The 144179-nt window shown below is 41.3% G+C and overlaps 1 protein-coding gene across 1 annotated transcript; it reads right to left on the bottom strand.

Moving 5' to 3' along the window:
* Positions 1-27820: 27820 nt before the first annotated feature.
* On the bottom strand, positions 27821-120840 carry PKDCC (protein kinase domain containing, cytoplasmic). The gene is made up of 7 exons (XM_073628443.1): positions 119634-120840; positions 82442-82564; positions 75824-76095; positions 67067-67146; positions 65286-65393; positions 32410-32583; positions 27821-28223 (listed from the first exon to the last, which is right to left on the bottom strand). Exons 1-7 carry the CDS (start codon positions 120414-120416, stop codon positions 28138-28140), a joined length of 1626 nt encoding a protein of 541 aa, XP_073484544.1. The 5' UTR covers positions 120417-120840; the 3' UTR covers positions 27821-28137.
* Positions 120841-144179: the final 23339 nt, after the last annotated feature.

Genomic DNA, 144179 nt, shown 5'->3' with positions numbered 1-144179 from the left:
TAATAGGAATTCCATATGCCTGGAAACCCTGTTGATTTAGAATAGGAAGCAGGAAACTGGGAGGGAAGATAGATGGAGCATTAAGCGTATTTGTCACAAATATTGCTCTCCCTTGCTGACTGATTCAGACCACATGAGGATGCCATTTTCGTGTCAGTAGGCTCTGATTTGAAGAGTGATGAGATGAAGGGATTATTTGTGCATCTTTATGAAATGTGCTGAAATGTGTCAGTATGTCTTAGTAGCTGAAGATTATCCTGTGAGTTTCAAGGCCCCCAAATTGTATTATCATTCAGTTAAAACTCTTATAATGGCTAAAGTAGCAAGTGCGTGTTTCCAAATGTTACTGTGAGATGCCTGGTGGAGGGGCTAAAGGTTGTGCCAAATAAAACTGGCTCAATTTCTCCAGTGGTCATAATCGCACATGTTTAATGTCATCTGAGGGCTCCAAAGCTTTGTGATCTCCTTTTATAGACTGAGGTTCTCTGAACTTTATTTCTGTGTGCTGATGCACTTGCAGGGAGGAGAAAGCCATATTTGGCCACGTCAGAGGACATTCTTTTCATTGCAGAGACCCTCTCTTGTATTCTCACAGCACCATCTAGAGGTACCTTGGAGCAGTGCACTTAGCCGCTAGACATATGCAATTCGTTTCGGTCCGAATGTAAATTCGGACAAATTTTTGGTCATTTGAAGATCTGAATCTCCGAATGAAATAGTAACGAATTTCTGTGAAATATGTTTCAGTTCATTTTGTTTATTCGTTTTCTAACTAATTCCAAATTTATTTATTTTTTAATAAAGGAAATGTCAAAAACTCATGAAGTGTCTATTTATTTTTTACACTTTTTTGGTGAATGTATAGGGGTACTATGTACCCCATACTCATTCGCATGTAGAGGCTGGGATCTGGGGGCCTTCTTTTTTTACCTGCTTACCGACCGCCCCAAGAATATATATTGCGGGGCGGCAGCTCCTACAGGCAAAATCACGTACCTGTACGTGATCGCCTCTTCTGGGTTTGCAGCGCGCATGCGTGCCACTGGCAACCAGCTCCCGCTGAGATTGGACACAGCGAGAGCCAATCAGCAGGACCCGACGACCGTTCACGAGAGAGGCAGAACAGCAGTCTGCCTATGTAAACAAGGCAGATAACTGCTCTGCTAATAGGGGAGACAGAGATCCTGAGCAGGAACACAGATCTCTGTTTTCCCACAGTTAAAGCAACCCCCCCCACACACACACAGTTAGAAAGCATTTCCTAGGAGCACATTTAACCCTTTGATCGCCCCTGATGTTAACCCCTTCCCTGCCAGCGTCATTAGTACAGTTGCAGGGTATTTTTTTAGTACTGATTACTGTATTGGTGTCACTGGTCCTTAAAAAGTGTCGGATTTCTCCGCCGCAATGTTGCAGTCTTGCGAAAAATCGCTGATCGCCACCATTACTGGTAAGAAAAATGAATTACTATTATGACAGTATTGGACAGTAATGGATAAAAATGATAAAACAATTCACTGAATCAGTATTCACAGCAACATTACAATGGACAGTAATGGATAAAAATCTGAAACAATTCCTACCAACCGGGTGACTTTTTCCACATTTTTTGGGTTTGCCCAGCAATCGAACATTATTGGAAAGAAGTACTCCAGGTGATTGCTAAGGTCACTAAGACTCGTGTTCCTTATGATCCTAAATATTGTCTGCTGGGGCTGGTGGAACAACTGTCAATGTTCAGAGCCAGGGAAATACTCATATCCCTGCTATTGTACTATGCTCATGAGGCCATTACGATGAACTGGAAACAATCGTCTCCCCCCTCTGTCAGATTCTGGAAAAGCCTAGTGAATGCCAGTTTACCCCTGTATAAAGCCACCTACTCGGGCAGGGGTTGTCCACAAAAATTTGAAAAGGTAAGTACCTGTTGGCTAGATGATAATACCATGGCAACTGATGCAGTAACCAATTCCTAGATTGACACTATATCTCTAGTCTGTTAGTAAATAGACCCAACTACTCTCATGTTGCATTATCCTGTTGGTACCAATTTGAGCACAGATTCTCCTGAACTGAATCTCTCCCTACATTGGGGTTATAGTATAAGTTAGGTTGTTTATGTTGTATGTTGTGCGCTGTTGCGATATGTTGCCACATCAGAAGAACTGCCCCTGCGTGGGCAGGGTTTGGCCCCTGCGTGGGCTAATTTTGTTTGCTAATAAAAAATGTAATAAAAAAGATTTTGCAAAAAAAAATAAAAAAATCAGAAATAATACATAATATGGGATAAAAAAACAGATAAAAAAATGCTCTACGCATTTTGAGAAACATCACTTCTTCAGGAGCAGGCGCAATCCAACTATCTACAAAGAAAATGTATACATCAAAACTAATCCATCTGGATAGTAATCTTAGTCCAGATAAGTGTAATATCAGAATATAATTGTAACTCACAAAATGGCTTCCATGTCATATTATGTATTGTTTCCGATTTTTTTATCCATTACTGTCCATTGTAATATTGTTGTGAATATTGATTCTGTTTTATCATGTTTCAACATTGGCTTAATTGTCGATGGATAATTCATTAAAGATTGTCCTTTATGTACTACTACCTTTGTATATGCATTGTTACTATGTATATGTTCACTACATCAGCTGTTAGGTACACAACTCATCTAAAGTCCCAAACTCTCTCCTCTTTATGCAATTGAATAGTGATGGAGTCACATGTCTTTGTGGGCCTCATTCAAAGTCCCAAACTTTTTCCCATGTAAAAAATTGGGATTTTTTTTACCAAAAACATGTAGCAGAATACATTCAATTGGCCTAAATTGAAGAAGAAATTAGATTTTTTAAAAAAAATTATTGGGTGTGTTTTTTGCAGAAAGTAAAAAATATAGTGTTTTTTTCAAATTTTTTTTTTTATAGCACAAAAAACCCCCCAAAAAAACCCAGAGGTGATCAAATACCACCAAAAGAAAGCTCTTTGTTTAATTTCTTGCAAGCGCTGTAACTATATTTTACTACATTGTATATATAATATCTTTGGGTGAAAAATATCTCACTGCTGTGTTTGCAGCTTTCTTAAGGTCTATCACAAGCACAATTTAATTTTTAATTTTTTTGGTTTATACTACCCCTTGATTACTTGGACTGGTTGCATCCCTTGAAAATATTAAGTAGTGCATGGCTGACCTACAAAGCTCACGCTGGTGGTGACAGATATACATAAGGAGAATCAAAAAACGCAACTCTGCTACAGTATTCTTCATCATCCAGAGAAGGCCGTTTTACAGCCTCCTCTATTGTGGGGTAGTTACAATGTCTCTGGCCAAACCACAGAAGTACAAAGCGGCTTCCATCTTGCCATCTAAGATAAGAGGAGGAAGTCACGGGCTGATTGTGGTTAAGAAAGTAACACGTTTTCAATGTAGGAAAACATCTTCTATTATACTTTAGACTGCGTACTTTGTTAGTTTTGGATGATGGACATGGTGTAGAAATCAGCAGAATAATTGAAATATTATTTTACAGAAATAAGTAAAGACTATCCTGTTACACTAATCTGACATGAAAGTTTAACTGCAATAGCAACAAAAACATATTTATCTTCATGGTGTTGCGCTAAAGTAAAATAATTCAGATGCTGACATATTTCCATTAATATTCAAAATTGTGTATGAACGGGTAAAAGGAATATAATATATTTTTAGCACCACATCCTTTGAATGTTATAATACAAAATGAATATTAGATAGGAGCAGGGCTTTTTTTCCTCAGAGAATAGGTGCAGGTACCCCCCCTTTTCAAGGCACCCCATGTCTCTGTCCACTACCCACCTCTGAGCACCCTCTCTTGGTTCCACCCTTTACCTAGACTCTAGAGAATACAGAAATGTACCAACATTTGTTGCTAAGTAGAATGGAATTTGCTAATGAAATGCAGTAAAATAGGTTCCCTGGAGCCAGCAACAAAAGACCCCTCAGCAACTATAAACCCACACAGCAAAAAGACCCCCTCATCAACAATAGAGCCCCCGACAACTATAAACCCCCCCCCCCTCCCAGCAACAATAGACCCCCTCAACATCAATAAATCACCCCAACAATAAATTCATCTCAGCAAAGATAGATCCCATCAGCAACAATAGATCCCCTCAACAACAACAGATCTCCCAAACAACAATAGATCCCTCCGAGCAACAATATATCTAGCAATATCCAGCATCAGTAGACTTTCCAGCAGCCAGCAACAAAAGACCCTCCCTCAACAGTGAATCTCTCCCATCAACAATTGATGGAAGAACCCCCCCAGCAACAATAGACCCCTCTGAAACAATAAATCTCAACAACAATAGATTTCTCCTAGCAACTATAGATCCTCAAGCAACATTAGATCCCTTCAGCAACAACAGATCTCCCAAAGAACAATAGATCCCTCCCAGGAACAATAGATCTCTCTACAATAAAATACCCCCAGCAACATTAGATATACACCAGCAACAATAGATCTAGCAGTATCCAGCATCAATAGAATTTTCAACAGTCAGCAACAATAGACCCCTCCTTCAACAGTAAATCTCTCCCATCAACAATTGACCCCCCCCCCCCAGAAACAATAGAACCCCCCACCAGCAGCAATAGAGCTCCCCAGCAACAATAGATCCCCCAGTGACAATAGAGCCCCCAGCAGCCAGCAACAATAGACCCTCCAGCATATCCCAGCATCCCTTGGCATATACATTCAGTGATGGAGGTGCCTGAAGTGCATTCCCCTTCGCTCCCACTGAAAAAAAGCCCTGGATAGGAGTGGAATTTCGAAGGTGCCATAGCAATTAACCAGAACAAAACCGTTAAGATCCAAATGTTTATTACAAATATATTTTGAAATCCATTAAAAAAATCACATAAAGCTGGTATTGATTAACATCCTTTGTGTATACTGTATATTGGCAAGGTCCTCTATGCATTTATCATCTACATGTTTCGCCATATGGCTTCTTCAGGAAGTATGCATAGAGGGTACTGACAGAGATACACAGTATGTATATGAATATACATATAAAATACATGGAATTAGTTTGAAATGATATAAAGAAGATACATTGTACAGAGAGATATAAACCCACCCAGATACAGACCATCCACTCCACAACAAGATCCTGGGGGAGCGTCACTAGGATGCTTTTTGTGAAATTTTTATAGATTTTAAAACATATTTGTAATAAATATTTGGATTTTACCTGTTTTTTTTCTGGTTAATTGCTATTGCACCTTCAAAATCCCACTCCCATCCAATATTCATGTTTCCATTATTGGTCACTGAGAAAAGAGCTCCCTCGTCATGCAGCAGTTTACTATTTAGCTAAAGAATCATGGATCTCCTGGCTTAATGTTCCAGTGTAATCATAAATCCAGGCAGCTGCTTTCAATAATTGAAAAGTATATTTAGCCAAAATATATTTTTTTAGTTATGGATTTCTATCTGGGGCTCTGTTAGAGAGGTTTCCCTTACTTTGGACCCATTTGGACCTTGTCTTTCTGGTGCATTGCTTTAAAGCGCTATTTTCTCCCATTGGGGGGTCATTCACGGAGCTGTTAATGGTCATTCAGTGCTCAGATTTGTGCATTTCTGTGGCAAGCATGGTCAGAGTTTTACAATCAGGAGCCTGTACAAATCAATGACAGATTGACACTGTCCGTGGCTGTCCTTGAACGATTCCATGCAGCTAGGGACAGATAAGCTGAACTTAGGCTTTAATATGCAGTGAGCAGGCACAGGAACCTTCCGAATCAACATAGCTTTCTGTTACAATGAGGAACATTTTTTAATGAATCTTTCCACATGCTCAATTTCCACTGCTGGTTACTTGGCAAGGACAGCATGGATTTAAAAGGCAAGGGTGTCTATTAATATAGGAGGATTGGTCTCCTCCATGGCACATAAACATGAATGCTTGGCTCTGCATTCAAGTTTATTTCAGTGGAAAGGGGAGAGGGAGGAGGCGAGAATCAGTGTTCCCTGAGAGAGGTCAGCCAGCGGTCCTATTCACCCCATGGACATGGATTACTAAAAAGTTATTTCAACATCATTTCAGACTACTCATAGGTCATTTTCACTTCCTGACCTCTGTTATCAATGCAACTAACAACACATTCCACTTCTGGTAATTAATGACTGGTGTGTGAAACTACACATCTGATTGCAGTACTCCAGGCATTTTAAAAAGGCGTTTTATATCTTTGTAACCATATATTATATTTAAAATCTTTGTTTTATAAATAAACACAGGATGTGGCCAAGACATCGGACTTACAGAGTATTGTGGATTTCTAGAAAGAGTGCAACAGAAGCTGTTTTCTTTCAGACTCTCTCTGTGTGGTTGAAACACCATATGGAGGCATCTGATCACAGCAGGCATGAAGGGGGAGGAGTCACTTCCCTGATTTATTTGCTTTGTAATATCAACTTAACTTCACTTCAGCCCCGGAAGGATTTGCCCCCTTCCTGACCAGGTCATTTTTTGTGATACGGCACTGCGTTGCTTTAACTGACAATTGTGTGGCCATGCAACGTTGTACCCCAAACAAAATTTATATCCTTTTTTCCCCACAAATAGAGCTTTCTTTTGGTGGTATTTGATCACCTCTGCGTTTTTTATTTTTTGTGTTATAAACAAAAAAATGCGACAATTTTGAAAAAAACACAATATTTTGTACTTTTTGCTATAATAAATATCCCAAAAAAATGTAAAAAAAAAATTTCTTCACCAGTTTAGGCCAAAATGTAATAGTCTACATATTTTTGGTCAAAAAATTGCAATAAGCATATATTGATTGGTTTACGCAAAAGTTATAGGGTCTACAAAATAGGGGATAGATTTATGGCATTTTTGTTATTTTAATTTTTTTTTTTACTAGTAATAGCGGTGATCTGCGACGGACACATCGGACACTTTTGACACTTTTTTGGGACCAGTGACATTTATACAGCAATCAGAGCTAAAAATAGCCACTGATTACTGTATAAATGTCACTGGTAGGGAAGGGGTTAACACTAGGGGGCGATCAAGGGGTTAACTGTGTTCCCTATGTGTGTTTCCAACTGTGGGGGGAGTGTGGCTGACTAGAGGAGGAGAGAGATCGCTGTTCCTACCTAGTGGGAACACACGATCATTCTCCTCTCCCCTAACACAACCGGGATTTGTGTGTTTACACACACAGATCCCGGTTCTCGCTCTGTCACAAGCGATCGCGGGTGCCCGGCGGTCATCGCGCCCACTGGGCACCCGCCCACTGGGCATACCTGCGGCGGCTTGTCAGGAAGGGGTTAGAGAGGAGTTCTGCCCCCTCCAAATATTAAAAGTCAGCAGCTACAAATACTCTAGCTGCTGACTTTTACTATTAGGGCACTTACCTGTCCAGGCGTCTGGCAGTGTCCTCACCCCAGTCGATTCTTGAGCCACCACCATCTTTTAGGTGGAGCTCCGCTTTAAGTTATTGAACTCTGAGAACATCAGAAAGCAGATAAGGATAGTCTAGCAAGCATGTAGAAAATAACTAAAAATGTCACCTACTGTTTGGAGGTTTTAATACAAACTATTCAAATATTTTATATTTATAAGTTAAACAAAAAAATATTTTTTTGGAAATATGTCCTTTATCTTGTAGGAACAGGCAGCTTTATCATGTGTCCAAAGACTGTTCAAGAGGAGATTTAAAGAATCACTATTTGGCCAACAGTGGGTGGAAACCTGACCATCACACCTATGTCATATGGCCAAAAGTATGTGACACCCGTTCAAATGATTGAGTTCAGTTGTCTCCTGTTAAGGGTACTGCTATTACATCCTTCATACTACATGATACTACATCATTTAAAGAACATTGTGCACTTCCATCTTTGTGGCAACAGTTTGGGCAAGGTCCTTTCCTGTTCCAGCATGACTGTGGCTCAAACAGAGTCCCTCAACTCTACTGAACACCTTTGGAATTAATTGCAACACTGATTGTAAGGCAGGTTTTCTCATCCAACATTAACACCTGAGCTCATAAATGCTCTTATAACTGAATAGGCACAGATTCCCACAGAGAAATGCTAAAAGCCTCATTAAAGGCCTTCATAGGAGGATGGAGAATGGTATAGTCTCAAATGGGCGTGATGGTCAGGTGTCTATAAACCCTTGGCCATAAGGTGTATAGGTCCCTTTAAAGAAAAAAAAAATGTACGTCCCAGTTGTGGTACATTCTTAATGTTCAGCTGCCTAACATTTCTCTATCCCCGCCCCCCCATGTCGCCCCAAAAATATGGTCCTTAGATCTGGTGGTTGCATTACGTACTTTTTTTTTCAGGCCTTCACTTACACACTGTACTTATCTATGGAGAAGCACCTTTGTCACCCCAGGACAGGGTGTACTCTGCACCCAATTCGACTAACTGTACAAAAAAAGGCAACCACCCCAACCTATAACTAGCCTTTGCATGGGCATTGCAGCTTACACATGTATTTGCAAATTGTGTGCAAACAAAACCCTATTTTTCTTAATGGTAACTGTTAGACAGGGCCAAATTGGTTGTTTTGCAGGCTGGCTGGTAAATGTGCTGGGAAATCTTTTGTTCAATTGCGATGTGAATTGCCCTTCCCTACCATGTGCACCTTGTTGCAAAGGCCAATTATGGGTTGGGGTGATTGCCATTTGTTTTGTATAGCAAGAGGGAAGGGAAAGAAAGCGCCAAGTAGGCATAGAGTAGCAAAATTTATTATAAAATTGTAATTCAATGTGAATAGTGAAGGCACTCACAAGCAAATGGGGTGGAGGATGACAGATAGCGAAGGATGATAGGAAGTCCAAGTGTGAACCGGGAGCTGATGAAGGAGGCGTGGTTTGCTTCCGAAAAGTGTTCCTATTGGTTCCCACAGCGGACAGGCTGACAGCTCTTCTCGATACACCAGCCAGAGACACGCGCCTTGGACAGATATCCGAACACCGGACGGACCACTACACCCATATAGGACAGCCCGATGCCGATTCCTTTATGTTGGATCCCTGGCTCATCTCGCTCCCTCTACACGGCTTTAACTCCTCCGACCCCAGACAGAGACTCTTGGTTCACACTTGGACTTCCTATCTTCCATGATCTGTCATCCTCCACCCCATCCGCTTGTGAGTGCCTTCACTATTCACATTGAATTTTAATTTTATAATAAATTGTGCTACACTATGCCTGCTTGGCGCTTTCTTTCCCTTCCCTCTTGCATTACAGCTTGTGGAATCCCAGCCCAATTTTAAAGGCAGCCTTACAAGAATTTTTGGTGTTAGCCAGTCTTTTTATCATTGACATTTATTCCTAAACCTCTGGGAATATGGACTTTTCTTCTTGTTGTTTATTTTAATCACCAGCTTAATTACACCCTATGACCATGGGATTGGCACAGAGATAGCACTGTAGTGTATCGTGATTTGTTTTGTACAGTTGGTTGAATTGGGTACAAGGACGCATTGGATGCCTTCGCTGCCATTGTGCTATTGCTGGTCATCACGCGTGTCCCTATGCCTTTAAGGAGGGATCCCTCCAGGCACACCTACCCTTAACCTATCGATTGATATATGTGCTCCTACTATGGAGGCTCTGGAACAATTAGAGTTAGGACCGCAGTATATACAGAGGTCTCTTGATGTGGGCACTGCTGCTTATGCATGCATTTGCAAATGTGTGCAAACAAACCCTCTGTTTTTAACGCAAATTGTTAGGACCAGTGTGGTTGTTTTACAAGATAGCTGTTAAGTGTGCTGGGAATCATTTGTTCAATGTGCACCTTGCTGCAAATGCAAGTTATAGGTTGGGGTGGTTGCCATTTTTTGTACAGTAATTCTAGGTATGCTGCTTTATTCAACAGTAATTATGCAGATGCAGTACCGCCAGTAATTTTAAAAATGCTCCAGCAAAGTTTTCCGTGTATCGGCCGATATGCAAGATGACATCACTACGTCTGGGATTTTTCCTACGCATTTCATCAACAAATAATGTCATCAGGGGCTCTATTGTCAGACATTGTTGGGAACAATGTAACTGATATAAGTGAAGCACAGACACAGAGACACAGGGATTTAACAGCTGACAAGATTTATGGGGGAAAAAAAGGTATTTTTGGCACTTAAAAAACAGATATAACATAACACATTCAGTGAAATATTTAACAGACCAAAGGGGATTGTATAAAGGAACTCCAGTGTTATGGTTTACATACACTTTGACAAAAGTCTAATCATTATAGTAAACATACAAAATTTTACATCACCAATGACTATAAAACATAGGTCTTACAAGTTCCAAAACCCATAACAAAATGATATCAAAGTTGGGTAAATACATTGAAGTTAAATAAATAAAATATCAAAGATTTCTAATCATTGGAAGTCTTTCATCCCACGTCTGCACTGAATTTTAGAAAGCGACACAAGACATCTATGAATAGAAACGTGTGCCTTCAAAATGAATTAAATGTGTTTATTTTGTCAAGAGTCCTAAACTTTCTCATACTTGAAGTCATTAGTGCCATATGGTCGTACTGTATGTGATTTCTAAGTTCTATCGTGTATCACGTGTTCCTTACACTCCTTTATGGCAGATGAAATGTTCAGTGTTGTGCCTATAGTGTATTCAGTATTAATTATTAATTCATACTTGGCTAGACTTTTATATTATTCCAGATCCGGTTTATAAATGGTTTGAAGTAAATCATTTATCTTTTGAAGTTGAAACTTGTATTCAAAAATGTCTCTCTAGAAATTAGCTTGGCGCATATTTCACCATATTACACTATTGAGGAAGGTATTCCGGTTAATTAGTTCCCCATTGGCTCTTTTGTATCCTTTGGCTTTCTTATTTTCCCCTGGTAATCCTGAAAATAACGCACTTCATGTCTTCACTGAATTATCCATTTTATCTATGGAGGGAACCAATTTCATCACCAATACTGGACTTCAAACATGCCTGCCCTTCTTTATCTCTATATTTCACAAGAAAGACAAAGATGCTTGTGCTCACAATGTAAATCGTGTACACACAGGCAGAATGTCGGACGTGCATGCTGGAGAACCAGCAGCCGACGACTTCTGATCGGCGCTCTCTGCCAATGGCGTCCCCCTGTCAGAACACAATAGCTCAACGGGGGAGATCTCTGTGGGATGGTTAGTACAGCGTCTCTGACCAGAGCTGACAGTTTTGTTTTTTTTAAACCCGCTGGGTTGTACAAAAAATAACTTGTAGTGTGTACCCGGCTTTACTGGGAGTAACAGGAAAACTAAATTTCAACTGCAAGCTCAGGTATTTGCAATGTCTAAAAAAAGTGCTTTTATATGGAACAATGAAAATGAATGCAGCCAACACATCTAATGACTGGTGGGCTGCAATATATTACATTTTTGTTTTTGTGTTTAGATCTACTTGTATCAGTAAGCTTCAGTTAACCACATAAGATATAATAATGCTAAATAAATGGAAGGGTCAGTCTTCCGAAAAGTGATATTTTTGGTTAAAGGTAAAGCTTGTTGTGTTGAGTCAGCTTTTGGGTATGGCATTATCCAGTAGTGAGATATTTTCCAGGCTCCTTCTCACTTTTGTTTGTTCTAGTTCCTCTTGTTGCATTCTCCATAATATAAAATTAACCTTTTGCCACCCACATAATGCACATGTGCAGAGGTAAAGAGGGTGGGTTTTAACACCCACGTCCCACACATATGCGTCCATAGGCAGCAAAGCTTTCTGTGCTGATAGCATGCTCACTGCACGTTCCCAGCACAGGGACCAAGCTATCAAGGACAGCTCTAGATCCATACTAAAGAATGCTATGAGTAAGCACTCTGTATGAGCGTGAAACGCGTTAGCAGCTAAGTTGTATCAGTCCAGTGGTGTCATGTACTTTATTATTTCATTTATTGAATAAAGAAGATTTTATCTGCCTATCCCGATGTGCGGCTGTCCAGATCTTTCTACACAACTACATCCATACTGAAGAACCAGCAATACTGGCTTCCAGTCATGTGACCACTCTGACAGTCAATCACAGTGGTCACGAAATTGACTGGTTCTTCCCATCTCCTGGGCATACAGACCCTGGTAAAGTATTCCAGGGCTTGGCGGGAAGCGGTTAAAAACACAGTAGGGACCCCTCATAAAGTGCACAATGGGTGGACCAGCTCTCTAAAATGCCAACGACGGGTATAGTAGAACCTCCTTCTGATGTCTGTAGCAATGCTGCACACCCATTGTGAAGGTCCTTGAGAAGTATAGAAAAGGGGTAGTTGGTTCAAGTCTCCAACATCTAAATTCCTGATGTATTTACCCTTGAACTCCCTTTTCTTGATAGATTTCTTCTGTTTATAAAGACTTTTTGCCTGGTGTCTCACCAAACATTTTAAGTGTCACTAAACCCACATCATAAAACACTATCAATAAATGGTGTATTACATGCTGTTCATACTCACTCAGTCACTATGAGTTTAGTTTTCTGTATTCTGCAAAAAACCTGGTTAATTCTGCTGCTCTCTATCTCCCCCTCCTGTTTATGTCCCCAGTTCAGCTAGGGATTTTGCAGCTGTGGTGGCAACAATGTACATGCTCAGTTTTCAGTGAGTTTCTATGCTGAGCTTTTCCTCCCTATCTGAGCAACCCCTGTGACTATAGATTCACACAAGTGGGTGTATACACAGTGGTAAATGACAGCCCACTCCCTCCCTACTCCTCTATGCCCACTAACCAGCTAGAAACACAATAGGGTGGGATATTTTATGTAGATTAATGGTGGCTTTACCTCCGTCTTATTCTAAGACACAGGCTGGAGGGACGTGACACAGCCTGTGACTGGCAGAAATCTGCCCACGCCATGATATTTCCACAAAATAATAAAGAATTGATTTCAAACTCATATTGTATGACAATTTAAAACAAATTAATTATATTATTCATTTTTTATATTTATATTTATATTATTCTTTTTTTTATTTTATTTTGAACATGTGACCAGCAGCAGAGGACTAGAAGCTCCTCCTGCTTATGTTTCCCTGCAGACAGGCTGAGAAAGATCTGGGTCATGTGGCAGCTGTATATCAATTAGGAAAAAAGTACTTAGATGTTTTTTTTTAATTAAAATAATTACAGTGCCATCATCTACATACAGAAATAAAAGAGACAATGTAAATTAAACAGTGTGTGTTTAAGGAGAGACTTCACCCATGCCCATGAAAATTATTCTGCATATGTAACTTTTAATGTCTGTTTATCCAGGATAAATATACATAAAAACCCAACAAAATTCTGCAATGTCGCTGCTGTTTTCCTGCTGCACATCCCTGTCCTGCTCTGCCATCTCTGTTTTCTTTGTCATTGTCTCCCTCTGGTTCTTGCAGCTGGTCCCCCGCTGATGCTGCGCAGATGTGTCTTCTTGTGCTGTGGGGAAGTTAATGCCTCCTGAGATATGGGATGTCCATACCCCAGGAGGTTGCAGAAGGAGGCTGATGATTCGTTTTCGACCATGGTGAGAATCAAGGCAGGGGGCAGGGGGAATGAAAATAAAAACCTAAGAAATCACAAATAATACATAAAAAGGTTGGCTTTTATATATTGTGGAGGGGGGATTACAATGGGGCATAATTTACTTTTTCTGGAAGATCCACTTTAAGGTGGGGGCTATTGTTTGCTTTCCATAAATAAAAGCTGGGGAAGCCAGAGAAAGAATAGCAGTTTTGATTTTAACTTTTACATACGGTAATTTTATCAAACAATTTGCAATATTTCACCAATATTTTTTTAGATTTTCAATTTTTGTCCACTATAATAAATTGATAACTTTCCATACCATCCATTTATATACTTTTTTATATATAAATTGGCAAACTTTGTGGCAAAGTAGAGCAGAATGACTTAGTGGGGTTGTAAATTATTTACTATTGTCTACTGGAGACTGTTCGCTTAGCAAAGTGAAAGTTCACTGAGCTTAGTAAATAAGATTAAGTTCTTTTTACTTCAGATATACTTGGATATTTAAAGTGAGGAAAGGTTCACCTAAACTAGCCATACATGGATTGAAATGTGGCCCGGTTCAGCAGGTTCTATCCATGTATCAGCTAGCTGGTTGTACACAAGTTGATCTATTGATCGACTTGTGTACAACCAGCCTTCTGGGATTTTCCCTAATGATCAGTGCCGCCGACTTCAGCCGACAGCATTGATCATTGTAATCTGTTAGCGGAGAAGGCTCCCTACAGCGAAATACAAAAGCTCAGCGGGAGGGATTCCCCTATCCACATTAAATGTATTTATGTGGGAATCGGTTATTTTTTATTTGTTTAACCCACTGGTTGAACAAAAATAAATAAATCATGTATGGCCTGCCTTATTTGCTAAGCTCAGTGAGCATACACTTTTCTAAGCAATCATTCTCTATTCCTCTAGTAATAAAATCAACCCCAGTGTTTGCAAGATAGCAAATCTTCATTTTTTGAGTATATGTCTAAGGAAATATTCAACGTTTACTTACCCTTTTGCAGCCACCAGCCTGAGCTCAACTTACCCAACCTACTACTTCCCCCCATAGGTTCCCCATGATTAAGTTCCAAGGGGTGGAGCAAAAAGCATTGGGGGCATGGCCTGGCTGGAGTCTGGGCTGAGGCTGTCTCACTTCGTACACATGGGTCTGCTTCATGATGTGTGGCTTATGGACCTTTTCCTTTGATATTGCTGCAGCTTGGAGCTAGGACGTGCTCCCTGTCCCTGCTTGCACTTACAGCGGTATCATTGGATTTTACCTCTCTACCTGAACGGCACTTAAATGTTGTCTTTTTGGATCCCCCCCAAAGACTCATACTTACCTTGTTCTTGCTGATGCAATCTGCTGCAAGGTTTAAATGCATGGCAGAAGTCCACAGACTTCTCCTGTAGTGGCATGGGAGAATTCTATAGGGTTCTACTTCACACCCATGGACATTGTAAAGAAAAGCTGGAGGAAAACAATGTGGCGGCCTGTGGTAATGAGAATTGGTGAGTATAGATCTTTAGTGAGGGAGGTTGGACTGGTTGAGCTCAGACGGGTGGCGGAAAAGGGGTAAGTAAATTTTGGATGCACGTTTCATTGCTTTTTAAGCATCCTGCTAATGAACTAGTAAAGAGTTCATTTGACCTGCTTAGTTTCTCTCTAATTTGTATACAGTGAAAATCGATAAGGGGAACTTCCAGAGGTTAATCAAAAAGCAGGTAATAAATATCCGACTCTTCAAAACAAATGGTAGAACCAGATTCATGGACTTCTAGCAGATGGTTTGTTACAAATTTGCTTATCTTAATAAATTGCTCCAGTACATTGGTATAGTTCTCTGCACTGTCCTTATTTCTATTTTGTTTTAGAATACATAATAAGATGAACCACTATATTCTGGGTTTCTTGATGATTTTACAGGTTCTTCCGATGTTGAACCATGTTCTTTTTTTTTTTTTTTTTTTTCCTTTTTTTGTTGGCCTTCTGCAAAGTCAAGGGAAGTTTAAGTCTGGCTGACCCAAAAAAAAGCCAGCTCTGAGAAAGGAACATGTAATTCATCACCTTTCAGTTCAGTAAGGATCTTTCCTCAGTCCCGGCTTAGCTATCTGCCAAGAGCACGTTTTCTCAACAAATGTGCAAAGCCTCAGCAAGTCGCTTTCATTCCCTACATCTTTCAAGATAAAGGAGTTTGTTCGGAGAGCTCAAAAAATGAGGAACAGATGGGGAAGAAACAATTTTCTGAATTCATATTTTCATAAGAAATATTACAACTTTCAACATTTTCATTAAATGTATATAATGTTCTTTCATGGTCAACAAAGGTTAAAGTGGAAATGTTGATTTTGTGTGTGAAGTGCTATATTGTAACAGATATATGTTGAAGCTCTTAGAGGATATGGGCTGAATTACTCACCAGTGGTCCATTGGTACTGTTATCTGCAAGCTTGGCGGTCTTCTCAGCCTGCCCCATCCATATCTCCCCCCAATCATTTCTAGATCTGGCAGCCCTCCTTTGGCATTTCTTGCGCAGAAACTGGATGCTCTCTGGCTTTGTTTTGCTCTCTGATGCTCTCCTGTTGGGGAAATTATGGTGTATATCCCCTATTTGGAAGTAACTACATACACTGTTTGTTTTTAGTGAAGGGGTTTTTCCGCATAGGTTTGAGGATTTACATATTTCTCCTGTGTTTTGTAGTATGGAGTAAATTTTTTAGATTCCATCAACATGATGAAGATGTATTACAATTGGAAACACGTCAAACTAAACTGTGGCATGAGTCCTTATACCATGTATTGATGCAGAGTATTTTGGTTAACCCTCTTCTAAGTCCCTTGCTATATCGAATTGGTGACTTTGGATTTGTATTTTTCCAGTTAGCATTTTAGGAGGTTTGACTCTTCCCAGAATATTCTACCATGACAAACATTTGGAACTTTTTTTGGTTGACTAGCTAAATCTTTATAATACCAAATAGAAAACTCCTCATTAGCTAAGTGTCTTTATAATCACTATTAATGTCAGAGAAACAGCTATGATTTAAGAATTAGGAATATATGAATACATACACTGGTTGCATTTAGACTGGAGGCACATCTTTCTATGTATGTTTTCAAGCATGTTTTAAAAAAAAATACATGAATGTGCCTAAAAAAAATAAAAAAAAAATTGGAAATGTTTTTTTTTTTTTACTCACCTCTAAATGCCTGTTGCTAGGGGGTCCCTCGTAGTCTGCCTCATTCAGTGCCTGGGCTGGTGACATCACTTCCCCCTCGGCACGGGAAGGGCTCAGCTCTGCTCCCTCCCTCTTGTCAATCATTTGGGACCCATTACAGGTCCCAGATGACTGAGCGGCCAATCACGGCGCACGGCGCCACTCGCGCATGCGCAGTGGGTGCCCGGCTGTGAAGTCACAGCCCGGCACCCACAGTTGCAATGCCGGTGCCGCCGAACGGAGGGGGAGACGAGCGGGGCTTCGACCCCCCACATCGCTGGACCCTGGGACAGGTAAGTGTCCAATTAAAAGTTAGCAGCTGCAGTATTTGTAGCTGCTGACTTTTAATTTTTTTTTTTAAAGGGAACTTCTCTTTAACGATGCACCACTCCAAGTGTCGATGCTATGGCTGTGGTTTTTTTTTTGTTTTTGTTTTTTTTATCCACGGTGGTGCTGAAAAACTAAAACAGAAAACCGTTAAGTGAACAAAAAAATGTGCATGTGAAACACACACTGAGAAGTGCACTTAAGGGTGTGCTTTGTCCACCCTCAAAGATGTATGATCTCTCCCTGATCCCTCGGGGGGCAAGGCTCCTGACAGGGACATAGGGTTTGACATGGTCCACCTAGCCAGAAGGCCTGGCCGACCTCTCTCCTTGTGGCCAGGTGAAGCCAACCAACGAGTACTAGGTCGAGGGGCTCTCCCAAAGAGAGACCACCCCCCCAGGGCCCCCGGACTTAGCCCTGGAATTAGCCAAAAGGTCCACCATTAAAAGGAGCAATGCAGAAAAAGTTTTTGGTGCAGTGACCATGTGCCGTTTCACACTGCTGGGTTCCACACCCAAGTGTTACTGAGAGCACCCCTAGGGCGACCACTCCCAGTGGCACAAAAACACCACAGACTCTTTGCCTTCCCAGCCCACGACCAATCAAGGTAGATCCATTCAAATCAGGAGGAACTGGGACCATTCAGTTTTCCTGGGGGAATTACTCCCGTGCCCCAACTGACTGTGAACGCCCCAGTTTCTGTTCCAGGTGGTATTAGCCTTCAGAGCCCCCATCACTCCAGCACTCACATATGAGTCACTGCCTTGTTCTAGGTCGTGGTCAGCTGCAGCCCCCAGAACTGTGATCATGTTGTCACAAACAGCTCATGGTCGCTACTAACAACTGGGAGCTGATAAGATGGGCTTTCATGACATCAGCGTTGGGCAGCCATCACAGTGCCACATGATCAGGAGCCCCTCTACAGGCCTTTGGCATCACAGTGCATTCAAAAATACAGGGTCATAGTTCCTACCTGTGAGATGTGTTGACATGCATTCCCTGATTTCTGATGCATCAATGCATTTGTGTAGGGCCTTTTGATGGCAGAGAACAAAAATGCATTGCTTTAACTGTAGTTTTTTTTTTAACCATCAACATGCTTTATAGTGGGCTTTGGGTAGGAATGGCATCACATGACAAAGCACTTGCCATAAGCATTTAAAAAAAATGTAAATCTTCGGTCAGGCTCATTCACATGGCTGTAAAAAAACACGTTTACAAGCTGTTTTTATTTACAAATATGAACACAACTGCATTGTTTTCAATGGAGACGTCTGAGGGTATGTGTATACACATATACCATTAAAAAAAGAACAGAACAAATTTATATAGCAAGGTCCCAGGCCTCCTTCGGTTTAATGAGAGCCTCCAGGGGCAGAGACAGCCGACATCCTTCTGTATATGGTGAGTTGTGAGGTATGGTGGGTGCAAGGTAATTAAAGTTATTGGGCGCCAGACACTTCTTGAATGCAAAAGAGAGTTTATTTCTCTTAACAGACTTTTTTTGGGGGAGAGAGGGTTAGGGCCAGGACATCCATAGGTAGTTGTTTCATTAATTGGCAGGCTCAGAGATTTCAATAGGAGGACAGTCATGCAGGGAAAGGCATCCAGAAAGACGCCACATCTGCATGTGCAGGAATGCTGTCTCTAATGGCAATGGTCTTTAACAATTCCTAACACAAAGCGTAACAGTTCCTTCACTTCCACTACAATCACTTCTTGTAGTTCTTCAGCCCATTGAACTCCCGATCTCTCACTAGACTAGATGATTCACTGACACTAAATCCCTTGAGCTCCTCCAATTTTCACGGTGGTATCTTCCTCAAGCGTCACCCCCGCTTCTCTCCTGGGTCCCTAGCTTGGCACTCAAGATACCTCTCAATCTTCATCCCCACTGGTCTGCTCGGTCCCTGGCTTGACACACAAGGCTGCTCTGCAACTGTAACCTCCACTGGCTGGGTCCCTGGCTTGATACCCACTGAAGTTTCCCGATTCTTCACCGTTGGTTGGTGAGAATGCTGCTCCGGTACTTGCATCAGTTACTCACTGTGGTCCCTGGTAATAAGGTGGTTGGCCCCATAGTGACGACAGCTTCCCCTCTACCTCCGACCACGACAGGTTCTCTGGCCGGCAGAGCCGTCACTTCTGGTTGGACTGCAAGCCGCAGTTCCAACCCTGCGCTGCTCTGTTGCTTCTGGATAGGCCCTCAGACAGCCTAGCAGCCAGATGCCCCTGGGATAGACCCAATCTCCGGCCTAGCAGCCCAGGCAGTACAACACATGTCCACCCAGACAGCCATCCAGGTGGCACAGAACACAGATCACCTGTATCCACCTGAATATATAGGCTCTCCCAGCAGGTCAAGGGATGCAAGAAAACCCCTGCCTGTTGGCTGACATACCCCATATACCTGTAGCGCTGGTAGATTTGCGATCTACCATATGTTAGGTAAATTTAATAACTTGTTCATTAAATAGGTTAGGTTTGCCTCTGTTCCAGCTTGGCTGACGTTGTGTGTGTTTCCAGGCTGACCGGTGGGTGTCGCTGTTATCACTGGTCAGTGTTGGAAAGGCAACGTGTCAAAGCGTATGGATGCTCTTCTGTCCCGGAGACAACTCGGTGGAGGTGGTCCTCCAAGTTGCATTCTGGGCGAGGGTATTTATGGGACAGACGCCATATTGTGGGGTTCGTTTTTACAGCCACCTGCTGGCCCTCCTGGCCGACAGGTATGCGTTAGAGAAGCAATCTCGTGGTCCTCCGTTCCGGAGGCCCACGCCGCTGCGGCGCAGGGGTGGGCCCAGAAGCTTGTCTGGGGCCTACCACAGCAGCCGAGGAATGGTCCTGAGCTGTCTATCCAGAGGGAAGAAGCTGGACAACCAAGGAGATCCCAGGGGAGGACCTGTCATGGAAGGATCACGCAGCGTGCTAGTCTGGAGAGGGGCCTGGTGACTCGGTTGGAGGACGTATCCTAAAAGTAACTATACAGCATAGTGTTGCCCGGTTGGCTTAAAGGTTCAAGCACTGTGACTGACGTTCATTGCAGAAAACCAATACATCCTGTGGCAGAGGATCGTACCGGTTTATCCCCAAACAAGTCTGTGGCAGAGACTTTTGTTCGTGCTACGTACTGGCTGCTAGGCAAGTGAGAGAGGCCTATCCAGGCAAGCAAGGAGTGTGTCCCACGGGGGGAGCGCATTCTATTATAATATTCAAATTCTACCAAGACACTTGTCAAGAACCTTATGAGAAGATATTTGAGTTTCTTCCGCAGTTTCCCTTCTGCCTCTTTCCTGCTATTTCCTTAGTAAATTGTTCAATAAAGCATTGAAAACATACTCAAGTGTCGGTGCGTGTATCGTCCAGAGGTAAACTCAATAGAACCCCTAGACCCGGTGCCGGTAAAACAGAGGGAAGGAGAGTGAAGGTAACAAGCCCGCTTAAACCAGCAGCTCCACCAAGAGTTATTGCCACATACCCATAATCTGACCTTGCATTGCCTTTCTCATAACTAATGCAATCAGGTACCCGGCCACCTAGCGGCAAAAAAGAGAAGTGCAGCAATTACAGACTTGGAGTGAAATCAATTGATCCTCATCAATTAGCCAAGGTAGCTATACCTGGCAGGTACATTTAGGAGCAACCCTGCCTAAACACCAGGGTGCTACATGTAACACATTAAAAAACTGATTTATTTACTGATCATTTGTGCAGGAACTTTTGTTCCTTACCTAATGATCCATAAAAAAATGTAATGGCCATGTTACAGCCATGTGAACGAGGCCTTAGTGTGTTTTCATCGAGAAATCATAATGACCCCTCAACACCTACACTTATCTGTTACCTCCCAGGTTGCAATACACACTCATCAGTGTGAGCGGACCCTTTATGATGGCATTAGATAGTACTTTCTTTCTATATCTGCCTGCAATGCTGGCCTGCACTACAGAGTAAAAAAAAACATGGGGGGTACTGATTTCAGATTGCAAAGAAAGCTTTTTGTTTATAATGCAAAAAATAAAAACCGCAGAGGTGATCAAATACCACCAAAAGAAAGCTCTATTTGTGGGAAAAAAATGATAGAAATTTTATTTGGGTACAACGTTGCAGGACCGCGCAATTGTCAGTTAAAGTAACGCAGTGCCGTATCGAAAAAATATCCTGGTCGGGGGGGAAATCTTTCGGAGGTCCAGTGGTTAATTGAGTTAAGTACACACTATAGAGGGATATGCTTTGTTCGTATTTCATGTCTGAGGTTTACTACCACTTTAAAGTTGAATGTTGGACTTTAAATAGAGAATTTTAATAAACAAAAATATGTTGTCTAGGAAAAAAAAAACAACACAGGTGATATATTCATTTTAAACAGCTTTATTTTTTTTTTAGAAAAATAAAATTTTGAAAAACAAAAGTACAAAAAACATTCTGACTTTACAAATTACAAAAACAAGTATGGCAATTGTCAGTGGCAGCTTTCACTGAAAGCAAATACATCAGATACCAAACGTACCTTTTTAAATACTACAATTTTCAGCACCGTCTAGGATCAAGTAGTTATTGCAAAAGAAGAACAATCATCAAAATTCAAATCAACATCCTATAAAATGAAATATAATTGACCATTGCAGTGTCATTTACTAATTGGTTAATTAAATACATAGAATTATACAACAATGTACCTTTGTCAAATAATTTACAGACTTCAATTACAAGTAATTTTATACAATTAAAATGCATTTTGATGGTAGTTTTCTTTAGGGTTTTCTTTAGGGTATGTATACACTTTACAAAGTGGTGCTTTTACAAGTCAGTGCCTTCAGTCTATGATGAATGCAGCTTGGGTCTATGGCAGAGACCCTAAGTATTATTAGCCTTGGACCCCATAATGAATTCCATGCTAAACCCAGAAGGTACCAGAAACCCTTGAAAATGATGTGTCCTATTTGTAGATCCCATGAATTCCTTCATATCATATAGTCACTGCACTGAAATCCAATCACTACATAAGTGTATACATATCCCTAACCACTCGACCAGATCATAACACACTCGTTATTTTAAGATTGACATTTTTACATTTTCACATCAAATAGGTAGCACTGAAATGGGCATAATATAGAATAATGTAGCCAAACAATTTAGATTAGAGACAACCTGTCATTTTCGCATGATCAAAGCAGGCAGTTCATGGGTAGATGTCATTAAAGCATATGAAGTGGAGGAGATGGATAACAGTATGTCAAGTACTTACTTCCATATTCTAAACTGCATTTGAAAAACGGGAGATCTCATTGACTGCTCGGAAGTCCAGGGGCGCTTTTAGTTTATTTTTTCCCTGTACTCCAATGATTGTTGCCATTAAACTATGGATTGTATAATGTAGATAACTAGACTGAAACATTGACCATAGTTCTAAAATAGAACTTCTCAAACATTTTGAAAAGCAAACGTGTGGCTAATATTATAAAGTTAGTGGAAATAAATTATAGTAATTGAAGGGCTAATGCTTGTAGTAACTTAACAAATTACAAATTCCATTGCCTAGAAGAATCTAATTTACCAATACCAGGAATTTGCAAAAATCTACCCTTGTAGTGGGGTCCCCCAAACTGCAGGGGTTGTATACTTGGTATGTTCAGGACCGTGGTCTCCAAACTGCTGCCCAGGGGCCAGATGTGGCTCTTTGCTTGCCTTTATCCGGCCCTTGAGGCATTATTCCTGTCAATGACACCAACAACGGGGCATAATTCCTGCCAATGACACCAACATTAGGGCACCATTCCTCCCACTATCAACAACAATAGGGCACTATTCCTCTCACTGAAACCAAAAGTGGGACATATTTCCTCCCACTGACACCAAAAGTGGGACATAATTCCTTCCACTGACACCGACAATCAGACACTATTCCTCCCACTGACACCAAAAGTGGAGCATAATTCCTTCTATGCCACCAACAATAGGACACTATTCCTCCTACTGACACCAACAATAGGACACTATTCCTCCTACTGACACCAACAATTGGGCACTATTCCTCCCACTGACATAAAAAATGGGACACAATTCTTTCCACTGACACCAACAATAGGGCACTTTTCCTTCCTCTGACACCAAACGTGGGACATAATTCCTTCCACTGTCACCAACAATAGGGCACTATTCCTTTCACTGACACCAGAAATGGGACATATAGGCATAGTCCAGCCCCTAAAGTCTGAAAGATAGTAAACTGGCCTATTGTTTAAAAAGTTTGGAGACCCCTTGTCTATCCCGCGCTCTGGCCATGCCCTCTTGTCTCCAAAGCACCGTTCTGTGGGTAGTCCCTTGGCATCATCAAGTGCAATGTAGGGCTTTTTACCTTGCATTGTACATGGTGGGGGCGAGTGTGCAACCATGGCTTAGAGAGAAGGCTGCTGGGCACCGGTTGCCCCACTGGAGGGACACTGCTGGAGTGTGGAATAAGGTAAGTATTTCTCCTTATTTCACTCCCTAGAAATAAAGAGCACTTAGTAAAGTGAAGGGAGGGGGCTGCAAGAGAAGATTTTCTTTTTCATTCCTGGAGGTGGCCTTTATGATCCACTTTTCCCGCTCTCATAAATCAGCTCCATTGAAGTTCCTCGGCAATCAATGAGATTCTAAGCTTATTGCAAAACAAGTTAGGCTGATGTCAGATGATCGGTTTTGAAGCAACGATTAATATGAATTGATTTTGCTATAAATAATATTGATATAAATGTGATGCAATTAGTAGTTAGCAATTTAATCATAAGAGTCGCTTGCAATTTGTTGCTAAGAAGTGATCTGTCACTTTTACAGGCTAAACTAGGGCTGCAGCATTGGGCTGGCCCTGCTACAAATCGCTCCCCTATAGCCATTGGTAGCTTAGCTCACAGAGGTGAATAAAGAGTGATTGTCCCTGGTGATCTTGCCGCCAACACAAAATGCTGCTAAAACTCAATCCCTGGGAGACTAAGATACAAATTGATAAAAGATTAGAAAATAAATATGATTTTTTTTTTAGCAAGGAAAAGAAAAAAAAAAAAGAGGTCGCTGCAAATAAATCGCCCGGCTGACATCAGCCTTAGAAAAATCAACAAAGGTTTTGTTACATTCTATCCTTTCTTAAGTTATTTACACCAATTGGTGTGTGTAATATATTTGGTTTGAAAGCTGAATAAATTAAAATTGTGCTATTTTTTTGGTAAATCATTGGAGGTTTTTTTTAAAAATTGGACAGTATTAGATTAGATGACAAGCTGCAAGTTTGCAATTGTAAAAAGGGGACAAATTAAAGACATTTGCGTTAGATGGCTGAACAAAAATACTAACGTATCTGTCACTAACTAAAACCTTTCAAATTCGTTCTGAAAATGAGTCCCTATTTAAAATCTATAGCATCATGTCAGCCATGCCCACACCACAAACTTTTAAAGTATACATTTTATATAGTATAACTAAAAAGGCAAAACTTTTTTCTTTTTGTTTTGGATAGAGTAGAGATGAATAAGAACGATTGTCAGTTTTTATTGCTGTGCCCCTGTTAGGGAGACTCACCATCTCTATTTGTCCTGTTTACCATTATCATTGAAAGTGAAAGTAAAAGAAAATCCCATATTTTGGGTTGTCCCCTAAAAAGTAATAGAGGGGAAATCTTCCATTGGGGACAATAGTTGCGGTGACCCGGGGGTCCCCAAGGAATTCCCTTAACTTGCAGGGATTTCCTCTCACTTCCTGTTTGGTTATGGAACAGAAGTAAAGGGAAATCTCCACAATGGGACAAAGATGGCGAAAAAAGAAATCTTCCCATGCTCTATCCAAAATGAAAAAAAAAAGTTTTCCCTATAGTTCTACCTTAACCCTGCAATAGGCAGGTGATGTGCCCCCAAAATGGATTCTTGTCATGTCCCGAAAGCTTGCCAATTTAGAGAGGGCCATATGGCATCATGGTAGATGTTAATGAAGGGCTTACACCATGCATTTTATATTCGCCACTGCCCTTTAAAGCTAAACTCCAAGTTGTGATCTTTATTGGTCCAGCTTGACACAATGGAGTTGATTTAATAAAACTGGAGAGTGTAAAATCTGTTGCTGCTCTGCATAGAAACCAATCAGCTTCCAAGTTTTTTTTTTCGTGAAAGCTTAAAGTGGTTGTCAACCCCAGTCATGGAATCTGAGCAAAGCACATATATATGCAGTGTTTACTCATCTCTCTCCAAAGCTCTAAGTGTCGTTTTTCTCTGGTGCTTCATTCCTCTGTTATCAGCATGTGTCACTTCTGAGAAGTTTTTCCGACACATTAGATAAAGTTGTGTCGGGAGCAGTTCTTCTGCTGTGCGGAGCTGGGGGGTGTGCCTTTCCTCCAATCAGCTCTCATACAGTGTAACTGTAGTCTCTCTGCCCCCTCCTATGTGCTGCTGACAGATGAAGAAAGATTTTTTAACACAATCTGTACTTTGCAAGGGCTGTACTGCAGATCTACAAGTAAAACATACGTAGGAGGATTTGTTTAATCTCTGCGTATCATCTGAGGCTGTTCTCTTCACTGGGTATATGTGAGGGTTTACAACCACCTTAATTGAACAAGCTGAAGTTAGAAGCTGATTGGCTACCATGTACAGCTGCACCAGATTTTGCACTCTCCAGTTTTAGTAAATCAACCCCAATGCAAGTATAAATATCTCATACCTGAAGGGCGCTGGGGAAGTTGACAATCACTGTAATAGTCTGCGCTACTACAATGATAGCCCCAATCCTCCAGTGTTGAGCCACTTCCCTTCTACACTTCAACCACAGTAGGTCATTCACTGGGCACTGTCAGCATTCACAGAATGCCTTGTATATTTCCAATGGATACAGGGTATTCTCTGATTGGACAAGGAGGTGAGGAAAGACAGCGATGTTGCCCATAAACTTATAACAATGAGAAACCAGATCGGAGAGAAGCACGGATAAAGCTTTACCTTCTGGTGTCGACGCCTAGACAAGATGTCTACATTTTAAGGTATCAAACTGTAGAAGCTCACTGTCAGAACCTGATCACATTATACCGTGCTGTGGGAAAGCATGTGCTGTAATACACTTTATCGTGTGTCACGTTACGCTACTTTTCCATAAACTTTTTAGTTTGAATGGGCACCAACATAGCAACAATCTCACCTGCTTTTTTTTGTTTTCACTGCAGCGTGCCACAACCCCCATTGTGCATTGTGGGGCACATTAGTGCGAATTGTGTTGTGTATACATATTTAGAAGGTAGGTCCCCACATCCCCTCAAGTAGAGGAGAAAATGGGAAAAAAGGAGGATTTTTAGGTGCCAAAAAAGAAAAAGTGCTACATAAATAAACTATATTTTAAAATGTCATAAGTTTTATTTATACAAAAGTCATAAATAACATGTATATAATCAAGACATATTAAATAGTACAGTCAAAACATATTATATGACCATTCCGTGCAGACAATGCGTGGACTGATGCAGGTTGTACAATGGATCAACGCATTTCACCTAAATAAAGGCCTTCTTCAGGATCCATGTTTCAATTTTGATAAATCAAATAACTTAATTGCAGATCACCAGAATGTGACTCATTCAGTGTGCCTCAAAAGATCACAGTCTAGGCAGAAAAATATGTGTGCACAGACAATTTAAAACGGTCCTTAAGGCCAAACAAGGATTAGCCAGTCAATGACAGCCATCAATCAGAATTGATCTTCGAAAAGATTCGACCAGAAATAATGAAAAGGAGATGAAGGTGGGCAGTATCATCCAACAGTGAACCAAGTTGTATGCTTTCAACATCATAGATTCAAACAAATTGGACCCAGCGGTAACCAAGAGGGGAAAAAAAGGAGACATCCCAGGCTCCAAACTTATTAGGAAAGGAACAGTCCACTACCGCGAAGTCAAACCGATATCGGTTTGACTTCGCCGTGATGAACTGTTCCTTTCCTAAGTAGTTTGGAACCTGGGATGTCTCCATTTTTTTATTTTTTTTTGACTGGCTAATCCTTGTTTGGCCTTAAGGAGCATTTTAAATTGTCTATGCACACATATCTTTCTGCCTAGACTGTGTTCTGTTGAAGCACACTCAATGGGTCACATTCTGTTGATCTGCAGTTAAGTTATTTGATTTATCAAAATTGAAACGAGGATCCTGAAGAAGTCCTTAATTTGGAGCGAAACGTGTTGATCCATTGTACCATCTGCATCAGTCCACGCATTGTCTGCACGGAATGGTCATATAATATGTTTTGACTTTACTATTTAATATGTCTTGATTATATACATTTTTTTAATGATTTTTGTATAAATAAAACTTTTAAAATATAGTTTATTTATGTAGCACTTTTTCTTTGGCACCTAAAAGTTACCCTTTTTCCCATTTTCTCCTCTACTTGAGGAGATGTGGGGACCTACCTTCTAATTATCAATTTATATGGGGATAGTGCCAAGTATTTTGACTACAGGGTCCCCCCCTACCTAATTACCTGTGTTGTGTATACACATTGAGGTGCCGCTTAAAATAAATGACATACCATATATAGTGTTACCACAGCACGTGAGGTGTGAACGGGCACTTTGCTTTTTAAGATGCATTACAATGATGAAAATATAATTTAAGATTAAAGTAACAAATAATACAACACAACAAATAATCACCTTCTCATCCCTGTAAATAATAACACTGCATAAAAATCACCAGTGCAATGTTTAGAACAGTCCTTCCGATTGTAAAGCCGACAGTTTGCTGACATTGCCGCGCTGGTACCAATCCTTCAATGTCACTGCTGAGTTCCGCTGCGCAATTCACCACGTTATTCAATATATTCCTTTCTCACAGTGTATCACATTAACTTTTTCTTTTTTTCTTTTTTTTTTTTTTTTTTTGCTTTTTTTGAGTCACATAAAAAATTTGCTGATTTATTGCACATCCACCCGGGCAATTAAGGTAAAAATGTATCGCACTCTAGAAATTAGAATGATTATTAGTGCATTTTCTCCTCCAAATAAAGCCACATCACACCTTGATCAAACGTTTCTCCTCCTAAGAAAAGTGTCCGTCAATCTGTCATCTTTAGATATATAACTTTATTTTGGTCAGGGGTGAGATTTCTTGAGCCAGCTTTGAAGAAGACAAGTTGTCGACCTACAGAAGCAAAACGAAAAGAAAAAATATTGTTTTTTAAAGAAACAAAAACGATAGATTTTTTTCGTCAGCAGCTCTTAGGAATTATTATTCTAAAGGCCTTAAGTGTACGCATGCAACTTGGACCACCAGCTTTAGCTGTCGTTAGCCCTGATTCACCAAGTAGCAGTAATATCTGAGTCTGAAGATCGAAGCTGCACACTGAAATGTTAGATTTAACATTTCAGATAGTCAACCCAAAAATAGGTTTTGTTCCCAAATTATGATGAGTGCTATAGCCAATGCATTTCGGGGACCTCACATCTTAAAATTTACTGTACTCACTGGTATGGGCTCAAAGCTGTTATTTAGACTTTTTATTGAGAGAACACTTACGCCATGCTAAACAAGAGATGACTTTAGCAAGCATAAAGCGCACCTTAGGGTGAATTGAAAACTGTTGTTTTAAACTGTTGTTTAAAAAAATTAAAAAAAAAACAAATTTCTTCATCAATTTAGGTCAATATGTAATCTGCTACATATTTTTGGTAAAAAAAAATCCCAATAAGTGTATATTGATTGGTTTGCGCAAAAGTTATAGCGTCTACAAACTATGAACTATTTTTATGACATTTCTATTTATAATTTTTTTTACTAGTAATGGCAGGGATCAGTGATTTTTAGCAGGACTGCAATATTGTGGCGGACAGATCAGACACCTAACTGACACTTTTTACACTTTTTTTGGGAACCAGTGACATTATTACAATGATCAGTGCTAAAAATATGCACTGTTACTGTACTAATGACACTGTCAGGGAAGGGGTTAACACCAAGGGAGATCAAATGGTTAAGTGTGTCATTAGGGGGTGATTTCTTATTGTGTGGGAGATGGACTCACTGTATGAGCAGGAACACAAGATCTCTCTGTTCATGCCTGACAGGACGGCGATCTGCCTTGTTTAAATCGGCAGACCGCCGTCCAGTCTCTATGGGTAGTGATCCTGGGTGGCTGGCGGACATCGCGTCCGCCGGATCCGCTGATGGCCAATCAGCGCTCCCCCGCTGGCTATTGCACAAAATGATGTACAGGTACGTCGTTTCGTGCAAAAGAGCTGACCTGCCGCATTATATGTACTTGGATTTGAATTTGATTTGATTGACAGCAGCAGGAGCCAATGGCTGCACTACTATCAATCCATCCAATCAAAAGCCGAGAACCCCAGGCAGAGAGGTAGAGCGTGTGTCCGCCATGGGATCGAACAGGCTCAGGTGAGTAAAATGGGGGGTCTAGTCAGTGTCAGAAGATTGTGAAAAAACACAAGGGTTTACAACCCCTTTAATAGTTAACTACGTTTTGTCTCACTTACAGCACAATTACCAGTGTACTAATGTGTAACGTAAGCTGCTTGATTTCTTCTAACTGATGGACCTTTGATGTGCCTAATTATATCTTTAGCTCTGATTCATTAAGTGGCAGTTGCACTTAAGGCATGCTTGAACCTAGGTTCACACTGCTGCGGGTTAGAAATCGCACGAGTTCAGCTGAACTCGCACGATTTCAAACCAGCAATGCAGTCCGACTTCGGGGGCAATTTGACAGACATCTGTGCGGGTTCCTGCACAGATGTCTATTCAAATCGCCCCCCAAACGTCACCAAAAGTAGTACAGGAACTACTTTTGGGAATTGGTGAAGCGCCGATTCGAACGGTGCCATTGCCAGCAACAGCCGGCGATTTGGCATGCGATGTGACATGTCCCAATGTGAATGTGGGCTTAATGACATGCTTATGGCTTGCATGACTTAGATGCACTTTAGGGCACCCTTGGTATTGTTGGAAAATTGATGAATCAGGGCCATGGTTTTCCACTCCACATTTAGATCTATATGATAGCTATAACATTAAGCACAGATTATTACAAAATCAGACATGGAAACATGGCAAAGTTATCTGTAAATATATATGTGTTTGTTATATATATATATATATATATATATATACATTTTTAAAATGTTTTTACAAAGGTATTTCTTTACAGACCTAGCCTCTGAGATGTCTAGTATAGTTAGTACGGTATTTAAATCATAATTGAATAAAACATGAAAAATAAATACTTTTTAAATCACCTAATTTGATTTCACGGCACATTTTCATTTTTATTCTCCTGATTGCTATTTACCAAGCCAGATTCTATTCTTCTGTGTACTGCATATATATAACAGCTTTTTTGTACGGAGGAGCCGAGAATTGCTGGCTGTCTGCTTAGTCTCAATTACACCATCCATCCTTCCTCACTTCCACATTCATTTTGGCCTATCTTTCACTAGAGCGTTGTATGTTTTTCCTCCCCAGATACTTCTGACTGATCTAATGACTGTTGAACTGGGCACCATCTGCATGGCTGAATCTAAGTCATTGACTTATTCAGTGACACAAAGGAATTCTCACCTTTTTATCTGCAGATGGTTCACTCTTGCTTTTTTTCATGTCTTAGAAAGATTTCTTCATTACAGTGTAAATCAAATGTATGAATGTTTTTAAAAAAAACATAGAGCAATGTGCAGACCTCCAGTTATCAAAGAACCATAGGTTCCAGCATATGCCATGCCCAAGAGTATAGCTTCACTCCATCAGACACAGAAGAGCAGATATTTTATCACAGTCAAAGCACAATAAGAGCCTAAGTCAATGGGCTTTTGTAAGTTTTAACCGGATTTAGCATTCCCATACTAGTCTATGGGAAGGTAAAACCCTCTTGAAGCAGATCAAATGCAGCTCAGAAGGATGTCAACTGCAGGTCAAATACACCTATCAATTAACTCTAAATGACTTCAGAAGCATCTCAAACTAAAGATATCGACTCTGTCCAGACCCCTTTGATGCAGGTCCTAATGCTTACACTTCTGCCCCTGGTGGTATCACAGCTTAAACAATCACCTGCCTAGACGCATTTGTAAGAAGGGGTTGTCAGGTCAGACTTCTGTGGCTACATTCATTGAGCTCTACAAGTGGGGCTGGTGGATATTGCTTTCAATTATAGGCTAGAAATGATAACCGGCACTTACAGTAAGTTGTCAAGTGCATTATTACTACAAATAATATCTTGTTGTACTTGCCAATATTCCTGTAACCAAATCTGTGGGTGGGCAATCTGTGCAGCTTCAGAAAGTCTTGCAGGTACAAGGCTTGGGCCTATGCGGTTTTGCAACAAATATAGGCCTAGTCACCAGAAATCTCCACAAGCACAGCAGGCACATTCAAAGGACCCCTGATCATTCTCTGTAGGGTTCTCAGTTTGGGCTCCAGTCTACTTTAGAGGTTTGGAAGCAGGAGTAACTACAAATCAGGCTCCTGAGTTCTGCTCACACCAGTGTCTAAGGAAGAAATCTATCAGCTAGTTTACACGTTCCATAATAATCATTCAGATTCTTCCCCTTTCTTCTCAGAGTGTCGAAAAACTCTGCTATGGACAACACAGACTATTTGGGACCATACTTTTTTAATTCCAATGGATTCAGCCCATTGAGGGAAGAAATATTTATTACACAGTATTTTTCTTCTTGAGATATTAAAAAAGTCACCCCTTAAGTCTAATTCTCTATAGAAATGGTTACCCAACATTAACTGTACTGGGAAATGAAGCATGGAGATATATGGTTGCTTTGGGCCACAGCCACACTTTTACCTCGGTTTTCTTAGCACCAGCTTTTTGAAATCATTCAATAGTGATAAACACTAATGCCGTGTACACACGATCGGAATTCTCGTCGGAAAAAGATATGATGGCTTTTCTGACGGGATTCCGCTCAAGCTTGCCTTGCATACACACGGTCACACAAAAGTTCGCTGAACTTTCTACCGTCAAGAACGCGGTGACGTACAACACTACGACGAGCCGAGAAAATGAATATCAATGCTTTTGAGCATGCGTCGAATTGTTTCCGAGCATGCGTAAGAAATTTTGCGCGTCGGAATTTCTACAGACGATCGCATTTTCGGATAGGAACTTTTTCCGACCAAAAAATTGAGAACATGCTCTCAATCTTTTGCTGGCTGGAATTCGGCCAGCAAAAGTCAGATGGAGCATACACACGGTCGCATTTTCCGACCAAAAGCTCTCATCGGTCTTTTGCTGGTCGCATTTCCGATCGTGTGTACGCGGCATAATTCATAGAATTAAATGTACAATAAAAATGTGCATTACCTGTCCATGTTGTCTGATTGGTCCAGACAAAGGCCTTGCACTGGGAATGGCTTTCACAAACATCTATTGCTTCATTTAGATCAAACACAGAAAGAAGACATCCATCATGATGATAAGATGGCCAACATCTGTAGTCTTCATCTACTATAGAAGCACCTTCTACCCGATTATACTCTGAAACAAAGCAAAAAGTAAACATTACAGACATTCATATCTCAAGGATTGCATTCTCTTCAATAGACCCTGTCTGGTCTCTAAACAAGGATAAGACTCAGATAACTCACCATTCCGATAGCTTGTGACTTTTTCCTTCACTCCATTCCAGAAATGTAACCTCCCTTAGTCTCTTCAGCATTAAAAACCTCAGGAGGTTTTGGATTATTTTGTCCCCCATATCACTGTGGCTTTATCCATCAACCCCATTGCCAGTCCAGTAGTGGCATAGGGGTTGGATGGAACCAGCGCATAGCAGGGAACACAGGCATCCAACACTCCTGGGGTGTTGAATACTAAAGAGACTGAAGTTGGTTGTGGTGCTGGAATAGAGAGGATGTATCATGGGTCAATGGAGAATATACCATCACTTCTTTTGGTTGTATATTCATCTAGTATATTCATGCTTTTTGATATAATGGGGAAAGCCTAAAGCCTTGTGTCCCAGTTGGGGAGATTTCCCCTACTAGCTGTCAGGATTAGAAGGAGGTCCAGGCTAAAACACATTTTTTAGTAGTGAAGTAGAGCTGGAACTTCTGGCCTACTGGTTCTCCCGGTTATGGTGACACCAGCTACCCCCATTTCTTGTACTGGTGTCATAGGGACAGCAAGTATAAAAGAATCTCCCCAATGAGGTCCAAGACATGAACAAAAACCTGACAGAAATGGTAACTCTTCCTCAACAAATCCAAAACAAAAAGTATACATTACTGCAAAGGTATACAAATACAGAAGGACACTAAAATATAGTGTATTGATTAGGGATGAGCCGAACACCCCCCGGTTCGGTTCGCACCAGAACCCGCGAACGGACCGAAAGTTCGCACGAACGTTAGAACCCCATTGACGTCTATGGGACTCGAACGTTCGAAATCAAAAGTGCTCATTTTAAAGGCTAATTTGCATGGTATTGTCCTAAAAAGGGTTTGGGGACCCGGGTCCTACCCCAGGGGACATGTATCAATGCAAAAAAAACTTTTAAAAACGGCCGTTTTTTCGGGAGCAGTGATTTTAATGATGCTTAAAGTAAAAAAAAAAAAGTGAAATATTCCTTTAAATATCGTACCTGGGGGGTGTCTATAGTATGCCTGTAAAGTGACGCGTGTTTCCCATGTTTAGAACAGTCCCTGCACCAAATGTCATTTTTAAAGGAAAAAATCTCATTTAAAACTGCTTGCGGGTTTAATGTCATGTCGGGTCATGGCAATATGGATGAAAATCAGTGAGACAAACGGCATGGGTACCCCCCAGTCCATTACCAGTCCCTTTGGGTCTTGTATGGATATTAAGGGGAACCCCGCACCCAAATTAAAATAAGGAAAGGTGTGGGGCCACCAGGCCCTATATACTCTGAACAGCAGTATACAGGCGGTGCAAACAAGACAGGGACTGTAGGTTTGTTGTTAAGTAGAATCTGTTTGTAATTTTGAACATTTTTAACGTGTTTAGCTCCAGCCAAAAAATCTTTTCTAAGCTTTTTGGAAAACATAGGGAAGGGTTATCACCCCTGTGACATTTGTTTTGCTGTCTTTCCTCCTCTTCAGAAGATTTCACCTCACTTTTTTGTCCCAATGAAAAATGTTTTTTGAAAATTTGGGTTTTTTTGTGGAACAAGGATTGGAAAGCATCAGTGGAAAGGAGAACTTGTTTTCCCATATTAACTCTTACAGGAGAGAATTTCCCTTCCTAGGGGTAGATTTCATCTCACTTCCTGTTGTCTCCTTCCGTTTGCAAGTAGGAGTCGTTTGTAAGTTAGATGTTTGAAAGTAGGGTCCTGCCCTATATACTCAGCAGAAATTTGGGCCTTAGGTGTTGCTGTGGCCACAACACTGTAAGCCCTCACAGGGCCCTGCTGTGAAATATTAGATCAAGAATTGTAATTACATGCCCCTGTTGAACAGCAGCTGAAAAATTAGGCCTTAGGCACTGGTGCTGGTGCCACAACACTGCAACCCCTCACAGACACTCTAGTTGGAACGCAGGAACGAGCCCTGCTGCAAATTATTGCTTCAAAAATTGTAATTACACGCCCCTGTTAGACAGGGGCAGAAAAATTGGGCCTTAGGCACTGGTGCTGGTGCCACAACACTGCAACCCCTCACAGACACTCTAGTTGGAACGCAGGAACGAGCCCTGCTGCAAAGTATTGCATCAAAAATTGTAATTACACGCCCCTGTTAGACAGGGGCTGAAAAATTGGGCCTTAGGCACTGGTGGTGGCGCCCAGAACCAAAAATGTTCTTACAAGCTATCAGCGTGATGATTGAGGAGGAAGAGGATAATTACTCAGGGATAGTCACTCAGCATCAGCATAGGCAGTCTTTGAAGGGATCTGAGATTTCAAAAAAAATTATTTGGTTACATCAGCATCAGGTGCTTGGTAGCTGGTGGTGATCCAAGACTCATTCATTTTTATGAAGGTCAGCCGATCGACCGAGTCGGTGGACAGACGCACCCTGTGATCGGTTACCACGCCTCCAGCAGCACTGAATGTGCGTTCCGAAAGAACGCTGGATGCAGGACAGGCCAGTAGCTCAATTGCATACTGTGCAAGCTCTGGCCAGTGATCCATCCTCAAGACCCAGTAACCCAGAGGATTTTCGGTGGGAAAGGTGTCCAAGTCTGATCTTGCCCCTAGGTATTCCTGCACCATGTAAAACAGACGCTGGCGATGGTTGCTGGAACCGATCATACCTTGGGGCTGCGGACCAAAAAATTGTCTGAACGCATCGGTCAGACGGCCACCTTCTCCACCGCTCCTTCTTTGACTGACCGAAGCCTCAGCAACACGTTGTCCAGAAACAGGAGTTTGTAACCTCCCAGTCTCTGGGAACGCGTTGCACAGACCTTTCTGCAAGGCCTCCCGAAGATGTTTCATCCTCTGCTCCCTCTGCGATGGCAAGATAAGGTCCGCAACCTTACCCTTGTAACGTGGATCAAGGAGGGTTGCCAGCCAGTATTGGTCCTTCTCCTTGATACCACGAATACGAGGATCCTTACGCAGGCTTTGCAGGATCAGGGAGGCCATGCAGCGTAGGTTTGCTGAGGCATTCGGTCCGGAGTCCTCTGGGTCACTAAGAACGACATGGTCCGCAGCCACCTCCTCCCAGCCACGTACAAGTCCATGTGTTTCTTGGGACTGATCCCTTAAAGACTGCTGCTGATGCTGAGTGCCAGGCTCCACCTCCATACTGACACAATCTTCCTCCTCCTCCTCTTCCTCCTCGTCCTCTTCCTGTGTGATCGGCGGGCACGCAGGAACACTGTCTGGATAAAGGGGGCCTTGAGAGCTAAGGAAGTCCTCCTCTTCCTGCCTCTGTTCTGCCTCAAGTGCCCTGTCCATTATTCCACGCAGCGTGTGCTCCAACAGGTGGACAAGGGGGACAGTGTCACTGATGCATGCACTGTCACTGCTCACCATCCTCGTGGCCTCCTCGAATGGTGACAGGACAGTGCATGCATCCCTGATCATGGCCCACTGGCGTGGGGAAAAAAAACCAAGCTCCCCTGACCCTGTCCTGGTGCCATAGTCGCACAGGTACTCATTGATGGCCCTCTGCTGCGTGTGCAGCCGCTGCAGCATGGCCAACGTTGAGTTCCACCTGGTGGGCATGTCACAGATTAGGCGGTTCTTGGGCAGGTTAAACTCCTTTTGGAGGTCCGTCAGCCGAGCACTGGCATTATATGACCGGCGGAAATGCACACAGACTTTCCTGGCCTGCCTCAGGACATCCTGTAAGCCCGGGTACCTGCCCAAGAACCGCTGCACCACCAAGTTAAGGACGTGAGCCAAACAGGGCACATGGGTCATTTGTCCCTGTCGGAGGGCAGAGAGGAGGTTGGTGCCATTGTCGCAAACCACCATTCCTGCCTTAAGTTGGCGTGGCGTCAACCACCTCTGAACCTGCCCCTGCAGAGCTGACAGAACCTCTGCCCCAGTGTGGCTCCTGTCCCCCAAGCACACCAGCTCAAGCACCGCATGGCATCTTTTGGCCTGCGTACTTGCGTAGCCCCTTGAACGCCTACGGAGCACCGCTGGTTCCGAGGAAGAGGCCATGGAGGAAGAAGAAGAGGAGGGGGTGGAGGAGAGAGGTGTGTCACAATCAGCATTTTGGAGGCGTGGTGGCGGAACAACCTCCAACACTACTGCACCTTGTCCTGCATCCTTCCCAGCTGCCAGCAGAGTCACCCAATGCGCCGTGAAACTTAGGTAACGTCCCTGTCCATGCCTGCTGGACCATGAGTCAGCGGTAATATGCACCTTACCGCTGACCGCCCTGTCCAGCGAGGCATGGACATTGCCTTCCACATGCCGGTAGAGAGCCGGAATCGCCTTCCGTGAGAAAAAGTGGCGTTTGGGTACCTGCCACTGAGGAACCGCACATTCCACAAACTCACGGAAGGGGGCAGAGTCTACCAACTGAAAAGGCAGCAGTTGAAGTGCTAGCAATTTTGCCAAGCTAGCATTCAACCGCTGGGCATGTGGATGGCTGGGAGCAAACTTCTTTCGGCGGTGCAGCAGCTGGGGCAGGGAAATTTGCCTGGTACAATCTGACGTCGGTGTACCAAAAGCAGATTGCCCACAAGTACTTGGCTGTGACACACCTAATTCTACACCTTCATTCCTCTCACTGCAGGTCTCAGAGAGGACTGAAGGTCTAGTGGGGTTGGAAATCTCAGCTGATGAGGAGCAAGGAGAGATCCTCTTTGTTCTTTGGTGTGGGTCTTTTAGATACGCTTGCCAACGAACTGCATGGCAGGTCAACATATGTCTGGTCAAGCATGTGGTACCCAAGCGGGAGATATTTTGGCCACGCGAGATACGCTTGAGACATATGTTGCAAATAGCAGCGGTGCGATCTGATGCACTCGTCTCAAAAAAGGCCCACACCAAAGAACTTTTTGAATAACGCGCAGAGACTGCAGCGCCCTGCACATGTGGAGCTTTGGGGTGTGATGCAGTCAATGTGCTGCCCTTAGGCTGGCCCCTGGAGGGCATCCTGCCTCGTTGGTGATGTGCTGCCGCCTCCTCCTCCTCCTCCTCCTCCTCCTCCTCCTCCTCCTCCTCCTCTCTCCTATCAGGCACCCACGTTGAGTCAGTGACCTCATCATCCCCTCCCTCCTCATCACTGGAGCAAACCTGGCAGTATGCTGCAGCAGGGGGAGCATGACTGCCAGATTGCTGTCCTTCTTGGGCACCCCCTCTGTCCGCGCTCATGTTACTGCCTTCATCGAGCTCAGTATCGTCATCAGAGCCTTCCAAACGCTGGGCATCCTCCTGGAGCATGTACCCAACACTGTGGTCAAACAGTTCGAGGGAATCCTCATGAGGACATGGTGGAGCTAGGGAAGGAGTCACTGATGACATTGAGCTGAGGGAAGAGGCCGCTGCTTTGCCAGACAAAGCACCCTGGGCATGGGTGAGAGAGGATGAGGAGGATGAGGACGGCTTGGTCATCCACTCGACCAAGTCTTCCGCATGTTGCGGCTCAACATGGCCAGCTGCCGAAAAAAAGGCCAAGCGTGTCCCATGGCCACGTGCTGATGAGGATGCACCGTCTCCACGACCAGCACTAGACACAGAGCCTGCTTGCCCTCTCTTATTGGCTTGTGACTGTCTGCCTCTCCTTCTTGGCCTTCCAGACATACTAATGGCCTGTAGCTGCACTAAGCTGGGATAGAACACCTGTAATTTTCTTCAAGTAGCTTTATATACTGTAACCAGACAAGCCTGCCTGTCAGTAGGAAGATAACAGGAACGGATCTAGCTGAACACTGTGAGCAGGACGCACTGTACTAAATGTAAATAGTCTAGCTGCCTGACCGTGGTACTAATAGGATCAAATAGAACACCTGTAATTTTCTTCAGGTAGCTTTATATACTGTAACCAGACAAGCCTGCCTGTCAGTAGGAAGATAACAGGAACGGATCTAGCTGTACACTGTGAGCAGGACGCACTGTACTAAATGTAAATAGTCTAGCTGCCTGACCGTGGTACTAATAGGATCAAATAGAACACCTGTAATTTTCTTCAGGTAGCTTTATATACTGTAACCAGACAAGCCTGCCTGTCAGTAGGAAGATAACAGGAACGGATCTAGCTGAACACTGTGAGCAGGACACACTGTACTAAATGTAAATAGTCTAGCTGCCTGACCGTGGTACTAATAGGATCAAATAGAACACCTGTAATTTTCTTCAGGTAGCTTTATATACTGTAACCAGACAAGCCTGCCGGTCAGTAGGAATTTAACAGGAACGGATCTAGCTGAACACTGTGAGCAGGACGCACTGCACTAAATGTAAATAGCAGGAACGGATCTAGCTGAACACTGTGAGCAGGACGCACTGCACTAAATGTAAATAGTCTAGAAGATAACAGGAACGGATCTAGCTGAACACTGTGAGCAGGACGCACTGCATTAAATGTAAATAGTCTAGATAGAAGATAACAGGAACGGATCTAGCTAAACTGAATACAGTGTATATATATATATGCAACACCTGGGATGCATATATATACACAATACACTGTAAGTGCAGCTAACTGACTGACTGTTCTGCCTAATCTATCTAACTCAAATCAAATGACACTGTCTCTCTCTCTCTCTATCTCTCAGCACACCGGAACACACACTACACAGGGCCGCCGTGCAGGCGGCCTTATATAGTGTGGGGTGTGTACTAAATGCCCTGAGCCGTAATTGGCCAAAGCCACCCTGGCTTTGGCCAATTACAGCTCTCTCTACTGACAGCGCTGTGATTGGCCAAGCATGCGGGTCATAGTGCATGCTTGGCCAATCATCAGCCAGCAATGCACTGCGATGCCGCAGTGAATTATGGGCCGTGACGCGCCACACGAATTTAGCGCGAACGGCCCATAACGTTCGCAATTCGGCGAACGATCGAACAGCCGATGTTCGAGTCGAACATGGGTTCGACTCGAACACGAAGCTCATCCCTAGTATTGATATAGCAGTCTGAAGGCCTGAGGAGGTATCTCACACCATTTCTTATGGTCTGCTCATTTCTATGTGTCACTACACCTTCCAGCTGCTGCGAAAATTGCAGGTAAAGGGGGAGGGGCACACATGAAAGAGAGGTTTGCGCATCAATGTTTTTTTCTGTTATATACTCTTAAAAACAATATTTATAATGACCTGATAGATTCATATTCAAACATTGCACATGATCAAACAAGTGCTTTACACTAAACAGCATGCACCAGGAGAAATCCCTTTGCAGCTTTGAAACAAAACAGGCTGAGCGTTATCTATGTGTATGTAGGAAAAAAAAGTTTAAGAATATGAATTTCTCAAACAAGCCAAAGAAACAGCATGAACAAAGTTCAAATATTTATTTTGTTTAAGTTTCTTTAAAAAATGTGTAAGTTGCGTCATTTTCGAGGACCAACACCCAAGCTGGTTTGTATGGAATATTAAAATTACAGATACATTGGGGCTGATGCAAAATGTGGTGCAGCTCTGCACAGAAACCAATCAGCTTCTATTTTTTTTTTAAATCACAGCTTAATTGAACAAGCTGAAATTAGAAGCTGATTGGCTACCATGCACAGCTGAGCCAGGTTTTGCACTCTCCAGTTTTTGTAAATCAACCCCATAGTATCTTAACAAAATATTAAAGTGGAGCTCCACCCAAAAGTGGAACTTCCACTCATCAGATTCCTCCCCCCTCCGGTGACACAGTTGGCACCTTTCAGGGGGGAGGGGAGTACAGATACCTGTATATTACAGGTATCTGTACTCACTTCCGGCATAGATAGCCGCAGAATCTGCGGTTATTTACGCCACTTCCTGCTCCCTCCCCGCTGCCTGCTGGGAAACACACGGGTCCCAGAGGCAGCAGGGACCATCCGTATTGCGCTGCGCGACTCGCGCATGCGCAGTAGGGAACCGGGAAGTGAAGCCGCACGGCTTCACTTCCTGATTCCCTTACCGAAGATGGAGGCGGCAGCACCCGAGGACGGAGAGACGGTTCGGCCTCGGGTGCCGACATCGCGGGCGCCCTGGACAGGTAAGTGTCCATGTTTTAAAAGTCAGCAGCTGCAGTATTTGTAGCTGCTGACTTTAAAAAAAAAAATTTTCAGCGGTGCTCCGCTTTAAATAATAAATATTATAGGGAAGCATTTGATAACCTGAACAAAAGATGGCAATTGTATATGCTTGCTGAACGAGAGAGAATTAAGCTGTGTAAAGCTACATTAAATTGGACCTTCAGTCATTTTTTCATCTTTCCGTCTATTAAATCTTCTGTACTTGTTGTTTTAACTTTGGATAGTAAAACGTTTTTTTTTCTGCCAGTAAATAAATTATACAGCCCACCTCCTGTTTCTTGTCTGGTAAAAAGCCTAGGCTTATGACATCATGCACAGCTCTCTATCTCACTCTTGTGAGAGTTTGCCAGGAAGGGAGGGGGATGAGTCATAAGAGGGCCAATTAGAGCTGAAGAGCTGGAGGTGTGCCTCTGTGTGTCTGTGTAAATCTAGGAAGTGAACAGGCAGCAACTTCAGCTGCCCACAGTTAAAATGGATGCAGCCAGACTCAATGGAGGGAGATTTCTGCAGCATATTTGGCAAGTACAGAATCACAGTATATATAAAATAATATGCAAAGTGGTTGGAGGGAAGCTTCAGAATGGCAAAGATGTTTTTTATTACAATTTATGTGAGCAGACTGCAGTTCCTCTTTAAAGAGTAACCCCATGTTTGTAAAAAAAAAAAAAATACATCTCCTCTGGGCAGAGTTGCCACCTTTTCTTCTAGCCAAATCGAACATTTTAGCAGACTGGGACACCTTTGGGTGCCCCAAGGAGAGTAGTCATGTGGTGCGCATAGCGTGCTGCAGCGATCAGTGTTTGTGGCCAAATTGCTATTGCTAACATCATCACCCTGCCCCCCCCCCCCCCCCAGTGATGCCAAGCCTTCCCCCATACAGACACCCATAGCACCCGGATGGCAACAGATTTGTGTGTGACTATCTTGGTTACATGGGGAGCCACAGCCTGGTCTGAATAATGTGTCTGGGTTTCAGCCCGCCTGAAACCCGAAACACATGATTCAAAACCCAAACTGTCCGGGTAAATCCCAGACAGGTGGCAACCCTACCTCTGGGTGATCAATGTACATTGCAGGGATTTTAACAAATGTTGTAGCAGATTCCTAACGTGTTGCTGTGAAAAAATAGCTGTTTGCATATTCATTCTGAAGGGGAATAACTGGTTCATTTTATTCAGCTGATGCACACTCAGTGTCCTAATGAGGAAGGCTACAGTGTCTACATCCCATTAGAAGTGATTAACCTTTGGGGAGTATCTCGCCAAATCTTATATTTGTATTGCAGAGGAGGCCTAAAATCTGATTTCTATCTATCTATCTATCTATCTATCTATCTATCTATCTATCTATCTATCTATCTATCTATCTATCTATCTATCTATCTATCTATCTATCTATCTATCTATCTATCTATCTATCTATCTATCTATCTATCTATCTATCTATCTATCTATCTATCTATCTATCTATCTATCTATCTATCTATCTATCTATCTATCTATCTATCTATCTATCTATCTATCTATCTATCTATCTATCTATCTATCTATCTATCTATCTATCTATCTATCTATCTATCTATCTATCTATCTATCTATCTATCTATCTATCTATCTATCTATCTATCTATCTATCTATCTATCTATCTATCTATCTATCTATCTATCTATCTATCTATCTATCTATCTATCTATCTATCTATCTATCTTGCAGACTTCTAAGAAAATCAGTGAGTCAATCACAGAAGCAGGAAATGACATATTTGAAGGTATTCTGTACATCAACTGTGTAGGGAAGGCCTCCAGGTTGCCATATTGCATTGAATTTGACAGAAAATTACAGCGTTGTGAGAAGAAAAGGCTGTTTCAATGACATTAAATTACATTGTGTACATTGTGCTATTGTATATGCTATATTATTATTTTTTTTTGCAATTTTTTACATACCACAGCCGCTTTTCCTTTAGAGCCCTTTCACACTGGGGCGGTTTGCAGGCGTTATTGCGCTAAAAATACCGCCTGCAAACCGACCCAAAACAGCCTCTACCGAGGGCTTTCACACTGAAGCGGTGCGCTGACAGGAGAAGAAAAAAACTCCTGCAAGCCGCATCTTTGGAGCGGTGAAGGAGCGGTGTATTCACCGCTCCTTCACCGCTCCTGCCCATTGAAATCAATGGGGCAGCGTGGCTATACCGCGGCAATACCGTGGCTATAGCCGCGCTATGCGAGCGGTTTTAACTCTTTTTCGGCCGCCATCAGGGGTTAAAACCGCACCGCTAGCGGCCGAATACCGCCGCAAAAACGACGGTAAAGCAGCACTAAAAATAGCGCTGTTTTACCACCGACACCCCCACTGCCCCAGTGTGAAAGGGGCCTTAGTAAATCAACTCAATTTCCCTAATTCTCATAACTACAAATCACATTCAAACTTACAATGTATGCTGAATCTAATTGGTTGCAGAAAGAATCTCTTGTTCTTATTAAGTACCTTGACACATCAGTAGGAAGCCTTTAAAAAGGGAAAATCTGCATTCAGAATCGCAACATAATCATGGATATTTTGTCGGGAAAGTTTTTTTGTTTTTTTTTCTTCTTGCGACATTTTATGTTTGGCCGGTCTGATGGTGTCTTTCTATAACTAGAGGCAAAAATGAAGTTGGCCAGTGCCCTTATGTTTGCTGGGAGGCCTTTCAATTCCTCGGACATGCATAATAAGTTAACACATGCTGTAAATTAGGCTAAGTGCTGACATTTGCTGTAGATATCATAACGCTTGATAAAAACAGCCCCTGGGCAAATAATGTGGTAATTTGTTTTTCCTAATTTCAGTCGATAAGTTTGTTCCCTAACACTTGATAAAAGAAAATGAATGAGTACATTGTGCATTGCCTTTATAAACATATCAAGTTTTCTGGATCCAAAAACCAGCCCCGATATCTTTATGTTTTGCTTAAAAGGGTTGCAAAGGCAGAAGGTTTTTTTTTCTTAATGTATTCTATGCTTTAAGATAAAAAACCCTTTTGTGTGTAGCAGCCTCCGCAGCACCTTCTAATTACTTACCTATCCAGCGATGTCCACAAATTTGTAAGTCATACAGGACACTCCTCCTAATTGGCTGAGACACAGCATTGGTGCCATTGGTTCCCGCGGCTGTCAGTCAAAGTCAGTTAGCCAATCGGGGGAGAGAGGGGCGGGGCTGGGGCGGGACTCCGTGTCTGAATGGGCACAGGGAGCTGTGACTCTGCTGCAGTGCCCCCATAGAAAGCTACCTACTGTGGGAGAATCGATAGGAGGGAGGGGCCAGGAGCAGCAAAGAGGAACCCGAGAAGAGGAGGATTCGGGCTGCTCTCTGCAAAAGCAACTGCACAGAGGAGGTAAGTATATCATGTTTGCTATTTTTTTTTCTTTGAAACGAGACTTTACAATCACTTTAATTGTTCTCCATTCAAAACTAATAATGAATAAGAGCGGCAAGGATGTGGAATTCCCTTCCACAGGCGGTGGTCTCAGCGGGGGGGCATCGATAGTTTCAAGAAACTATTAAATAAGCTCCTGAATGACCGCAACATACAGGGATATACAATGTAATACTGACATATAATCACACACATAGGTTGGACTTGTGTCTTTTTTCAACCTCACCTACTATGTAACTATACTATGTAACTATATAGGCTGAAACCCTAACTAAATGACATGCAGTTTGCTACATAGTCATGAGTCATGTACAACTATCTTTTTTATTTTTTTCATAAAATACTGTTTTGACCTTTTGCACCTGAATGCTGCTGATGCCATGATGCCACTTGTAGTCTTTAGTAGGGAAGCATGTGACAGGGTGACAATGAAGGAACAGACCTGGGAAACAATTGTAACTCTATAATAGGACTGTCATGGCAGGATCACCAGGTATTATTTGAATGAATGGTGTACTGAAAACAACTTTTGAAATTATATTAAAGTGGAAGTTCATCCAAAAGGGAAAGTTCCACTCTTCTACCCCCCCCCCATCCTCTTCCACTTTTGGAAACTTTTTTTTGGGGGGGGGGGAGCAGGTACCCAGTTTTGATACCCACTCCCACTTCCGCCCAGATCACCTAGGCTCCCCCCTCTTTGCCCGTAGCCTTTCTGGAACATGTCTCAGGTCCCAGAAGACTGCAGGACCATTCACAAGTGCAGTGTGGTTTGCACACACACAGTGGGAAGCTAGCTGTGAAGCCACAGGGCTTCACAGTTGGTTTCCCTTTAATAAACATGCTGGCGCAAAGGACCCAAAGACTGGTGAAGAACCAGTGGTGAGGATGGAGTTGAATCCATGGACAGGTAAGTGTCCTTTTATTAAAAGTCAGCAGTTACAGTACAAAGCTACAAAGCTGCTGACTTTTAATTATTTTGGGTGGGAGACTTCATCCTTAACGTGTTACAGATTTCATAAAATTTTAGTCATTGGGGGTTAGTTCCACTTTCAACCTTTGATGCATAGAGCGGGGTAGTGTGGGGACAACAGCACTATGGTGCTATGTATAGACCGTTCTATAAATGATCATTTGGATTGGCTGAATGTGCATGTTTATCCCTATGGATGAAGGAGATGGAGTTATATTTCTGTGCACCTGGCTCTGGTTTATTTTACTGGAAAACAATAGTAATCAGCCAAGAACATCCAACCGTTAGCTGATTTTCCTGCAGCAATTCTACAGCAATGAGGCTTATTGCTACAAATACAGTTGTCTAGTATATCCAGTAAATATACAAAGTACACCTGTACCACAAGGTAAAAAACTCTGCAATTGCTACTCCTGAAAATTCTAGATGCTAGGTTGTTCCTGACTTCAATACTTTATAAATAAGTGACTTGGAGGCAGCATGCAGATTTGAAAAATAAGTTTGCATAGTACATACAATACTTGCTTCAACTCAGAAATGATGGAAGCCATTGGATCAGCATGACGGCCAGGCCACTGTTTTAGAAGGCTCTCAGCAATGGCAGCTCACATACACAGGGGGAGGAGGGGGGACGGGAAGGGCAGCTGCCCCAGGTTCGGAGTTTTATGTGGTGGGTGTGTGTGTGTGTGGAGGGTGGTGAGCTGCATTGTCCCCTCCCTGTTTCCAGGACTTCAGAATGGCAGCAGATGCCCTGTGATAGAATGTTGAGCATTAAAACACAGGGCAGTGCTCTACGAGGCTTCAAAGAGCAATTGTAGATAAATACCTCCCTTGATGCAGAGCAGCAGCAGACCACCCTCAGTATGGGCACCTGATGGAAATTAAGTCTTGTACTTCCTCTCCCTGGTCATGTGCAATTTGGCATCTACACCTTGGGCACTGGATAACCTTGTCCCCACACATCCTATATATTTCTCCCATTACCAGTTTACTTTAAAAGGAACCTGTGACTTTGGCCATTAAGAGCAAGTGAAAGTTTTCTATGTAATATCTCCCCCACCCTTCACCCTACTGCCCAATGATTCTATCACTGTTCTCTCCTGCTGTTCAGTTCATCTGTTGAAGCTCTCGGTACTTTCAGTTATGGGGCAGGTGACCCTTCATCCCCCATGCCTAGGTATGATCGGCCAATCACCAAGCCAATCCACTGACATGTGGAAGTAGAAAAAGTTCATTAACACTGGGTAAGCTCTAACATTGACACACAGAACTACCCAGGGATTATTTATAGGCTCGGTTCACACTGCCGTGACTTGGGATTCGACTTGTTAGACCCCAAGTCGCATGACATGCGAAATCCCATTTTAGTCAATCAGAGCTGTCTTATACTGAAGTCGGTGACTTTACAAATGGTTCCTGTACTACTTCAAGGCGACTTCAATCTGACTTGTGCTCATAGACTTTAATGGAACTCCAAGTTGGATCCTCATCTATATTGATGTGATTTGGATCCAACATTACAGGAAAATTACCTAGGAATGCCCAAAATTCACTTCTAAAGTCGCTTCAAAGTAGTACTCATATCGCCAGGAAGTCGCCTGGCAAAGTCGCACCGTAAGTCACACGGTTTTTAGGTTGCAGTAGAGTGAACCGAGCTTTAGGGCTTTTTTTAATTATTATTATTATACAGGATTTATATAGCGCCAACAGTTTACGTAGCGCTTTACAACTTGAGGGTAGACAGTACAAATACAATACACTTTAATACAGTAGTTATCAGAGGGCCCTGCTCCTTAGAGCTTACAATCTAAGAGGGAAGGTCAAGAGATACAAGAGGTAATAACTGTGGGTGATGTGCTGATTGAGAAGATAAATGTACAGTTGTTAGGTGGGGGCCAGATAGGCTTCTCTGAAGAGATGAGTTTTCAGGGATCGTCTGAAAGTGGATAAAGTAGGAGAAAATCGAACGGATTGGGGTAGAGCATTCCAGGGCTTGTTCACACTTCCGGTTTGCTCTTCAGAGAGCGTTTGAAATGCAATGAAAAGGTGTCGTATTGCCTCCCCACTGCCTGCTTTAACCCTGCACTTACATGCTACAACCGCAGGCATTGCATGTGATTGCAGGGCACTTGCAGGGTGGCCCCATTTACTTGAATGGGTTGTGCTCGGCAAGCGTAGGGGCTAAAATTCTTGCTGCAGCAGTTGTACACACCGCCTCTGCAGCTAAAGGTAGAGCGGTTTGGGAGTGGTAAAAACGCAACTCGACCAATGGTTCTATCGCCCCTGAGTCGCTGGTGTGAATAAGCCCTTAGGGTTCCAGCAGGCGAACTGAGAGCCTGACAGAGTCCCTATGAGCAAGATGAATAAATCATGCCAAAAATGACTTTCAGACCACATTTACAACAATACCAGAAAATCAAATCTCACATTTTTTTTTTTTTAACATGAATACCCCCTTTAAGGAAAAAAAAAAATCACTAGCTCTCTCTGCCAACCCAAGTTCCCTCTGACTCTCTCTAATCGACGATGAGAAAGAGAACATGGAAATGTCACTTTATTTTCTCGCCCTCTTCTGTACTGACTAATATATTACCAGCCTGCTTTGGCTGCCTTTCAGTCTCAGATGGCTTTAAAAGCCACCCTCTTGTTCTCTGTTCACAGCTCCTCCGAGTTCCTCCAGCCATCACTGAGCTGCCTTTATTGCCCAAACCATCAGTGAATTCATCACTTTTAAATATTACAACTTAGCTCATTTATAAACATGCCATAGATGTAATAACTCAGCAGATTCATATTTTGCAATTGTACGTAGCATGCGATATGTTAACCACACGGTCATGCTTATTCTAAGCCTATGTAAATAATTATTCCTCGGGGTTGTACAGTGCATGTGTTTGAGAAGGGTGAGATTTAAATTTAGAGAGAGAGAGAGAGATCACACCCGCTCTTTCTCTCCCTCTCTGTTTCTTTTCCTATTTTCTCTTATCCTCTCTCTCTTTCCTTGGCATTTCTCTTTCGTCATACCAGTCTTGGTCATGCTCTCCCTTTCTGATGAAAAGATCTAAAATTGAAGTGCTACGCCGTAATATTCAAGTCCAAATATGTTTATTCCAATGTTGTTTCTATCAGAAACCAACGCGTTTCGGGGGCTACGCTCTGATCAGGGTCTCACCATCAGGGTTTAAAGAAACAAGAAACAATCCATGTGGATTCAATAAATAACTGTGTGTTCTGATTGTGGTTGGGTTAGCATAGTAGTGCTGCAAGATTGATCATTAAAAAAAATGGTGATCTCGATTCAACCCCCCTCACGATCTCGATGCAGAATTTCCTGATTCATTCATGTAACAAGTGTAGAGAGTTCTCTGCTCGCTCAGCTAAAAGAAAAAAACTGGGCAGTCTGCCAGAGCTAGTAGAGAACTAGATACATTGTAACTTTTCCTTCTTACATCAAAGGGATGAACTTGGTGTGTAAATGAAGGAAGTTTAAAAAGGTTGTAAACCCTTACAGACCACTTTTTACTACAGATAAGCCTATTATAAATCTTACCTGTAGCTACCCCAGATACCTGCACGGTTTAAGAGATATCCCCTGTATCAGCATGTGCCAATGTCATTGGCACATACGCACTGAAGCAACGGTTTGTGCCGTTGCTTCAGTTAGTGTACCTTTAACTGCGGCTCCCGTCACAGCGCCGGAGCCCGCAATCCCCAGCCAGAGCGGTGTATGGGGAGCGCTATGGGGGCTTCAATCTAAGGTGATTATTTCAGCTAGTGTGCCGTTACCGGCGGCTCCCGTCACAGCGCTGGAGCCCGCAATCGCCAGCCGGAGCGGTGTATGGGGAGCGCTACGGGGGCTTTGATCTAAGGTGATTATTTCAGCTAGTCTGCCGTTACCAGTGGCTCCTGTCTCAGCACCGGAGTATTTCAGCTAATGTGCCGTTACCGGCGGCTCCCGTCACAGCGCCGGAGCGGTGTATGGGGAGCGCTACGGGGGCTTCGATCTAAGGTGATTATTTCAGCTAGTCTGCCGTTACCGGTGGCTCCCGTCTCAGCACCGGAGTATTTCAGCTAATGTGCTGTTACCGGCGGCTCCCGTCACAGCAGCGGAGCCCGCGATCGCCGGCCGGAGTGGTGTACTGGGACCGCTATGGGGGTTTCGATCTAAGGCGAGTATTTCAGCTAGTGTGCCATTACCGGCGGCTCCCGTCACAGCACCGGAGTATTGCAGCTAGTGTGCCGTTACCGGTGGCTCCCATCACAGCGCCGGAGCCCCCGATCGCCGCCCGGAGCGTTGTACGGGGGCTGCAACGGGGGGCTTCGATCTAAGGTGACTATTTCATAATGAGCTAGTATGCTATGCATACTAGCTCATAATGCCTTTGTCTTGCAGGTTTTAATTTTTTTTTTCTTTATTGTGAGTTTACATCCACTTTAACCACTTTAAGTCTAAACCTTTTTCTGACACTTGTTTCTTACAAAGTTAAAATCAGTATTTATTTCTAGAAAATTACTTGGAACCCCCAAACATTATATATATATATTTTTTAGCAGAGGCCCTAGGGAATGAAATGGCGATTGTTGCAATATTTTATGTCACACTGTATTTGCACAGTGGTCTTTCAAACACATTTTTGGGGGAAAAAATACACTTCAATGAATTAAAAAAAAAAAAAACTAAACAGTAAAGCCCAATCTTTTTGTATAATATGAAAGATGATGTTACGCCGCGAGAATCGTGATCTTTATTCTAAGCCAAAAAATCTTGATTCTCATTTTAGCCAAAATCGTGCAGCTCTATAGCACAGGCTTCATCAGTAGCTGCTCTTCCTTCTTAGGGGGAGGGGGGTGACCGTACTTGGGCATGGCTTTGATCAATCATGTCTAGTGTGGAAATCATGCAATAGTGATTTGTTTAATCGCTTCAATACTGGACACTTTTACCCCCTTCCTGCAGCTTTCAGCACTGTCACACTTTGAATGACAATTGCGTGGTCTTGCAACACTGTACATACATCAAATAGAGCTTTCTTCCTGTGGTATTTAATCACTGCTGTTTTTTAAAATGTTGCTAAATAATGGAAAAGAGACCAAAAATTTTAGGAAAAGTGCGTGTTTCTTCATTTCTGTTATAACATTTCGCAAAAAATTAATCTTTCTTCAAAAATTTAAGCAAAAAATGTATTCTGCTAAATCTTTTTGGTGAAAAAATCCCACATCAGTGTATATTATTTAGTCTGTAGGAGAGTTAGAGAGTCCACAAACTATGGTATACATCTGAAAATTGATCACACCTGATGTACTGAAGGCCTATCTCATTTCTTGAGGCCTGAAAACGCCAGAACAGTACAAATATCCCCCAAATGAACCCTTTTTTAAAAGTACACAGTCCAAGGTATTAAGTAAGAGGGATGGCGAGTTTGTTTGAAGTTGTAATTTTTTTGTCACAATTTTTTGGAAAATGAATAACTGAAAAAATGTTTTTTTTGTTTTTTTCACATGTTTTTTCTACATACTGTCACCAGTGCAGTACAATGTCACCATATAACTGGTTTGGTGGTGATCAGGCTCACTGACTTGTGAAAGTATGAAAAAAAACATTTTTTTATATTTTTTTTACAGTTTTTTTTTTTTTTACATACAGTGACCAGAGAAATTCAGTGTAACCATAGTGTACTACTCTAGGGAGGTGATCAGGTTTATTTATTTATTTTTTTGCCTGTAACTGTAAATTTTACAGTTATAAGCAACTTTTTTTTCTGAATACACACTATTCATTCGGTGATTACTATTGTGATTAACCGTGATTGGCCACAGTGTAATCACTGTGACTAATCACAGAGCTCATCACAATAGTACACAATGAAAGGCATGAATCAAAGCCTTCATTGTGTACAATTGTCATGTGATTTGCTGTGATTGGCCACAGTGATCACATGCCCGGTACAGTGATCTGTCGTCTGCTGTGTCCGGTGGACACATCGGGTTGTAGATCACACCGGAGCATGGCTCATGGGGCGTGTGTGTGGCGTGTGATGTCCTCCCAGGATAATAGGGCTCCGTCCGGCCGTCATATTACAATAGGCTTGGCGGGAAGGAGTGAAGGAGCGAGGTGCTAATGTTGACTTCTACAAGCTGACATAAATTTATGCAGCCTCAAAGCAAAGCCCCGTCTGGCTGCGTTTGTAGAATTTAGATGGGTCGTTGAGGGGCAGTAAAACTACAGCTCAACTGCCTGTTTCTACTGCACACCGGCTGCCCGTGTGAAAGAGCCCTTAGGAATATTTTATTGGATATTAAGGTTCCATAATGACTAATTGTTGCAATGAAGCACCATGGAATGGATTAAACTCCTTTGGCTCAGCACACAGAATGACGGCTGAGATGAAGGTTGAGTGCTACTCTTATTTCTCCTGAGTAGGTTCGGGATGTCTGTTTCTGCTTGTTTTGTTCTGCTAGAGGAGCAGCATCTAGGAAATGGCTGTAGATTAGAACAATATTTACCTTATAATTTTGCCCTTAAGGCTTTCCAAATACCATATAATCGTTTGATGCCAATTGAAATCTAATTGAAAACAAAAGTCTCATATATTCAGACCATGAGAGTATACGCAAGGTCTCAAGCGAGCCTGAGCTATGTTATTAGCTATGATTACATATTTATACGATACAATTATTTATTATACAGATACAGTATATAGAAATCATAAAATAATAAAATATAAATGTCAGGGGAGGACCAAAAGATCCAGAACACCCATTTACAATAGTTTTTCAGAGAGGACAGCTGCGAATAATGGAGAGACGCACTCTGACCACGGTGGTCAGGGCTCAGCAGCCCTGATATTTGTGGTCAGTACAGAGAGGGGATACAGGAAGTGGCAGCTTCAGGGAGGTTTTTTTTTTACAGTTTAGAGGGGGGGCAGATTACATAGCACAAGCACTGTGCTGTTTAATCAGATCCTGGTCCTAAGGGACCAGGATCTGAATTTTTTTTTATTTGGGTTAACAAACACTTTTAAGTGTTACTAAACCAAGGACCCTGCATTCACTATATCTGGTCTCCCACAGTACACAGAACATGGAAATGCAATTATTTTAGTAAATATAAACTGCTAAATACCTTTTCTCATCAGCAGTATATAGCAGTCTTGTGATTTGTATCAGTTCCTGGTGAAGCTTGTAGGAGGAGTTTTCATACTGCACTGAGCTGTCCTATGAGGCTGCAGGGCTCCTGACCCTCTGTCTGAACATGTCTGGACAGTGCTGATTGACCCTGTGCTGACCACATGCACTCTCCCAAGAAAACAAAAAAAACCTCCCCAGCAATACACACCAAACTGAGCTTGTGCAGCCTGACTTCAAAGGTTCTGTCTTATCCGGACTTGTCCAGGGGGCAGTGGAAGAAGGGGAGGATCAGAGAAGATAGGATCAAACAGCGTTTTTACACAATGCAGAGGATTAACCCCTTAGGTTCCACAGTGAGTATAACAAGCATGCTTTACTGCATATACACACTGATTTTACTGTTGTGGGTTTAGTAACACTTTAACAACAGTTGACACGAGAAATCAGCAATACTTGGAGTAGAGCCAACTAATAGGAATAGTAATAAAGAAAGTAATAAAGTGAGTAATAAAACAAAAGCACTGGAAGGTAGTGGACACATGGCTGTCCTAATAGCTTCATGGACCCCTGGGTCCCTTCTAGCCTGCCCCAATTTATACACCTACTCATAACAATTATAAAGTGTAAATAGTTGATAGAATTAAACATATATATTTTTTAGTACTTTCAAAAAAAATTGATTTTAACCGCTTCCCGACCAGCCGCCGCAGTTATACTGTGGCAGGTTGGCTCCCCTACCCGAGCCGTCATAGCTATACGTCGGCTCGCAGGGTTGGGATAACAGGCGTGTCGCGCCAGCTGCACAGCGGGGGTGCCGATGCTCGTGGCTGAGGGTCGCGATGACCGCCAGCCACGAGTGATCGTGAGCAGGAGACACAGAACAGGGACGAGTGTGTGTAAAAACACACTTCCCTGTTCTGTTCTGAGAGGAGTGACAGATCGTGTGTTCCTATTAGCTAGGAACGATGATCCTTCACTTACACTAGTCAGTCCCCTCCCCCTTCAGTTAGAATCACCTCCCAGGGAACACAGTTAAACCCTCGATCGCCCCCTAGTGTTAACCCCTTCCCTGCCAGTGACATTTTTACAGTAATCAATGCATTTTTATAGCACTGATCGCTGTATTAATGCCAATGGTCCCAAAAATGTGTCAAAATTGTCCGATGTGTCAGTCATGATAAAAATCGCAGATTGCCGCCATTACTAGTAAAAAAAAATAATAATAAAAATGCTATAAATCTATCCCCTATTTTGTAGACGCTATAACTTTTGCGCAAACCTATCAATATACGCTTATTGCGATTTTTTTTTTACCAAAAATATGTAGAAGAATACATATCGGCTAAACTGAGGAAAAATGGGGATATTTATTATAGCAAAAAGTACAAAATATAAGGGGCTATTTACTAAAGGAAGATCCACTTTGCACTGCAAATGCACTTGAAAGTGCACTTAAAGTGCACTTAGAAGTAAAGTCGCTGTAGATCCGAGGGGGACATGCAAGGAAAATAAAAAACAGCATTTTAGCTTCCACATGATTGGATGATAAAATTAGCAGAGCTTCCCCTCATTTCAGATCTACCCCTTAGATTTAGAGCGACTGCACTTCCAAGTGCACTTGCAGTGCAAAGTGGATTTGCCTTTCGTAAATAAGCCCCATTGTGTTTTTTTCAAAATTGTCGCTCTTTTTTTGTTTATAGCGCAAAAAATTAAAACCGCAGAGGTGATCAAATACCACCAAAAGAAAACTCTATTTGTGGGAAAAAAGGATGTCAATCTTGTTTGGGTGCAACGTCACACAACCGCACAATTGTCACTTAAAGTGACGCAGTGCCGAATCGCAAAAAGTGCTCTGGTCAGGAAGGGGGTAAATTCTTCCGGGGCTGAAGTGGTTAAACAATAATAAAAGCATTCCATAAATCAAAGACTAATCAACACAACGGGCACAGTACAGGGGTGGAGGCAGAAGGGCACAGTACAGGGGTTTAGGCAGAAGGGCACAGTACAGGGGTGGAGGCAGAAGGGCACAGTACAGGGGTGGAAGCAGAAAGGCACAATACAGGGGTGGGGGCAGAAGGGCACAGTACAGGGGTTTAGGCAGAAGGGCACAGTACAGGGGTGGAGGCAGTAGGGCACAGTACAGGGGTGGAGGCAGTAGGGCACAGTACAGGGGTGGAGGCAGTAGGGCACAGTACAGGGGTGGAGGCAGAAGGGCACATTACAGGGGGTTTAGGAGGGCACAGCACTGGGATCAGGAGGGCAGAATACAGGTTCCAGGATGCTTCTCAGGACATGGCCATCCTGGGACAGCTTAGTAAAAAGCATGACTGGCCTGGGAAATCCGGGACAGTTGGCAAATATGATGTAATAAAATAAAAAGCATAATAATGCAAGACTATCATGTGTATTAGTGCCCAGGGGTACCCATGCATTAAGACAGCCCTGAGTGGACAGGGCATAAATATATATAATGAACTAATATGTCTGTCCCCATGTTCATAAAAAATTTCATCTGATACGTGGAAGAACCAGACATTCATAAGACTATTTACATCAACCCGATCTCTCTTACCAGTATATCTAGAATATTTTAGAAAAAGTAAAACTATACACGCCTTTTAATCCTTACAGGCTCTTATCCAGTTCAGCAGACTGTATCACAATATCGCTCTTGCATGGTCTACTTGTGAACCCTGTCAATGGGATTCATGTTTTCTGTATTTGGGAGGACCAACTTCCTGTCTTGGGTGAAATATACACATTGGTTTCCAACACATGTAATACAGAACTGTTTATAGTTTCCTAGCTATTAACAAAAACTTTTTTTTTGCCTTCCTGCCATTAGAAACATCGGTTCTTGTCTAGAAGAGCGCAAGGCTGATCCTAAGTAAACGCCATTTCTGTCTGGCTCACGCCGAGCCCCTATCTCCCAGCTAATGATCTAGGGGCTTTGTCTTTAAAAAAAAAAAAGGGAAGCTTATTTAAATGAAGTCAATGGAATTTGAAGTCTCCCAGCAGTAAATCACATCATCAGAAAGGTCAAAGTTCTGGTCAATTTCCAGACTAATGATGTTTAAAACAAATAAATACTTGCCTAATACAAGAAACGCAGTCATAAATTTAAAAAGATGCATACATCATACTGGCAGACCCAGAGTGGCAAAGAATAATAATGTGACGGGGTAAAAAAGGAATGTAGCATAACTACATTTTCAATGTAAACGTTTGTACACTTATTTTATTTTGCAACATGCAACAGTTATCTAAACCCAAGAACAAAAATGTAATATTTAAAGTGATTGTAAAGACTCATTTTCTTTTATTAAAAATAACAAACGTCATACTTTTCTCCTTGGTACAGTGGATTTGCACAGAGTAGCCCTGATCCTCCTCTTCTCGGGTTCCTCTTCATTCTCCTGGCCCCTCCCTCCTGTTCAGTGCCCCCACAGCAAGCAGCTTGCTATGGGGGCACCCGAGTCGAGCCACAGCTCCCTGTGTCCATTCAGACATGGAACTGCAGGCCGGGCCTCACCCCCTTTCTATTCTCATTGGCTGACTGAGTTTGACTGACAGCAGTGGGAACCAATGGCGCCGCGCTGCTGTGTTAGCCAATAAGGAGGGGTGTCCCGGGCTGCCAAGACACTCCTGCAATATCGCTGGATCTAGAGGGACCTCAGGTAAGTATTAGGGGGGCTGAGGGGGGCTACTGCACACATAAGGCTTTTTATCGTAATGCATACAATGCATACAGATAAAAAAACCTTCTGCCTTTACAATCACTTTAATAGCTCACCAGTCCTTAAAGGGGTTGTAAATCTTTGTGGTTTTTCACCTCAATGCATTCTATGCATTGAGGTGAAAAACCTCTTGCAGTGCAGCAGCCCCCCAGTGCCCCCGTTTTACTTACCTGAACCCTCTTTTTCTCTTGCTGGGGATGAGCACACCAGCTCTAGCCGGTGTCTCGTGTCCTGATTGGCTAGATTGAAAGTAGCGCAGCCACTGGCTCCTGCTGCTGTCAATCAAATCCAATGACGCGGGCACCGGGGGGGCGGTGCAGAGTCATACATTCGGCGGCTATGGCCGCCGAATGCTGGACTCGGGAGTGCAACCGCAAGGTAACCCCCTCGGGGAAGCGCTTCTCCGAGGGGGTTAGCTGATGTGGGGAGGAGCCACGAGAGCCACCGGGGGACCCCAGAAGAGCAGGTTCGGGGCCATTCTGTGCAAAACAAGCTGCACAGTGTAGGTAAGTTTGATATGTTTGTTATTTTAAACAAACAAAAAAAACCCCCTTACAATCACTTTAAAGTGATACTAAAGACATGTTATGCCGCATACACACGAGCAGACTTTTCGACCTGACTGGTCCGATGGTCTATACGACGGACTTTTGGCGGACTTCCGACGGACTTTCTTAATGAACAGACTTGCCTACACACGATTCCACCAAAGTCCGACGGATTCGTACGTGATGACGTACACCGGACTAAAATAAGGAAGTTGATAGCCAGTAGCCAATAGCTGCCCTAGCGTCGGTTTTAGTCCATCGGACTAGCATACAGATGAGTGGATTTTCGTCCTGACTCGAGTCCGTCGGAAAGATTTGAAACATGTTTTATTGCTAGGTCGGTCGGGGAAAAAAAGTCTGCTGAAGCCCACACACGATCGAATTGTTCAATGGAGTCCGGTCCGCCGGACCAAGTCTGCCGGAAAGTCCGCTTGTGTGTACGCGGCATTATACTTACCTGCTCTGTGCAGTTGTTTTGCACAGAGCAGCCCTCCTCCTCTTCTCGGGGTCCCTCGCTGGTGCTCCTGGCCCCTCCCTCTTGCCAAGTGCCCCCACAGCAAACAGCTTGTTATGGGGGCACCCCCTGCACCAAATAATTTGGACCAGTGCACAAAGCAAAGTCCATAAAGACATGAATGAGCGAGGAGGGTGGAGGAACTTGACTGGCCTGCACCCCAACCTGATAGAACATCTTTGGGATGAATTAGAGCGGAGACTGTGAGCCCGGCCTCCTTGTCCAACATCAGTTTCTGACCTCACAAATGCTCTTCTGTAAGAATAATCAAACATTCACATAGACACACTCCTAAACCTTGCGGACAGCCTTCCCAGAAGAGTTGAAGCTGTTATAACTGCAAAAAGGGGGCCAACTCAATATTGAATCCTACAGACAAATGCCCCGTACACACGATCGGACATTCCGACAACAAAACCTTGGATTTTTTTCTTGCACACACACGGTCACACAAATCTTTTCGGAAATTCCGAACATCAAGAACGCGGTGACGTACAACACGTACGACGAGCCGAGAAAAATGAAGTTCAATAGCCAGTGCGGCTCTTCTGCTTGATTCCGAGCATGCGTGGAATTTTGTGCGCCAGAATTGTGTACACACGATCAGAATTTACGACAACGGATTTTGTTGTCGGAAAATTTGAGATCCAGATCTCAAATTTTGTGTGAGGGAAATTCCGATGGAAAATGTCCGATGGAGCCTACACATGGTCGGAATTTCCGACCACAAGCTCCGATCGCACATTTTGTGTCGGAAAATCCGACCGTGTGTACGCGACATAAGACTGGGATGCCATTAAAGTTCATGTGCATGTAAAGGCAGGCGTCCCAATACTTTTGACAATATAGTGTAGATTTGATCAACAGCAGCACAAATATTCTGTTACATACAGAAAAACTACCACCATTTTTCTCTGCTTCCAGACAATATAATGTTTGGGGTTTTATGTGTGTTTTCGAAAAAAAATGGCTCTGGCAGCCAAAGGGTTAAACCATGGCTCTATGGACATTTGACGGATTCTTTAGAAGCGCATACCTCACCCGGACTGTAGCGTTTTCTATAATGAGGATTTGTTCCCGGCCCAAAAAAGCCTTGTGACCAGATTTTCATTGTTTTACATAGCCGGGATTACCTTCAATCTGATTTTAATCGCTCTTAATGACCAGTTATTTCAGCCCCAGCAAACCTGACTGCATTTACTACCAATTTCAGCTACCAGTTGGAAGGCGGCCCAAGGTTCCTTTTCAGCTATCACCTGCTGGTACACTCTGGGTCAGCGACCCCGGGGCCGCACTGCGTGCCTTTACCAAACAGTTCACACCATCCCTGTCTTTGTGCGAATCAACAGAAACTTTTGAACTTTTCTTGGTTAGGTTTATTGGCTGTCTGATATTACACAATCATATTGCTTTCACAAGGTTTCATTCCTAGCAATATTTCAGATCTCATACACCTTGGGGTCATTCACCCAGGAACACAAAATTAATAGGCTGTCAATGTTCCTTAATGTATAAAAAAAAAAAAAAAAAAAAAAGGTCCTGCTGAATTTTTTTAAGAGTATCGCAAGCAATGCAAAAAGTATATATTATGTGTGTGTTGGGGTGTGCTTATTAACACAGTGTACTGCAGAGGAGATGTTAGTGCAGTTGGCTTTGCATTGTAATTAGTGGCGGCTGGTGGTATATTTTTTGGGGGGCGCAGCAAACAGTGCACCTACAGCCACCCCCTACGTTCGGTCCAGTCACCTGCACACCCCCACCCCCGGTCGGTCACCAGCCCCACACTTACCCCATCTATCTATCTATTCCTCTGGGCTCCGGGCGGCGGCTTCCCCTGCGTCCTCCTCCGCATCACAACGGCTTCCGCCATGCATCTCCTCTTCTCCTCCTAGGCCGGCCAATAGGATTGGTTCTCCTTTCGGCAGATCGGGTAACGGGTCTCATGACCTGCTTCCTGATTGGCCCAGAGGAGAATTTAGGAGGACAGTAGAGAACATTAATTCGCTATTGTCACACAACTGGGTAAGCTCGGGCGCTATGCTCTGCGCCCCAAGACCACCCTTTTTTGAAGCTCATTAGAGCCTCTGGCTCTAATCACGTGCTTAAAAAAAACAAAAAAACAATTGGAATCCACGCATTTGGCGCCTGCATGTAGATTAGGGGGCCAGACACATGGATAGGGGGGCGGCGCCCCTGCGCCCTGCATTACAGGCCGCCACTAAGTGTAATGCACATCTACAGTGCATTACAGTAACACATGTTGTAACCACTTGATGTGATATACACTATATTACCAAGAGTATTGGGGCGCCTGCCTTTACACGCACATGAACTTTAATGACATCCCATTCTTAGTCTGTAGGGTTCAATATAGAGTTGGCCCACCCTTTGCAGCTATAACAGCTTCAACTCTTCTGGGAAGGCTGTCCACAAGGTTTAGGTGTCTATGGGAATATTTGACCATTCTTGACAAGTTTTTATTATTGGTTTATTACCGGTCTACTTTGATACATTTATGTCTCTTTGTAGATTCAGTATGCATCCGCCCCTGAAGATGGGACATATTCCATGAAACACGTCAGGCTTACACAGATGCACTACGTTCTATTCATATGTTCTTTGGATTAAGCTGTTTTTCCAATAATACTGATTTTCAGTCATTTTTATTATTGAGGATATTTACTCTTTACATGTACAACAGTTATGTTTTTCTTAACATGCTACTTATATATCTACATGATTTGTAACATTATGTATTTCTGTTTATGCATGTACTGTTTGTGATGTACCTACTCAATCATGACAAACATAAATGTATTAATAAATACATGTTTTTACATCTGACCCAAGCTGACTAGCCACAATATATACCTCATTTAATGTGCCAACCCTCTTTTTTGGGCCATTCTTTCAGAAGCGGATTTGTGAGGTCAGGCAATGATGTTGGACGAGAAGGCCTGGCTCGCAAGCTCGAAATCCAGCCATATACAGTGCAAATTTTCCATAGGTTGCAGGAAAGAAATTAGCATGATTCTCCCATTAACACAGCTGTTGGCACTGATGTTGGACTAGAAGGCTTGGCTTGCAAGCTCGAAATCCGGCCATATACGGTGCAAATTTTCCATAGGTTGCAGGAAAGAAATTTGCACAATTCTCCCATTAACACAGACAGTGCTGACAGGGGAATCAGCAATTTTCTTCTCCCGCTGGGGGGGGGGAGCTATCCCTTCTGGGAGAAGACAGTGATTATTGCTAGCAGTTATAGCCGCTAGTGATAATCGTAAGATAATCTAGCAGGCTGGTTGTAGCCAAGCTGATCGATCGTCAACTTGGTACATTCAGCCTGCCCATTAATGGTTTGAATATTGGTCGGTTTCTGCTAAACCGGCTGAGATTCAAACTGCGTATGGCCGGCTTAAGGCCCCTTTCACGGGAGGTGCGTCGGCGGTAAATCGCTGCTATTATTAGCGGCGCTTTACCACCGTTTTAGCGGCGGTATTCGGCTGCTAGCAGGGTGGTTTTACCCCCAATAGCGGCCGAGAGAGGGTTGAAAAACACCGCAAAGCGCCTCTGCAGAGGCGCTTTGCTGGTGGTATAGCCGCGCTGCCTCATTGATTTCAATGGGCAGGAGCAGTGAAGGAGCGGTGTATACACTCCGCTCCTTCACCGCTCTAAAGATGCCGCTAGCAGGACTTTTTTTCCCGTCCTGCTAGCGCACCGCTCCAGTGTGAAAGCCCTCGGGCCTTTCACATTTGAGACACAGCAGCGGCTGTTTCGGGTCGATTTGAAGGCGCTATTTTTAACGCAATAGCGCCTGCAAACCGCCCCAGTGTGAAAGGGGTCTTAGGGAAATGCGTAAGCAAAGCTTTCTATACTGTTATTTAACAGCAAGATCTCATACAAATATCCTAATTTATTAAAGGAAATCTGATAATGACAGTACTCTTCCCATGACCGGCCAGCTTGTTCCGCTCTCTGGCTTCACACAGGGAAAAGCTTTGTAGGCCTTTTCTGTACAGTGCGCCGGGGTTGCCGAAAACAACGCGAGGAGTACATTATAATTTAAAGTGCAATAAATGTTTTACAACTCCAACATTTTTAAAGCTTAAGGCCTACATTTTTTTGTAACCCGATCAGGGTTCACCTTGTTAAACCTTGTTTTATGTGAACGCTGGGTTTCACGTGCTGTTTCACTGGATTTGCAGAGTAATTGTTAATATCACTTTTCACACTTTGTGTTGTTCAAAGGGACCTCTTGTTTTTTTTTTCTTCCTATCAAAAACAGTGAAGGCGATGTGTGAAGGGCGACTGCGCCATATGTTATACGGCTCGCTCCTCTCCCCCTCTTCGCTATAACAAGCATTTTATTAAGGATTTGAAACACTGCAGAAGAGGATAATTCGGCCTTTCAGAAAGCATGTGTTCTGCTTTACTACAAACACTTTCATTTCCTAGTTTTACAATTATTATTGTGCGGCATTGATACATTGTGATTTATATGCAGGTATTTACAGTATAGACGACTTTGTATTTCTGAAACTTACAAATGCAGGCCCGAAAGGAATGCGCTTAGCGTTTTTCTATAGAAATACGTGTTATGTTGAAATGTATTTTGTTTTTCTTTTAGGTCTCCTTAACACAGACGGTAAATTGGGCATTTCGGAGTGCAGAGTTTCTCCGGTAGACCCCGGTTTCGGAAAGGCATCCTCTAACGCCCCTGAAAAGAGCGTGATGGTGTGCGGGAGGCAAGCGTCTGCCCCTCCTGGTGCGAAGGAAAAAAAAAAAAAAAACAGGCGGTTCAGCTGTGTTTTTACTGCCCCCAACCGCACACTGAAAGCCTAGGAAAGCAGCTGGAGGGAATCATAATTATGCCAATAAACTATGCTTATTGAGTTTGACGGGTGGCACCGCCTGTCAAACTCCTCCAATGCAGGTAATGGGACAGCGCTGCAGCTGCAAGCCAAACGCTTGGCTTATGGTTGGGATACATTAGCACCATGCAAAATCACTGCTCGAAAAAAGAAAACATTCAGGTGGTGGCATTATTGCCTCCTGAATTCTTGAAAGCCGCTGATCTACCACTCTCTGAAAAGCAATCAACCACAGATCATGTAGCAGAGACTGCCGCCTTGTGAACTTATCCTTAAAAGAGAAGTATGGGAATCCATAATCATACCTACCTAGGTGGATGCTGCATCTGTCCCCCCGGCGCCTCTACACCGATAACTGAGTGATCGAGCATCACCGAGCACTCGGTTCTCACAGCTCTCCAAGCAGAGAGCTACTGGCTGTCAATCAGCATCTCTCCACTCTGCCCCCCCCCCGTGCTCATTGGAGCGCTGAGCTGTGTAGGGGCGGGAAGCAGCTGTCTCAGACTCTCAGCGGCTCACTGAGAGCCTGAGACGGGTATCAGTCCAGGCATCTGGTGGATCCCGACTTCCATTGTCGTGATGACATGGTGTCTCGACTGATTCCTGTGATGTCTCTCTGCTGAAAACGGGTCACAGGAGTGAAAAACTAATTGCACTCCTGTGACCCATAGGAGGAGTACAGCCAAACGACCTTAGGCTGGACTTCTCCTTTAAAGTGATTTTAAACCATTTTTTTTTTTAAACAAGCATATGCAGTAAAACCTTGGATTGCGAGTAACTTGGTCTGCAAGTGTTTTACAAAATGAGAAACTTTTTTTTATAAACGAGCGATGTCTTCCAATACCAGTAGGGTCACGTCCCATTTTAGTCAATGAGAGCTGTCTTAATTAGCACTACTGCAGTTGCTCTGACTTTAGAAAAGTTTCCTGTACCACTTCAAGGCGACTCCTATTCGACTTGTCCCCACAGACTTTAAGGAGGGTTTGTGCTCAAAAAAGCTCAAAGAAGCTCAAAGGAGCACAAAGAAGCTTGAAGAAGCTAAAAAAATATATGCACAAAAGCACAAATAAGCACAAGCTTCTTCAAGTTGACATAAAATCTCAAATGCCTGTAAAAGTAGCTTTTTTTTTTAACAATATGCATGAGCCCTAAATAAGTCGGATCTTTATCTTAATTGATGTGATTTTGATCCGACGTTACAGGAAGATTACCCAGACATTCCCTGAAGTTACCTCGAAGTTGCTTTGAAGTCACACTGCTAGTTCTTATGAATAAATGGTTGTGGAATGAATCATCTGAGTTTCCATTTTTTCTTATGGGGAAATTCGCTTTGATATACAAGTGCTTTGGATTACAAGCATGTTTCTGGAACGAATTATGCTCACAATCCAAGGTTTTACTGTACTTACCTGCTCCGTGCAATGGTTTTGCACAGAGCGACCCCAAATTTCCACTTATAGGGTCCCCTGCCGGCGCTCCTGAATCCACCTCTTCTGCCAGTCACTTTCTATGGGGGCACTTGTGCAGGCTCAATCCCGAGCCATGCTGCCTAGACACAGACAGCACAGCTCAGCCCCGCCCCTCGCTCACTGGATTTGATTGACACCGTCAGAAGCCAAATGCTCCCATTGCTATTATTCTTCTCTGTGAGGAGGGAGAGAGTCGCTGGATAGAGATTGAGTTCGGATAATTATAGATGGGGGTGGGGGGGAACATTAGCACAGAAGGCTTTAGATCAGCCTTTACTACCACTTTAAAGTGGTAGTAAAGGCTGATACTAACTATACTTAAAATGATTTGTTGATTTGCTGAGTGCTTTTCGGGAAACCTCTGATTAGAAGAATACTGAATAAATGCGGCTTTGGAATTTATTTGCACTCCTTGTATTTTACATGGTTTAATTTTGACCCTTTATATTTTTGTGTATATAGATCTAATGAGCGGGGCCCTCTGATTCCTCCTGTATTGAATTATATTGTAACTGTACTGTCTGCCCTCACATAGTAAAGCGCTGCACAAACTGTTGTCGCTGTATAAATCCTGAATAATAATATTTATAATAGATGTTGCATAGAATTTATTTCTGAATACTCTATGAATTTTTATATATTTTGTTAATAAGGAAATAGTTAATTAGGATGACCACAGCATTAAGGACAATCACGAAAAACACAAAATTGTTGAAATACAAGTATTGGGTGCACTTTGATTCATACTTAAGGGAAGGGTCAGATAAGGTAAATTATGATCAAATCAGAGGTGGAATAAGTGGTGGGAATTTTTTTTTTTTTTTGCTGAGCAGTTTTTGGAACACTGTTTGATTCTGAGACTAAAGGACGATTATTATACATATTTTACAGGTTCTAATTTTGGTATTCCATTTCCATTTTTGTGTATACGGATGTTATATGGATTTGAATTTATTTTAGGACACTCTATGAATTTTTATATTTTGTTAATTAAAGAAAGTGTTTAAATTGGTTGATCACAGCATTTAAGACAATCACTAAACACTTTAATTTAATTGCAGCAGCTATCACTATACTCCATATTCTCTGAGGGACAAGTATTGAGCACACTTTGACCCATTCCCTAGGAAAGGGTCAGATAAGACGTAAATTCTCATCAGATCAGAGTTGGAAAAAGTGATGGGGGCATTTTTTGATTTTCTGAGCACTTTTAAGAATACTGTTCTTGCTTTAGAGACTAAGGAACACACTGAATATCTGGAGTTTGTAGAACTTTCTTTGTGCTGATTATTATTATATATTTATTTTTTACAGGATTTAATTTTGGAACTTTATTTATTATTTTTGTGTATATAATTTTTTTTAATATGCATTTTGTATTTATTGTGGAACCTATAAATATATTTAATCTTTTTTTTTAAATTAGGAAAATAATTAAATGGAGTAAACACAGCATTTAGGACATTTACTGAACACTTGTTAATTTAATTTAATTCCAGCGGCCCTGCTTTAATGCTGTATAGTGTCAGCGTGATTTTTTTTTCACAGCTTATTTTGCAGAAAATATTCTTAGCCTATATATTGTGCAATATATTAAATGTCTGATCTTGGGTTTGGATACACTTTAACAAATTCTTATAACTTATTTGGAGAATTTTTTTTTTTAAACTGATTTTAGATTTGGGTCATGCTTTGGTTTTTATACTCCCTGAAGTTTCATTGGATGAAGGGAGATTCTAAAAAGAACACTGTTACACATTCCTTTATTAAACGTGTTGGTGGAAAAAACAGGTACAAGCACAGATAGAGGCTACCACTGCACCAGTCACAAAGGATGTCTTGTATCTTGTGCAGCTCCTGAAGACATAATTACACTGTGATGACAAGTATCACTCAGCAGAAAGTTAAATGAACATCATTTAAAGTGAATACTTACCAGCTTTAGGTGCATTAGTGGCATTGGAGAGATACAAGCCGCTCTTGTATAAGTAAAGTACCCTTTCAAACTGTGCGGCGGCTTCATCGATTCCCCAACGTAGCTCTCCTAAAAATGAAAACAGGTTTATTAAAAAAGAGTCAGGGGCATCCCAGTTCTAGGATCATTATTACATGTACGTGTTATTTGTGCTATGCTCTCAGTATAACGGTGGCAGTTTATACTGTAGAATGAACCATATAGAAGGCTAGAAAAAAATACAGAGGCCTTTAAAATGTATTTAAAGCTAAACCTTTTTTTTGGATACTCTAAAAACAAAAATAAATACAAGTTTGCCTTTAGTAATAGTTTAAACATGAATGCATATAGTACTTTTTATTAGAGTTAAGCTGACCAAAATTAGATAAGGGTCAATGTGGAGCTACAATCCCAATCCAAACAAAAGTTGAATGATCAGATTGAGTGAGAAGGGAAATGAAAAGGCAAGGAAGGAAAAGACAAGAAGGGAAAGGAAAAAAGGAAAGGAAGGGAAATGGAAAATAAAAAGGAAAGGGAAAGGATAAAGGAAAGGATAAAGGAAAGGGAAGGAAAGGGAAGGAAAGGGAAGGAAAGGGAAGGAAAGGGAAGGAAAGGGAAGGAAAGGGAAGGAAAGGGAAGGAAAGGGAAGGAAAGGGAAGGAAAGGGAAGGAAAGGGAAGGAAAGGGAAGGAAAGGGAAGGAAAGGGAAGGAAAGGGAAGGAAAGGGAAGGAAAGGGAAGGAAAGGGAAGGAAAGGGAAGGAAAGGGAAGGAAAGGGAAGGAAAGGGAAGGAAAGGGAAGGAAAGGAAAGGAAAAGGAAAAGGAAAAGGAAAAGGAAAAGGAAAAGGAAAAGGAAAAGGAAAAGGAAAAGGAAAAGGAAAAGGAAAAGGAAAAGGAAAAGGAAAGGAAAGGAAAGGAAAGGAAAGGAAAGTAGAGGAAAGGAAAGAAGCAAATGAAAGGGAAAAGGAATAAGGGAAAGAAAAAAGAAAGGAAAGAGAAAAGGAAAGGGAAAAGAAAAGGAAAGCAACAGAAAGGAAGGCAAAAGAAAGGAAAGGAAAAAGGAAAAGGAAAGGGAAAAAGAAAAGGAACAGGAAAAGGAAAGAGGAAAAGAAAGGAAAGGGAAAAGGAAAGGAAAAAGGAAAGGGAAAGGAAAGGAAAAAGGAAAGGGAAAGGAAAAGAAAAAAGAAAGGGAAACAGGAAAGAGAAAAGGAATGAGGAGAGAGAGAGAGGAAGGAACAGATGTTAATGCCTGAAACATTTTAATGCCTTATTAAACTCAACTGTAAAACACAGTGAATTGATTCCAGGTCTAATAAAACCATAAGTAGACCCTTTGTCTAGCTGGTGAAGCAGCCACATCTTTTATAAAGTAGCCTGTCCCTTGCCTTCTTGTTGCAGAGAAACAAAGCTGCTCTTTGTGTAGACACAGTGGATTCTCTGCATTGATCCAACTCCCACTCAAATCTCATGCTTCTGGTTGATTGGAGAGCTCTTGCTCTGACCCAGCAGGGGGCCTGTTGGAGCTCTTCAGGGAGGCCACAGCAGCCACACAGGGAGCAGCGTACCTTCTCTGTAACAAGATGGTCAGATATAAGCTACAATACTATGGCAGTGGCTACTTTACAAGCTAAATGAATGGGAGGACTGTGATCACTTTTTGTGTACAGCATCTGGAATTTATTCACAGCATTTCACAGAGAAGTTCAATTTGGTCTTTAACTGATCATAGGCCGACGACAGCCAGAGAGGTAGATTCCCTATGTACCTGTGGCATTGACTATGGCATCCAGCAGAGGTCTCAGAGAGGAAGGTGCACTATGCGGCAGGAGGTATGTAAAGAAAAACCTGCAAAGAAATAAAAAAGTCCACATTTAACAACATGAAGCAGCTTGTTCTGTAAGTGGCTCAGTTCATATAATTACACTATTTAAAAAAAAAATTACAAAAAGCAATAAGCAGCTCACCCTGTTCAGAAAGCACAGCCATATATCATAATAAAAAAATCCATAACTGACCCTAATATGAGAGCCTGGCACTGCAGAGACAAGGGCCGCAGGACACAAGGCTGCCTTGTAATCACCTGTAAATGCTCCATTAACACAGCCACTCGCTGCCGAGCTCAGTAGATTGTGGCTATTTGCAGGGATGTCTGGCACTCGGAGGAAATTTATGGCACTTCTATAACCGATGGAAGAACTTTCTAATTCTGGGTGTGTTCTGCCAGTATTTCAGACTACTAGCGCCAGAGGTCTTGGAAAGGAATATCAAAATCATAATGAATAAAACAGTAGTAGGAAAATGTAGAGCTGAAATCATACCTGTAATGGTCTTTCATGGCCCAGGCCTCTTCTTCAGAAAAGACTAGATCTGTATCATAAGTTAGAAGATTTACCCAACTATTTCACTTTTGATTGATAATTAATAATATGAGATTGCTCATCGGGTAGTGTGATGGTTAGGCTCGGTTCACATTGCAGCGATGCGGGAACCCTGCGAAACCAATACGGGTTCCCGCATCGCATGTCTCCCGCAGGCAGTTTACACTGCCCTATGTGAACTGCTCGCAGCGTCAATACAAAGTTAATGACACCCCCAGATCAGTTTGCATATCGCAGTGCAAACTGTTAATTCGGACAGGAATTCTGGTGCGGACCAAAAAAAGGGTCCTGCACGAGTTTGGTTCAAATGCGATGCAAATTATTATAATTATTATTAATATGCAGGATTTATATAGCGCTGACAGTTTACGCAGCGCTTTACAACTTGAGGGTACCAAATACAATACACTTTAATACAGTAGGAATCAGAGGGCCCTGCTCCTTAGAGCTTACAATCTAAGAGGGAGGGTCAAGAGATACAAGAGGTAATAACTGTGGGGGATGAGCTGATGGAGAAAATAAATGTACAGTTGTTAGGTGGGGGCCAGATAGGCTTCTCTGAAGAGATGAGTTTTCAGGGATTGTCTGAAAGTAGACAAAGTAGGAGATAGTCGGACAGATTGGGGTAGAGCATTCCAGAGGATGGGAGAGGCTCAGAAGAAGTCCTGGAGCCAAGCATGGGATGGGGTGATGAGGGAGCTAGAGAACAGGAGGTCTTGGGAGGAGCGAAGAGAATGATTTGGTTGGTATTTTGAGACAAGGTTAGAGATGTAGCTGGGGGCCAGGTTGTGGATGGCTTTGTAAGTTACTGTTAGTATCTTGAATTTGATTTGTTGGGTGAGTGGCAGCCAATGGAGGGATTGGCAGAGAGGGGCAGCAGACGCCAAGCGGTTTGTAAGGTGGATGAGCCTGGCAACATGATGGACTGAAGGGGGATAGCCTGATTAGAGGTAAGCCAATGAGGAGGGAGTTGCAATAGTCGGGGCAAGAGATGAACAGGGAGTGGATTAGAAGCTTTGTGGTGACATTGGTTATGAAGGGAATGTATCTTGGAGATGTTGCAGAGGTTGAGGCCGCAAGCTTTGGACAATCTGTATGGCTGAATTTGCATCGCACAGACAGCAGTGCGGTGCGAATCACGTGCAATGTCTGAGATTGCAGCAGTGGGAACCGGCCCTTAAAGCTAAATGCAAGATTGGGAAAATATATGAGAGTGGTTCGACCTTCCAAAGGATTTGTATTTCTGTCCATCTAGCCCTGAACTCTGCTCCACGATACAACCCTATCTAGGATGGGAGGAGACTTGTACTTTCTTTGCTGCAGTTTCACTTTCACCTACAGGTATCCACCCCAATGCTCATCCTGTGACTGGATAGTGAAAGGGTAAGCAAAACAGTGACAAATTCTTCTCTCCAATGGAGTGGAAATGTTGGAGCCTTAGAAATGGCCTTTTGTTATAAAAATTAAAATTGTAGATTCATAAGGGTATCTGGGGTACTATTCCATCCACTGACACCAACAATGGGGCACAATTCCTGTCACTGACACCAACGATAAAGCACAATTCCTTCCATTGACGCCAATGATGGGGCATAATTCCTTCCATTAATACCAATGATGGGCCACTAGTCCCCCCACTGTCACTAAGGATCGCATTTTCCACTCCTCTGGCCTTAGTCCAGCCCCTCTAAAGTCTGAAGGACAGTAAACTGGCCCTTTGTTTAGAAAGTTTGGAGACCCCTACTCCATGCCAAATGATATCCACTATTCTCTTGGCTTGTAACTGAAGTAAATCAAAGCTGAAATGCCATACTGGAAAATTCAATGTTCTACTACAACTTTATTCCAAAATCAAATAAAAAAAATATATAGCTGGACCAACGCATTTCAGAAGCCAAGTAACACTCCTTTCAACAGGGCTTGAGATGATTAATATTGTTCAATGGAATGGAAGCCACACATGTTATGAATGTAGGCCTGTTTATAACCAAACTGGTCATTGAACACAGTGGGGTTAATTTACTAAAACTGGCAAGTGCAAAAAAAGCAAATAGACCCATTCAGTTTAGGGCTTGTTGACATGTGTGGCCAGGGGATGGTAAAACCAGGCAGTTGAGCCGTGTTTTTTCCTCCCCAACTGCCCACCTGAACACAGACATGCAATCGCTAAGAAATGGACATATGCCATGGCTGTGATGCTGTGCTTTGAGGCTGTGGCAAACATGAAACAGCATGTGGTATTCAGCAAAGACCACTAATTACTCTTCAGAGGAGCCACAAGGGCTGCTGCGTATGTGAATAAGTTTTAAGAGGGCAGGCATTTCCTTTTCCTTTCCTTTGCCTTCCTTTTCGTTGCTTTCCTTTTCTTTTCCCTTTCCTTTTTCTTTCCCTTATTCCTTTTCCCTTTCCTTTCCTTTGCCTTCCTTTCCCTTTCCCTTTCCCTTTCCCTTTCCCTTTCCCTTTCCCTTTCCCTTTCCCTTTCCCTTTCCCTTTCCCTTTCCCTTTCCCTTTCCCTTTCCCTTTCCCTTTCCCTTTCCTTTCCTTTCCCTTCCTTTCCCTTCCTTTCCCCTTTTCCCTTTTCCCTTTCCTTTCCTCTTTCCTTTTTATTTTCCATTTCCCTTCCTTTCCTTTGGCTTGGGACTGGCATGCAGAGTGTGATAACACATGTGCATAGCCAATTTGTAAACACATATTAGGGCCCACTTAGACAGACGCCAATTAACCTACCAGCCCAGATAGCAAGGATAACTTGTCACAAATTTGTGGCAGTGTTGAATTGTAAGTCTGTGAACTTGCTGCACATTTTCATTGGCAAGTTGTACACTTGCAGGGCACTTGAAGTTCTAGTTGACACTTTTCCAATTTGTAGCAAATTTGCATGGCAAGTCTCTAGCAAGAGCAAAGTTGCAGTGGTGAGTCTACAGCAAGAGCTCTGCAAGTCTACAGCATGAAAATACAGCCACAGTGCCCCCAGTGGTGGGATGACTATTGCACAACATAACTGAACCAGAACTTGCAGCAGACTTGGAGAATGTTTGTATAGAAGGTTGATCTGGAGTCATGCAATGCGGACTTGCTGCAATTGTGCAAGAAACTTGTGAAGCCTGGCAAGTCTAGCAAGAGCTTAGCAAGTCATTTTCAAACTTGCAGCTCAATTGCTTGCTATCTGGGAGCATATCTTTGGAGTGTGGGAGGAAACTGGAGCACCCGGAGGAAACCCACGCAAGCAGAGAGGGAACATACACACTCCATGCCGGCTAAGTTTCACAAATGACCACAAAATATCTATTTTCCCTTTAAGCCCTGTTCTCTTAACATCTCGCTCCACCGGTCAGGAGTTTTGATAGGCCGTAGTTTGCCAAGTACCCCTATAATCTATTTACTAGCGGTCGGCTTGAGATGAATAAAGAGTTTCCACAAAAAGTCTGTTTGCTGCGGTTCATTTTCATCACGGCCTTTTACGTTGGCTGAAATCATCAGCCTCAGTTTAATGTGAAGTGTCATAAATCAGCACACGCTGTCTGCCTGTTGAAAGGAGGAGATGCTATTTGCCGCTGCAACGCCGAGCCTGTGGGCCTTTGTGAACACATAGAATTAGGGCAACAAGGAAAGCTTCTGTTAGTTCAAAGGGGATTGTGAAAACAACGCAGATTAGAAGAACCAGAAAAGAAAAGTTCAAAAGGTCGAGCTTAAATCATGAGGTTTAAAAAGTATGAGTTGTACGCTGACTTTAAAGAGCCATAGGGCTAAAATAAAAGACTGTCACATACCTAAAATGAAAGAAGACCTTCCGCCTATATGATAAAAATGTTATCAGATCACAACAATAAAGATTTATATATTATTTAATCAAAATAGATACTCCCTAGTCCGCAGTGCTGCATCTATGCCTTGCTTCTCTCCAAACTTATCACCCTTCTCCTAAGGCCAGCCATACAGGGCGCAAATTTATTTCCTGCAACCACAGGTTGCAGGAAAGAAATTTTAGCGATTCCCCTATCAACACAGACAGTGCTGACAGGGGAATTCCTCTTGCCAAGCAATTGTCTGCTCCTGGCGAGGGAGGGCGGGGGGAAGCCATCCCCGCCGGGAGAAGAAAGTGATTATCACTAGCGGCTATAGCAGCTCCTAACGTTAACAGCAAGAGAATCTGACAGGCTGGTTGTACCAAAGTTGATCGATCGATCAACTTCGTACATTCAGCTCAGTTCCTCAGTTCCTGCTCAACCGGCCTATCCTGCTGAACTGGCCAAGATTTGAACCATGTATGGCAAGCCTTATTTTAATGACGCCACATTGGATCTGAAGCCGGCTATTACTTCCCAACTTTGACAGTTGGCCCCTGATGATGTGCCGCTAGATCCCGTGCATGTGAGCATGAAGATCTACCTGCCCGTCATTACATTAAAGAATATAAACATACAAAGCCATTCACAACTCTGCCCCGAGCCACATCACCAATCTTGTCTCCAAATATCACCCAAATCGTCCTCCCCACTCTTCTCAAGACCTCCGACTCTCAAGCTCTCTCATCTCCTTCTCCCATGCTCGTCCCCAGGATTTCTCCAGAGCCTCTCCCATCCTCTGGAACTCGCTCCCTCCACCTGTCCGGCTATCCCCTACTCTTGCTACCTTCAGGCGATCCCTGAAAACTCATCTTTTCAGGAAAGCCTATCACGTCTTCAACTAATCTTTTACCGCTTCCATCTGCTCATTCCCCACAGTTACAACCTTTTGTACCACCTGCTCCACCCTATTAGATTGTAAGCTCTTCTGAGCAGGGCCCTCTAAATCCTCTTGTATTTATTGTATTATAACTGTATTGTCTCCCCTTTATATTGTAAAGTGCTGCGTAGACTGTTGGCACTATATAAATCCTGTATAATTATAATAATAATAATATAAAGCCAACATTTTATATTCCTGATACGTGCCTGCGGTATGCATGCAGAACATCCTAGGTAACGTCAATATGTTATGCTGCATCTCCATGATTGAACTTAAAACCAATGAATGGAAGGGGTATGTCAGGGACAGTCGGGCTGGGGAGGAAAGCGCTAGACAAATCATGAAGTCCTGCAGTCAGGAAATGAACCAGCTCTAACTGGCTTGCTGTCGTTTCTAATGCACACTGTGAACATCTCACAGCATGCCGTAAAATCAGACTACGTATTTTGCGTATTGGATAGACATGTGCAATTTGTTTCATTCTGAATACAAATTCGGATGAATTTTTGCTTATCAAAAAAAGCACCTCCCCCCCCCCCCACTTGTCGAGGGGCTGCATGCTCGGATAATGGTCTCATTTGGATTATGGGGGGCCCACATCATTTATTTTTTACATTTGGCATGGTGATCCCCTTACAATCCATACCAGACCTGCAGGGCCTGGTATGGATTGGGGGGGGACCCCACGCAGTTTTTTTCTGAATTTTCTATTGCCGGCATTGTTTTGTTTACATTTCAGCTGTCAGTGGGGAAGCCCGCTGACAGCTGATGAGCCATCGGTTGTTAAGGACGCAGCGGCAGGCTTCCCGGCCCGCTGCTTAACAACCAGCTATTCTTCACACAGAATTAGAATTGGTTGATCATTTTTCGACCAATCCGAATTTGAATCGTTCCGAAAATGTGGAATTCGTTATAAACTAAACAAAGTTTAACAAAAACTAAACTAATTCCAAAATGTTACTAAACTAATTCCGTAACGAAATGCAATAATAACATAACGAATATATTTTCTTGTCAAATCTTTCCGTTCTGCACATGTCTAGTATTTTTTTTGCCCCTTTTTTGCCTGCAGATATCCTACTCTATGTATGTCTATCTGACTTGTTGCAGCTTCCATTGCATACAGTGCCTTAAAAAAGTATTCATACCCCTTGAAATTTTCCACATTTTGTCATGTTACAACCGAAAACATAAATGTATTTTTTTGGGATTTTATGTGATAGACCAACACAAAGTGGCACATAATTGTGAAGCGGAAGGAAATGATAAATGGTTTTCAAATTTTTTTTACAAATAAATATCTGAAAAGTGTGGCGTGCATTTGTGTTCAACCTCCTTTACTCTGATACCCCTAACTAAAATCTAGTGGAACCAATTGCCTTCAGAAGTCATCTAGTTAGTAAATAGTCCACCTGTGTGTAATTTAATCTCAGTATGAATATAGATGTTCTGTGAAGCCCTCAGAGGTTTGTTAGAGAACCTTAATGAACAAACAGCATCATGAAGGCCAAGGAACACACCAGACAGGTCAGGGATCAAGTTGTGGAGAAGTTTAAAGCAGGGTTAGGTTATAAAAAAATATCCCAAGCTTTGAACATCTCACGGAGCACTGGTCAATCCATCATACGAAAATGGAAAGAGTATGGCACAACTGCAAACCTACCAAGATATGGCCGCCCACCTAAACTAACAGGCCGGGCAAGGAGAGCATTATTCAGAGGAGCAGCCAAGAGGCCCATGGTAACCCTGGAGGAACTGCAGAGATCCACAGCTCAGGTGGGAGAATCTGTCCACAGTACAACTATTAGTCGTGCACTCCACAAATCTGACCTTTATAGAAGCGTGGCAAGAAGAAAGCCACTGTTGAAACAGAGCCATAAGAAGTCCTGTTTGCAGTTGGCAAGAAGCCATGTGGGGGACACAGCAAACATGTGGACGAAGGTGCTCTGGTCAGAGGAGGCCAACATTTTACTTTTTGGGCTAAAAGCAAAACGCTATGTGTGGTGGAAAACTAACACTGCACATTACCCTGAACACACCATCCCCACTGTGAAACATGATGGTCACAGCATCATGTTGTGGAGATGCTTTTCTTCTGCAGGGACAGGGAAGCTGGTCAGAGTTGATGGGAAGATAGATGGAGCCAAATACAGGACAATCTTAGAAGAAAACCTGTTAGAGTCTGCAAAAGACTTGAGACTGGGGCAGAGGTTCACCTTCCAGCAGGACAACAACCCTAAACATACAGCCAGAGCTACAATTGAATGGTTTAGATCAAAGCATATTCATGTGTTAAAATGACCCAGTCAAAGTCCAGACCTAAATCCAATTGAGAATCTGTGGCAAGACTTGAAAATTGCTGTTCACAGACGCTCTCCATCCAATCTGACAGAATTTGAGCTATTTTGCAAATAAGAATGGCCAAAAATGTCACTCTCTAGATGTGCAAAGCTGGTAGAGACATCCCCAAAAAATATTTGCAGCGAAAGGTGGTTCTACAAAGTATTGACTCAGGGGGGCTGAATACAAATGCATGTCACACTTTTCACATATTTATTTGTAAAAAAATGTTGAAAACCATTTATCATTTTCCTTCCACTTCACAATTATGTGCCACTTTGTGTTGGCCTATCAAAAAAAAAAACCCAGTGAAATACATTAACGTTTTTGGTTGTAACATGACAAAATGTGGAAAATGTCAAGGGGTTTGAATACTTTTTCAAGGCGCTGTAATTTCAGTACACAGTATTCAGTGAAATTAGGGTAAGCTATTTCAATAAAGGAGAGTAGCCTGTCAACTGGTCCACGCTGAGGGTAATACTGGAGTTTAGTTTTAATATATTAATATATATATATATATATATATATATATATATATATATATATATATATATATATATATATATATATATATATATATATATATATATATATATATATAATTTTTTTTTACTTTTGAGCATATTAATGAAAGAATGGGAAGAAAAAATTGATTTTGCTTTATATATATATATATATTTAAAAAATGGTTGTACCTGATTTTGAAGATAAGGGGCAGTTGTACAATTTTAGAGACACCAATAAATAGAAGATTTTGATACAGTGTGATGATATTGGTGAATGGTATTCCTCATTTAATTACTTGTTATCTAATAATTCTATCTCCGCATCTAAGTTTGTTTGGGTGTAATGCCACTTTTTTATATTAAGAAATAATTTATTTGTCTGTTCTGTATTTTGTTCTCTTATAAAGGTAAATAATAACATTTGAATATCTCAAAAAACAAAAAACAAAACTTGACTTTATAGACTTCCTCAAAACAGAAAAAGGGCTCACATAGTTGTGAATGTTATCAGCAGCTTATTCCTAGCTTGTAGCTTTATCATTAAGGGTTGAATGATCCTTATTGGGATACCTGTATGCATTATAGAGATTCCTCTTCTCATTCATGTTTTGGCATTTGCCTTCAACGGAGCATGACAGCGTGAAGTTTCTGGCCGGGAACTCCATAAAACAGTTATCGTTGCTGGTACAAGGTGTCTCTTCCATGCTGGCATCATCCAAGTCCGTTACTTTCAATTCACCATCAATGACCACAAACTGGCGAGGGCGAAAGTCCAAAAGGGTTATGGAGCCAAGAGGGGAGTGCGCCAAATAGTGTAGGAGCCGGACTAAGCTCAGGCAGATCTGCAGGATATAAAGAAACAACAATGGGTTCTGTTTTAATATTCATAAGTACAGCATTATATCATATTCAAAGGGTCACTTTAATCAAGTAAAGGACAGAGGCATGAGAGTACATTTACTTAAGGACTTCGGTTTTATACGAAAAAATCAACAAGTAAAGCTGTAGCGGGGGGGGAAATTTTACTAAGCTAACTTCAGGATAGCATGTGTGTGACGATAATGAAGTCTGATCATAGGTGTGCGTAGTCTATTGCATTAGGGTGTGCATCCCAAAACGCAAACACACATGCGTGCCTATAATATATATTGTAAGATTGGGGTATCAGACTCAAATGGTAGGTGCGTTGTCAGTGAGTACTCCAGTACACAACTGTATTTTTAAGGGCCTGGTAGCCCACTTTTATTTAAAAGCACGGAAAAGTTCACAAAGACATCAGTAGCCCACGCAGGGGGTTCCACCATTACTGTATCTTGCACACTCAATACTTTAGCCTCCTGGCGTACATTCTTGCCATATGGCTGATTCCGGCCTTTAGCCTAGGCCTTAGGTCTGCTCCTCAGACCCAAAAGAGTTTCCTAGAGTGAAGCTCTCTCCTAGCTTACTCCTGCTGCTCTGTCACCAAGTACGTCTGCCTCCTGCAGCTTCTGACTCCTCTCAGAGGAATGGGAGCCCACCTGACTCCCATGCACAGACTTCCTGTCTGTTGGGTGGAACCCTGAGCCATAGTCAGGTCACAATTAAATAGCCCAGCACACAGCTGTGCAATCAGCGTGCCTTTCTCTCCAAAATCTGGCGTAAACCAGCAATCTTCCAGGTAGCACAGGGTCCTACTGCCACATATCCTCCCCCCTTGTTTCGAACCGGAGGGAGGAACACATAAACCCGTCACCATGGATGGGACACCTCTGTGATGGCCATTAGCTGCGTAGGCCCATTTCTTTTTCCGGGTATGTTTCCACCAGCACTTCACCTTGGCACCTCTGTGCCAACTATCAGCAGTAGGAGTCCTAATCTGCCCAACCTTTTCTCTAAAGGGGCACTCCACCCACATCTTCTTCCGGGTGTGCTTCCACCAGCACTTCTTCCTGAACCGTGGGCTCCCACTAATCTCTCTATCCCCTCCACCTTCTGGCCACGGGATCCTCCTTTTTCCTCCCACAGACCTACTCTCCTGGGACTGTTGGGGACCCACTTCCATGAAATCTGTCAGGGACTGACCCCTCTCACTACCTGATGCAACACTAACCAACAACATCCGTTTATCAGGTTCACTGACCCCTGTGTGGTTACCCTTGGCAACCAAATCATCTGAGATCAACACCACATACTTCTGTTTAACCTCAATAGCAATATTCCACAAGGGGTTATTCAACTCAATATTATTATCATCAAGACCTCTTGTCACCTTGTTTGCTAAGACAGTGTCTAGGGAGGGACCATCTACAGGCAAGCAGTTACTCCCTATGGGACATTCCCGCAGTTTCACATCGCTCCCTGTTGTCCAACACTCCAATAGCGACTGTCCTACCAACGCACATTTTTCCACACCAATCTCTTTTGCTGTGGACAAAACTTCTGCTATATATGCGCCCTTTTCCGATCCTTCCGCCTGGAGGGGGTTAAGTTCTGCAACAGCCAACGCACCTGTGTCTACTGGCTTTGCAGCCTCTCCATTTGTCACAGCAGCAATAGTGTCCAGCCTACTATTACCTTCAGAAATTTCTTTCCACCACGCTATCACCTTAATGGCGAGACTATCCCAGTCTATCCTGTCTGTGCTCCAGTCATCAGCACTCTGTAGTACGGCTCCCTCTGCCCATGGAGACACAGGTGGACAGAGTGGTTTAGCAGCAGACAATCTGCACCAGTCACTGTCAACCACATCAGATTGTGATAATACATACTCCCTCATTTGAGCTATTTTCCCATCATTTTCCACCTGAGCAGTATCAGAGCTGTCCGGGAGCCCCGTCGGCTCCCACACAGGGAGTCCTCCTGAGATTTCCTGGGACAACTCTGCTGCACTGCCTGTGGTTACCATGGGAGACACCAAACCATCAACATTGTCAGTAATACACTTTTCAACATCATCATTATCAACCTTCCTGCCTTGTATAGGCTGTGTTATCACATTATCAGTTTGATATTGTAGGATATTTAGTACATTGCTTTTCACCTCATGTGAAACACACTTGTCAGTCGGTGCGGCGACACAGTTGTCCTGGGAAACTCTGAGCTCAGACACCATGAGCTCCTGGGCGGTCTCCAGGGACACCTCTGCTACACCTGCCATGGTTGCTAGGGGCAACGGCACACATTTCTCAGTGATCACCCCTGACATTTCTGGATGCAATATCACATTTTTAATTGCATTAGCAAGCAACATATCTTCATTTTTACCACTTGTCTTCCTGCTAAACAATACACTGCCTGAAGACAAGTCCTTACCAGTCCTCAAGCTTGCTGTAGGTTCAGCTTCAAACTGGGCTTTGTTACTACACAGGGTATTCACTTGCAAGTCTCTGAAAGCAATTTTTCTCACTGGACTTATTCCCACTTCACAGGGAATAGTCCCATAACCAGTCTCTCTCACATTTGTAACTGCAACAGTCTTACCATTACATTTGGAAGGTGTTGAAAGCTTCAATTGAGGGCGTTGTCCCTTCTTTGCTGTGCTCTCACAAGCTAATGCCCCCACATGGACACAGGGCAACATTGCATCTTTCTTGGATTTTCCAACATCCCCTGCAGGCCAAACAGGTTTTCTGTTGCCAGGGGTAACAGCAGACTTACACATATGGTCATACCCCTTGCAGGATGCTGGATACGGTGCCCTCTTCTCTGGGCTGACCACTTCACACAAGCAGCCATAACTTGAAACCATTGATTTCTTGTGCTCTCCATCACCCCCTGCAGGCTGAACAAAATTTCCTTCACGGTTGCCAGGGGTGACAACAGACACTTTTGCACAAACCTCTTCATTTAGAATTTGAGCCACATCTCCGCTGTAGCTCCTCTTTTCTGCAAACAGACTTTCTCCGGTTGCCATGGGAGACCACTTTCTCCCTGTTGATCTTTTCCAGCGCTCTCTAGATTGGATTGCTCCTAGGAAATTGTCGTAGTCATCTCGGTTATGATACATCCCGCGGTACACCTCTTGGTACTCCTCCATCAAAAAAGGTTGCACCAACTCAACCCAGCGACTTTTAGGCCATCCTCTGTAGGAAGCAATCATCGCAAAATCATCCAAAAAGTCTATAACATGTTCAGAAGGCAGCATAGGCCGTATGAAGTCAGCTGTATGGATTTCTGCTTTGTTGCCATGGACAACCGCACCCATCTGCTCACTCTTTGCACTAAAGGACGGCTTGCTTTCCTTTTTCCTTTGCTCCAGTGCGGCCAAATGCATCTTGCACCAGTCTGGGGCTTGTTCTGTCGGTAACAACCCCTCCAGCCACAAGGTTCTGTCTCTCATCTCAGCAAACATCGCTTCCTTTTTGCGCTTTGACCGCCCCATCTCTGCAGTCAGGCACACAACGCTTTTTAACACAGTTCCTTTTAACACAGGAAAATTTTGCGTACCGTCTCTTTAAGACTTGCAAACAGCACACTTTCACATGCAGACTCCACTGGTTCACATGAGCCGCTCCTCACAGCATTGCTGCAAAACACAGTTTCTTGCTACTCACTGTTTTTGGTATGCGAGGATCTGGAACTCTTCCAAATCTGCCCAAAGCAATATCTCCACCATATGTAAGATTGGGGTATCAGACTCAAATGGTAGGTGCGTTGTCAGTGAGTACTCCAGTACACAACTGTATTTTTAAGGGCCTGGTAGCCCACTTTTATTTAAAAGCACGGAAAAGTTCACAAAGACATCAGTAGCCCACGCAGGGGGTTCCACCATTACTGTATCTTGCACACTCAATACTTTAGCCTCCTGGCGTACATTCTTGCCATATGGCTGATTCCGGCCTTTAGCCTAGGCCTTAGGTCTGCTCCTCAGACCCAAAAGAGTTTCCTAGAGTGAAGCTCTCTCCTAGCTTACTCCTGCTGCTCTGTCACCAAGTACGTCTGCCTCCTGCAGCTTCTGACTCCTCTCAGAGGAATGGGAGCCCACCTGACTCCCATGCACAGACTTCCTGTCTGTTGGGTGGAACCCTGAGCCATAGTCAGGTCACAATTAAATAGCCCAGCACACAGCTGTGCAATCAGCGTGCCTTTCTCTCCAAAATCTGGCGTAAACCAGCAATCTTCCAGGTAGCACAGGGTCCTACTGCCACAATATATATATATATATATATATATATATATATATATATATATATATATATATATATATATATACACACACACACACACTTTAAATAAATGTAAACATTTTAAAATGTAGTAGGGTAGTAGATGATGTCAGTAGGGCAGAGGTTGGTGTCAGTAGCTTTTTATTTGTATTATTTATTTTTGTATTATTTCTTACAATTTTATTTATATTTTTTATTATTTTTAAACATTTTTTAGAATCTTTGGTGGAATATCGGCAGGGGGTATCTGCGCTGCACAGGGTGACTAGGGTGTGCCCGCTGTGCACGCCTATGAGTCTGATGACCCAAAGAGAATGGGGAAGTCATACCACACAGTGCCACCCTCATTTCTCCAATATGCACAAGTTGGTAACAGAAACGGTTCGATTTAAATCTCATGTCTGTGCTAGGCGTTCAAGGAAAGCGACGCATTGGACGAAAGAAAAAAGATCAGCCTAACCACTTCAGCTCCGGATGATTTCCCCCCCTTCATGTCCAGCTCATTTTTTGCGACACGGTTGTGTGGTCGTGCGACACTGTACCAAAATAAACTTGATGTCCTTTTTCCCCACAAATAGAGCTTTCTTTTGGTGGTATTTGATCACCTCTGTGTTTTTATTCTTTGCACTATTACCAAAAAAAGACCAACAATTTTGAAAAAAAAACCTAAAATCTTTTAACTTTCTGCTACAAAACAGAAAAAATGTAAAAAATAAGATTTCTTCATACATTTAGGCCAATATGTATACATTTTTTTGGTAAATAAAATCCCAATAAGCGTATTTTGATTGGTTTGCCCACAAGTTATAGCGTCTACGCGCTATGGGATATATTTATGGAATTTTTATTTATATATTTAGCAACTTACAGTAGGACTGCGATATTGCGGCGGACAAATCGGACACTAACTGACACTTTTGACACTTTTTTGGGAACTAGTGACATTAATACAGTGATCAGTGCTAAAAATATAAACTGTCACTGCACTAATTACACTGGGTGGGAAGGGGTTAACACCAGGGCAATCAAAGGGTTAATTGTGTGCCTAGCCAGTGTTTGTGCACTGTATGGGAGGGGCTTTAACTAGGGGAAGGCATAGATCCTGTGTTCCTGCTTTGCAGGAACACAGGATCCATGCCTTCCCTAATGACAGAACGGCAATCTGCCTTGTTTATAGCGGGAATGTATATATATACATATACATGATCCTGCGCAAAGCAGCCGCCCTATAGCAGTAAAGCTACAATAGGGTGGTCGTAAATTGGTTGAAGTTAGTTATACACTAGTAGAATATGAGCTGAAAAGGAACATTTTCAACCACAGTGAGGGAAATATATTAAACATGATAAACTAATGATATATATGTGTTTCTGCAAATGTAATGAAATATACTTTATATGTATGCATTTTTCAATTTATATAGTGAGACCTGTTTCTCATCTATTTCCCGTCTCATGTGTCCTGAATAAGTGGATCAGCGAAACGTGCTGACGCACAGGGGGTCACCCACTTGACATCATGTAACAAATTCAATGCACTGGGCCCTTGTCGGCCATATTTTGTATATAAGCGTACACATGTTTTTAGTGGCATGTATCTATGTGCAATTTTTTATATTTTCTTTTGTTATAAATAAAATATGGATTTTATTCAAATAATGTGGTCCAATTTGCCTCTAAAGTCCTTGGTGTTTCCGGTTTCTTAGCTCCACAGTGAGGGAAAAACTGGAAGGTACAGGATGGAAATTTTTCTCTAATTTTATTCTTTGTAATCCATAAGAATCAAAGCAGTCAGGGCTGACAAGAAGTGCTTAGAAAGTCAGAGCCAATCTGTCATGTCAGAGGAAGGTAAGAGAACACTATATTTCTGGCACATCAAGTTATTATTCTGTACTTTCAGTGTATTTCTAGGGATAAAACATGTAAAATGTGCATGCATTGCAGAAATGTGCAAAATAATATACTTGTCCACACATATGTGTTAAAGAGAACCTGTCTATGCCAGGACATAGTTAACAAAGATCCATAGAGCGTAGGTGACTTACACGGAATCTGTCTTCCCAGGAGGACTGTAGAAGTTGTATCATCTCCAGAGGGGAGCCCAGCTCTGTGATAGTGGTGAGGGTGTCCACTATGTCATTGCTGTCCTGGTAGCAATACCCGTGTAGCTGAAAACAGAGAAATATGCAAGTCCGATCACAGGGTTATACTGAACAATACTGTGCATATGAAAAATAAAGTGTTTTCAAAGGTAAATTCTGTGGAAAAGAGCAGGGAAAAGTTAAAACTCCTGTATTGTTTTGCCTTTTGTATGCCATTGGAAAGATTTTGTTTCACTTCCTGTCCTACAGACCAGTGACGGCCCATCCATAAGGGCCCGGCCACTAATCTACAATTTTTAGGCACATGATTGGTGCCTGAGGCTCTAATTGGCTTAAAAAAAGGGTGGGCTCGGGGCGCAGAGGGGCCAATTGGGTCTCAGGACACACTTCCTGTTCAGCCAGAAGGAGAAGCAACAGCCCCAGCTCTTCCTCCCCCCTGCCTCCTAAGGTAAGGTATGTGTCCCGCGGGGAGGGGGGGGTTAGTGGATCGCCGCCACCTTCTTGTCCGTCTAACGCAGGGGGAGGTGGGGGCTGCTTGCGACGATCGCCACCTTCCCCTCCGCCGTCCGTCTCCCGCTGTGCTTGCGGCAATCGCCGCCTTCTCGCCCGTCTGGGAAGGGTGGCATTAGTTTGCCGCCCCCCACACCTGAAATATTTAGCACTGGCCGCAACTGCTACAGACAGGCAGGATGTGATAGGAAATATCTCCAAAGAAAGAAAAAGTGGGGCTGAGGGCTTAATAGTACTTTCAATTTAAAATAAAATGGAACATTTTATATCAATATACTCTCTATATATTTATATATATATTTATATATATATATATATATATATATATATATATATATATATATACATATACATATATATATATATATAGCAATTTTAAAACACTACAGCAGACAGTTTATGAAAGTTCAAAGTTCATTCACAGCCCAGGAAGCAGATTGCATAAATGTCTTATCAGCAGAGCATCTCTCTATAAAACACTAAACCTCAACATATAAAGAAGGCAAACATACAGGAAGAGAAATATCCTGTAAGACAGTTGAAGTATATAATGATTGTCCTGTGACAAATTTACACTACTTTGTTTCTTCTCTCATGACATCCTGTGTGCTGATATTGTTAATGCCCAGCTCTGGGCATATATAAAATAAATTACAATGTGCCCCCCCCCCCCCCACCCCTCATCTAACACAGAATATAATGCTTGTTGAATTAGGGGGGTGATCTAATACAGGGGTCTACAAACTATTCCTCCCACTGACACATTTGGGATCAGTGGGAGGAATAGTGCCCCATTGTTGGTGTCATTGGGAGGAATAGTGATCCCTTGATGGTGTCAGTGGGAGTAATGGTGCCCCATTGTTGATGTTAGTTGGCAGAATAGTGTCTCGTAACAGTGGGAGGAAAAGTCCCTTAAGGGCCGGATAGAAGCAAGCAAAGAGCCACCACTGATCTAATACATAGGAACACCTATGTTAATTCATAGTTCTCCAGTCTTCCTCCCCCACGGCATGCTCTCCACCTCATCCAATCAGAGAACACTTTGCAATTATTTAGAGAATGCAAAGGGCAGCACAGTGGCTAATTAGTTACCAGAAGAAAACTAGGGTGACCTCCACCCGCACCACATTAAATTTCCTAGTAGATGTGCAATTTTCAGAAACCAGCCCTGCTGATAATAGACTTTACTGGAACTCACATGAAACAGAATCCAATGTCTAAAAAAAATATATATCAATCTTTATTTGACATATTTTAAAAATAATAACTCACAGCGTGTTACTAATAGGATAAAACCTGGGATATAATAATATGATACATAGATCCCACTTGGGACCACTATACAAACACCTCCTACAGATATAAGCATATTCCAAGCTAAGAAAGTGGAGGCATATGTACTGCATACGCTGGTCAACGCGTTTCGCTGATTGCGTAGCTTCCTCAGGACCAACTTACAAAGTATCATATTAAACAATATGGTGGAGAATCATATATGTCACTGAAGGTCTGGGGGGGCAGACACAGGGGCTGAAGCTCCTCAGTGTGTGATGGGGTTGTGACGATAAAAAATGAGTATAAGCCTAGTAATCCATGGAACTACATTTCCCAAATCTTCTGGGGCTTTCTGACATCTAAAGGGAACCAGCAATGACACCCAACAAATCTTGGCAGGCAGGGATGAATATATCAGTAGATGGAAATCTTTAATGATACCTTGTAGTATAAAGCCAGGTAAGTACCCTCTCCATAGGAAAGCATTCAAACAGAAATTAGATAGGCTGTAACATATTCAAGAGGCCATCCATGATCTCCTCAAGTAATCAGCCCGCCAGGTGGGAATGTCCAGTCTGCCTAGTAGCACTATGGTTGTCGGCTCAAATTCCAACCATGGCACAGGGTTTGCATGTTCTCCCTGCCCCTGCTTGGGTTTTCTCTCACACTTCAAATCATGCTGGTAGGCTAATTGGCTCCTCTCTATCTTAGCTCTAGTATGTGTATGTATGTATGTATGTATGTATGTACAGTATGTGAGTTTGAGGCCTTAGATTGCAAGCTCCTTGAGGGTAGGGGCTTTGTGCGAATGTATAAAATATATGTAAAATGCTGCGTAAGATGACAGATAAGTACCTCTAAAGAAATCATTCGCTGAATGGTGCCTGTACCAAGCGGCCTATGTTCACAATGCATCAGGCCAGCCACTCAACATGGGACCCGGAATCAAGTGGAGATCACTGGAGTAGTACAGTGATTTCCAGGGTCATTGCCAAGTATGGTATATATGTAGATACATTGGTCCAAGCTGAGCCATTGTAGCTATGTTTAAAATACACATATTTGTAATTATTCTTTAGGGCTCCACTGAAGTAATCTTTATACAATTCCAAAGTGGTTCCATTCATGGGTCTGGAAACAGAAATAGCACAGCAGCTGAAATATCTGAGCCTTAAGAAAGACGGTGATAGATCCGTCAAAATGTTGACACGATAACCATTTCAGTTGCTGTGCTACCTCCAATTCAAGACCTGTGAGTACCTCTGAACCTCTTTGGATAAGATTATATTCATCAAGTCTATTTGTTTATGAACTGAGTTAAAGTTTAGGTTCACTGGCTGTTTAATACAGCCGCCATATTTCCAAAAGAAAAAACTCTGAAAATATGTTGCTGTTATACGACACGGGGACAATAATGGTCTGATTGGTCATTAATATTGCCTTAGCTCAGACGACAAGCCTACAAGGGACTGTCTGCACAATGTTAGATGGCAGCCTACAGCTCAAGTGCTGTCTGGTTGGCTCTCTCCAGTGTTTGCAGTGTCTGCTCATGTCTCCATTGTGCATGAGCTTCTTCAGACACTGTTGTGTTAATCTATATTCCAAAGGTTGCATTTTGTCAGTGACAGATAATACAAATTGGTTATCTGCTTTGATTTTGCAGGGAACAAGTTATTGTTCCACAAGTCTAGCAGCCCCCATAGCACGCCAGTTCAGCATTCCACATTACCGCAAATTAAAGTGACATAGCTGCCCTTTCCTGACAACGAAATGTAGAGGTCAGCCTCGACACAAAGAACGACAAGCCTTCCGAACAAAACACAAAATAGACTCCATTATTAAGTTGTCATCACTTTCTAAGTATATGTAAACTACAGAATCCTGTGCTGTGCTAATGCAGAGTTACAAAAAAGGATTCTGTCAGCTTCATCTGTCTTATTGACTTAGTCATATGTGTCGGATAAATAAATGGAGTGAAGCTAACAGGGAAGGTTTGGTTTTGGGGACTCGAGAAAAATCCACAAGCAAACCTTATTTAGTCAGAAAAGTATCCAGTATTTACAAGGAAGCTTGTGTGCAGAATTCTCTACCCATCCATCCGCCATGGAAAATATACAAGTGGTGGCAGCAGATTGTTAGGAGAACCTGACTTAAAGTTTTTATTATGTATCCTCAGAGCTAATTGCGGCGCCTAGATATAAATGAAGATGCTTTATGCAGCAATGCAAACTTAGATCAAATGAATTATAGCCTTTCTAATCCTATCATTTCAAAGCAAAGAGTGCTTGGATATGCATGAGTTTACTAACTGGATAATGTAACTTGTCTTTACCAAGTCCGTCAACATCTGAGATAAAGTGTATCTAAAGCTAAAATGCATCTGAAAACTGGTTCAGAAAGTCACAAAAGAGATATTTGCCAGCACACCATGGATCAACGTGGTAGCGTCCAAACGGATTGTGTATTGCATGATCACATCACAAGAACAGTGCAATGTTTCGGAGTCACGTAGGACCCCTTTGCCAGGCATGACGAAGGGGTCTTACGTGACTCTGAACCGTTGCACTGTTCTTGTGATGTGGTCATGCAATAAACAATCAGTTTGGACGCTACTATGATCCATGGTGTGCTGGCAAATATCTCTTTTGTGACTTTCTGTACCAGTTTTCAGATGGTTTTTGCTGCAGCACCGAGACACACAGCAAAAAAAAAAAAACGTTGACTGTAAGTATGAGATGCTGAACCAGTTTTCAGCTGGTTGTTGCTGCAGCACCCAAACTTTTGAGGGCTTATCCAGGAACGTGTGCGATGGGAATATTGCGTATTCCAACCAGGGAGGTTCACCCTCAGTATCCTTTCTGGAGATCAATATCACCAGGACTAAAAGTGATGAAAAATCCAAAGTTAGGAGTTGTCACCAGAACAGGAATAAAATTTAAAGCTTATCTAAACCCAAGATTTAAAGTGTAATGCTTTCCATGTGAACCAGGCCTACATCTTTCAATGGGGACACTTGACAATTATTTAAGAGGGGATTTCCTTACTTTGCAGAGAGCTCCTCTCACTTCCAGTTGTGTTTTTAGAAATACGTTAATAAAGATCCTCAGAGTTGTGTATGTCTAGTATCTACAATATGTATTGTTGGCTTCTGTCTAGTATCTATAATAATGCTTTTGTGCTACAGGCTTTTTTGTCTGGAGCTACATTTGCAATTTTTAGATGCACAGTTACATGAAGGGTTATGGACAAGATACAATGCACCAATTCAGTGACAATGCAGGTAACATTAGAGATTGTTTTCTGTCTTTTTAATAGAGAAATACTGTCACCAAGAGAGTAAGTAATGGGAAATTCAAATTCAGTTGTCAACAGAATAGGAGGTGAGAGAAAACCTTCCAGATGGGCACATCTATTCTGGTAACCACTACCCAAGAGAAGACAAGACATTTCTTCTCAGTTTCTATTGTATCTCCAGAATATGAAGTGGAGGGAAATTTCCCCAACAGGACACATACAGCAATCATTTAATAGTGATTTTAATCATTGCCCACAAAAAACAAAACAAAAAAAAAAAAACGGCTATACCTACACTTCAAGCAATTGAACAAGGCTGACCCTTAAAGACGGTGGAAAAATGCTTTTAAACGTTTGTATCAGTTAGAAATACATTGACATGAACACTCCCCTGAAGCACAAAAATAAAAACTTAGTCCTCATAGGAGCCAAATGTATGAAGACATCAACTGTTAAAGTTGTTAAACCTTTTACGGCTCTTACCATTCCTTCTCTATTTTCAGAAGTATTTACACAGAACATGGAAAATATATAGAATGTAAAGAAAGTGTAATACCAACATGGAGCACATAAAAATTTACTGGACAGCTAATGGATTTCCATGTCTGTATGTTAACCAGCCAACGTCATAAAAGAACAAAAACATGTATGTCATAAAAATCTGTCCAAACATATGAAAATCTGATAAAGAAAGAGAACACGGTTTCTAGAAGGCTTGGTATCAAACTTGTACGGCTAAGGAAGATGTGATTTTTTACAACAGATGCAACCGATTTGCATTGCTTTAAATAACTGGGTAGTGTTTGTGTTAAAGCAGAACTCCAGACAAAAGTTTTTCTAGTTTTGGTAAAAGCGGGGAAGGGTTCGAACCTCGAACATCAATTTTTTTCTATCAGCAAATAGGCTGATAAAAAAAAAACTGAATGGATTTCCCCCATCCACACAAGCGAGGTGGATAGAGGAATCTTCCCCACTGTGCTATTGTATTCTGACTGTGGGGTCTCCTCCATTGTAGGAAACACTGATCGGTGCTGCAGCGCTGATCAAACAAAACTTTTCCAACAAGCCCATTTAACAGAAAGCGATCATTAGATCGACTTCTCATGAATGGGAACAGCCATAGAACAGCCATACATGGATTGAAATTTGGCCAGTCCCTGCTGAACTGGCCACATTTCGATCCATCTATGGCCAGCTTGAGTTTCAACAAATGATGTGCATTCAAAGTGAAATAGAGGTACATTTTCAGTTAGGTCCAATACAGCTAGTATATCATATACCTGAACAATAGAGGGTGTATACTGGGGTTGATTTACTACAGGCAAATAGGCTATTCACTTTGCAGGGGGAGCTGCACTTTGCAAGGGAATTTGTTAACTTTGCAAAGAATACCCAATCACATGCAAGGAATTAAAAAAAATGGCCATTTTGCTTGCACAAGATTGGGGTCAGCAGGGCTTCGCCTCATTCACTAAGCTGCAGAGAGATCAGTCTATTTGCCTTTAGTAAATACGCAAGATAAAAAAATGTCCATGGTGTCGATAGTTATAACAAACCTATTAACTAAGTAAAAATAGGGTAGGAAAAGTGTGGGGAAATATGGGTAGTAAGGGTCCCAGAGGTCCTAAACTGAGAGGACTTGATTCAATTGTTTAGGGACTATAGTGATCAAGGTTCCACTAGAGTAGTATCAAAGCCTGGTGGTAGGTATATATCAACCCAGGGCTGCCATACCTGGATATACTTTGTAAAATTCATGTACAACTCTTCAAGGAAGTAACTTCAGCATATACAATTATGGCAGATCCTTTAAAGTGGGCGTACACTCAGAATTTACATGCGTTGTAAACATTTTGGGAGACATAAGGGAGGATAGGTAGGGGGTGTTAGAATTTTTATATACATACCTGTTAACTGTTTTAGGAGGTCCAATGTTAATTCCATGCAAAGTCACAATACCTAGAGCTACAAGGCAGCACATAGGGGTGGTGACATCAACTAAGTCTTCAACAAAGTAGATGTACAATATTTTACATGTCATAGGATCTAATGCCAGATTTAGGTCAGGAGACCTGGAATCCATCCTTCAACGTCCATCCTAATTCCCCAATTTTTTTTTTAGAGTGGATCTACATTTTAGGCAGGGGCAGACTGACCATTGAGCGATTAGGGCACTGCCCGAGGGCCCTGGGCCACTAGGGGGCCCCATCAGGGTTGCCAGCCTCAGTAAAACCAGGGACAGTATGTATAAATCTGTGTTTTTTTGACATCTGTCTGTGTATACTGTGTGTACATGTATGTGTATACTGTGTGATTGTATACTGTGTGTGTGTATACTGTGTGGCCCCATAATCTCTGATTGCCTGGGGGCCCCATAATCTCCTATTTCCCGGGGGCCCAATGAGTTATCAGTCCGCCCCTGATTTTAGGTTTAGGCCCCAGTCTGTTTGTGTGGCTTAATCTTTACCTGGTTATTCGGTTTAAAGTTTAATCTAAAATGTAAAGTTTACTCTTTCATCATGTTGTCTTTTTTTTTTGTTCTAAAGACCAAATGAATCACTGATACAGGCTTATCTTGCTGTCCATTTGTGTTATCTGTGAACATTTCTACTCTCTGTTGGTTCCATCCTTGTGTACAAGTTCCTCTATGTCCTTTTCCTCTCTCATCCTCATTCCTGGCTCTTAACTCAATAGCCTGGACTTCTCTTTCCGGGACATTTGTGTCTGTCACTGCTTTTATCTGTAATCACAGACACTGCTCTCTCTTGTGCTGTGCAGGCCCTGACATCCAATGCCCTCCTCCCACCTCCAAATATTTTCTGGGTCTGCCGATTGCCAGAGATTCTCACCATGCCAGCTTCTTGTAAATGCCACGCGTACAAGGCTGTTTTTTTTTTCTATTTTTAGACTCTCTGTGTGACATGGAGATCTTGTTGATTGCTTTGATATAAAAAGAGATGACTTTCCTTCTCTGCTAAATAAATCCCAGGGCCACCTTTACCAATGTCATCAAAGATAAAAAAAAATTAGAAAATTAAGCTACAAGTCCATCATTTTCAGAACACCTCCTATTTTTACCAAAAAAAAAAAAATGTTATTTATTTATATATATATATAAAATGCCATCTACAATCTGAGTAGCTAGTAGGCCATGTCTTTATCTTTTGTGCAAGTTTATCAAAAAAGAAAGCAGCATTATTGTGGTTGGTGTTTCTGGGCCTGGCTCATATTTTGCAATGTGGTCTAGAATTGTTCAGCTCAAAGTGGCAAGTTATGCAATACCAGAAAAAAGAAAATGGAAGTGAGGCTGGAGAAGTATGATCACGTGATTTAAAGGGCAAAAATTTGAAAATTTGTCTCAAGTAAAATAAAAGACGTGGTGGAATTATAATTAATAATTAATTCCACACGCTTTGTGATGGGAGCCACTGTGTGAGCTGAACTATAAAAATGTCGTTATCAATTTATTGGGTTTCAGACTCTCCATACTGATGTTACATGTTCCCTGTGAACTGTATTTTAATGGTACAATTCACAAAATAATTTTGCTCAATTAAGGAAACAATGAAAAACTAGCATAAAAAACCTTACATCTCAACCTCAGTCTGAAATATAGATAGACAGTCAGACAGGCACTGTACCAACACAACCTCCATTTTCATTGTCTTACCTCCGCTTTCTTTACAGCAGTTGTACAGGGAGTCTTATGCCCCGTACACACGATCCGAAAGTCGTACGTAAAATGCCGCATTCGAAACGATCGTACGATAATCGGATCGTTAGTACAGAGCTTTCGAGAGCCGATCAGGACAGTTCATCCGATATTATTCTATCGGACATGCACGGAAATTTTTTCCGTACGATGCCAGATCGTACGATTTTCGTTTAATCGGTACAGCTATCGTTCGAAAATGCAATACAAATGCATTGCAACACATGACATCGCTTCCGAATTTTTATTCTGTCGTACGGGAATTTTCGGGACTTTAGTAAACTCATCAGATTCGATGTGAGATTAGCATGCAAACAAAAACGGACGATCATTCGTCCGATATTCGGATCGTGTGTATGGGGCTTAAATATGACTGTGCAAGCCAATAAACACTAAAGTTGGTCTCAGTGCATTCAGTAATTCTTACAGATCTTGTCAGACACACCCCCTGCCCTTCTCTGCAATAGAAGTCTATGTGAGGACACTTATGCAGAGGGGTGTGGCTCCTACTCTGCTCTGCCAGCGCAGAGCACTGCCGTGGCAGAGCAGGCATTTTCATGCCTTAAATAACAGAGGTACTTTATATATATATATACATATATACATATAGATAAAAAGAGATACAGAGAGGGGAGGAGAGAGAATTTTTTAATGAGAGCTCATAGAGAGGCAAAAAAAATAATATATATGTATAATTAACGCTTTGTTTTCTTTTTGTAAGCAGTGAGAACCAATGGGCTCCTGCTGCTGTCTCAGCTAATGAGGAGGGAGAGTCTCCATACAGCCCAGGCTATTGTGAATATCGCTGGATCGGAGGGGGGCTCAAGTAAGGGGGCTGGGGGGGCGTTGTACACAGAAGGTTTTTCACCTTCATGTATAGAATGCATAAAGGTAAAAAACCTTCAGTCTTTAGAACCACTTTAAACATAAAGTTATGGGTCTTCGGCAATAAATTAACCCTGTTTATGGCAATTGGCCTCATTCAGTAGAACAGTGCAAGATTTAAAGTGTTAAATACAAAGCTAAGGCATTTCATTTTAAACTGCTATAGCAAGCAACGCAATCAGAAGCAATCAGAATCTACCTTGTGCTGGCCTAATTCTAACAAAATAAATTCTGATAGGTTGCTATGGGTTTTTGGTATCTGAAAAATGAAAACTTGCTCCTTGCACAGTACAATAAATAAGCAGGAAATATCCCACTTCTGTGTATGCCCCATGTGCGTTTGCCTTAAACGTCCACTTAAAAGGCTGAAGCTAAAAGAATGGGTTAAGGTTTGTCTCACTAGCAAACCCATTGCAGATCTGAATGTGGAAATGCTTAGTTTTATAAGCATGTCATAACATTTGATGGACAATTACTTCAAAACACAAACACATCATTTTGCAAGGAAATTCATTCGGCTGGCTTGTATGCAGGTCAGAGATAAGGTACAGAGCGCATAACGAGATAAGTACGGGGTGGAAGGTGCTTAAACCTGCAGGTGCACTGACATTCCAGATGGTGTGAAAGTTTGTCTCATATAAACCAATTACCTTCATCTGCATGACAAAGGGTCACAGGTGCAGCGCTTTTTTTAAAAAAAATTGGAAAAAATTTACTCAAAATGTGTTCTTATTTAAAGCAAACCCATGGGCTTTATAGACCTAGAAGAGAAATGATATGAGGATAAGGCAGACACTTCTAGATACTTTCTCACTTAAATCCTAACGTGTATTTCCACTTTTGCAGCCAAACTGGGATAACACCTCCTTTATATTTGTTACATGTTCCCGTTAACATAGCATAACAAAAATGGGGGGGGCTGTGGAGTAATGTTCAGCATAATTAACCCCATCTGTACTGTGTTTGCAGGTCTTCATTATCAACTGTAAAGTAGATCTGAGCACTGTCTGCCTTAACAAAGGGTAACAATTTTAGAAACCATGCCCCTACATTGTGTGTTAATGGGGGATAGTGTGGGGACAAAGACGAAATATAGAAAGATGGAAATATACTTTAGGCAATCTGGTACCCCAAAAATCAAGAGCATTTTATTCAGTAAACAGCATCAAGATCTTTCATGGTTGAGCTGTGGACCCTCCCTTCTTGTTCTCCTTAGCTAACCATTGGCCACAAAAGGGTTGATTTATTAAACCTGCAAAATCTGGTACAGCTCTGCATAGAATCCAATTAGACAAAGCTTTATTGAACAAGCTGAAGTTAGAAGCTGATTGGAGAGCAGAGGACAGAATTAAAATTAGACTTGAGAAAGTTAACATTAATAAATCACCGGGACCAGATGGCTTACATCTGAGGGTACTTAGGGAACTCAGTCAAGTGATTGCCAGACCGTTGTTCCTAATTTTTACTGACAGTCTACTGACTGGAATGGTACCAGCTGATTGGAAAAAAGCCAATGTAGCACCAATATTTAAAAAGGGCCCAAAATACATCCCTGGGAATTACAGACCAGTTAGCCTAACATCACTAGTATGTAAACTCTTGGAGGGGATGATAAGGGACTATATACAAGATTTTAGTAATGAGAACGGTATCATTAGCAGTAATCAGCATGGATTCATGAAGAATCGTTCTTGCCAAACAAATCTACTAACCCTCTATGAGGAGGTGAGTTGCCATCTAGATAAAGGAAGGCCCGTAGACGTGGTGTATCTGGATTTTGCAAAAGCATTTGACACAGTTCCCCATAAACATTTACTGTACAAATTAAGGTCCGTTGGCATGGACCATAGGGTGAGTACATGGATTGAAAACTGGCTACAAGGGCGAGTTCAGAGGGTAGTGATAAATGGGGAGTAGTCGGAATGGTCAGGGGTGGGTAGTGGGGTTCCCCAGGGTTCTGTGCTGGGACCAATCCTATTTAATTTGTTCATAAATGACCTGGAGGATGGGATAAACAGTTCAATCTCTGTATTTGCTGACGATACTAAGCTAAGCAGGGCAATAACTTCTCTGCAGGATGTGGAAACCTTGCAAGAAGATCTGAACAAATTAATGGGGTGGGCAACCAAATGGCAGATGAGGTTCAATGTAGAAAAATGTAAAATAATGCATTTGGGTGGCAAAATATGAATGCAATCTATACACTGGGGGGAGAACCTCTGGGGGAATCTAGGATGGAAAAGGACCTGGGGTTCCTAGTAGATGATAGGCTCAGCAATGGCATGCAATGCCAAACTGCTGCTAACAAAGCAAACAGAATATTGGCATGCATTAAAAAGGGGATTAACTCCAGAGATAAAACGATAATTCTCCCACTCTACAAGACTCTGGTCCGGCCGCACCTAGAGTATGCTGTCCAGTTCTAGGCACCAGTCCTCCGGAAGGATGTACTGGAAATGGAGCGAGTACAAAGAGGGGGAAACAAAGCTAATAAAGGGTCTGGAGGATCTTAGTTATGAGGATAGGTTGCGAGCTCTGAACTTATTCTCTCTGGAGAAGAGACGCTTGAGAGGGGATATGATTTCAATATACAAATACCGTACTGGTGACCCTACAATAGAAATAAAACTTTTTCGCAGAAGAGGGTTTAACAAGACTCATGGCCACTCATTAAAATTAGAAGAAAAGAGGTTTAACCTTAAACTACGTAGAGGATTCTTTACTGTAAGAGCGGCAAGGATGTGGAATTCCTTTCCACAGGCGATGGTCTCAGTGGGGAGCATCGATAGCTTCAAGAAACCATTAGGTAAGCACCTGAATGACCGCAACATACAGGGATATACAATGTAATACTGACACATAATCACACATAGGTTGGACTTGATGGACTTGTGTCTTTTTTCAACCTCACCTACTATGTAACTATGTAACTATGATTGGCTACCATGCACAGCTGCATCAGATTTTGCACTCTTTGGTTTTTACTAAATCAACCTCAAAGTGTCATAAGCAACTTTACTGGCTAGTAGGGCGATAAGAGTGGGAAGAGGTAGGCCACAGCATTTGCTCACCTGAGCTGGATCAGTCATTAAACATCCTAGGCAGAAGTAGGTCCACAGACTTGCCCTAAAAGTCTTGAGGGGGTGGCACATGGCCTTATGGTCCCCTCCCATAGGGTCTCCCTTCAGGGGAGCCTCACCTAGTACTTGGGTGGACCTTGCTCTGGCAGTCCTCCTGAGGATCGAGGTCTTCCTAGTTGTGGCCGAATGAACCACGAATGCTTCAGTCTCTGTCAGTAGTCTTGCTCCCCAGGGGATCAGGGCCAGGATCCATTCTCTATGGATGAGGACCATGTTTACACCCTGTGCCCTTTTTAATTTGCACCTGGTGTTAGTTTTGAGTGTGCGTGCTGTAATGTAGAGCTTAAAAAAAAAAGTCTAGGGCCAAGTGGATGTTCAGGGGGCCAGGTGCAACCTTCATGCTCCTTCAATAAACCAGGGGGAAAACACAATTGGTCAAAGTTGTGCACCTGCCTGTCACTTCACCAGGGAGGTTGTATGTGTAGGCAGTTGGTGACTGATGGGTAGGATATGTCAGTACAGACTATGTACTCTTGTGTGTGCATACTGCAGTCCTCAATAATGCCAGTCTAAGGGATGAAAGGGCCAAAGCAGCAACCTTTCCTAGAACCCCATTCTGCCTTAGTAAAATCTTATACTTATTTTACACTATGTAAAATGCAACAGAAAGAGAAAGATTGCTTATACCTTTGCTTCATCATAAAGGCAGCCTGACATGGAGAACTTCTTATCATCTAATACAATACTCTTTCAGTATATGAAGCACAATAGAACATTTCTGGACAAGAAAAATTGTTCCTTCGGTTGAAGGAGCCTCCAAGCAAGCCAAAAAAAATATTAAAATGTGTTGAAAAGCCTCTCTACTGAAGCATCAAGCTTCTCGTAATTCTCTAACATCCAAATGAAAGACGTCAATTACTGCACAATGCCGACATTTATGTCTGAACCATGAGAGGGGTTTGTAAATTGACCAGACAGATGTCCACTTTAATCTAGGACACCTATACAAGAAAAAAGAAACCAATGATTCAATATGGCTGGATGGCCCATTCTTAAAAATATTTTTTTTTCTTTTCCCTTGCATATGATAAATATGCGTTCATCATATTCACTTAGCTAAGTGAGCATTTTCTATTGCTTAACCCTCTATTGAAAACAGTGCATTTTTATATCATACATAAACAGCTTTAAATGTATATCTAATTTTTTTTGGAGTAGAGAGAGGATTAAAACCACTGTAAATGTGTTCTTTTTTGCCATGTGTGACTAGTTAGAGAGGTTTTCCTTTCACATTTTTTTTCAACCAGGGTGCCCAGGCACCCTGGGGTGCCTCGAGGTGTCTTTGGGGGTGCCTTGGCAAAATGCCTAAAAATGGCTCAAAAATTGTATACAAGCCAGCGTATGGATAAAGGTTGCCTTTTAGTTACACTAAGTCACAGGTTTTCATTGTGCATCATTGCAACCTTCTAGCTGCCAGCATCCTAACCAATGGCATCATCAGTTGATAAGGAGGATGTCAGTTGCCTACATAGCATCCTTGTTTGACTGTCCCCTGCTCCTCTCCATCAGCAGTGAGGTCACATTAGCTGAGTGATGGAGAAACATTGGAATACTTGTCAGTACCAGTTTGCAAAAGTGTATTTGCTTTGAAAAAATAAATCACCTCTAAAGTTGGGTGTTCTACTTGGACTTGTGGATGTTGCTGCATTATGTAAACCTATGAGACTAGTTTTTACATTTTAGAATGGGGTGCCTTGAAATTGTCCATTACTTTTAAAGGGTGCCTCGAATGAAAAAAGGTTGAGAAACACTGAGTTAGAAGATACCTTTCCAAGGTAAGGGAAATGCCCTCTCTGACAGTTGTCCTAGAAACAAGTGTCCATTGAAAGGTTTCCTGTTTTGATTGCAACTCAATAGTTTGGATTTCCCCTCACTTTCATTATCTTTTACATTGGTGATCAGGGCATTTAGAGAGAGTGGAACGCCCTAATAGGGACACAGACAGTAGAAAAAAATTCTAATGCCCTGTACACACAGACGGACTTTTCGGCAACAAAGGTCCGACAGTCTTTCCGACGGACTTTCGACGGACTTCCGATGGACTTTCGAACAAATGGACTTGCCTGCACACGATCACACCAAAGTCCGACGGATTCGTACGCGATGACGTACGACTAGACTAAAATAAGGAAGTTGATAGCCAGTAGCCAATAGCTGCCCTTCGTCCGTCGGACTAGCAAACAGACGAGCGCATTTTTCGACCGGACTCGAGTCTGTAGGACAAATTTGAAACATGTTCCAAATCTAAAGTCTGCTGCAGGTCCGATGGAGCCCACACACAGTCAGATTGTCCGCGGGATTTGGTCCGTCGGACTAGTCCGGTCGAAAAGTCCGCTCGTGTGTACGCGGCATGAGTGTAATAGGTCAAAGAGAACGCCAAATGAAAAATCATTGGGGGTCCAAAGTCTATATTGTCCATTATTGTACAACAAACAGGCCAAAAGAAAGCCAATGTCTTTTTCATTTGGCGCGCTCTTTGAGCCATTGCACTTGGATTTCTCTACTTGGGTAAATGACCTATTTGAGGGGTTTCCCCATCTTTGTGATGAGCGGCTGAATTGGGCTTGAGTAATGACTTATGATTTTTCCTGTCTTTTTTTGGGCTTAACATGTCTCCTCTGCCCAAAAACTCCTTCCCCTTTCTTCTGGCAACTTTTTTACTTATGTACATCCAAGGGCACATGGATAGTGTACACTCATCTCTATTTCTGGCATCTTTAAGGTCTCATTTAGATGGGTGAATGAGGGTGGATAGGCTCTGGATAAAGCAGCACTCTGTGCTCCCCTTGACAACTGTGTCAAGTTGTTACTCCATGTGGAGAGTTTAATACTGATTCTAATGTAGATCTGTGAAATCACTGTTGTCTCTAAGTTTTATTCTGTGTTGAGCCCTGATGAAAAGTGGCGTTGCCCTTTAAAATGAATTTGAATGTTTTTATAAGACTATATTTTACCAACAACTAAAATTATCTTGGCCTTTTTGATTTGGTTTGAGTATGGCGCTCCTTTCTATATTTATGTGGTTTTAGCACTCTGTTCTATGGCCACATACAAACTGGCAGAAACTCTGTCCCTGGATGACAGGTTGTTACGCCATGTGAAAATGCTGGTTCTAATATAGATCTGTGAAGTCACTCTTTTCTCTGAGTCCATTCAAGTTTTATGCTTTGTTAAACCCAGATGAAGAGCATTGTTGCTCCTAAAACGTGTTGGCTATTTTTATATTACTTTTTTGTCAGCAATTAAAATTCTTTTGAAAAATTTTATCCGGTTTTGGTCTGACACTCCTTTCTTTGGTTTTAGCACTCTGTTCCATGGCCACATACAAACTGGCAGAAACGCCGTCCCTGGATGCAAACTGTCTGCATACAGGACCAGTCAGAGTCCATAATTGCTGCTCAGCAACTGCTGTCAAGTTGTTCCTCCATGTGGAGACTGGTTCTAATACAGATCTGTGAAGTCACTGTTTTCTATATCCCAGTTTATCCTTTGTTGAGCCCTGATATGGAGTAGCGTTGCTCCTGAAATATGTTGGCTGTTTTTATATGACTTTTTTTTTTACCAACAATTAAAATGATTTTGGACTCGCTAACCGCTTGCTGACCGCCCTATAGCACTTTTACTGCTACAGGGTGGCAGGTGGGCGCAGGACCACGTATATGTACATGATCTTGCACTTCCGCCTGCAGGGGGAGTGCGCGCCGCTGGCGTGCCGCGTCTGCTGTTGTAATCACTGCAGAACCCGATCTGTGGGCACCGGGAACTCGATGTCCTCCAGAACCCGCTGATCATTGGCAATACACAGAGAACTGAGATATGCCTTTCTAAACTCAGTTCTGATAGGCGGGAAGGGATCAATCCTGTGTTCCTGCAAAGCAGGGACTAGAATCAATCTCTTCCCCTAGTGAAAACAGCCCAGAGTGTACACAATAACACTGGTCAGGCACACAGTTAACCCCTTGATCGCTCTAGATGTTTAACCCCTTCCCAGCCAGTGTCATTAGTACAGTGATAGTGCATATTTTTAGCACCGATCACTGTATTAGTGTCACGGGTTCTCAAAAGTGTCAGTTAGGTGACCGATTTGTCCGCCACAATATCGCAGTCCCACTATAAGTCGCTGATCGCCAGTATAAAGAAAAAAATTCAAAAAATATATCCTATAGTTTGTAGACACTATAATGTTTATGTAAACCAATCAATATATGCTTATTGGAGTTTTTTAGCCCAATAAGCAGCCCAATAAAATGTAGCAGTAGACATATTGGCCTAAATTTATGAAGAAATTCAATTTTTTCAATGTTTTTATTGGATATGTTTTATAGCAGAAAGTAAAAAATATATATATATTTTTTTTTTTTCAAAATTGTCGGTCTTTTTTTGTTTATAGCAAAAAAAATAAAAACCTCAGAGGTGATCAAATACCACCAAAAGAAAGCTCTATGTGTGGGAAAATATGACATAAAGTTTATTTGGGTACTGTGTCGCACGACCACGCAATTGTCAGTTAAAGTAATGCAGTGCCGTATTGCAAAAAAATGGCCTGGTCATGAAGGGGGGTAAATCTTCTGAAGTGGTTAATCCAGTTTTGGTCTGGCAATCCTTTCTGTATTTCTATGGGGTGAGCACTCAGTGGCCACTTACAAACTGTCCAAAACCCCGTCCTTGGATTAAAAAACTGTCTCCCAGGGTGGTCAAAGTCCCAAATTGCATGTAACCTCTCAGAAGAGAAGTTATATGCGAACATTGGTGGTGATGGCCATTGATTTTGTACATGGTAGAAAGCTGGTCATGGCTGTGTTTACACACTGGGGGAGATTTGCTAAAACCCGAGCACTCAGAATCTGGTGCACTGTGTGCATGGAGATTCTCTTCCGGCAGCGGTGTTGATGGACTCTAAGCCAGCCGAGCGCTGGGATAATGTAACTCCAGCGCACATGGCCAACTATCGCTTAATGGACAAAGAAAGAAATTGGCCAACTATCGCTCAATGGACAAAGAAAGAAGATGGCCAACTATCGCTCAATGAACAAAGAAAAAAAATGGCCAACTATCGGTCAATGGACAAAGAAGGAAGATGGACAACTATCGCTCAATGGACAAAGAAAGAAGATGGCCAACTATCGCTCAATGAACAAAGAAAGAAGATGGCCAACTATCGGTCAATGGACAAAGAAGGAAGATGGACAACTATCGCTCAATGGACAAAGAAAGAAGATGGCCAACTATCGCTCAATGAACAAAGAAAGAAGATGGCCAACTATCGCTCAATGGACAAAGAAAGAAGATGGCCAACTATCGCTCAATGAACAAAGAAAGAAGATGGCCTACTATCGGTCAATGGACAAAGAAGGAAGATGGACAACTATCGCTCAATGGACAAAGAAAGAAGATGGCCAACTATCGCTCAATGGACAAAGAAAGAAGATGGCCAACTATCGCTCAATGAACAAAGAAAGAAGATGGCCAACTATCGGTCAATGGACAAAGAAGGAAGATGGACAACTATCGCTCAATGGACAAAGAAAGAAGATGGCCAACTATCGCTCAATGAACAAAGAAAGAAGATGGCCAACTATCGCTCAATGGACAAAGAAAGAAGATGGCCAACTATCGCTCAATGAACAAAGAAAGAAGATGGCCAACTATCGGTCAATGGACAAAGAAGGAAGATGGACAACTATCACTCAATGGACAAAGAAAGAAGATGGCCAACTATCGCTCAATGGACAAAGAAAGAAGATGGCCAACTATCGCTCAATGAACAAAGAAAGAAGATGGCCAACTATCGCTCAATGGACAAAGAAGGAAGATGGACAACTATCGCTCAATGGACAAAGAAAGAAGATGGCCAGCTATCGCTCAATGGACATAGAAAGAAGATGGCCAACTATCACTCAATGGACAAAGAAAGAAGATGGCCAACTATCGCTCAATGGACAAAGAAAGAAGATGGCCAACTATCACTCAATGGACAAAGAAAGAAGATGGCCAACTATCGCTCAATGAATGGACAAAGAAAGAAGATGGCCAACTATCGCTCAGTAGACAAAGAAAGAAGATGGTCAACTATCGCTCAATGGACAAAGAAAGAAGATGGCCAACTATCGCTCAATGGACAAAGAAAGAAGATGGCCAACTATCACTTAATGGACAAAGAAAGAAGATGGCCAACTATCGCTCAATGAACAAAGAAAGAAGATGGCCAACTATCGCTCAATGAATGGACAAAGAAGAAATGTTGAAGAAGATGGCAGCGGTGGCTTTGGGGTTTGAGAACCCATTCCACCGGAGGACAGCAAACTCAGAGGTAAGCCGGCCATAATATGCGAGCATCCTGTACATATGCTTTAAAAAATAAAAATAAAACTAGGGAAAAGCAAGCATGCAAAAAATCAAAATTCACATCAAAGCATATTTTCAGGGAAACCCTGTAATACTAACTCAAATGATGTGTTCACTAAAAATATGCTGTACTCTCAAATGGATGCAAAGACAGTTAGTGAGTCCAAGGCGGCATGCCTGATTTAGCTTGTATTGGCTCTTTGCTGTTGCTACCTAAACTTTTTACAAATGGATTCCTTTGATTAAAATCTTCATGTTTCTAGACAAACAGAGGTAGAAAACTGAGACTGTTCACTTCCAGAGTATAATAACAAGGTCTGCTTCTGATTGTCTTTGCTGCTGTTTAATGAGCTATTAGCATGATTTTAGCGGGGCTTAACTGCTTAAACGGACACGTTTTTATTTTCAAAAGGTCGTACAGTTATTTATTGCTCGTCCATGGAAACGTTTAACAGGATTCCGCTGGCAAATACAGTGCTTCAATTGGTGGCAGATATAACAAACAGAGCACCTCGGCTCGTACAAACAACAAAAATAACCTCCATAAATCATAACGCAGAGCAAAAGTACGGCAAACCTGGGAACCAATCAGAAATGAGAATTCAGAAATTCAGCACAGACTGATGAAAGACTTTTGCTTTGGGTTACCTTTTCTTTCTTATGTCACTAAACTCTTAATACCATCTCCCAGGTGGCCCTTTAAGTATGTTTTAATGCCCAGAAGGTGGCGCTGCTTCTTCTTTTCGATCAGAAAGCATACAGAGATCTCCCGGTGACAGCTCGATCAGTATGCTGGGAGCGCACAGTGAGCGCACTCTCAGCACACAAACTAATACTGCCATGGACACATAGGTGGGTTGGCTGGGCATTAAAGTGTGCATTTCTTTTCTTGCATATATGCATTCCATGGTCGGCAAAAAGTGAAATAGAATTGCTGATACATGCACCCCAGACTGAACCATGTCCAGTTTTTACATCACTAGAAAGAAAACTGCTAAATCCTACATCATTTAAGAAGCCTTTTTTTTAATAAAATAAATGTTTTAGCTTTATCACCCTTTGCTAGTCTGCTGCAGCCTGTTTGTGGCTACTTCTTGACTACATGCATTCTATCGATGGCTGTCGTTTCCCAGGGTTGGTTTCCTGATGTTGACAGAAGTGGACCATGCCTGTACAATGAGCACTGACACAACTACTTATAGTCTCCACCAGAAGTGCATGTGACAATGTGACTACTCACAGGAATGATTTGGAAACAGGGATTTAGCATTGTCACCCTATAACAGGAAGTGCCAGAGCAAGGAGCTTAAATTGGTTCTAAAGCCTCAGGGTGTTTTCCCTTAATGCATTCTATGCATTAGGTAAAAAAAACGTATGTGTCCAGGATTTCTCCCAGCCCCCCTTATACTTACCTGAGCCCGATCTCGATCCAGCGCTGTGCACGAGAGCAGCAGCTCCCTCTCTCCTCATAGGGCAGATTGATAGCAGCAGGAGCCATTGGCCCCTGCTGCTGTCAATTAAATCCTGTGACAAGGGAGCAGGGAGCATGGCAAGGCCACGCTATCTATGTCTATGGATGCAGCTAGCGGGGCTCGGGAGCAAAAGTGTGCCCACTGATCTGGCTCTCCTATTTGACAGAACGGTTTCCGACCTCAGGACAGGATGGACATTACAAAGACTTTGGCACTTGTGCTATCTAACATACACTATAATGCCAAAAGTATTGGGACACCTGCCTTTACACGCACATGAACTTTAATGGCATCCCAGTCATAGTCCGTAGGGTTCAATATTGAGTTGGCCCACCCTTTGCAGCTATAACAGCTTCAACTCTTCTGGGAAGGCTGTCCACAAGGTTTAGGAGTGTGTCTATGGGAATATTTGACCATTCTTCCAGAAGCACATTTGTGAGGTCAGGCACTGATGTGGGACGAGAAGGCCTGGCTCACAGTCTTCACTCTAATTCATCCCAAAGGTGTTCTATCAGGTTGAGGTCAGGACTCTGTGCAGGCCAGTCAAGTTCCTTCACCCCAAACTCGCTCATCCATGTCTTTTTTGGACCTTGCTTTGTACACTGGTCCATATCATTTGGTGGAGGGGAGATTATGGTGTGGGGTTGTTTTTCAGGGGTTGGACTTGGCCCTTTAGTTCCAGTGAAGGGAACTCTTAAGGCATCAGCATACCAAGACATTTTGGACAATTTCATGCTCCCAACTTCGTGGGAACAGTTTGGAGATGACCCCTTCCTGTTCCAACATGACTGCGCACCAGTGCACAAAGCAAGATCCATAAAGACATGGATGAGTGAGTTTGGGGTGGAGGAACTTGACTGGCCTGCACAGAGCCCTGACCTCAACCCGATAGAACACCTTTGGGATGATTAGAGTGGAGACTGCAAGTCAGACCTTCTCATTCAACATCAGTGCCTGACCTCACAAATGTGCTTCTGGAAGAATGGTCAAACATTCCCATAGACACACTCCTAAACCTTGTGGACAGTCTTCCCAGAAGAGTTGAAGCTGTTATAGCTGCAAAGGGAGGGCCAACTCAATATTGAACCCTACGGACTAAGACTGGGATGTCATTAAAGTTCATGTGCGTGTAAAGGCAGGTGTCCCTATACTTTTGACAATATAGTGTACAGTATATGTAAAGGGCTGCATAAATTGACGGCGCTATATGAGTACCTGTAATGATAATTTATATAAATAAATAAATAAATAATTTATGAAAATAGTAAGAAATATAAAAACTCAGTTTAAAAACGTAAAAAATAAATATCAACCAAAATCATTATGGTTTCCATTGACTTGGTATGGAATATTATAACATTATAAAGAACACATTAAAAACACAGAGGTCAAGCAAAAAAAAACAAACATTTCTAGCAACTGCATGCTTCATTCATAAATGCAAGTGTTTTTTTTTTCCGAAAGGCGTTATATTTATAGCAAACATCTGTACTATTTGATAAGTCATTGTGTAAATAATCAGCAAAAAAATCAGTTTGGCCAAAGAACAAAAACAATCAAATATTCAGACTTTCAAAGTCCCAGTGCAAAGATTTGGGTAAAAAATTCATACATCATTTGTATTAATCCACATGTACATAAGTCTTACCAGTCTGTATTTGTACTTTAATGTATACACCCACTGTTATGGCATCTTTTGGGTAACAGGGGTTTTGTAACTGCTTGTTTTTTATTTGTAACTATGTAAAACTCTCAAAATGGTTAAAAAAAAAAAAAAAAAATCATACATCAACTCTACCTCCTGAAATATGTCCATTTTAATTCAATGAAATGTCAAACAATAGTTCAGTGATTTCAATTAGTTGTCTATATCACCTACAACTACTTATAGATTACACTACAGGGCGTCTCAAAAGTCTCCTTACATAGGAAAAATTAGTAAACTCATATTATATTTTATATTTTTAATATTTGTTAATCTTGCATAACAACAGATATCTTGGAACGTGTTAGTGATGAGTGGGGGGAGAAGACGTCTCGTGTGTGTAGAAAGAGGTGGCCGACACGTAGAGAATATTTTGTAAACATTTTAAAAAATGCTTTAATGAATATTTTGTAAATCAATGTATATTTAGCTGAAATTTCCCATTTTCCCTATCCATGGCGACTTTTGGCACACCCTGTATACATAAAATGGACTCGTAAATAATGATTCTTCATATGCAAGATGACACATGAAAGTACTATTTACTATGTACACCATATGAAATTCTTCCAGTGTGATTTAGTAGGGAAAGAAATTACAGCTGGTCAGTGAACTTTACATTTAATATTTTCTTCTATATATTCCTGCTGTATAACTCTGGTGGGAGGGTGTCAAAGTTTAGTTAGATAAAAAAAAAAAAAAAAAAAAAAAAGCTCAAATGTATTGAAGGATCAGAGCTACATTTATTTTTATTTATTTATTTCAGGTACTTATATAGCGCCGTCAATTTACGCAGCGCTTTACATATACATTGTACATTCACATCAGTCCCTACCCTCAAGGAGCTTACAATCTACATGGAGCTACATGGATTTTTTTTATTACTTATTTATTATTATTCATAGTAATGGATTGTATACAATATACAAAGTAGTTATTGCACATTATGCTTAAATGCTTATTATTGTGATCAAACACATTTTTTGTTATGTACTCTTTTCGATGTGGCGATGCACATCTACTAGAGGAGCATTAAATCAGAAGTGAATGATATGTTGCACTTATTTAAAATATAAACATCAGATCTGTATCAGCCTGTCCACCAGAAGGCGAAAAATAAAGTTTTTGGGGTTTTTTTTGCATAAATTGCACTTATTTAAAACTTAGAAATTATTTTTGGGGCCGTCAGGTTTGCACCGTTCAGCCCACCAACAGGTAAAAAATAAATAATACATTTTTTGCATATGTTTTTTAAATATGTACTTATTTAAAATATAAAAAATAACAGTCAGGTTTGCATCAGTTAGTCCACCAGAAGGTAAAAAATAAAGGTTTTTGTTCTTTGTTTTTTGCATATGTTGTACTTATTTAAAATATAAAAATGATGATTGGGTCAGTCAGGTTTGCATTGTTCAGTCCACCAGAAGGTGAAAAATATATATATATTTTTTTTTTGTTGCAAATGTTGTACTTATTTAAAATATAAAAATGTAAGCTCTAACAGGGCCCTCTAATTCCTCTTGTACCAAATTGTAATGTTACTGTAATGTCTGCCTTCAAATTTTTTAAGCGCTGCACAAACTGTTGGCGCTATATAAATCCTGTATAATAATAATAATAATAATATTAATAAAAATGATTATTGGGGCAGGTTTGCATTGTTCAGTCCATCAGAAGGTGAAGGTGAAAAATAAAGTTGATTTTTTTTTTGCAAATGTACTTATTTAAAATATAGAAATGATTATTGGAACAGTTAGGTTTGCACCATTCAGTCCACAAGAAGGTGAAAAATAAAGTTTTTGTTTTTTTTATCCGAAACATGACCGTTTATCTTTCAAGAGGATGAAACAAAAGTTTTGTCAGACAGAATATGATACATAGCAACTGGAAGGCAATTAGTGAATGACTCAACCTTGTGTTAAAGTAAATCAGTGACCCAAATCCCCCTTTTTTTCCAAATGCCCCTCATTATTAAATCTACTTTAATGAACAACCCTCCAGACCAAATACATTTCCATCTTAATGGGAGTGCACCTGCCCATCTCAAAAGCTTTTCAGAAAAGGAATTTAAGTAACTTGAGCAATGGCTAGAAAAGTTGTATCTATGAAAAGGGAGATATTCTGACATTTATCTTGAATATAATGAGCTACAGACTTCTCTTTGCCTGAAAGTTATTGAACTGTTCCATTTAGCCAAGAAGTTCGTAATTCTTCCCGCATTTTACAGTACGGGACTGAAGCAGGTTACAGGATAATGCGCTCTAATCCATTTTATTTTGACAGAAGGAAGTACGGGACATGCTGCGTTAGCAAAAACATAGCATTCTTCACTCAGCACAATTCCCTTTAATGCTTTTTTGGTGCGACTTGCGCTGATTTTTATACGCTCTTTTTTTTACTTACGTCAATGTGATCACCACTTAACCAGCCAAAGGCCGTCATTTTTTGATGTGTGCTACAGACCTCTGCAAATGCCCCAGGCTGTTGAAACCTTGGCAGTAATATCTGTTGGCTTGCTCTTATTTATCTGGGGGATACCAAATGTTACCCCAAAATAAAAGGGGGCTTCTGAGGGCATAGATAAGCACATTGTCCTACTGACGTCCTCTGGATGGAACTTTCATTCTTTTTGAAGCCAGCCTGCGGTGGGGTGGTAAAAGCAGAGACTATACCCATATCACGGCCAAGGACATGTTTCTTTTAGCAGGCAGTACCATCGTCAAACCCATTCAAAGGAATAGAGCCATGTAGCAACTGGGTATAATGCACATAGTTACAGCACAGTGGGTCAGCATTTGTAGAGTTAAAGCAGGAGGAGAGAAGGCAAGATGTCACCTCCTCAAAACCTGTCAAACACCCTCTGAAAAACAGATCACTTTTATAGCTGCACGTGTGAATGATCCATATGAATATTACTCACCTACTATCTAGCTCTTGCCCAAAATTCCAAGTCTGCTCCGTAACCCAGCGCAGGTCCTCTTCAAAGTTGTGAATGGTGGCCAGTACTATTCAACCCACTTTCTGTGAGCCCAGGCTTTAATGGACATACCCCCCCCAGGGTAATGTCATCATGTTGGCCTGGGTTTACAGTACAATTCTGAAGAGAGGGGTGAACAGCCATGGTTGTGTCATCAGGTTGGCCTAGGTTTAGAGCACAATTCCGAAGAGAGGGGTGAACAACCAGGGTTGTGTCATCAGGTTGGCCTGGGTTTAGAGTTCAATTCAGGGTTGTGTCATCATGTTGGCCTGGGTTTACAGTACAATTCCGAAGAGAGGGGTGAACAACCAGGGTTGTGTCATCTGGTTGGCCTGGGTTTAGAGTTCAATTCAGGGTTGTGTAATCAGGTTGGCCTGGGTTTAGAGTACAATTCTGAAGAGAGGGGTCAAGCCCTAGGGTTGTGTCATCAGGTTGGCCTGGATTTACAGTACAAGTCCAAGAGAGAGGTGACCCCCCAGGGTTATGTCATTAGGTTGGCCTGAATTTACAGTACAATTCTGAAGAGAGGGGTGAACCCCCAGGGTTGTGTCATCAGGTTGGCCTGGGTTTGCAGCAAAATTCCAAAGAGAATTCATAACACCAGCGTACTGAAGACTGCCCCAGCAGGGGGATGAAGAGGAGGAGGACCTAGGGTCATCACGTGACTAGCCAGAATATTGGATATAAGGAAAGTATAAGGGGATTAACAAAAATAATAATAATAATAAAATATGTGCAGGAATGAGGAGCTTACTCTAGCGTAGAATTCTGCTTTCCTATATCACATCCTAAAAATATTAGGGGCAAACCCCAATCAGGATAAAAAAAATGTTCTTCAACAAACAGAATTATATCTGATAAATGTAAGTTTCTAAATGTAATTTAGTTTGTGGGGCATCTGACTGCCATCTGGTGTTTACAACAAACTATAAAGCTGAACTTCAGGCATAAAGCCACATGCACAGATGAAATATATATAAGGGAGCTCCCTGCCAAGTTAGTATTTCTGTCCAGCCAGTTCTAAGATTTACACAGCTCTACCACACAGCACAGCCCTGTCTGGCAGTCTAGAGACCTGATGTATTTTTTCTGCTGCTGTTTAGCAACACTTGTTAACACTAAAAAGCTCATCTTTCTGTGACACTGATCTCTCCACCAGCCAACATGCTCATTGTTAACATAATGCTGCTGACTGGCTGCTTGTGTTGCCTCTTCCTTTCACAAGTCAAAAGTATGTATAGTCACTGCTTGCATTTAAAAAAAAAAAATATATGAATTGCGTAGTAACGATTACAGAACTGCATTTATTTGTATATCTGCCTGGAGCTTTAAAGCCCAACTCCGAGTGCCCGCACTGCACGGTCAACTGCTTGTTTTGTCTAGGGGTGAGGAGAAAGCTTATACTCAAGCAATCCTTCATTGCATCAGAAAATGGTGCTCCCCTACGGTCCAGTGATGGACCATTTCTTGTCTATGGAGCATGCTCTTAAAATTGATGATGTCAGGAACAGTCCAAAACTCAAGACCACTGGAGCGGGTGGGTGCCGGACTGGTCTTGTGCTGGCAGGATCAGAGATTAAGGCAGGCCATAGATGGTGCAAATTTCTTTCCTTTCTTTCCAGGTTGCAGGAAATAAATTTACACAAATCCCCCATCAGCACAGACAGAACTAACAGGGGAATGCCTCCTACCGAGTGATTGCCTTCTCCCAGCGGGGTGGGGGGAGGTATTTATCGACTTGGTACATTCAGCCTGCCCATTAATGGTTTGAATCTTGGCCAGTTTCTGCTGAACTGCCCGAGATTCAATCCGTGTATGGCTGGCCTTTTTTTTTTTTTGCTCGGAGATGGGCTTTAAGCTATTCATATTCAAAGAAGAAAGAATAAAATTGGCCTGCAATGGAAACATCTGGTCATCATGGGTTCCTCCCAACAGAAAGCATAAGGTGACAACTTTTGGGTGATATTAGAAAACCCCTTTTAAATCACATTTTCCATGAGCAGAAATAACATATTCTTTCTTCAGATATCCAACCAGGTTGAGTGGAGATTTCCAATATTTGTTTGATCTTTTCCCCAAATGAATTGGGTTTATAAATCTATGACCGAGTGGTTGGGACAGAAACAAAAACCTAAAGCCCTCTATATCTATAAAGGCCTCTAGCATACGAAATGAATCTCTGTCTGTCTGCTGTCACGGGCAGTGATCAATGAATACATAAACTGTTTATGCTAACACAATACACAAGCCATAAATCAACCTCATTTCTCAGCACTTATACGAAAAGTACAAGTGACAAAATATACTAATAACAGTGAATTATTTTACTTTTTAGAAAATAAATAAATATAAATACATTAATTGAAAAAGATACTATGTTATCAGAAGCGTTGCTTTTGAAGCAGTTGCCGAGCCTGTTTTTGGAGTTTTTTTTATTATTAGAATTATGTCCTGTTTTGCTAATCTAAATGTAATAATTTATTAGTGCTTCAAAATATCTAAATAAGCCTTTAAAACTGTTACCTTTCCAATGCAATCAGTTAACAAAAAACAGTTTAAGTACCAGATCACATGTAAAATACTGAAAAAGTACATAAAGTAAATACGTGTGAATAGCGACCCTAGGATTCCAGGTTTAAACCTTGAGATGCACTTTTATTTTCTGGATCTTAGGAATTGAAATAATTTTTACAGCAAACCTGTTGTCAATGTGTGAGTCCAATCAAGTATAACTAGATGAACAACCATGTTTTGTTTATCGCCGGGCTCGTGCACTTTATGGAAATATCTATGGACTGATTATATGCAATAATGAAAATACCGGGGACTGTTAGGTTAGGCAATCAGGAAAAAAACTGTTTCTTAAAGGTGTCATAAAAAATCAATAAACTTTGAAATCCTGAACTGTGTTTTATTATTCTGACAAATCTGAAATTCAGTAATGATTTTATTGCCTGTAGAAAAATAACTGATTTCAGGAGTGCTCACTGCAAAAGTTCCCCATCAGGAAAACAATTATCAGGAACTCCTGTCTTCCTGTCTTATTCTGGGTTACGGGAGATATTAAAAATGTATTCGTGAATGTTAAAAACACCACTAACCCTTTGAATTTTAATTAAATGTGTTAGCAAGTGTGAGGAAGTATATTTTTTACATTAAAACATATCAAGACATAGATCTAGGGTAAAACAAACAATCGGGCAGTTTTTTTTTTTGTTTTTTTTTTATGTGCATATTTGCAATCCAAGACTTTGTAAACATCTGTATATGTCGAAATAAATATCCATCATGATATATCTATATATGTCAACAGAAATGTATAAATAACGATTCCGTCTTGCTATATCATGATATCACTGTATGTAGACATAAATATCCATCTTGATATATCAAATGTGTATATATATATATATATATATATATATATATATACACAGGCATACCCCGCTTTTAAGTACACAATGGGGGTTCTAACCCCAGCTTGTTCAATTAAACTTTGGTAATAAAACCTGGAAGCTCATTGGTTTCTATGCAGAAGTGAGCCTGATTTTGCACTTTCCAGCCTTAGTAAATAAACCCCAATGTGTACTTAAAAGTGGGGTATGCCTGTATATATATATATATATAGAGGGAGAGAGAGAGAGAGAGAGAGAAACAAAGACAACACAGACAAGTGGGATTGCTGCACATAAAAAAAATATTGTAAAGAAGACATCAATTCAATTTCTACAATTCATTTTTTAATTGCAGCAATCCCACTTGTTCGTCTCTCTATATATGGCCTGTGGAAGGGCCTGATTGCTTAGCACTGCAACGTTGGATCCAAGTGCACTTCTCACCTTCAACATTTGTTCTATATATATATATATATATATATATATATATATATATATATATATATATAGAACAAATGTTTTTATATAGGTAAACGTATTATTCATATTGGGGTTGCTTTAGTAAGGGATTAGAGGCAGTTCACTTAGCTAAGAGTATGTTCCCTTCGTAAATCGAATGTTAGTAAATAAAGCTGAGGTGTGTTCACTTTGAATACCTACCTTTTAATACCTATCACTTTTGAGGGAAATTTAAATAAAGAGGGTTTTTGCTAATACATGACTGGCTATTCAGGGTGAACTTCAACTTATTAACTAACGTCAACTATACAAACTGAGAATTCCGTTTGCTAGGTGAATGACCTCTTTACTAATCAACCCAAAATATTTTTTTTTTTTTGCACATGTGATATCTGTATATGTATCTTTATGAGCTTGATTTTTTTTCCAGATATCATATCATAGAATACGTGGGGGTTTCAATGTAAGAAGTGTGACAAAAATCTTTATGGCCTACAACACTTTTTATATGGGATTACCTAGTTTATAACATAGATAAAAATGAATTCTGTTAAAATATAATGGTTATGAATAAAGCTATAGAGGTTGCATATTTCTGTGCTTGTCTGCTACTATGTTTCCTATAACCTACGATAAGGTGATTGTGTTTACTATTTTGATAAAAAATCTACTGGAGCATCAGTATATGGATGTGTTTTTGAATTAAAAATTGTATGATCATCGCATTAGTCATTGACTTATTAACTACTACTGACTACTTTAGTCTAATTATCCTTAGGGTCAATTCTCTATGTCTGACCATGATGGGGTCCACCTTGCATTCTGTTTCAGGCTCTTGAGGATTCTCATTATGCCTCCAATAAAGACAAATAAATTTAAAGCAACTCAAAAAAGCGATGAAAATTCCAGGTTAGCACATTTTACTTTTAAGCTCTGCATATACGGGGGGGGGGGGGCTTTGTTTGATGAATGTCAAGAGCAACCTTAGCTACCCTCACCTATTGCACGGAGACAGCTTGTGATTTTCGGCTGCTAATTTATGACATAATTGCTGTGTACTGAGTCCATGAACCCTAATCTGTTTCTAATGAAGCACTCCATCTTCCATTGGCTGGGAGCAGAGGCTGCAGCCTGGGAGGATGCAAAGTGTGGCAGCTTCTGCTAAGTCATGATTTTCAGGGCTGGCTTGGAGATGCCTATCAGCAAAGCCAGTGTGTCTGTCTGTTTTCTGTTAAGCAGATGGTGCCTCTCAACAGTGACATAGAGCAAGCCAGGTTCCATGAGCCTAGATGCTGGTAATATGCTCTGTTATAATGTTATTCTTTGCTAGCCTGGATGGAAACCGTCAACATTCTGCATCATTACAATGTGCTTTGAGCTGTAAAAAAAAGCCAGTGAAATGAGATCCAATCCTTGCATTGTGGTGAACAGACTTGTGTGGGCCTATTCAATGAAGGGGAGAAAGCATAGCTCCCAACTCTTCCTCTTTTAGAGGCAGTGTCCCTCTTTTAGAAACAAATCTCTCCACCTCAGGAGCTTTGTTTTTGGCTTGATGTACAAATTTCTATAAAAAGAATGTACTTAGTAACATCAAAATGTTTTACTGCATTAAACTTTTTATCCAACATCTTTATTGTTGCCTTAGATATTTCAAAATGCCAGAATAAAAAAAAGAAAAAAAAAAACAGCAATCATTCTTTATGTTCTGCTTAACTGGTGGCGTGGCAGGGGTGGGTCCTTCGCTTATGTACTACGTGCTAAAAAGTGTTCCATTTTCTCATCTCATGAAGATGGGAAGTTTGGTGGAAGTCTAAGCGCAAAGTGGAGTAGCTCTAAGCAACCAACCACACCAACTACACCATACTAACCAAACCATACCAACCACACCACACAAATCAAACCACACCAACAACACCATACCAGCCAAACTACACCACACAAATCAAACCATACCAACTACACCATACCAACCACACCAACTACACCAGTCAAAAATAAATTCTGAATAGTTGCTATTGGTATTCACTTTGGGCTTTGCTTCTTGCACGGTTTGGTTTTATTAAATTCCACAGAAGCCAAAGGTGTGGAAAATTCTACAGTGTAAACTGCAGTGACCCACAACAACCAATCTTTCACTAGCTCTGAGTGGTCAATGCTATAAGAGATGCTTGCTGATTGCTTTATGGATTACTGTCCTTTATTGTTGTTTTCCTTACTGCCTAAGGGTCAGTGTTTTTTAAATTCGAATCTGGAAAATGTATTAGTCAGAAGCTATGGGTAAGTACATTTTAAAATAAATGTAACATTCTTTTAAACCCCTTTCAGATACAGCAAAGGAATAGGATGGGATCATTCCTGAAAGAATCAAGATATTCTATGTTAAAAAATGAATATGCACATGTTGTCGAATAATATCTAAATAATGCGGGAAATACACATATCTGTTGTATGAAATTCCTCGGTTATCCCAAGACTGATAAACAGACATGCAAAAAGATTGTCTTTCTGCCCAAGATCCCTCTTTCTGGAGATGTTCCTTTCCAAAAGAAAAAATTAAACTGGAAAGTGTGTGTTCCTCCAGACCCCTATATTATTTCTACAGGTAGCCTAAATTCACAGACATGCATCCACAAACAAACCATCAGACTCCTAGATGATCTGCTTTTACCCACAAAGAACATGAATAATATAGAGCACATTCCCTAAAGTTCACAAAGAGTGCTGTAGATACCCTTTAGAAATCTGTCTTGCTGTAGTGCGACAAATGGTTGAATTTGGTCAATCACCTTGATTAAGAGAACCAGCGTCTCCGAAACATTGGTGTTTTTTTTTATGACTCTGCATAAGCTATATTGTCATTTCAAATAAGACCTCAGTAAAGATTTGAGGTCTTTAACTCCTGATGTACTGGCTAGTTTTGCAACTAGGATTCTGGTGGTATCACCATTGGCCGGGTATCCTCCTCATGGTGTTAAAGGTGAAGGTGCAGGGTGGATTTTTGTAAATATCCATATAATTATTGGTAACGTGTATATGAATTTGTTGCAACTCTGTCTCAACCATTTCTCCTGCGAAATGGTGAAGTTTTACAGGAAGAAAAGCTATTTGGAAAATTTGGAGAAGTAATGGAAACATATCAAATCTCAGTTTCAGAAGAACTGAAAGACAAACTTTGCTGTAGAATTGTCTCAAAGCTGCAACACAATAAGTACACATCCAACACAATCGACAATTTACACCAAGATGAAGGAAGTCTTATTCACCTCCACTTCCCCTTATCATCGATATGGCAGAATTTCTTTGTGAATTTGTTGCAACAAAAGCGTATACATTATCATACATTATTATTATTATTATCATATCATACACTACAATTATCATTAATAAGAACTACTTAATTTTACTTAATTCACATGCATTGGTACTAACAAAGAAAATATTTCAGTGTTTTTATTGACGCAAGGCATCTGCCTACATACACATCACCAGAATTGTGTCACAATTGCCTTATTGACTTGTCCCCATTGGGAGATCTTCATGACATCCTGGTACTTGGGCTCAAAAAGCTAAAAAAAATCGGGACCAAATCTTTTTTTTGGTGCGTCATCAGTCTATTAAATGCATCTCTATCAATTAACAAATTATTAATGTATATGATATTATTGCACATAAAATGCCTTCTTTGCATCTTCTATATAATTGTATCTCATACAAATCTTTTACAATGTAACCAGGGTCATTTTCTGGTGTATTCAAAGCAAACAGACTTGTCCCTGGCAACGTTGCCATGGAAAAGAAGTCAATGCTTCACACACAATTGTCAAGTTAATTAGGAAACATTTTAAATCTTTAAAGGCTACTGTCCAACAATTCTAAGCACTAACTTAAAAAGTAAGTGAACATAATAGATAAGGAGTGAACCTGGCTCACAGATAAATGAGATAATGTTCTTGGAAATCAGAGACAGTTAGCAACTCTGGTAATACAGTTTTCAGAATTAAAAGGTAAAGCACGATCTGGCAACCTCTGAAAGGTCTAGCGTTGGAAATGTTGTAACGAATCAATATTAAATTCATATAAAGCATCACATGTCAAGCTTTGATCTTCAGAAGGTCAGCAATGCTTCTGATCTCTGCCTGTGACAACTGAATTACGTTTGTTGTGGTTAATGCTAAATTAAGAAAACCACAGAACATATAGGCTAATCTAAACTACTGTACGCTATCAAGATAAAGCAATCGTGCCATGTATAGATTAGGGAAAACTACCATATCATCACGAGACATTGATAGTCAGATGAGGTCGTATTTACAACATACATGCTGCAGAAAAAAAGTTATTTAAGAACATAAATGTTATAAGGCAATACGTAAATTCAGTCCATTAGTCTGTGATCACTGGATTTGGCTTTGTTGAGTCTACAATCATTGAGGAACTAGTAGGCCAAGCATGCCTTGCCCGCAAGGTGGGACTTGTATGTACTCTTCAAACAGAGGACCATAGACTACTCAAGCTTCTGTTGTATTTTAATGATCAAATCATTTTCCAACTTTTCGAAGTGCTGGGTTTATTTTTAACAAGAACACCAGCAGAGTACAGTTTGTTAATTCTACCTGTGTTGATGTGTTTCCTTAACTTTTCACTTTCTCGTCCAACAATATATTATTAGCTTCAGCCTGTACTAACTCTAGACTGAGTTTGTGAATCTAAGGTCAATAATGTACCCATAGGTATCAGATGATGATCATTAGCAGTGTCAACCTCCAGAGCCTTGGTATATATGTTATGAGGTTCTCTGCCAAAAGCCTGAGCTGGAATTTTTCAACCAACAGGCTTTTTTTCCACCAGTGCTGTTGTTCATATAACAGTCTATAACAGTCCTACATGAATTAGGAAAGCTGAGGATATCTCATCTGGGGTATTTTCCTGGAACTCATTAGAACTCAAGGAGTGAGTAGCTTGGACAAGCTACGAAACATCTTGTTCATTACAGAACAAGTGCAGTTGAAGGTGAATAACTACTACAATCTATACCAATCATGACCTGGATAAATGAGAACCTTCACAGATATCTCATCTATCAGTTTGACAATATCTGTTCATAACTTGATGTCTTTGACCAGGTATAGAATCTAAGCTTCTCAGCCAAAGACCTGTGTCAGTGGGGTTGATTTACTAAACCTGAAGCACTCAGAATCTGGTGCAGCTGTGCATGGTAGCCAATCATTGTCTGAAGTCAGCTTATTCAATTAAGCTTTGACAATAAAACACGGAAGCTGATTGGTTTCTTTGCAGAGCTGCACCAGATTTTGCACTCTCCGGTTTTAATAAATCAACCCCAGTGTGTCAATGTTCTATGTGAAGTTGTTAAAGAGAGAGATAATTAACCTGTTAAATTAGTGTTAATTTGCCAGAATCAAGAAATAGATTTTATATCAAAGATGAAATAACTGTCACATCTCCCCTAAGGGGACACCTAAAGTTAGCCCAATTAAGATCTCCATTGCACAACTTTTGTACCACTACTGTACAATAAGTGTAATAATATTGTAACATAACTGCAGGTAGAAGAAATTAGCAAAATGTGTGTTCGCTGAATGAAGCGGGCAATCCTTTAAATAAGTATTTCAGATGATTAATACATTAGGATAATATTATTAAAAAATTAAATTAAATGTACGTCAGTCCTTGCAAACTCTACAAAGGATCTTCTCCATGGCTGGCACCCAAAGGAGCCACCGGGACAGAGTCAGAAGACTGTTGAACTTTTTGAAATTTTAGCAAAAATAGAATTCTTAAAAAAAAAACATTTTATAAGCTTCTAGGGGCACCGCTGATTGATAAACCTATAAAGCTGCCCAGGCAAAGGACAGCGGGCAATCTTATGGTCATGAAGTGCTACATATTTATTAAGGCTGAGAAACACTGCTCTTGATTTTCTGAACTTACTATTAAGTATAAGCCACAGGTAAGGTGTACTCATAAAAAAAAAAAAAAAAAAAAGTGGCGCAATTAAAATTTTGTCAAGTTCCTGAATTAACAATGTCACACTTGTTCTCGGTGGCTGAGAATGTTCCGCACAATATTTTGATAATTATCAATAGTGGTAAAGATTGTATGCCGGATTCGCCTTGTCCGTGGCACACAGATAGCCTTGTTTTCACTCTTGAAAGGCTGTGTTTGATTTACACTTCTCTTGCTTCAAGTAAATGAACTTAGGCACTGACTTCTCACTGACTGGAACCAGGCTTTGCCATTGGCTCCTTGGCTAAAGCTCGACGGGGAAATATTTCCCTTCTTTTTTAAAGCCTCGGGATTGTCTTTCTAGAGGGAGTTTTAAAAATAATTCATTCATAAAGAAACGTGCAACCATTTATACTGAGAGTAAATAAACACGGCAGGGGCAGGCCGTGCGAAAGTCTCAGACTGTTCCTTACTTGGCAGCACAGCCCGGTGATGTTACATTGCCTTAATTGACTCTGAAGGTGATATTTTAACTTCAGCATGCAGACCGAATGGGGGAAGTGCATTGTTGTGCCTGATGGATATTTTATAGTTCTGATGGCTGGCCATACATAGACAGATCTGACATTGACAATAAGGGCTGGAGGCATGCTTAAAGAATGCCACCATGGCCTGCAGCAGTCTGCCTTACCAACTGGCCAACGCACCCATGTGATGCTTAAGTGGTCCAAGAACCATTCCTTTACTTCAGAGAAGGGGTGACAAGTACATTCTAAGCGGTAATAACCAACCAATTTCGACATTGAGAAGTGTCCTGTAGATGTGACCTGAGTATCCCAGGCGATGGGTTCTTGCTGCCTGCAAAATTTTGAGCACTGCCTAGCCACCGCACAGAAAGGAGCTTATTTACTAAAGCTGGAGTGTGCAAAATCAGGCTTACTTCTGGATAGAACCCAATCAACTTCCAGAGTTTATTGCCAAAGCTTAATTGAATGTTTAATTGAACAAGCTGAGGTTAGAAGCTGATTGGCTACCATGCACAGCTACACCAGATTCTGAGAGCACCAGTTTAAGTAAATCTACCCCAAAGAGTCCACACCACAACACTGACTTACAAGGGGTTAAATTAATACTATAACTAGATATTTTGCCTAACCTGAAAAGATTTTGTTTTGTCTAATGGGCAGTTAGGAAAATGTAGAGTGGTGGAAATTTTCCAGCATGGTGGAAATTTTTCATAATTCTGGTACAAAAAAATTGGGAGTAATCATTTATGTGAATACACTGGGCGTATGTTTTTCGACATTATTTACACTAGCCTCATATACATATGGCTCCATAACCGTGCTCACTAAAAATGCCCTGTCATGTTGAGGTTATATTTCTTCTTTTTTATTTTTTTCCTCACTGAGTATTTGGAGTAAACAGCACGACTTGAAATGTATTCCATATACTAAATCACCCCTGAAATCTGTTTCACATCTTACGCACAAAGTTCATCTGGAGTATACAATTCACATATATAGCTTTACATAAAAAAAAAATATGCATCATTGCAGCAACCTCCAGAATCTATGCACAAAAACATCCAGGATTTTGGGTTGAAGATGGTTTTTTTGACAACTGATTCAAATGTTTAAATGGCACAGGGATATTTATCAAATGTTTGCTGCTAAACAAGGGCCATTGTCACATGTGCTAATCACGTGGATTATAAGGGCAGATGATTTATTTTAAATAATATGTTTTAGTAACCTTTTCCCTTTGTTTGTTCTATATTTTCAAGCTGAATTTTTTAAGTTGTAAACTATAAGTTATGAAGTATCTACACAAGTCTGGTCCCTCGAAAATACAAGATAAAACTTTAACCTGTCTTCAGAAGATGCAAAACATCTAAGAGCCTCCATGAGTACAAAACTCTTCTGACCTGACCATCACATAGGCTTAATCAACTTGGCCAAAACAAAATTAATTCTGAATGTTGATGGACTGTCATGCTTACCTGCAGGATGTTTGGATGTTGAAGTCTTTGGAGTAAGATCATTTCTTTGACAATCTTGAATGAAGCCAGCCTGTAGCAGTCCTCCAATGTCCGGTATCGTTTTACACAATTCTGAATGTCGTGACCACCAAAATCAACGGATTTGAGAGCCACAGACAGGGTGTCATTCAAGACCAATTTGTATACAGCTTTGGTATAACCAGAACCCAAATAATGCACATTGGTCCCCTTGCTAATGTCCTGGCAACCTAACAAAGGTGGCTGCAGAGACAAATCTATTTTTGAGCCAGGGTGAGATGGAGATAGAATGTTCTGATCAGAGATGGACCGCTTTGGGCTTTCCCATTTTTGGTTGTGTTCGGAGGATTGTTGGGCTAGGTCCATCAGCCTCCTCTCCAGAGGTCTCAGCAACCTTTCTGAAGCTGATACTGGAGCTTGATGCTCCCTATAGCGGACGACTTCCTGGTACCTCTCCTGGAGCTGCTTGAGTAGATCCAAGGAGCCCCCCTGGCCTTGCCATGATGCGCCAAGTGGTACCGTACTTCCTTTATCCTGTATCTGCTGGATATGGTCAAAGCCTGGCACACAGAGCAAATTCAGCACAGTACCAAGGAAAAAGGACAAACAGAAACCAGCGACCACGGCAATTTTCCTGCGCCTCATTCTCAGGTTGTGTCCGGGGGTCCAGTCTGTGGATCTTGAGTTTGGGTGGAGAGATGAGATCTGCAGAAGACTTTTTTCACATTGTATTCCTAATTCTTGGCACTGCTGGACACCCCCCATATAAGGAAGGCAGCGCTGACACTTGCCTCTGTACCTTTAAAGGGGACGTACTGTGTCACTTCTGCAAAACCGTTGTCCGATCGTTTCTTGTCATCCACTTCGTCCTGTTGCTCCGTAAAAGCAGCGGTGCTTTCACCTCTCTGCAGCCTCTTCTCACTATAGATGTTGGCTGCAGGACTGTCAGAGCAGGAATGAGGAGAGGGGGGAGGCGTGTTTGGAAAGGGTTCTCTTTAAGCCCAGCCTCTTACTGAGTGACAGCATCAGTCATTCATAGTGGGATACAACACTTCCCCTTCTGCAAGAGGCATGCATTGTATATTGGGGGCATTGCATCTCCTTGTGTCTCCAGATCTTGCAGAGTAAGGGATGAGCTGAGACTGGGCTACTTGCTTTCTCTCTTAATCCACGCTGGAGACTGAACCCTGCCTGTAAACACAGCACAGGCATTCAAAGAGGAACGGGTGCCCCCAGCAGTTTAATTCCTAGTAAAGCAGTCTCTGTACAGGCAGATATGGACAAGTGAGGGCTCTGGAGGCTCTTGGCTTCAATAGTACAATGTGACCAGTACCCTGTTCACATTGCTTGCCTTCTACAATGCTCATAAATACGGCGCCCTGTATCTGCGCAGAATCAACAGTTAACCCTTTTTATCCCACTATGTCAGCCTTCGCTGAGCATAGACAATGCAGCTGAACATTCTTTATTATTATTATTTTATTTTTATTACACAAATGTCTGGGCAGCACTTTATATAATAAAGGGTGACAGTACAACTACATGAAAATTTAATGCAGCTTTGCTCTTGAGAGCTTACAATCTAATAAGAAAGTGGATATGATTGCTATATATATATATATATATATATATATATATATATATATATATATACATATATATATATATATATATTATATACATATATATATATATATATATATATATATATATATATATATATATATATATATATATATATATATATATATATATATGTATATATATATATATATTTATCTATATACTTTAGAAAAAAAAATTTACTTTGTTATTTATATACAGGGTATTTATTCTTTTCCTTATCACAGGCGCTTAATTAGTGCCACAATTTATGCAGCAGTTTACACATATATTGTACATTTACATCAGTTCCTGCCTCAATGAGCTTACAATCTATATATACAGTAGATATATAAATATATATATATATATGTATATATATATACACATATACATGTATATATATTTATATATGCTTAAATAGTCATAGAAGGGGCCTATTCACACTATTTGAGATGTGTTAGTGCATGCATGTTACATTACGTTAACGTACATGGGCTAACTCGCTGCAATAGTGTGAATGAGCCCTTTCTATGATATTTAGGCATCGTTATAAATGGTTATAAATTGTGTGCTTGCCCAACACACACAGAAAAGCACTGCCATTAAACAGACGCGTGCCGGCACCATTAGTTGCTATCGGTACCCCCATGCAACTACAAACGCATCACGTTTTCACTAATGCCATAAAGCCTGCTGCCACAGCGCCACGTGGTTCGGTGTGGCACATTTTTGGAAAGAGTCAGGGACTGCTTTTCTGTGGTTCTCGCATTTAGGGCAGCCCATTGAATTAGATGGAAAAGGAACAAGGCGCGCCAGACTAAGCGTAGTATTTAAGAACTCATTTAATAGGACAAACAAGCCAAATGGCTACTCACAAGGAGATGATAATATTCAGGCATATATAGGATAGGGGGTCCGGGGTCACTGTGCAGACCCCCTATATATATATTATATCTATATATATATAGATCTATATATATATCTAAATATAGATCTAGATCTATATATAGATATATATATACAGAAAAATGTGTCAGTGTAGTATAATCAACGATTGATATAATGACTATAATGATATAATATAACTATCATTATTGTCTGTAAATAAAAGTTATGTTAATATAGAGTTCATAATTAGATATGCACAGGCAGCTGTGTTTGTTCATTACAGAGGACGTCCATCTCTCAGACATTACAACTGATTGTATATATTGTTTATGCCTGCCCTCATATTATATAATAATATTAATTATTATTATTGTTAGTATTATTATTATTATTACATTATTATGTGATTCTTAAAGAGTTTGTACAGAGATGGTACAATATTATTATTATTATTATATAGGATTTATATAGCGCCGACAGTTTACGCAGCACTTTACAACATTAGGGCAGACAGTACAAGTACAATACAATTCAATACAGGAGGAATCAGAGGGCCCTGCTCATTAGAGCTTACAATATATTGTAAAGTGTTCGGTCAGCTTGAAGCCTGATACACACGATAAAAATATTGGATTAAGGATCGGACTTTTTTTTTTTTTTTTTTGCATGCTAGCCTCCATATCTAAAATGAATAGGCTATTAGAGATGGAATACGAATTCCCGCCATGATGTAATGTATTGTATTGTTCTGTAATGTATTCTTTCATTTCCGAGCATGTGCAGTCTTGGTCACTCAATTTTTTTTACAGGAAGAATACTGTACTGATTGAATGAAAAACGCTCATTCTGTTATCATATGAGAAAACGTTTGTGTTTGTCCCTTCACAATGAACGGTCGTGATCGGCTCTCGAAAGCTGTGTTTTTTGTCTGATTTTCTCATCGGGTGTACTGGGCATTAGATTGCTTGAAAGCAACAGATTTCTGGGGCTAAACGGACTCAAAGACATCAGATGGTAATGGGGGAGATCTGATCGCTGAGAAATTGCCCTTTAGAATGGCAGAAACATTGCTATGTTCATGTTAACCAAGAGGGAATATTCATGTACTGAACAGACACCACTAACATCATCCTTATCTTGGAGAACAATAGTTGATCGGCTTGAAAGATCCAATCATGATAATCAATTTTTTTCTCAGGAGGTGTCTGAGGTAATAATTGATTAATGAATAATGTTTGTCAGATTGACTGCAATCATCCAGATAGGACAACTGTCCTCATTATGTTTCTAATCACCATAAACTAATAATCACAACATTGCCCCCTCGGGGATGCTGACTGCACTGCCTGATAAACAAATGGCCACAAGAGGGAGATTCCTTGCTTGCAACACCAACAACTGTCATTAGAAATGTTTATTACTACAACAAAGCTCTGGAGCAACTGCACTGACAAAGTGCGCAATCTATTAGTTCATTAGTAAATCAACCCCAAAATGTCACTTTTTTTTTTTTTTTTTAACCACTTGTACGTCGGCTGTTTGAAGCGGAATACTGTTATTATGTCAGCAGATAGATGCCGAGTGAGGGAAGGAAAGATGGCCCCCCGCTCGCCTCCACACCATTGGATGACGGTAGCGACGTCAAACGTGCTCTTAAAGGGGAATTTTTTTTTTTTCTTTTGCAAAAAAAAAAAAAAAGACATTTATTTATTTATTTATTGCCTCTTAGTGTCAATATGTGATCTGAGGTCTTTTTGACCCCAGATCTCACATTTAAGAGGACCTGTCATGCTTTTTTTCTATCACAAGGGATGTTTGCATTCCTTGTAATAGGTATAAAAGTGACACAATTTTTTTTTTTTTTAAAGGACAGTGTAAAAATAAAAAGTAAAATTAATAAGAAAAACATTTTTTTTTTAAAGCGCCCCGTCCTGCCGAGCTCGCGCACAGAAGCGAACGCATATGAAAACGGTGTTCAAACCACACATGTGAGGTATTGCGAGAGCGAGAGCAATAATTCTAGCCCTAGACCTCCTCTGTAACTTAAAACTGGTAGCCTGTAGAATTTTTTAAACAAGATTTTTAAGGGTCAAAGTTTGTCAAAGTTTGTCGCCATTCCACGGGCGTGCGCAATTTGAAGTGTGACATGTTGGGTATCAATTTACTCATCGTAACATTATCTTTCACAATATAAAAAAAATGGGCTAACTTTACTGTTGTCTTATTCTTTAATTCAAAAACTGTATTTTTTCCAAGCAAATTGCGCTTGTTAGACCGCTGCACAAATACGGTGTGACAGAAAATATTGCAACAACTGCCATTTTATTCTCTAGGGTGTCTGAAAAAAAAATATAATGCTTGGGGTTTCTAAGTAATTTTCTAGCAAAAAACAAACTGATTTTAACTTGTAAACACCAAGTCTGAAAAATAGGCCGGGTCCTTTACTAGTTAAATCTGCAGTTTTAAATAAAATAATACCTGGTGATCCTGCCATGAGGCTCTGCTCACACTACAGAGATGTGACTGAGCACACATGCTTTTTTGCGCATTTACTGTGCATCGCGTTGATGGCAGTCTATTCATTTCAATAAACGACACCACTTTAAAAATTGATGCATTGGGCTGCCACTAATAATTAATGGCATCGCCGCACGTTGGCAAAGTAGCAGCGCGTTTTTGTACGTTGCAGGAAAGAGATCGATTGTGCGTGCCGTCCCACTACGCGCTGGTGGGAAGCCCCGCAAAGCCTGGAGGTCTTTGTTCAGGCATTTTCCTGTTATAGGGTGACAACACTCTGTCGCTGTCTCTCAGTTGTGCTCCTGCAGTGGTCACCCAGCCACATGGGCTTCCACTGGCAGGGGAGGTCTGGCAGCCTTAAGCCTGGGGGGCAAGTCCAGTCAAGTGGCCCATCGTACCACCGAATCAGCTCACCATCCATGGCCACCTGGTTTTATAATGGCTATTGATGTTATGAAGCAAGACAAATATGACACAGCATGACCCCAATCTTGGTAAAGAGCCGATGAGGCGGCTCTTTACCCATGTGATCTGCTGTGTCCAATAACAGCCAATCACATGTAAATGACAGCATGTGAGGTGAGGTGAGGAGAGGAGAGCCGGTCAGCGGCATCTCCTCGCAGGGGAGACTGTACAGATAATCAGGTCACTGATTACAGTGCAGCCCTAGCAGTGCCCAGCAAGTGACGCCAGTCTGTGCCCATCAGTGACACCAATCAGTGCTGCCTTTCAGTGCCCATCAGTGCTGCCCATCATTGCCCCCTATCAGTGCCACCCATCAATGCCCATCATTAGTGCCCAACAGTACCGCCCATCAGTGCCACCCATCAGTGCCCTTCAATGCTCATCATTAGTGCCCAACAGTACTGCCCATCAGTGCCACCCCCTATCAGTGCCACCCCCTATCAGTGCCACTGGAACCTACAAGTGGCTGTTTGAACATTTCACCATCAGGAAACCCATCTTGAGAAATGCCAGTCACCCATCACTGGAGAGCCCGTAGGTAGGAAGTGGCTGAAAAGAGGCTGCAGGAGATCATCAACACCGAGATGCAACAAAGGTTTAAAAAAAAAAAAAAAAAGCAATGCAATTATTTTATTAAGAAACAAATGGCAAATGGGGCAAATTCACAGAACTTTTAGCAAATGAAATGTATCTACTTTACCATTATTACTTTGCCTTATGGGGTTTATGAGGAAGGAGGTGCAAAGTCTTGATCTCATGTTTACTGTATACTGTATTTTCCCCATTACATGTAATCACTCGCTATCCAAAATTTATTACCATAAAATGGCAGAAATAATGGTGTTAATTGCGCCATACAATAAATAATTAGGCAGATAAACAATGCTGGTGACATGTAGAGTTGGGAATCTCTGTGTATTTGATGAATAAACACAGCGGGCAGGGTGAGTGTTTAGATGGGATTACCGACCTTTGGGGGGGGGTGATGATTATCTGATGTCATTACACCGCAATCTATTCAATCTTTTATCTCTTTACTGTCTCCTGATAAACAAACTGGACACAAAGGAAGGACTCACTGGTCAGCGGAGAGGTGTTGGAGCAGCAGGACGCTAAAGGTGGCCAACATATGTATCAATAATATTGTACAATCTATCACTCAACTAAACTGATCCAATGTCATCAAAATCACAAACCAAAATCTCCCGGCGTGATCGTTTAAAGGTTGCCAAATATGTATCAATATGATTAAAGATTTGTACAAATCAATATTAAACCGATCAATTAAACTGATCAAATTATAATCACAAATTAAAAATCCCTTGTCCGATCGATTAAAAGTATGTACATATTATTATTATACAGGATTTATACAGCGCCAACAGTTTGCGCAGAACAGTTTGCGCAGCGCTTTACAACATGGGGGCAGACAGTACAGTTACAATACCCTTAGAGTGTAAGCTCCTTGAGGGCAGGGACTGATGTGAATGCACAATGTATATGTAAATTGACGGCGCTATATAAGTACCTTAAATAATAATAATAATAACAATAATACAGGAGGGATCAGAGGGCCCTATCAGTATAACCATGATCATACTATCCATTAATCAATGCAATTAAACTTATCAAATAATAATAATCACAAACTGAAGATCCCTCGTCTGATCGAATAAAGGTACGTACATTTCAGTATGATCAAACAATTCATCAATGCAATTAAACTGATCAAATTAAATAATAATTGATCCCTAATCTGATCAATTAAAGGTACATATCAATAGGATCACACAATCTATTCATTAATGCAATTAAACGTATCAAATAAAATAATAGTCACAAAATAAAGATCCCCCATCTGATTGGTTAAAAGTTTGTACATAGCACTATAATCAAACAATCCATTAATCAATGCAATCAAACTGTTCAAATTAAATAATAATCACAAAATGAAGTTCCCTCATCCGATTACAAAAAGGTTTGTACATAGCAATATGATTATACAATCCAAAAATCAATGCAATAAAATTGTTTGAATTAAATGTTAATCACAAAATAAAAATCCCTCATTCGATCGATTAAAGGTATGTGCATATCAATATAATCACACAATCCATTACTCAATGCAGATGAAACTGATCAAATTAAACAATAATCACAAAATGAAGATCCCTCATTCGATCGATTAAAGGTATGTACCGTACATATCAATATGATCATACAATCCATTAATCAATGCAATTAAACTGATCAAATTAAATAATAATCACTAAATGAAGATCCTTCATCCGATCGAGAAAAGGTTTGTACATAGCAAGATGATTATACAATCCAAAAATCAATGCAATAAAATTGTTTGAATTAAATATTAATCACAAAATAAAAATCCCTCATTTGATCAATTAAAGGTATGTACATATCAATATGATCCTACAATTCATTAATCAATGCAATTGAACTGATCGAATTTAATAATAATCACAAGATAAAAATCCCTCGTCCAATCGATTAAAGGTATGTATATATCAATATGATATTACAATCCATTAATCAATGCAATTAAACTTATCAAATTAAATCTTGATCACAAACTGAAGATCCCTCATTCGATTGATTAAAGGTATGTATACATCAATATGGTCATACAATCCATTAATCAATGCAACTCAATTATTCAAATTAAATAAAAATCGCAAAAAAAGAAAAAAAAAAGATCCCCTATGCGTTCAATTTAAGGTGGCGATATGATGATACAATCCATCATCCAAGGCAACTAAAATGATCAAATGGAATGGAAGTCACACATCAAAGATTCTCCATTCGATCCGTTAAATATGGCCACATACATATTGATTTGTAATCAATCTAGTTACAAGTGATTCCATTAAATTAGTGAATAATGCAACACATCCTAAAATATAAATTGAAAACAATCATTTCATTGATCTGTATTATGATCGGTTGTCTGACTACACACAGATATTTGACAACATTAAAATCGATCCAACGCTTACTAAACCAATGGAATGGAGGATCTGTGATTTATGCTTCTTATTCAATTTGATCATTGCTCAACTAGATCACTCACAAATCGATAAGTTCATTGCCACCTTTAGTCTCATTGATAGAATACATGTGTGGCCATCGTTAGAGATCTCGATCAACATTGATTTTGACAAAAGCCTCTGATCGATCAAACAAGTATCTGCATGTGTCAGGTGAACTGATTGTAATTCAAATCAATTTAGTGATTGTTTTTAATACAATGTATATATCTATAACTGATAGATCTTTTTTTTTTTTTTTTGATCAATACTTTTAATTGGTCACAAAACAATACCACATGCGTTGCATTGTTCGATATTTTATGCGATGATGAATTGCTTGTACAGAAATAAAAATATTACATATTTACCATTTTTAATTTGATGATTAAAAAAATCACCTAAAGATGCGACAAGGGAGAGAAGGTTCAGAAATGGTGAAATCAGCGTATCGCGTAGTGCCGCTGCGCCGCCGCGCCGTCATTGTAATCAGCCGTGTTAGGTTAAGAAGGTGATTTTTTCCAGCTTTTTATTATTGCAGTCATACAGATGTTGGACTTTTTACATCATTGTAATGTACACACAGATCTGTGCAAATAAATCTATCTAATCAAACCGCGTATAGCGCCAGCCATTGATCTCAGCAGATGACGCTCGATGATCCTTTAACATTTTACAACTCTGTTGTCAGCCTCAGCTTTTCAAGATTTGTCCTTAGAAGTGTTTTGTTCCTGAAAATATTTAAATAGATGGATGAAGATATGAAATAGATGGGAAACACTGAAATCTCTAAAGAGCTTATCCTGTTATTGATTTTCTTGCAGCAGGTATTCATCAGTGGCCGCTGGAGTGGGTGCATGTCGACAGGGAGCTGCTAGTAGGGTCCGAAGGAGATTAGCAGTGCCGAGATGCAAGAAAGAGTAAAAAAAAAGGTAAAAACAGCATTTAAAAAAATGCAAGTTCCAATTAGGGCTCTTACTGCACCTTAAAAGGTGATCCATGATAAATTGCTTTTCAGAGGGCCATATAGGAGTGGCTGACAGGTGTTCAGGAAGTACTTCTTTTGCATACTGACACCTGTTTTTTGGAGTTGTTTTTTCTTACTTTTTTTGTTGCAGAATGGCAATTTCATATTGCGGGACCATTGCATGATAAAAAAAATTGCTGCAATGTTTCTGGGGTTTGAAGGGTCCTGAAGAAGAGGGGTGTCCTGTGAAACGCGTAAACTACTGTTCTCAGTATGACTATTGTGTACACTTGATTGTAGGCCCTTGATTGCACTTTTTTGTAATGTACTTTTTAGACATGTGCAGAACGGAAAAAAATTAGTTTTGTTTCGTTTAGATTCATTATTTACATAAATTTGTTTAGTTAAATTTGTTTCATTCGTTTCATTCATTTTGTTTATTTGTTTTCGAATTGATTTGAAAAGATTTCGAATCGAATTCGAAAAGTTTTCCAATTTCCAAAAAGAATAAAATAGAATAGAAAATAAAGGAATAGAATAGAAAAAAAATATATATATTTTTTCTATTCTATTCCTTTATTTTCTATTCTATTTTATTCACTTTGGAAATTGGAAAACTATTCGCATTCAAAAACTATTCACAAACGACTATTCAAATTCAAATTTTTTTTTTGGATTCGTTTAAATTCTAATTTGGAAATTTTTTCAGAATAACGAAAATTTGGCAGAATTTTAATTCATGTCTTGTACTTTTTATATATGCCATTTGGCAGTTTTAATATAAGAATATAAGAATTTTGTAATAAAATTCTCTGAGAATTTAAATAAATAGTGGAGTTATTCCTGTGTGTCACTATCGGAGGCGTAATTAAAGTCTCAAACATATTTGCGATCATGGTAGCCTCCCTGGCGGTCTGATTATGTCAGCAGTACAATTATTTTGCATAGAAATTTGTTGTTTTATATTGTAGGCTTGTAATTCTTAGCAATAACACAATTAAATCTGTCCAGATAAGAGTCTGGTAGATATCCCGGGTATGATAAAGTTTGAAACACAAATTCATAAATTATAATATAATAAATAAATATAAATAATTATAAAAAATAATAATATAATAATAATAAAATAATTTCTCCGCGATTCACTATCGCTCAATTCTGCAAGTGATTCCAGTTTAGTATCGCTGTTTTCTAGCTGGTCTAAAACCAGTTTTGACGTAAAGGGACACTTTTTGGTTGCTATGGACAATCTCCAGTTTCCAGGCAGAAAGAACAGTATATATAATATAAAACTGCATGCAGGACATTGGACAAAGCACTGGGGACAAAAGGGTTGTGAAATAATTTCATGCAGTACTGTAATCTGTAAGATTACACTGTACTGTATGTATTATGATTTTTACATTTTTTTAATTTGCCTCCGGGCTCCGCTCCGTGCGTCGCAACGCTCGCAGGGAATGGAGCCCGGCACGCGGAAGCTTCGGAAGGAGGACAGAGTCCGTAGACACAGTGGGGGGGACATTGCAGGATCCTGGGGACAAGGTAAGTACACCGCACCAGGATCCTGAGATGCAATCCCGAGTGTGGCTCGGGGTTACTGCTAATGGTACTGAAATTTAACCCCGAGACACACACGGGAAAACCGCCAGGGAGGTTAATGTAACGTAAAGTGCTGCATAGATTGTCAGTGCTATATAAGTACCTGTAATAAATACAAAAATAAAAACACATATTGTAAAAATGGAGCAAATATTATACAGATGTATATATATATATATATATATATATATATATATATATATATATATATGAGATTTCCATTAACATGATTATTGCCCAAACACGTAAATTGCTAGAAACCTAGAAGATGACTTTATGTTGTCCTTAATGAATGATTTTCTGCTACAGGGAAAGACAAAAAAAGAGTTTGTTGGACGTTGAGAGGAAATAATGAGACTGAAATGTCTGGAAGGATAAATCTGTCGTCTTTAGACTAAATCTACAACTCATGGACTCAACATGGGGCAACCCTTGCCCTGCTGGAGACACGGATGGCAGGGGTGAGTGCTAATGACATCGTTATCCATCAAGGCCCTATTATGCTGCTGTTAGCAACTAATTAAGAAACACAATAGCAGCCAAGAGTTCTCAAAGAAAAGAGCATCAACACGAGAAAGCCATAAAAAGTTTTAAGGGAATTCCAAGCTGAAAGGGGGAAAAAAAAAAGTTCATTGCGGTGAATAGATAGTGGCAGTGTCCATTGGCCTTTCTAATACACATGACACATAGGGCTTTATGAGAGAGCAGTGGAAGGAACAGTCATCTCTATAATGGCAGACAATCATTACAGCAAGGTCCCTATACTCCTATTAACTGGTATTATTCAAAAGCTAATAAAATCTTCCTGGGGCTGTTTTAAGCAAATGAGGGCCATAAAAGAAAATTGTCAGGTGAGGTGTGAATACACATTGAGTGACATTTATTAGCGGGGACAGTATACAAAACACAATCTATACAGCGGAGGCAGGTAGTGTTAGGTACCAAGGTTAGTGTGGCTGTGATTGATGCTAGGTCTGCAATTTAAGGGGCCAAGACAATCTCATATTTGTGTTGTACACAATGGTTGTATGGAGCATTATATGTTCACATTCAAAGGAAGAAGGTCACCAGCACTCCATTGTAGATGAATAATCAACAGCTCATGGTGAAACTCTCTGAAGATATCTGTGTGAGTACCCACAGACACCCTACTTATTGCCCTACTGAATATGCCTGGAGGACCTCAAGTTATGGTACGGGGGCCACCAGTTTGTCATCACTGAAATCAATTTGGTCAGCTATGAGCTGCTGAAACTGGTGTAGCCCAAGTCCCAACGCAAGCATTCATGTGAGCATGTGATAATACAGCTTTGGGTTACATTCCTTACAGCACTGAGACTAATGTAACCAAAAGGTGCTTGTAGAGACCACAGTGGATGGAGCCCTGCAAAACCACAGTAAAAGGAAGAAGGTCATCAGCACTCCATTGTAGATGAATAATCAAATGTATTTATTTGTGTAATGTCACATGGGTCAAAAAAAGCCCATGGCCACTCAGGGTCCCTTCCTCAAGGTGACACAGTGACTGGACCTTGTGCAGCCCCAAAATGTGGACTTTGCTTGACCCATGTGACATTATTTGACTACAATGGAGTGCTGGTGACCTTCTTTTTACTGTGGTTTTGAAGAGCTCGATCCACTGTGGTCGCAACTCGCTAAGAGCACCTTTTGGTTACGACGGTCGCAGCACTGTAAGAAATAACTGCTTGCACTGGGACTTGGGCTGCACCAGTTTCAGAAGCTCATAGCTGGACAAACTGATTTCAGTGATGACCAACTGGTGACCACCATACCACACCTCCAGGCATGTTCAGTAGGGTCATAACTAGGGTGTCTGTGGGGTACTCACACAGATACCTTCAAAGAGTTTTATCATAAGCTGTTAGAAAACCATTTTGATCAACTTTAACTAAAACGGACATTTACCTCCCTGGCGGTATTCCCGAGTGTGGCTCGGGGTGAATTTTCAGTAGCAAAAGCGGTAACCCTGAGCCACACTCGGGATTGCATCGCAGGATCCAAGCAAAGTTACCTACCTTGTCCCCAGGATCCTGCAACGTCTCCCTGTTGTATGTGTGCGCTGTGTCCTCCGCTCGATCTATCACAGTGCCGGGCTCCGTTCCCTGCGAGTGTCGTGTGCCCGTACGGCGCCAAATTCAAAAAGCAACAATTCTGCAACTGAGCAAATTTCAGTGTTTTTGATTTGATTGCATTAATAAATAAATGTTATTATTATGATATTATTATTTGTTATAATTATTTACAGTTATTTATTATATTGTAATTTATGATTTCGTGTTTCAAACTTTATCATACCCGCGATGTCTATTAGGATCTTTTTTGGACAGATTTAAGTGTGTTATTGCTAAGAATTACAGGCCTACAATATAAAACGCCAAATTTCCATGCAAAACAATGTACCGCTTTGAGCATCAAAACTCTGAAATAATCATACCGCCAGGGAGGTTAAGCTATTTTTTGGCATTTTGGGTTAGTTCTGTCACAAACAACTTTACTAGATAGACGACCCCACAGCAGTTTTTGTCTTTGTCCCCTCTCATAAATTTGTAATGAAGATTTGATTTTCCTACCACTGGAATACCTAATTATTTGTTGATTCAACATTATGGAAAATCTATTGGAGAAAGTTGACACCATCATTTGATTTTGTAATGTCCACAGCATTGTGGTGAAGATATCCTACCACTTGAGTTCTCAATGAGAAAACTGAAGGTTGCATTAACTGCTTCTCCCCAGACATCATGAAAAGCAAAGACATAAGTTTTGTGTGGCGTTGGTCTTTATCTGGACAACATACGGAAAACACCGTTCAACATTTGGATCATTTTCTAATATCCAACAGCTGCTTATTATATATTTGATTAGGTTTCAGCTATCTATAGATGTGAGATAATATTAGCCATCAGATGATTTTGTAGAATGCCGTAGAATGATTGTGACATCAACATGCACCTTTGCTTTGGCCTAGGCCAATGTCACACTTGTGACCCTGATGCGGCCTTCAACGTGCCCGGGACAGACTCACTAGAGCCGGTAGAGAAACCTCTCACTTGTTTGTACAGCATTGTTCTCCAGGCAGAAAAGCATTGATCCTCCCTGGCAAAAGGTTCATTGCTTTGGCCAATGAGGGAGCAAAGCGGCGCTGGCCTGTGGCGACGCTTTACAAACAGATGAGAGGTGTCTTTGTCTTTTCTAGCAAATGGTTGCCAGCGAAAAAATAACAAATGTGTCATGGACCTTTATGTACCTGATAAATTGATCAGGTACCTCTTCAAGTATATCCACCCAATGCAATGCTGGCCTAAAATTTATCCAAACCTAAAAACAAAAATGTATTTTTTTTTTAAATGTGGTGGCTGCATTCATTTTCATTTTTCTGGCTAAAAATGTTTTTAGCAAGTACAGAAATACCTGTTAATGCTGACAGAAAGACAATGGGTGGATTTACTAAAGGCAAATACACTTTGCACTACAAGTGCACTTGGAAGTGCAATCGCTTTAGATCTGAGGGGAAGAACTGAAATGAGGGGAAGCTCTGCTGATTTTATCATCCAATCATGTACAAGCAAAAATTCTGTTTTTTATTTTCCTTGCATGTCCCCCTTTAGATCTACAGTGGTTGCACTTTCATTGAGATGAATGGGCAGCAAAACCAAGTACATCTTTCCTGTGACACTGCTAATGCCATCACCCCCATGTATTGCAGATGAACCAAGCCAGACATGTTTGTGATAACCACGGCTCTTTCAATAGATACAGTGAAGGATTGAGCGTAGTCACGCAGTGAGAGGAAACATGGTATTTGCAGGATTACCAGGTGAGAATAAAGGAAAATAGAAGAAAGAATAGAATAGAGAAATAGAAGACTAATGTAGCCACCACATCAAGTAAGGGCTGATAAGCTAAAATATATTAAATTTTTGACTTTGCATTTCGACACTTTAGTCACCGTTATCTTGGTTGAACAACAATAATCTCCCAAGAAAACCCAATGAAAATAATTGTGTGACCAAGAGTTGCAAAAATGTCCACAGACCAAACCAAAGAATGATTGGTTCTTTCAGCGATCGTGTCAGGTCTGTAGCTGACCTTACCCCTGCGAAGGTTGCACCATGGAGATAAACCAATCTTAGGCAGGTTTATTGCTTTAAATTAATCTTATTTTATGACTGGGTAGGCTTAATGAATAGCCGTTATTTACTCTTCAGTTGTAAAATGTGAAGTAAAACAAGCAGGGGATTGGTAACTAGGTGTAAAAGTCGGCAAGATTCCATTAGCTGTAAGAACACAAAGGACATAGCAATGCATGGAACTGTTCCAAACATAGAACTCGGTCATGTCATGTGAATATACCTACTTTATATGTCTCTGTTTTTACATAATCACACAGCAATACTTTTCCCTCTTAAACTAGTACTGCTCTATGTGTGGGAACCTTTTACTTCTCAGTATTAGAATCAGGCACATCTGTTTAAAAGGGAAGGTAGAGTGCATTTTCAGGGAGCACATATTTTTAGTTATAATTGCGGGGTTCACTTTTTGTATTAATATATATATATGGAGATTTGTAGATTAGTCAGTAGAGGGACCTTGCCTTGCATGATTTGTTAAAAGTAGATCTACTCACAAAAGTTAGAGTAACACAACCAGGGATCAACAGAGGGCATACAACATCATATGCCACCGGCCTCACCCTACGCATGTTTCGTCTGGTGCCTTCAGGGGATAAAGAGAGGCTAAATCATGTGGTTTTAGAGTACTATTCTATGGCCCTTTGTTCTTTCTCCTACCCATCATTACTCTGAGGCGCTGGCTTTGGAAAACCAGTGAAGGACCATCGAGGCGGTGGAGTCAGTGGTACCCTGAGTGGTGGCCCCCCAATTGGATGATTTCTGCGCTGTTGACCTTTTATAATTTAGAGATCAATAATGTCTGGTAAAGCCCCATACACACAATCAGAATATCGTACAAAAAATACCGCTTTCAAAGTGATTGTATGATAATATGATAATCTGATTGTTAGTGCACAGCTGTCGTCCAAAATTTTACGAAGGGACAAACACAACAATTTTTCTCATACCAGATTGTACAATTTTCGTTCAATCAGTACAGTTTTCGTCCAAAAATACAATACGAACACATTACATCACTTCCGAATTTTTATTCTGTCGTAAGAGAATTTTGGTACTATAGTAACCTATTAGTTTTTGATATGGAGACTAGCATAAAAAAAACCAAAAAAAACGAACAATCAATTGTCCGATAATCTCAGTGCGTGTGTGCTAGGCTTAAAGTGATTGTAAAATCTTGTTTTTAAAAAAAAAACATGTCATACTTACCTCCTCTGTGCAGTTGGTTTTGCACAGAGCAGCCCAGATCCTCCTCATCTTGGGTCCCTCTTCGCTGCTCCTGGCCCCTCCCTCCTGTCGAGTTACCCCACAGCAAGCAGCTTGCTATGGGGGCACCCAAGCCGAGCTGCAGCTCCTTTTGTCCATTCAGATACGGAGCTATCGTTAGGCCCCGTCCCCTCCTTTTCCTGATTAGCTAACTGACTTTGATTGACAGCTGCGGGAGCCAATGGTGCCACTGCTGTGTCCCAGCCAGTCAGGGGCATCGCTGGACAGAGATGGAGCTCAGGTAAGTAATTAGGGGGGTGCTGGGGAGGCTGCTACACACAGAAGGATTTTTATCTTAATGCATAGAATGCATTAAGATAAAAATCCTTCTGACTTTACAACTCCTTTAACCACTTGACAACTGGGCACTTAAACCCCCTTCCTAACCAGACCAATTTTCAGCTTTTGGTGCTCTCACATTTTGAATGACAATTACTCAGTCATGCAACACTGTATCTTTATGAAATTTTTGTCCTTTTTTTCACACAAATAGAGCTTTCTTTTGGTGGTATTTAATCACTGCTGGGTTCTTTATTTTTTGCGCTGTAAAAGAAAAAAGACCGAAAAATCTGTAAAAAAATACATTTTTCTTCATTTCTGTTATAATATTTTGCAAATTAGTAATTTTTCTTCATATATTTTGGCCAAAATTTATACCGCTACATATCTTTGGTAAAAATAACCCAAATCGGTGGATATTATTTGGTCTTTTTGAAAGTTATAGAGTCCAAAAGCTATGGTGCGAATATCTGAAAATTGATCACACCTGAAGTACTGACGGCCTATCTCATTTCTTGAGACCCTAACATGCCAGAAAAGTACAAATACCCCCCAAATGACCCCTTTTTGGAAAGAAGACATTCCAAGGTATTTAGAAAGATGCATGGTGAGTTTTTTGAAGTTGTCATTTTTTCCCACAATTCTTTGCAAAATCAAGGTTTTTTTTTTACTTTTTTTTTTTTCCACAAAATTGTCATATTAGCAGGGTATTTCTCACAGACCGCATATGCATACCACAAATTACACCACAAAACACATTCTGCTATTACTCCCGGTGATGCCACATGTGTGAGACTTTTACACAGCGTGGCCACATACAGAGGCCCAACATGCAGGGGAGCACCTTCAGGTGTTCTGGAGCACCCAGGCCAATTCTGACATTTCTCTCCTACATGTAAAAATCATCATTTATTAGCTAGAAAATTACTTAGAACCCCAAAACATTATATATGTTTTTTTAGCAAAGACCCTAGAGAATACAATGGCGGTTGTTGCAACTTTTTATCTCGCACGGTATTTGCGCAGCCAATTTTTTTAACGCGTTTTTTTTGGAAAAAAAACTGTTTTGTGCTTTACAAAAACCAAAACAGTAAAGTTAGCCCAATGTTTTTGCATAATGTGAAAGATGAAGTTACGCCGAGTAAATAGATACCCAACATGTCACCCTTCAAAATTGCACGCGCTTGTGGAATGGCGCCAAACTTTGCTACTCAAAAATCCCCATAGGCGACGCTTTAAAATTTTTTACTGGTTACATGTTTTGAGTTACAGAGGAGGTCTAGGGCCAAAATTATTGCTCTCGCTCTACCGATCGCAGCGATACCTCACATGTGTGGTTTGAACACCGTTTTCATATGTGGGCGGGACTTATGTATGCGTTCGCTTCTGCATGCAAGCACACAGGGACAGGGGCGCTTTAAAAAATTTTTTTTTTTTTTATTGTTCATTTTACTTTATTTATTTTAGTTTGATGCTTTTTTCCAAAAAAAAAAAATTTTTGACCACTTTTATTCCTATTACAAGGAATATAAACATCCTTGTAATAGGAATATGGCATGACAGGTCCTCTTTACAGTGAGATATGGGGTCAATAAGACCCCACATCTCACCTCTAGGCTGGGAAGCCTGAAATTTAAAAAAAAAAAAAAAAGATCCTGGCTTCGATCGTAGCGGTGAGTCGGTAGAAGCACCGCAAGGCGGCGGGAAGGGGGGTCGTCCCCTCTCGCCTCCCGTAAGAACGATCAAGCAGTGGAACAGCATGGTGTAGGGAATCGCCGGCTGAAAAAGCTGATATCTGAATGATGCCTGTAGCTGCAACCATCATTCAGATATCTCCGCACAAAGTCAAGGACGTTGTATGACGGCCGGCGGGCGGGAAGTGGTTAAAACGCTTTTTTTTTTTTTTTAACACAAAGTTGTCCATTTATACAATATTTCTACCACATAACATGTACATACCAAAAATGACACCCCAAAATAGATTCTCCTGCTCCTCCTGAGTACGGCGATACCCCATGTGTGAGACTTCCACAGCCTGGCCACATACAGAGGGCGAGTACAGCCGAGCATGGCTCAGCATGGCAGGGTATGGCGGGGTATTGCGGGGTATTGCGGAGTATGGCGGGGTATGGCAGGGTATTGCGGAGTATGGCGGGGTATTGCGGAGTATGGCGGAGTATGGCGGAGTATGGCGGGGTATTGCGGAGTATGGCGGGGTATGGCGGGGGCATGGCAGAGTATGGCGGGGGCATGGCAGAGTATGGTGGGGGCATGGCAGAGTATTGTGGGGGCATTGCAGAGTATTGCACAGCATTGCAGAGTATTGTGGGGGCATTGCACAGCATTGCAGAGTATTGTGGGGGCATTGCAGAGTATTGCACAGCATTGCAGAGTATTGTGGGGGTATTGCAGAGTATTGCACAGCATTGCAGAGTATTGCACAGCATTGCAGAGTATTGTGGGGGCATTGCAGAGTATTGCACAGCATTGCAGAGTATTGTGGGGGTATTGCAGAGTATTGTGGGGGTATTGCAGAGTATTGTGGCGGTATTGCAGAGTATTGTGGGGGTATTGCAGAGTATTGCACAGCATTGCAGAGTATTGTGGGGGTATTGCAGAGTATTGCACAGCATTAGTAGTGAGGGATGGCTGAGCATGGATGGATGGATGTCTCTGTGCAGCGCTGTGGGCACTACACATACAGCCCACAGCGCTGCAGACATCCATCCATCCCCCTCCCTGCTCACTGTGTACCGATCGGTACACAGGAGGGGAGGAGAGGAACCGGCGTCATCAGATGACGCCGGTCTGTTTACATGTGATCGCGCCGTCATTTGACGGCTCGATCACATGGTAAACGGCCGCGATCAGCGGCCATTTACCGGGATCCATGATGCGCCGGTGTCTTGTCGAATACAGTCCCCTATCCAGAAGTGTCCGCCCTGTACTGCGCAGGCGCAGTACGGAGGACAAACGAGACGCCGAAAGTCTCCGAAGTTCAACAGCTGATCGTCAGCTGTACACGGCGCCTGCGCATTTATTCTCACCCTATGTCCAGGATCATTCCCTACTATCCAAGTGGACATAGAGTTAGAATAAATAGTTGCCGAGCGCAACGAGGCCGTGCCCGAAGTGTGGCGAGCGAAGCGAGCCCGCGAGGGGCCCTCTTACACAGCCATCGCTAACAGGTGCCCGAGCGCCGTGTACAGCTGATGGTCAGCTGATCAACTTCGGACATTTTCGGCATCTCCTGCTGCTCCGTACTGCGCAGGCGCTGCGCCTGCGCAGTACGGGGCGGACACTATCTGATAGGAGGACACTATATGTCAGAACACCGGGTCCCCTGGACCCGGCGGTCACGGATGTGTTCGGGTGCGCGCCCCAGGGGGCGCGCGAGAGGGAAATTCTGGGAGGAGGTCATAGTACGTCCACCCAGAGTTATCCAACCGCCCTGCAGCCGTCATTCGGCTATGGGCCGGTTGGTAACTGGTTAAGTGAACCGGCACACTTGTCTGTGAGGTGGTTTTGGATTCTTACACGTGGACGTTCATCATTTTCAAGATTTCACATTTATTTATATATCTCTTTTTGAAGTTTATTCTTTGTTATGCATAAGTAAATTAAATGTAATTTTACTATTTATAATGTGTGCATTGTTTATTATGGGTTAATAAGAGTTAACTTTATTTTTTCGCACACACATTTTTGTATTGATCACTACAGAGATATTGGTTTTGAGCACTTTTTAGATTAATTCTTTTTGTAATTCCTTTGTGTGCAGAATATAGGTTGCTGCATTACCTCTTTTTGCACTAAGGCGCACAATTTTTTTGTGACGATGCAATGTATGCATTTGGCTTTTATCCAACCTTCCTCAACCTTTTCACCATGGGGTAACCCCTGAAATTACTTTCCGGGCTCAGGGAACCATGATACTAATATCTACAGCTCATAGAATATTAGTGTGATGTTCATTGGGAAGAATGCTCCTTACATCTGTGGTCATTGGGAAGAATGCTACTTACATATAGCTACAAAGATCATTGTAGTCAGTGGTCACTCATTTGTAAGCTAGACGATGCTCATTGCTCATAGAACCCCTAGCAATGTCTGGAGGATTGGAGGATCCTTGGGGTTCAACAGAACCCTGCTTGAGAAAGACTGCTTTTATCAGTAAAAGTTGCCATAATAAACAAATATAAAATATACAAAAACAGCCACAATACCACAACCAGAGACACTCAAAGACTAGTATTCATAGAAGGAGGTCAGCAATGGAAACCTCTGTAATCCTCTCAGCACAGGTCTCCTTTAACATATTAGCCTCAATCAGACTCTACCTATGAAATAAACAGAAACACATTTTTTTATTAGATTGAACAAGGGCTAGAACATCTGACAGTGTTTTATTGCTGTATGTATCCTCCTGTCTTGCTGACAGTTGCCCTCCCCTCATTCAGGGACCCTAAGTGAGGAAAACTCATATCACATACTGAAAAAATGGACTCTTTCCTACTCTGTTCATTAAAAATAATAATAATAATAAAATAGCTGGTATTAGTCTCCCCCCTTGCAGGGGCCTCAAGGGGCCTCATCAAGTTCCCTAAAGGAATGTAATTATTTGGGAGGGAGTGTATTGGACTCTGGAAGCCTCCTTTAAAATAAGGGTGACCCCATACATCTACCCCCCTCATAGTGCCCCTTGTTACTCATCCCGGAAAAAAAATGTAGAACGTAAATTAAAACACCCACAATTTCTTTAAAAAAAAATAAAACAATAAGCAATGTCCCCCAATGTAAATTCAATGTCAGTCATTGATCAGTGATGTAGAACCTCATCAGTCATGATGACCTGTAGCCGTTGATGTTCGCCCATCGTACTGCATCAGCTGGGGGTTTGTCATTTTGCTGTAGTCTAATGGCTGTAAATTGACAGATTCTAAGCAGGCTGCTGTATGTCTACAAACAGGCCAGGGATCCTGGGTGACGTCAATGAACAAATTTCGTCATGGCCATATCTGGTCAATGAACGCCCAGCTGATTTAAAATCACCAGCCACATCTGCTGCATAATGACAGATCCCTGGCTGAGGTTTGTTCCTGGGGGTTCTGAAGAGTGAACTGGTCATGTATGACTTGTTTGTTCAGCCATTTGACAAACAGTGAACTGGCTTGGTTAATATTAAACTCATGTTCAACCCGAAAATGAAGCTCATCCCTACTGCATACAAACATGTCATTTATAACATAATGAAACACATAGGGGTTGATTTACTACTAATAGACAGTGCACTTTGCAAGTACAATTGCACTCATTTCCCCCACAGCTTAGTAAATTTGGTAAAACTCTGCTGATTTCCATCATCCAATCATGTGCAAGTAAATTTCCCTTGCACCTGATTGGCTATTCTTTACAAAGTAAAGCTTCACCACATTACATTTACAAAGGAAAATTAGTGCAACTGCACTTGCAAAGGGCACAGGCTATTTGCCTTTGGTAAATCAACTCATAGGGGTTAATTTACCAAAGGCAAATAGACTGTGCACGTTGCAAAGAGCAGTTGCTCCAGAGCTTAGTAAGTGAGCAGAAGCTCTGCTGACTTTCATCATCCAATCATGTGCAAGCAATAATGCTGTCTTTTTTTTCCTTGCACGTGATTGGGTACTCTTTGCAAAGTGAAGGTTTACCTCATTTACTAAGCTCTGGAGCAACAGCACTTGTAGAATGCAACTGCACTTTGCAAAGTGCACAGTCTATTTGCCTTTAGTAAATCAACCCCATAATGTGTTGTTACACTAATGTTCAAAAAAATATATTAAAAAAATGATTTAACCACTTAAGGGCCAGAAGGATTTACCCCCTTAATGACTAGGCCATTTTTTGCAATACGGCACTGCGTCGCTTTAACTGACACGGTCGTGTGACTTGTACCCAAACAAGATTGATGTCCTTTTTTTTCCCAAAAATAGAGCTTTCTTTTGGTAGTATTTGATCACCTCTGCGGTTTTTATTTTTTGCGCTATAAACAAAAAAAGAGTGACAATTTTGAAAAAAAAAGCAAATTTTTTTACTTTTTGCTATAAAAAATATCCCCAAGAAGATATAAAAAACGAATTTTTTCCTCAGGTTATGCCAATATGTATTCTTCAACATACTTTTGGTAAAAAAAATCATAATAAGCATATATTGATTGGTTTGCGCAAAAGTTATAGCGTCTACAAAATAGGGGATAGAGTTATGGCATTTTGTATTATTATTATTTTTTTTTTACTAGTAATGGCGGTGATCAGCGATTGTTAGCGGGACTGCGACATTGCGGTGGAGAGATTGCACACTTTTTACGCTTTTTTGGGACCAGTGACATTTATACAGCAATCAGTGCTATAAAATGCACTGATTACTGTATAAATGACACTGGCAGGGAAAGGGTTAACACTAGTTGTGATCAAGGGGTTAAATGGGTTCCCTGGGAGGTGTTTCTAACTGTAGGGGGGTGGGACTGACTGGAGGAGGAGAGAGATCGCTGTTCCTGATCACTAGGGAAACAAAGGAAAAGAAACACAGCGCCTCTAAGTGCAGTATTGGTAAACCATTTAATGATAAGTCAAAAGTGCAACTACTCACAAAGGGAGCATAAACACAAGCATGATAGTAATCCTGCAGCAAAATTCAGGGGTGGTTTTCTCCTAAACCTCCGTGTCTCTGAAGTGCAGCTGACAGCTCATGCAGGTGGATTCCAACATTCGCAGCCTATGAGAACTGCAGGGAACACAGGGGCGATCGGAGATGACGGATACACTTCCAGGGTCTGTCCTCAAATGATCGCCGAGTTTATTTTTAGTCTGATCACTAGGAACAGACGATCTCTCACTACTCCCCTGTCAGAACGGGGGGATCTGTTTGTTTACATTGACAGATCCCCGTTCTGGCTCTCTGTGGAGCGATTGCGGGTGGCCAGTGGACATTGACTCCGGCGCCACGCCCACTCTATCTATTGCATGAACCGACGTACAGCTACGATGTCTCGCGCAATAGAGCCAACCTGCCGCAGTATAATGATGGCGGCTGGTCGGCAAGTGGTTAAAACTTGGCTTACTTTTATAAGAACTTGTTTCTCATAGGTTAATGCTTACATGCTTACATATACCGTATATACTCAAGTATAATCCGAGTTTTTCAGCCCATTTTTTAGGCTGAAAAACTCCCCCTCGGCTTATACTCGAGTGAGCGGTACCTTTTATTACTAGAACAGCGCGTGTCTCCCGCTGTGTAATGCATTCTGTTCAGCCGTCCATTGAAACAAAGCCCGCCCCGCCTACTCTTCGTCCGTCCGTGATAGAGGAACACTGATTCGATGCTGGGAAACTCTATCAGTGTTCCGCCTATCACAGACGAGGAGGAGGTGGGCTTTACACAGCGGGAGACACACGCTGTTTTAGTAATAAAAGGTACGGCTGCAACTGGGCACAGTGAGACTGCAACTGGGCACAGTGAGGCTGCAAATGGCATACCTCCCAACATTTTGAGATGAGAATGAGGGACACCTACTAACAAATCTATATAGGCACAGGACACGCCCCCTGCCACACCCCCTTAAAGGAAAAGTAACCAAAAAAAGGTTAATTAAATCCACAAGGACTTTTTCTTACCACTTCTATTCCTTTATATTGGCTCTTAAAATGTACAAATGTACCAATTTAGAAATTGGATGAAAGGTTTAGCACTGAGAAGCACTTTTTGAAAGATA

This window comes from Aquarana catesbeiana, linkage group LG04, assembly GCF_042186555.1.
Source record: "Aquarana catesbeiana isolate 2022-GZ linkage group LG04, ASM4218655v1, whole genome shotgun sequence".
Lineage (NCBI taxonomy): Eukaryota > Metazoa > Chordata > Amphibia > Anura > Ranidae > Aquarana > Aquarana catesbeiana.
This window is presented reverse-complemented; position numbering and strand designations above follow the sequence as displayed.

What these genes read in the sequence shown, in the direction of transcription:
- PKDCC (XM_073628443.1), bottom strand. Translation starts at nt 120,416, where the DNA reads ATGGGGGGTGTCCAGCAGTGCCAAGAATTAGGAATACAATGTGAAAAA. An exon ending in CACTAATGCACCTAAAGCTG is followed by an intron (nt 32,584 to 65,285) that starts GTAAGTATTCAC and finishes GCTTTGTTTCAG; the next exon opens with AGTATAATCGGGTAGAAGGT. An exon ending in CAATCAGACAACATGGACAG is followed by an intron (nt 28,224 to 32,409) that starts GTAATGCACATT and finishes TTGCTTCTGTAG; the next exon opens with GTCGACAACTTGTCTTCTTC.